Source organism: Argentina anserina, chromosome 4, assembly GCF_933775445.1.
Source record: "Argentina anserina chromosome 4, drPotAnse1.1, whole genome shotgun sequence".
NCBI lineage: Eukaryota > Viridiplantae > Streptophyta > Magnoliopsida > Rosales > Rosaceae > Argentina > Argentina anserina.
The window spans coordinates 23,960,078-24,083,203 of NC_065875.1; the positions used below are offsets into that span (position 1 = coordinate 23,960,078).

Sequence of the window (123,126 nt, forward strand, 5' to 3'; positions counted from 1 at the left end):
GTATCTTCCGTATTTGATATATGGATTTAATGGAATGAAGTTTAGTCCCAAATGATGTACATTCATCGATCGACATCATACACATGTACAGTCGTAGCCATCGCAGGTGTTCGCAAACACCTGTGTTTTTTTTTAAAAGTCAAGTCGATTGATTAAAAGCGAAAGGAGAAAAGAAAAAAAACAAACTAAAGCTGTTCACGTCTAGCTCTTTAATCAGTTTAATGTATCAAAATTCAAAAGGCTTGTGGAGCACAATTCTAGTTTGTGCCTTGTGGGACGTTGTCAACAGATCATACGCCAGAGTGCATTGTTCTGACTAGTCTCTGTAAGAGTAGTGTAAGTTGTATACAGAGAAGCTTGCTTGTCTAGTCGTTTTTTGTTACAAGGTGAATTGTGATATTGTTCCACAGTTCCACTATCCACTCATATATCGCCCAAGTTCTTTATGAGTTCTGCACTGTGATGTATATGCAACAAAAGCAGTTTAACACACCTTTCGAGCTTTGGCCGCGATAGTTCAGTTCATTCATATATCATCGAATCTGGATGCTAAGCTTGCTATATATGATGTCGACCTGCAGTAGTGAAAAAATTCTCTAATCGGAACACCAACTGGTGGTTGATCCTTGGAAGTAAATAAGTAAAACTCGTCCCCAAAAGGAGGGCATAGCAGATATTACTGGGCCATATCCAATCCAAGCCAGTCGGTTATCACTTGGCTAAAATATACCTTTCATTTAGGTTTTCTATTTTATGTTTTATCGATGAGTGACTTCAAAGTTCACAAAAGGCTAGGTGGGTATCGCATCCACCAAATTCTCCAGATCCATGATGATATCTGTTGGTAAAAGTCAGCAAGAGGTACATGCCTATCGGCCCATAGCCAGCACCACACTTGAGAGTTGATTTTTTGAAGGAATTCTTCAAGCACAAGAAGCCCTAGAATCCAAGGCAACACAGCTCCTTTCTCTTCCCCACCACGGCACCACCATTTTCATCTCTTGACCACCTTTAGCTACCTCTGCTATAATTTCATATTAGTTTGGCAAAATATAACTAACTGTGAAAGATTTTGTGAATAACTATATATATATATATATATATATATATATATCAATCTCTATCCAGAGTGAAGCTTTATTCTGAAATTACAGAATGAAGTTTCAATTTTGACACACTTTTCGGTAAATTTTTTCACCATAAACGATTCAATATTTAGGTATGCTATTCAAGATCATTCATACAAAATTTCATCTAATTCGGACATCGTTAAGGTATTCAAATTAGATTAAATCAATGAATGAATTAAAACTGTTCAACGTGAACCGTTCGTGTAAATATCAATTTTGAAAGCTCAAATCATTGTCAAATTGGATGAAATTTTATAGAGATAATCTTGAATAACATACCTAAATATTAAATCGCTTATAGTGAAAAAATTTGGCCGAAAAATGTGCAACAGCGTGCACGGATGCACCGCACCTCATCTCTTCTATCAGTGGTAAAGCAAAAATCCATATCAAATCAAATTGCGACTCTTCCATGGCAAAAACCTGCACGATATAACATCGTTATTATTATTATAGCAAGACATAACATTTGATTATTATAAAGCAAAGTTCCCACTACTCACAATCATTTCAAAGTTCAAACCCATCAATCTCTCCACAATCTCACAAAACCCTCCTTTTATGCTCTACGCATCTCTCCCATAAAAACCTTTCATCCCCACTGACACATTACTTCAGTTCAAAGTCATCGTTGTCTTGTTGAACCATGTCATCCGTTGCAGGATTCACAGACCCGGCTGAAAAGGCACACAAGAAATCCTTCCACCGGAGGAACGACTCCGGCGAGCTGGACGTGTTTGAAGCTGCAAGGTATTTCTCCGGCTACAACGAACTTCCTACGACGATGATGAAAGAAGATAGATCGTCATGGAGAGGAGGCCGAATGAGTCTTGATATGCCAATACGAAACGTGCTGGATCAACAGCTTCATCTTCATCATCATCATCATCATCACCATGCGGTGGACCAGAAGCAGAATATGAAAGAGAAGATCAAGTACAAGCAGCCGAGCTCTCCAGGTGGGAGGCTGGCTAGCTTCTTGAACTCTCTTTTCAACCAATCTGGTTCCAAGAAAAAGAAATCGAAATCGAAATCCAGCACGCAGTCTATGAAAGATGAGGAGGAGAGTCCAGGTGGAAGGAGAAGAAGAAGAAGCAGCATTAGCCATTTTCGAAACACGAATAGTACCACTAACACCACTGATGCCAAGTCCACATACTCATCTTCAAGCTCTGGCTTCAGAACACCTCCTCCTTACAGTGCACAGATCACAACAACTAAAAGCTACAAGGATTGGAGAAGTTACTCAGATCACAAGCCGCAGCAGCAAGTGGTGTCCAATTTGTCCAAGCAAAATGTTACGTCACATGCAAAATCTTCAGTCTCGGATGAGAAAGTTTCATCAAACAGAGAGCTAAACTGGTTGGATGAGAAGTTCAAATACAATAACCGGCTGTCCTTGTCGGAAAAGTACAAGAATTCAACAGATCAGGATCACAATAAAGGATTGTTGAAGAGACTGAGTGAGGTGGTTGATGATGATGATGGCGCAGAAAGTGATTCGAGCTCCGATCTTTTCGAGTTGCAGAACTATGACTTAGGGGGCTACTGCTCAAGTGGTTTGCCTGTGTATGAAACCACCAACGTGGATAGTATCAAGAGTATCAGAGGAACCCCGATTGCAAATGCCTCATAGACACAATCACGTAAATTTCTAGTACTGTGTATTATTTCATTGTTAATTTGCAGTATGGGATATATGATCATATAAATTTATTTTAGACGCATGCATGTATGTTGTGTTCGACACTCGACAGGGAAGTTAATTACATTTCCTGACTGTGTTTTCCCCCTTCTCTTTCTTCTTCTAGGAAATTTCAATTTCTCTGTATATACAGTTGAGAATGTTTGTTTGTCTTTCGTTTTATTATCAGTAGTTAGCTTGGAGCTATACAATCAGAATTTTCAGTACTAGCTAGCAGCCTAGCACCAGTTTGGTGGATTGGATTGAGTAGACATCATTGATAAGCATGTATTGATCTGATTCTTGTAACTTCGAAGTTCGAACCACTTGATTCTACGTTTCTGGAGAAGTATGCACGGACGATCATCATAACATACCATGTGACGTGCAATGTGTCTCACTTTCCGATCATGAGTTTGGACACAATCATGTCAATATAGTCCCCATTAAACATGTGTGTTTAACTGTTTATAGTTATCACTTATCAGACTAATATGGGTCAGTTAGGTACGAATCCCCGGGCCGTGGTGAATCCACAGGCTGTTCGAACGGTGGTGTTAAATCGTTAAACATACAAATGTGGCTGTTCAAAAGCTAAGAAATACGGTTTAACCACACAAATCAAAACCAGATGAGGTGAAGCTAATTACGAATATAAGCATGGGTTATTTTAGTCTCTACGAGATTTTCCATGAACCTATGTCTTGTGTTGTGGGAAGCAGACAGGTAGGTGTTCATAGTGGGGTGTACAAATATATGCAAGGGATTTTCCTTTTCTTTTGGTCTGAATATGCAGGAATGAATTGGTAATCTGCTCTGGTTCCATAGATGCATGGGAAAAGCATAAAAGTATAAGCTCCGTACTGGCACCTTACCTCGTCTACTTTATGTCACGCAAATCTCAAATAATTAAGCCATTGCTCTTAATAAACACGAATCCTTTCTAATCAAATTGTTCTACAACATAAAGGCAATCATCTATTATTGCATATTCTGATTACTATTAGAAACAATTATATCTAGAACAAAGACAAACTAATCAGTACCTCTTGGCAGCGGATAGACTAATATGACAAACTATTTTGAGCTGTTGACCCCGAAAAGGCGAAAACCATGAATCAAAACTATTCAAGCAGTGATTTTTTTTTTTAAACCCGATATGTTCTTTTGGTAATGATGCAAACTTAGCACAATCCGAATGGCCAAAATCGTTTACAGATTGAATTTCTAAGCACAGCCATAGAAATGGTGAACGCCAATAGTATGCCAAGTCAATTTTATGTAGATGATGTCAAGTTGGGTGAGCTAGCTATTGTTGTCGATGTAGGAATGACTGGTCTCTATCATCAATCTTACACAAGAAACAAACTAGTGTGGTCTGAAAATTGGCCTTTAACAGACTCAATTGATTCATATTCCGAATTCCAGGAATTGAACCACATCAAATTGCCTATTCTGAAGGCTGCATCACTTACTTGCATGCAACCGACATTGCTAAGCATACAGATAAAGAAAGTATAAAACTTGACATGAATGTCAACAAATCATGAATCGTGATCCTTTTGGTTTTGAAAATCCTACTGAAACTGATAATGATGCAAACAAACACAGGCATGGATTTAATTCTGGATGGTGGAGCTAGGGTATGTCCAAAATAACTCATTTGTAATCGATGTTGATGTTGTTAATTACTAATTAAGGTTTAACCCCACACACAGGAAAAAGCAAATCACTCTTCTTTCTAGTTGAGTTACTGTTTCCTGTGCAAATCAAATATGATGATCTCCTTCTTTTATAAAAGCTAGCTCCCATTAACCCTCTTTTCACTATAATGGCACCATCCCAATTATCAAAACCACCCTGGCTCAACTTCTTCTCCATACCACATTTAATTAAAAAAAAATTCCCATGAAATTTTCAATCCCTTTGCTAATATTTGTTTTTTTTATAAAAGAGGGGTGTAACACGAGTCATTCCCATTATGTCACCCATCATAGTATTACTCTCGCCCAAACAAGCTTAAATTCCGATGGGATCCGGTCCAAATTTTCAATCCCTTTGCTAATTGAGTTTCGAGCAAAATCGCGATCAATACTCTACATGCGTAAGCATATGATAGATAAGCATTCCCACTTTGTCAAACGATATAATCATTTAGCTAGCAAAGCCTGCAGAGCTTTTATATGAGTCGATATTGTATATCAAGCTAGGCAGCTAGCTAATACAACATTAACCTAAACTAGTACGTCTTATTCAACCAACATTCAACACTATTAACCACAGAACCAGAGTAATGAAAATGGACAGAAACAATGTACAGACACAGGATCAAGCAGAACACCAACCATATATCTCTGCCAAATAACCCTAACAACTATATATTAAACAATCTCGAGTGGAAACATGAATATGCATACCTTTGGCGTCTCGACTTTGTGTTCATGTTCCACAACTCCTGGTAAACGAAAGCAGAGACATGCAACAACCTTTCTCTTATCTATTTCAAGATGTGGAAGGTTACTCTGTGGTTCCCATCAAACCAGATCCAACTATATATGTCTTTGATATATCAATGGCCAAATGCAAGGAATCATTCTAATACCAACTTAGAATTAAGCACGGACTAATCATGAGCTAAATACACAAGACCTCAACCACATTTTTGGAAAAGATCATGAAGACCAAACAAGCTGATGAATTTTATAGAGACTGTGATTTCGAGATACCAACAAATTAATTAATTTTCATGACGATCGTGTATGATATTAGCTATTACGAATGACAAGTATAGCTAGGATATGAATCAGTAGTAGACGACATTGTCAGAGGATTTAAAAGAAGGATCCAGTAGTAATAGAGACTTTATAATATAAGATCATAACCCTATAATATCAAATTAGAAATAAGATCAAACACACAAACAGTACTAGCTGGGATAGTAACTACTGGGTCATCTATACAATAGGCATCAACTAAACTACTCCAACAAATTGGGTTAGTGGGTTTTTACCTGACTGGATTCTGATCAGCGATTAAGCCACCAGTTCACGAGTAAAAGAAGAAGCTCATCAAGTAATCAAATGTTGATTAGGTTTTGCTGGTGTGGGATTTGGGAATATACATCAAAATTCAAACATCGGTTGGGCCGTAGTTATGCACTTTTCTGCTGTTGTTGGGCTTTCTTCTTTCTTTTGAAATTATGCCCGTGTCCTTACATATTCTCGATACAAAAAACTAGTTACTAGAAAGGGTGCACTCACATAAATATTTACTTCCCATTCATATTACATTTGTGGAGAAATGCGGGGTGTTGAGGAAAACAGAGGACAAAGTTGAGATAACTCAAACTAAATAGTCAAAATATCATACATGATCGAGAGCCTTTATCTCGGAAGGGTTGTCATGTGATGTGCTTGATCTTTGTGGGCACTTCGTCTTTTTTCTCGAGTGTTCATCGAGTAAGATGTCATATTGAGTAAAGCCTGCAACAATGATACTCCTCAAATCTTGCTCTGGATTTGGAGATAATTTCACACCTACCATGATCACAGTGTCCACTATCCTATTTCACTCGGCATAGAAGACATGTAGAACATTCACACATGACAATGGCGACATAAATATGTAACACAACGTTCACTATTGTTATGTTTTTCACACATCGCAAAAAATACTTTATAATCGAAAAAAATGTTAGCTCGATATACAATACGGTATAAGTTTCAATTTCATTTAATTTTCAAAAACCTAATGTCCTAACTATCGACACTTCATGTGTGCATCGAATCGACATCTATCAATCAACTGATGCAGTGTGAAAAGCTAGGCGGAGGGAAATGTCAGCACCCATAATCCCTGGCCAGATAGCAATTTGGCTCCGTCCATCCATCCGTCAACAGGTGGCACCATGGCAGTTGGCAGGGCACTCCCTGCCGGAGCACAACCACCCTTTCCCTTATTCTGATTTTGCAGACGACTCCAGGGGACAGGTGTCACTCCACCCACAGACACAAGTGGCAATCCTTGTCGTTGCTCACTGAGATTTCTCTCTTCCGCAGTGGAATTTGGAAGCTTGCTAGTAGTTGCTAGCTAGCAATGGTTTGAATTCAAAGGAAAACCAGCTTTCAAAGAAGCAGGCCCAATCAAATGTGCCCAAGAAAGGTACCAACATTTGCATATAAATAGCAAGGTTAGTTTTATTCACAAACTCGGACATGGATTGCAATTAATGAATTGAAACTTATTTAGTTCGTGTGACTATCTGGACATATAATCAGTTCATGATTTAAACCAATTGTATTTGTTTCTCCGCATAACATTTTGATCTCTTAAGGTTGTTTTCAACATTACACAGGTAATACTTGGAGTATTTAATCTGTATTCTCAACATTACAAGCTTCAAGAGTTTGTTTACAACTCATCTAAATGGTTATAAAGTCGTGAAAAGAAGGCATATTATGAATACAAATGACTCCCAAATGAGGTAGCAATTAGGTAACTCACAAGCTCCCAATCACAAGTAACTACTTAATAGTGATTAGGCAATTCAGAACCGAAAGAACCCAATGGTGATTGATGTGACAAAGCAAGTAATTGAGCTTAATTTTTCACCCTTACCAAACTCAACTCATCTGTTTATACTTTATAGAATACTAATCCGCTTTGTCCCTGTAATTGGACACAGATGATGTGTACATAAAGGTAAATTCAACTCTGTCCTCTCAAAAGCTACAAAACAAAGACCTCGACTTTGACCGTGTCGTCGGGGGTGTTGAAAGTCTTCTCGACTTGTTCATCACTCTCTCTCTCTCTGTCTGCTCCTCAATCCTCACCAAAACCCAAAAAAGAAAAAAAAATCAGTCCTTCTTCTTCTTCATATTTCAAGTCACTACCTTTTTGCTTCCTCAGCTGTCTCTTTCCATTGGGGAATTATTGGGTTTTTCTGGTTCCCGAGAAAACGAGCAAGAGAGAATTGGGTATGCTTTTAACCACCCTATTTCCCTCCATAACTGTTCCATGCCCATTTTTGCTCATTGTTGTTATGCTTGTTTCTTCAAATGGGTGTTTGTTTGTCTTTGCTTCTTTTAAAGATGTGCTCTTGTATCTGTTTCTTCTTCTTTGAGCTCCCAGTTTACGTTTCAGTCTCATTTATGGAGCTTTGAATGTGAAAGTCAGTGTAATAAGTGGTTCTGTTTTCTGGGTATGTGTTAGTTTAAGCTTTATGAATGTTTCTCTGTTTATACTATATGATGTTTCTGGGTGATGAACTTCAAAGGCTCTGTATGGTTGGTGAGGAAAAATAAAGGCGGTAGCTTTTGCTTTGTTTATACTAGTTGTTCTATACTAGGGGATCAACAACCAGAGAAATTCAAGTTGGCCTTGTTTTTCTTTTCTTTGATCAGCAACCAAATAAAGTATGGTTTTTGGGCTGCTTAGTCATTGAAGCTCAAGTTCTGTTCTTTCTATTATATGGGTTTTGTTTCAGTTTGGGCATTTTATATTAGTATGAGTAGTGATTTTATTACTTTTCTGTAGTATCCTCAATGTTATTGATGAGTTTGTACTCTTATGCATTTATGTGCTTCTTTGCTTGCATACTCTGAGATTCTTATTTTAAGATTACCTGCATTTTATGTTCCTATGGTTTCTTTCTAAATTGAAATTTACTTTACTTTTGTTGTTTCGGGTAGACATATGGAGCCTTGGAGTTTCGGTTCAGACGGGAAAGGATTTTTACTTGCTGATGAGATTGATATACCTATTGATGGATTTACAAGAAGTACAAAGGCATTCCTAGAATGGGATAACAAAAGTTGCTTTAATTTCGATAAAGAATCAGTTGAAAGCATGGAGTTCTTGGATGTGGGATTGCCAAATATGGTGAGGGAGCCTTTTCATGGTAACCAAGTAGTGGAGATTGCGAGTGGTGTGGGCTGTAATGATTCTAGTAACAATACAGTAGCTTCTTCTACTTGTTTGATGACTTCAAGTTCATCTTGGGGTGAAGGAGAATCTGGCTCCAAATTCTCAAGCCCAGTTTGTGAGTCTAGTAGCCAGGATTCATCACTAATAGCTTTGAAGCTTGGGAGGTTGGTCGATAGAAAATATGGACAGGAATCACAAGATGGTCAGCATCTGAAAGAGAGGTCAAAGAGAGCTCACACAAAGGGTTCACACTATCAGACTATCACCTGCCAAGTTCATGGTTGTAACATGGATCTAAGCTCTTCAAAGGAGTACCACAAGAGGCATAGAGTTTGTGATGCTCACTCAAAGACTGCAATAGTTGTTGTTAATGGCATCGAGCAGAGGTTTTGCCAGCAGTGTAGCAGGTTGGTGCTTCTTTTCTTGTCCCTAGATATCTATCAAGCCTTTGCTTTGCCTGTTCTTAGTTTTTTTGTTTGTATTTTGTATCAAATGCTTTTGATTAATTACAAGGTAGGATCAATTGCTACACTTATTCTGTATCTAGAATGAATCCACATACAAGAGTTATTTGTTTTGCAAGTTAAGTGAGTTATCTCCTTGGTGACTCTTTAGGAACAAAAATGGCAAGAAAGAGATGAAATGTTATAAGAGGCATCCCATGTACATGAAGTGCACAAAGCCACAAAATTTGTAGCTAGGTGCATCTGCGTTTTCATACTCGTCTCAAACAGAGCACAAGGAAAGTTATTTTGCAGATTCAGCACTCCACTTAAATATTTGCTCCTAGGATTTAGCACAGATTAGTATCTCATATACATGGTGAGGGCTGAAAATTCCATGATCTTTTATAGCATGGATAAGATTCCTTGTTTTTTGTTTATTTTTCTGTGACTTACTAGTACTCGAATAAAGTTCAAGTTGACTTGGGACGGTGATATTCTTCTGCTTCATATTGAAGTTCTTTAACCTTACATTCTATAAGATTTATTGTTAAGAAATATGCCTTGCCTTAAGTTTCGACTTGCGATATTCTGTTACTTTAACATCTGATGGTGAATATAGATCTAATGAACGTCTATTTCTATTTCTCATCTCCATATAGATTTGAATATTATCATACACTCAAGGTTTACTATACTGCTTCAATTTTTTAACCGGTATGAAGTCCACCAAATGATATCTTTTTGGTTATTAGGTTTCATCTGCTGTGTGAATTCGATGATGTTAAGCGCAGCTGTCGTAGACGCTTAGCTGGCCACAATCAACGACGAAGGAAGCCTCAACTAAACACCTTTGATTGTAAGTCGCATACGTGGCTTCAGCCATATCAAGGTATGATATGCCTCATCCTCCTACGAGATAACATCCTCATTGGAACATTTTCGGTCGTGATTTCTCAATGAGAGGGATCAAAGATACTAAAGGAAAGTGGGATAAATTTTTTAAGTTTGCAAAAATGCTAGGCACATATGCAGATATGCTGCATAATGTGTTTTGAAACTTGTTGGAATAGACCTTTATGGCTAGAATTTCCTGGTTAGAGCAAGATAACTTTATGCTATATATTCTTTTGTCCCACTACATTTGAATCTTTTGACCAGGCTGGGTTTTTGTCATTTTCAATAAGAATTCCATATGTTGAAGCTAAAAGGAGGCCAGATCAGCCACCATTGGTGTACATTTTACTTTTCTATAAAATTCATTTTGCAACCTTCTGAGGAGAAATTATAATTGTAATAATGATTAAAATGGTGTGCAGACGGTTAGTTCCTTATAGCATTTTATTCCAGCAAAGATACTGCTCTATAGGTGATCAAAATTCGTCTGTCTAATCATATATATCCTTGTAACAATCTATTGTCTTTTAAAATAAATGTGAGCCGGTTAAAACAACTAGTACTGAGTGCATTAAAATTCATAGAAGTAACTGTGGGGTAGGAAAAGTTCATGAGCTATGATATTTACTGCTAGGTTTTTGTATGTATTGCAGGCATTGGATATCTTGGAACTTCTTTGCCAAAGAGAACATCATTTGTCTTTTCAGAAATACTTCCAGGTGGCATTCTATATCCAGAAGAGTCTAACCAGTATGGACATATTAAAACTGAAGATGAATCAACATACCGTCAATGTGCAACACCCATGACAAACAGGCAATTACTTCCAAACTCTTCTCGTCATCTACATGGCCGTGGGAAGCAACATTCTTCAGAACTTCCTTTATCAGGAAATGAATACTCGGTTTTTGATTCATCGTCACATGTTCAGAAAGCATCTGGGGCGTCAACCTACCAGGGTGCTCTCTCTCTTCTGTCAGCTCAATCACAGAGCTCAATCTATTCATCAAGAAATCAAGTGGCTGCCCCTCTTCAAATGCACAGAACCCATCATGGTTTTGGTCAAAATTATGATTGGCCACCCACGGTAAAGGTCTTGGGAAAAAGTGGAAGCGATGGGTCCTTCCCATGCAGGATGAACTCCATGGAAACTGACCAGATGGGTTTGGTAACAATTTCTGATTCTAGTCATGCTGCTGATTTCCAACTTCACACAGATAGAGTCTTCCAGGGGTCGGCTTGCTTCAGTCACAAGTATCATCTTTCTCCTGAAAATGGACCAACTTTTGATATGCTCCAATTGTCTTCACATTTTCAAAGAGTGGAACAAGAGAGAAAGTTTTTGCAAGTCAAACAGGAACAGGGAGATTACTACTGTTTGCCTCAATCTTAAGTAGCATTCAGGTGACAATGTGAGTCTTTCCACTCTAAAACTCTGTTCATGTTATTTTCTATCAGAACTGTGTACCCTTTTACAAAACTATATTTTAACGGGCATCTAACATCTAGAATTTAAGTGATATAGCCATCTTGCATACTTAGTCTACTTAATGATATTACAGAAATAGATGTACTGGATCTATCTCCTCATGTATATTACATTATAAATGATATTCATGTTGATGCCTCTGCAGCTTGTTGGAGGAAGTCTGGATTTGCTTAATCAGGAACAGTCTAACTGCATTGGTGCACCCCTGAGGATGGTGGAAATGTTTCTTTTTTACGCAAGAATTAAATAACGAAAAAGCTGTGTAGAGTTCTTTAACCTTTATATTGCGAGTTGCTTTAGATACCTTTTCTATCTATCTGCTTAGATTTTGCTCATGCAAGGCTAGGGTTACAGTTGAATTGGGGTTGTTTCAAACTGCGCATGCTTTTTTGCATAGATAATGTTTAAGGCACAAACCATCATGAAAAACAAATGGAATGGATCCACCAAACGTAGTGTGGTGATTCTGCTAGATATGTGAAGCATTGTTTAGTTGAAAAAGGTTTGCTGAAGCATGATTGAATGAATCACTTAGTGTATTATCCTCAGGCCTGGGAACATGATGACTTAGAGAATCATTATTCTTATGTCCACTATACTTTAATAGATTATCCCACATTCTCATGTGAAAAGAAGTTTACTATTATAGGAAGTCATATTAGGTATTCATGTTAGCTTTAACTCCTTTAAGCCCTTAATGGCTTCCTATCAAAGCAAAAAGTTGGACCACCCGAGAAAGTTGAATCCAGCTTATGAAATAATGGTGGCTACTTTGGTTTTATATGATGCAATGCGCTGTGGAATAATGTCATTTAGAGAGTTACAAAATTGCAGCCATCAGATGCCATTTAAGCAGTTGAAACCTGCTTACGATCACAATTCACAACTTGGACATAAACAAAGAAAGCCTTTGTGCGCACCAGCATGGTTCAAGGCAATCAGTCTCAATATGTCAAGTGCCTCACCAAAAATATACAGGAAACCCCCCAAGTCTCAACAGACCAAACAATCATGTCAAATTATGCCTTAGACATGTAAAGACCAAAAATTTCAATGAAACAAGGTACAGCAGATAATCTCCCCACTTTGAGAGAAAACTGCCAAAAAAGGGTTTCAAGATAATCTAGGACAAGTCTAGATTCAACACGAGGAAGACGAAGAAGATGAAAAACACTAGCTAGAAAAAGGCAAAGAAAATTTTTAAAAGTGAAACAAGTGAACAAGAGAATATTGCTGCAAGCCTCGTGTAATTAGTTACACCAAGGCCTTGTTCACTTGGCTCCCCTCATCTACTTCTAATCCTCTTTCAATTGCCTTTGGGCTCATCATCAATACAGCGTCTTTGATAAACTTTGCATGCTTGGCAACCTGGTTTTCGGGCACCATCTTCAGTATGATTCCTGCGGCTATGAGCATCAGCCCTGTCCCATGCTGTTCTGTCAATGGCTTTGTAAATATCATGTATGACAGCAACAATGTCACCGCCTTCCTAGCCGTTGTTACCATAGCAGTAGTGGCAGCTCCGAAAAGCGCAATGAGGGATAGCACAGATACCTGTCCTACATATGTGGCCATGGCTTCAAACACTAAAACCCCATAAACATAAGGATGCTCGGCGCAAGAATTCCAGGCCCGAAACAGTTCTCCAGTGAGAATCATTGGTGGAAGCAGCATTGGCAGCCCAACTACTGTTGAGCAGAACAACATCTCTGTCTGTGTTGTGTCAGGGTTGATTGTAAAGATTGCCTCTTGCACATTCCCCATGAAGGCATCCATAATTAGCGCCCCGGATATCATGACCACACCCAATATGCTGAAATTTGGAGATGTATTTGCATCTGCTAATGTGAAGATGATGAGACCAATAACTAGGAGGGTTGCGGACATGTATTCATGAATTGGGTATTTCCTTCTCAAACCAGGAATGAATGCCCCCATTACCATCACAGGCAGAACCTTTGTGGATTTGAACATAATTTGTGCAGGATAATTGAGCCAAGCCAATGATCCCTTGGTCAATCCATGAGAACCCATCAGAACAGCGGAGAGCTTCACGTATGTTCTCCATGGGTTCACCATTTTCTTGGTGGTGAAACCTTGGAGGTATATGAAAACCAGGTACACAAATCCTTGTACAAAGGTGAAGTACCATCCATAGCTGAATTGGAGACGATTATAAACGTACTCCTCGCAAATACCATTGACAAGGTAACCAAAGAAGAACCCAGAAGAACAAATGAGGAATTGTTGCCAAACCAGCTTATCAGATAATGATATCCAAAATAGAAACCTTGCTTGATCCTCGTTCTTCATCTCACAAACTGATCAAGACCTAACAAAGGCCAGCACTGTTAATTAAAACCCGATCACTGGGTTTTAATTAGTGCTGCAATGCCCTAGGGGAGGCAATGCCGCAATCAATCTATACCTAAACTCAATGTTCAATCGTAAAGTCGATTTGTTGGAGGAGCAAAGTATGTCGTTGATAGATCATGTGCAAAAGTTTGAAGCCTTATTTAGACGAACAACCAGCGAGAGTTTCATGGGGGAGTTTTACTAAAAAAGAGAATCAGAATGAAGAAGGAGGAGCTCGGGAGGTGGAAAATGGCAACGAGGGCCTTATAGTGACGTATTTAGGAAGTAATTAAGTTGATTGTGACCTTCTTTTCCTTAATGAGAAACTTAATTAATTCTCAGTAAATCATCATCACCGTAAATATTTTTAGTAAAAATGAAATGTTGTCTGGTCCTTATAGAGAGTAAATATAGAGAGTAAAACGAAAAGAGAAAGAAAAGTGTTCATATAACACAGTAAAGTACATGATCATCATTCATAATTTAACCAATTAAGGTTACAGAAATGGAAGATAGTCATTACTTAATATTGTCCATTACACATAATCGAACTCTTAAATATTCTTAATGTCATGTTCAAAGAAACAAACTAAAACGAGGAATTGAAAAATGCTAATTAAACTTGAATCAAACATGCAAGACCAACATAAAACGAATTACATATTTATATATGCATCATAGATAGATCTAGATAGGCTGAACCAGCATTTAGTACTGCTAAATCGATCCCTCAGCTCCAGTCCTACGTATCTCGTCCATGTCATAAGTGCCAGTTCATTTACGTAGCCTAGAATAGTACGTAGAACAACGTACTACTCACTCCTGCAAGATCTGTAACCGTTTTCCCATCAATATACGTATCTGAACCTCAAACAATCTGATAAAGTTGAACAGCTAGTGTAAATTTCTTACTTTACGTTTGTTACTGCTGCCAGAACCTGATGCAGCAGCAGCTGTTGAAGGACTAGGGTACCTTGCCCACTATACGTAATATCGATCGACAGCAAGATAGTTAGGTTTACGAAATACTTCATGTACGTGTAACAGGTCTACTAGAAAAGCTTATATATGCAAGTATGCAAGTATACAACCATACGTGAATAGAGAATACTGAACCCTAATTAACTGCAAAGGATTAAAGCAAGCTTACATTTTTGGCAGCAGCACTGAAAGCTTCACGGTGTGGAATTTCAGGGTTCGCTGCTTTGATACGTTGGATCTCCTCCCTATATGTATAAGTACGTACAGAAGACAGTTAAGGTACGGTGCTTATAGTTAATGATGTGATAATTCTGATGAACGAGATGAAAACCAGAAGTTTGGATCCCCTCACTTCATGAAGCGGTTGTAAGCAGATGGAAGCCTGTGTTTCTTCTCAGGTGCTGCAAGTTAAACAAATGAACACTCATATTATAAATCTTGATGATTTTTAACAAAACGAACCAAATAAGACAAAATATTATTCCATGTAAAAAAAAAATCAAGTAATCAACTAGTTGAAAAGCGATAATGAGGCTAGCTAGATACATACGCTTACAAACAAAGGGTGCTTTGGGGGATGATGGACTCTCCAGAGATGTGGGTGACGATGATGAGGATGACTGACCCCTTCTTGAATCAGTAGAAAAGCTCTGCAGTAAGGTTGTCATATCAATATTCAAGTCACTGGACACACCTCTATCAATTAGCTACTGGATAATTAAGATAAATATAAATAGCTAGCTACCAGCTAGGGTTTTCGTTATCAGATATGCAGGATCGATATATACACCTTGAAATTTAGGTACAAATACAAATAAGATTATAACCACTAACCTGATGAAGAGTCAAGGTGGTAGGGTAATCATTGATCTGGCATTGATGAGTTGTAGGCTGGAGCTGGATTGGATTATTAGGTCTGGTGGTGAGAAAGGAGAGGTTACTGCAATGACCACATTTCACTGTCACTGTGTCCATCATCCGCTTGCATGGAAGCCCAACCTAGTACAGTTACATAACATGAACATCAAAAGACCAACACAGCACAGCACAGCGAGCAGAAGAAAATACATCTGTTTAATCTAAACACACGACATTTCTTATAGGCGGACCCAATGATTTAGCTTACTGTTGTGATAAGCCAGTATTTTAGCTATAGGTTTAACCATGTAACTGATGTATGGCCAGTAAGGGCATGACTCTAAGAAAATTGACTGGTTGATGGAAACAGAGAGATAGAAAGAGAAGAAAATCGTAGTTTCATCAATTTATGAGACAATAGAGGGACAAAGCTAAAGTTGGAAAACATATATGCATATGCTTCTATATAGGCAAAGTTGATTGAGAGCTACTCACCGCAAGAACGGTGTTGCAGAAGTTGCACCGAACGTAGCAAAGATGCTCAGATGGTTGAACCAAGTCCATGGTGACTTTCTCTTCGAGGTTCATCGTGAAAGAATGCTAAAGCGACTCGAAGATACGAAGAAGAGGTGGTTTAGGATCTCCTGGCTAAAGCTATGTAAGTTTGGGGTTTGTAATGAATGAGAGAAGTAGTCGAGGGGGCTTGTTATTATAGTAGCTAGCTAGGTCATATTGGAGAAGGCTGAAGTGAGGCTAAGGCTAAGCGTCAAAAAGAAAATATAAAGAAACTATATATGTCTTTAGTCATCAGGGATCGTACAACTCATTACGCAGAGAGGTCGATCATGACTTGCATAAACTTTTGACCAAATATCGATCGACTCACCAATATTTTCTCGAGGTCATTATAACCGTGGCATGTGTGCTAATTAGGGATCAATTAAGGAGCTCCTCTAATGACAAAAAATCCAAAGGGGATTCGGTCTCTTGGTTGTCTTGTGTGTTGGATACATGTACTTCCATTCTTCCAAATTGATCAAGTTCACTCAATTAGTAGTGATCAAATCCGGGTTGCCTCTTTCTTTTTCCTTAATTTTAAAAATCTGTTAGTTGATTCTTAGCCAGACAAAATGGACACTTCAGTGAATGAAAAGATAGTTATTGGACTAATTAGCCTAATATATATATATATATATATATATATATATATATATAGATTTTTCATTATCATAGCTAAAGAGCTTCTTCCAAACATTTGAAGGAGTAGTCTCATTCACGTACGTACGTTAACTTGTTAACCAACTTTTGCATACCAACGATATTTTCATCATCCATTTACTTTTATGTTTCATCGTTTAGTGTTTAAAATTTAGCTCGCAGTTTGGGTACAAAAACTAAGATTTTACTCCTCATCTTGCGACGATAAATTCTAAAAGAATAAAACTGAGAAACCGCTATTATGATAAGCCATTTCATTTGTCAAAAACCTTGTAAAAAGTCGATAATGAACATTATTGTATTCATGTCACATAGGTATGTATGATTGTATCAATAAATTCAGTGCTATTGTTAAACATCACAGTTCACCAACCTCTAATTTAGGTTCACGGTATAAAACTATAAATTGTTTTCACGTTAAGAACCGTAAGTTTCTTCCAAAGGGAAAGCAGACACACTGTACTTTAGTTTATGATATATATTTGAATTACCTGTAATTCAAAATATCTTATGCATGCACCAAATTATGATACCAATTCCACAGGCGAAAAAAATACAGTTATCATCGGATATTGTCTCATCAAAGTTTACAATAAGAAGTACTAGAGAAACGATTCAAAAATTACTATTCAGCCAATTCTTGTGATATATATATCATATTCCCTACATGCATCCTAGAGGACTCCAGGACAATTCACAAAAATAAATCTTGTTGGGCGATCATGTTTGGATTTTTATCGATCTTTCCATGTGAGTGTGTACGTGCATTTGAAGCTCTGGATATATAATGCGGTATTTTCTTATAAAAAATATCATCCAAACGAATCAGTAAATATATAGATCAAAAGTGAATTTCTTGAGCAATTTGAGCAGCAGGTCATCATAAAAAATCAGCTAAATGGTCGAGGATGGGAGCTCGCTTTGGTTTAAATATCAAAATACCATGAAAGACATTGGAGTTTGGAGCAAACTAGAAATGAACCAGCTTGCCTAGAATCGAAGGAACTGAATGAGATGAATGAAGTAAAAAGTTGAGGTCGAACGAGCTAGCTAGAGTGAATGAAACTGAATGAGAAATTTTGAAAAGATAGTAGTATAGCCTAGTGCATGGCAGTGAAGACTGAAGAGAAATATGGGTTCTGTTCTCCCTTCCTTCTTTTGTGGGTGCAATGCCAAACATGGAAACTCGAAAGGGACTCGTCCTTAAATCACAGGTCACTTCCTTTCAAAGGCCAAGCCAGGACATGGGTTGTGCTCAATTAATTTTAGCGCCCTTTTTTTGAGTTGATGGGACGATTCCAATCAGTTTCCCAAACAAGAAATAAAGCCATTTTCACCACTTGAATCTTCACATCTCTGTGTTCGTATAAAACCATTTTCCCTAGGTGCCCTAAGTCCTCAGTCCGATCGATTGTGCATGCAGACTAGTATATGTAGGCGTTAAATGGCTTTCAGCTTTCTATCTTGGATTGGATTGTATTGGACGCTTTTGGTTTAGCTGCATATGCACGCGCACCAGATTCCCCATGTCTTTTTTGAACCTTACCGTTCTTACCAGATCGACCTGACCTGACCAGAACAGACCGGACCAAACCAGACGAGCTATCCAAACCCTTCACACCTTTGATCCAGCTTGTGGTTAAGTTCCTTAACATTTTCGGAACAATCATTGGGTCCATAGTCGTCTCCGTTTTGCATCTGAATCGGGAAATTCAGATTAGATGGATACACAATCGATCATTGCCATCTCTTTATAGGTTTCTTCTACGTACTACCTAGAATTTATCATTTTGGTCTCTAGGTGTTAGCTACCTTGGTTTTGATTGTCCAACACTTCACGTCATGGTACCTTAGCTTCAATTATTGCATAGTTAACTCGTGATCACTTTTCCTACTGTTAAACTCCACGTACGTTATTATGATCGAGTTCACAATATTAATGTAAACCCTAAACGAGCTTTATTGGGTAAGTCAGAGTCTAAGCTAAACGTACGTTCTATATATGGTACCACATCTAATTCTCCTTCTTCACAAATTTGTTGAATATAAGTTGAGAGTCTGCATCATTGCATCCCTTGATGTACGTAATGTATATCTTCAGCGTCTAAGAGATCGATGACTATGATACTTGTTAAGATGCTAAGTCCGTATCACTCATGCATGAGCTTCAAGACTGCCCCTCTTGCATGTTCATCATGCACTCGAGCCCCTTGTATACATCCATGCGTGTTGCATGTTCCTAACTTCCTAACGATTATATGCGCTCCTAGCTACCTACGTCACTTCATGAAGATTGTTCACATATATAGCCAGTGACCCCAAGTGTCGCCACAATATATAATTAAAAGTATGTATTGAGAATTCATTTTCACAACAAAATAATGGTATGACCGATCTGATACGTACTATACGTTATTGAATTCATCACCTAACTACTGTATATACAATACTAAAATTAGTGCCTTAAACACGAAAGTCAGCTGGATAAAAGTAACTTATGTCCTCATTTTAGACGTAAGATCCCCCAACACTTTCACTACGTACGTACCTCACAATTGTTCTTTTCTGGTGTGCTTTACATACTAGAAGAAGTGGTAGTGGTTTTCAATTTTCATTTTGATCTCTATATTTCATAATGCAATACGAAAAGAAATTAGAAGCATGCATGCACCAGTTCGAAAATTTGGGAAGCCCAAATAGAGAATCTGGATTAGAAGCTGTGATTTAAAATAACCAAGAGAATCAGCGACAAGGTCGTTGTAGTATAGTGGTAAGTATTCCCGCCTGTCACGCGGGTGACCCGGGTTCGATCCCCGGCAACGGCGCCCTTTTTTTTTTTTCCTTCTTCATTTTTCGTCTCCCTAACTCTCTCTCTAACTCGCCTGTCACCCAATTATCATCACCACCAATCAAATCAAACCTTATCGTCCTCTCACCAACATAATCAACCAACCAAATAGCATGGTCACACACCACCATAAAACCCATAGTAATCCTAACCCAAACCCCCCTCAACATTTTCATTTTCCCGCCACTCCCTCCCTCCAATCCCACTCTTCATCCCCCAAAACGTTTACCTCGCCGCTTAAAAAATATTTGACCGTCTTTTTCAGAGCTCAGATCCTCGCCGGAAAAAAATGACGAACCCTAACGGCGCCGTCACGGACAAACCGGACGACCTGGAAATCACCTCTATCGGTTCCCTCTACTCCGGCCCCTGGGATAAGAAGTACTGGAGCTCCTCTAGGGTTCGATCTCACTTTCCCCCTTTCTCCTTTTCTTCTTTAATTTCGTTCGATTTTGATTACCCTAGCTCACCTGATCTTATCGCTTAAGCTCGATTTAGTTTCGCTGTAATGATTGATTCGAATTGTTAGGTTATTAGAGATCCAAAAGTTTAATCGAATCGGAATCAGTAATTAGTTTAGTTATGACAGATCGGCTAAGCTAGGGTTTGAGGTTCTCACGCCCAATCTGCTCAGATGATGAGGATTCGTTTTTATTTTTAATTTTAATTTTTATATATAAATTTGTTGCAATTTGGATGTGTTTGAGAATTGATTGAGTGGTGTATTTGGAATTTGCTGAGAAATGATGAGTTTTATATGTAGGGGAAAGATCGGTATCCGTATCCGATCGGGTATAGAGCTCTTCGAGCTCATAATGGGAGCACATATAAGATGGAGATTCAAGAGGGGCCTAAAGGACCTTTGTTTTTGGTCAGTTTTTCCTGTTGATTTTTGAGTATCATTGATGTTTTAGTTTGTGGTTGCTGCTTGTTCTTTTGAGGATATAGTGTGAGATTCGTTGTGTGTGTGTGTGTGTGCAGATTGTTGCCGCAGATGGGCAGTCATTTTCGGGGCAGACTCCAGATATTGCTTGGGAGAAATTACAGAAGAAATGCTTCCCTCGCACGAAAATTTGGCATGGGAAGAGGTTTTCGTGCAAGATTGATGGTGTGGAGGTGGGTATTGAATCGGTTTATAAGAAGCGTGCTTTGGAGTTGTTTTAATGTTAGCAGTGGGGTAATGTCACTTATGCACTTGTCTTCTTCTGGTTTTGTATGCAGTTTTTTGGGTTCAAAAATCTGTTTGTCCAGAGGCTACTTAGGGAGCTGGCAGCAGATATTGACGGAGCAGCGGAGCGAAGTTTGTTAGCCTCGAGCTTCTGCAATGGAGCTTCTAGTACAGATGTTGATAATCGCTCCCCTGAGGCAGGTTTGGACCAGGGAAGACCAAAAATTACGGGAAAGAGAACTAGGAAATGTGAAAGTGGAAACAGAAAGTCATCTAGTCGGACAGGCATTAAAAGGACCAGAACTGAAGATCTAGTATCTGTTTCTAAAGCTTTGAATCCAGTGGAAGAGAATAAGAGACATAGTAATAGTGGGAAACCCATGTCTTCTTCTTTAAATGAAGAACATGTTATACCAGCACCATTGCCACCATTTGTGCATTTAGTATCTGTTCAACAAGAAGAGAACGAGATTTCAGCCAAAGATTGTTTGCCATTGGATTCTGCTGGCTTCTTGAACCATCTCTGCAAGGATAGTATCCCCAAAGAATCAGATGGTCTTGGAACATGTAAATCCACTCCGGAAGACATCAACAAATCCATGTGTGAAAGAAAATTTGTGAGCACATCATGTCTTCTTGTTTCTCTAGTTTCTTGTTATTTTTAATCTTAAATTCACATAACTTTTATGACTGTAACAAAAAAATTCTTAAGCGCTTGTATTGATATACTTCTTCAAACTTGACTTCTTTGTGCTTGTTCAGAGAAATTGCCATTGTGTGAGTATAATTTTTATGTCATGGTTCTGTATGTGGTTGTTATTGAACAAGAAACATCCTTAATTCTTACATGTTGATTGGTCTCAGGATACTAAGATGGAAGCCATTAATTTTCCAATGGCACCAGATGACCAAAAGGTAGATGCTACATTTCCAAAAGATTGCCGAGGTCTTACCGATGTTGAACTTTATGCTCCTGATACATTGGATTATACACAAGGTAATCTGTACTATCCACTTATTTTCTACTGTGATTGCCCTAGCTTGTGCCCTCAAGAATAGAATTAATCATCGTCTTTGTTCATGTAATGATTTCGCTTCTAAAATGCAGATAAAACAGCAGATGCTTCTTCAACTATCCAACTTTTTGCTCCTGATACCTTAGATTTTACACAAGGTAATAATTACTTTCACTAGCTTTTCTATTGTGGTCAAACGTGACTGCCCTGCCTTGTTCTCTGAAGACAGACAATTGATCTCTGTCTTCCTCTTTGTTCATGTAATGATTGCCAATGCTCAAATGTAGTTAATAATGCAGGTTCTTCTTCAACCATCCAAGATAGAAGTGCCTTAGATGTGGTCATTGCTGATGGGCTGCTGACTGAATCACATCCAGAAGATGAAATGCCCAATAATAAATCAAACACGAGTTCACAGAATTTTGATTTTGATTCAGTTGGTCAGGAAATGGCGAAGTCCATGATGACATTTCTTCTTCCGCAAGCTATTCCTCTCCTCAATAAACACTCTAGGAAGAAAAAGGGTAGTGGTAGCCCTTCAAAAGTTCTGCCTTGCACAGTGAAATCTCAGAAGCAAATCAATGAAACCACTGCTCCATCCCCTGGTGCTTTATCAAACCTTATTAATCTTAAATTTAGCATTCCAGTTATTATTATTAGTATTAATTTTGAAAAGAAACAGCTTATAATTGAAAACAAACGCAAAGTACAATGAGTTGGACAAGGAGTCAGTTTTAATAAGCTAATGAGGGCAAAAAGAAAACTATCTTAATCATAAATTTTGCAGTCAGAAATTTTACCATCTTCTTCTTTCAGGTTTAATACTTGCCCATGAAGATGCAACATTGGAAAAGATACATTCCCAATGTACTGATCTTGGTCCGATTGCTCCGATGAAGTCTATCATTCCTGACAGTTTAGATGATGATCAATATGGTGACCATGTTGCCAATCACTTGATATCATCGTGTGATAAGGGTGAAGCTGATCAACTTAATTCTGATGGTGCATTCCCTGTGAATAGTCATGGAGGTTTTGTTGCTGCAAATGAGCATGGGCATCTTCTTGATGCCAAGAAGTATGACAAATCGGTAGATGATCAGCTTGAGACCAAGGGAAGCAAGGATGCACATCTGTGTGAGGAAGTGGGAAGGCCTTCAACTGGGAGGGATTCCAAATATGGCGAGTGCATAGTGGAGTCTCTTTGTGTATCTGCTCATAAAAAATCCTTTACTGAAGAAATCATGGAGAAGTCTTGTATTGATGAATGCCGAGTAGGTACTAATATCAATTCTAAGAAAATGAATGATACTGCAGTTGATCATAGCAAAGGTAATTTTCTGATATAAATTGTTCCATTTTACTTGTTGCTTGGTTTTCAAATGACAGCTTACAAACCTTTTGTCTTACAATAGCTTATCTAGGGTTATGACTTGTCAGTGTTACTCTGATCATTTCTACAGTTAGCCCCCCTCCCCCGCCCCCCCCCAAAAAAAAACCAAACCTTTTTTTCTTTTAAGGCTATGTAAAGATAATAGGAAGATGAACTGCACAGTATTAATTTTTTTTCTTTCCAAAATGATAATATGTTATGAATCTTTTGAAATTCTAACTGGGCCAATTATTTTGTTTATTCAGCTGAAGATATTGTTGATGATAAAGAAAGTGGCATGTTAAGCTCTTCAAATATATCAGAGAAAGAAATCTCTGCTAAGGCAGAGTTTACCGAAACTGGAAACATGTCTTTTTCTCATGCTCCCAACTTAGTGTATACCAGGAGAAAGGTTCAGACTAAATCTCATGGGAAAGGCAGTAACAGTTATCCAGTCTCAGAAACTAAAATATGCAAAAACAAGGTCTCTGAGACATATCCTTCCACAGAAACTCTGCAGGTGGGTTCTTCTGATGACAGTTTAGTGAGTTTACATAAAAGAGATTCAATTTGTGCTGAAGCCAAGATTGTTGGAGACTCCTGTTTGAATGCACAGGAACCTTCCATGAATTCTAAAGCTGTATTAAACAGCATCTATCCAGCTGTATTACAAGATCAAGCATTATTAGTTGGTCAGAAAGATACTTCATACTCTTCGGATTTGTCCGTCTCACATGTAGAAAACCAAATTGGCAAGAATGTGGTTGGCCATGAAAACCTCGTACAGTTCATGGACATTAGAAGATCTTATAAACAGGTGCCGAGTTTCACTAATGATCCCAATAGCATTCCATTTAGTTCAGACTTGAAGCCTCACAAAAAGGAACTTAATAAAATTCTCGAGTTTGTGGGATGCTATACCCAACCCGTTCCTGTTCTGTCAGTATTGTTGAGCACAAAGGGCAACTACATTTACATTTCAGTTTTATGTGGCTTACTGGTTGGTAAGGACATCAGCCTGTTCATTTACAGGGTAGCCATTGAGGAGCAGGAGGTTGGACAGCCTTCTCTTGTTGGTTACACATCAGTAATATTGCCAGATCTAACCAATTTTAATGGAGTAGGTTCTCATATCTAATTGGTTGATAGGCTTCCCTGCTTATGTTAACATTGGTTGATTATAGTTGTAATTCTTTTGCCAGATGACTTTGGAAAGATTCTGTCTACAGTTCATCCCAGATGGAGAGTGTCTTGTTTTACTTGACAGGATCAAAGCTCCTTTCTGCAGGTTAACTCTCTTTGCATATTTTTAGGTAATGGTATGAATTGGGAGTGAAGCACCTTCTAAGGGTTTCATTTACATGTTCTCAGGCAAGGAAAAACTAATTGTCTGTGCACCACATGTGTATCAAGCTGCTCTGAAGAGAATGCAATTAAAATTGTCCAAGTAAAACATGGTTATGTTTCATTGGTGACAAGATTGAAAGCAGTAGAGAGTCAAAGGTGTATATTGGTCTGCGAACCTAATAATCTTGTTTCTGTTGGAAAGAGTGGGAGACTGCACTTATGGGCCGTGGATTCAACATGGAGGTGTGTCTTTGAAGTCCTGATTCCATTTTTGATACAATTGTAGGTGCCATCCATTATAATGTGATATTTGTACGGAATACTGTTTCCCAAGCCCAAAGCTTGCTGCTACAGGTTCTTTAGCAATATGCTAATTATATAGACAAACCATTAGTTAAGTATGCACTCTATGTTGCCTCAGCTTTTATTTTTATTATTTTCTGGTACCAATCATAATAAAATCTGGTGGTACCTGATATATGTTTGATTAGTTTTTGCGCACGTTAGTCAATATTCATTTACTACTTTGGGCTGTTTACTTGTCTATCTGTCAATTTGTTCAAGGCAGTTTGAGACTCAAAATCCTTGTTTGCAGTGCACAAGTGGAATATGTTGTTATGCCATCTGAAGATTGCATCTCCCCTGGCATAGTGGACTTGAAGAGAATTCCAAATTGTACTCATCTACTTGTTGGCCATAATGGTTATGGTGAATTCAGTTTATGGTATGTCTCTCTAAAGCACAAGTGGTCCTCTTTTTTGTATAAATTTTCAATATTATGGAACATTGTACTGGCTCAATTGTTGGTCCTAGCTGTGTTACTGGTGCTAGAATATATATATTTTTTGAAGTTGAACTAAGTTGAGCTCGATCAACAAAAAATTACATTCACTCATATAGCTCAGACCAAAAGTTTATCACATTTTTTCTGTCGTTTAATTCACTTGAAAGTTGAGGGGTATAAATGGTTAGAATCTTTCTGAGAATGAAACTAGATTGTTAAAACTTATCAGAAAATGATAAATATTGGATAATAACAGCTTTTTTTGTTTTCAGGGATATTTCTAAACGCATCCTTCTGTCAAAGTTCTCTGCACCAAGTGGTTCTATTTGCCAATTTTTTCCTATCAGGTTGTTTGCTTGGCAAATGAATTTCCCTGCTTCTAGCCACTTAAATATGGAAGAACATGTCAATCAAATGATGGCTTCAACATCGAAGAATCTATCTTCGTTTGAAGGGGAAGATGTTGCCGTATGTCTTCTTGTTTCAACTTCTGATTCTGATGCTCAACAAGATTATGAATTAGGCAACTGCCACCCAAATCCAGTTGGAAAGTGGAGGCTTGCTTTAATGGTGAAAAATATGGTGATCTTCGGAGCAGTGTCGGATTCAAGGTGCATTAATCTCTTTCTTTAATCTTTGAGGACATTGGGACCATTGAATTCTGAATTGTGTTGTAGTAATCCCTTTTGTTTGGTAGCATAACTGAAGATTAAGAAGTTTAGTGCAAGCAAAAATGTTTTGGATAGATTTTCATAAATGAAGTTGCTCCATTCTTCTCAGTTTAATGACTGAAAGATGATTGGTCCAAGTATAGAGGAAGTGAACATTTTTGCCTCTAGGAGAATCTGCAGGATCATGCATACATCAAAGGCCCGTGCATGTGTTTCCCAGATATATTGAATGTATTACTGATAATTTGGCACTTTTTTTTTTCAAATTTAGCTGAGTGTGCACAACTTAAATCGTGCATCAAATTGTTAACTTTTGAACTCGCTGTACAGTGCTTCTGTCATCGGTACTTCAGCTGGTCAAGGGATCTGTGGTACATGTGATGGGCTTGTGTATATGTGGGAGCTATCTTCAGGAACTAAGCTTGGCACCATGCATCATTTTAAAGGTACGCACTAATAGTTAACCATATAGATAAGTTGATGCCAGAAACAGCTCGTTTTCCAAATCATCCAAAAACAGATTTCATCCCTCCAAGAGTTGATTTACTTATATCTGTTCAGTTTAATATTTTGATCTAATCTTTCCTTACTGTATCAGGTGGTGGCGTTTCATGTATTTCTAATGATGATTCGGGATCAGGTGCTGTAGCCATTGCCGGGGATAATCAAGTGCTGGTTTATATGCGGTCTGGAAAATATTCTGTAAACTGACATGCAAACAAATTATGTGCTCTCTTGCCTGTGAATATTATATATAAACAAATAATTTCTAGCGCTTAGTAACACTGAAAATATCTGCCTTGTTGCCGGTCAGCAATCTTAGCTAACAAGATCTAATTCTCTGACTAGAACTCTTGTGTATCTGCCAAATCTGGAATCTCAGACTACTAAGTAAACTGGAACTTACCTCTCCCAACTAAAAGCTTTTACTTATTTTTTTTTCCTTCTCCTCGTCAAATTCGTGAAGAGTATGTTTCCAGTTCGGCCAGATACGAATAATTTCTTAATTAATCCCCATAAAAGGAACAGGGAGAGAAGAAGTGTTTTGGTAAATGCATGACAAGGCTTTGCCGAATTAGCCTGACGAGTACGGGATATCTATTGATCTCAGTTACAGGATAATTTCTACGAATCGATACAAATTACGAAATTAGTACTACAACTGGAGTTATCAGATATGATACAAGATAAGCAGGAGATCTAGGAAGATAGTTTATGTGAAACTATACACTGAGAAATGATCGAGTCCAAGTGTGATACTGTCATACTTGGTTAATCAGATCACACACATAAAACCCTTCAGACTAATTAGGCTTTGTCATACTGGCGTCGAAATACACTCCACCTGGAGGTCCAACCTTCAGACTATTGGTACGACGATTAATCCGGTCCTTGTACGTATGTTTATTCTGTTTACTCAGATATGAATCTTTTTTGTAGGTAGATTATGAAACCCCGCGAAGTTGCATGCAACACTAGTTACTCATCATCTGTATCAGAATGGGCAACTCTTCACAGAGACATTCTATTTTTGGTGTTGCACAAGTTGTTCGAACCCACTGACCATATTCGTCTGGCTACTGTTTGCAAGCATTGGCAGAAAGTTTCCAAAGAGCATAATGATACAACTAAGCGCTGGTGCAACCTCCTATGCGCACGATCTTCTTGCGTAGCGGAACGAAGCCAAAGCTTTGCAGCCTTTCTGAAGAAAATACAAATGTGCAATTACCTTTGCCTTATGACAAGAAGTACTGTGGCTCTAGTCATGGTTGGTTGGCCACATTCGATGATCTCGCCACAACCCTTTTGAATCCTTTCACAAAGGCTGCCCATTCAGTTGCCTCCCTTGATTTGCAAACCACCTTGTGACGACATAAATGAGAAGCACCAATTTGAGTTGAAGAAGCAGTACCAATATGATGTGTTTAAGGTTATATTATCAGCTGATCCGTCTTTGAATCCGGATAACTATCAAACTAAGTGGTCGTGGTGGTCGGTGACATTTTTTGGAAGTTGGCTTTCATTAAACCAGGACAAAGAGATTGGACTTTCATCTTGGAAACACGAAACGTTCATGATGTTATTTTTCACAGAAGTCAAGTCTACGGAGTTGAACAACGTGGGCATATTGTGTCATTTGATGTCAAGAATTCATGGCCACCAATAGCAGATCGGCTTACAAGATATCCCCAAAATCGGAGCACCTAGGGAATATCTTGTTGAATCAACCAATGGAGAATTGCTGCATGTTCGAATGTTTTTTTTTTTGGACAAGGCATGTTCGAATGTTTATGGAACCAAATAAAGGTCTTGATCAAAACCAGGGAATCGATAGTTTCGTGGTGCACAAGGTCTTATATATTTAACAACGACGATGAAACCATTTTAAACCGATATGTGGTAGAAAGCATTGGGGATGATGCTTAATTTGTTCCTCGGTATTCAATATCTGTTTTGGCTTCAAATTTTCCTAACTGCCAACCAAATTTTATTTACTTCACATATGATAGCTGGAATGGTTTTATGGGAATCTTTAATCTGGCAAACAAAACCGTTACATAACTCTACCCTCAAATTCCCAATCCACGAGCTATGTGGATTCTGCCATCAATCAATGGTCTTCATAAGCTCCTTATCACATATTGTAATATTGAAGTCTTCCATCGTTTCTCTTTTTGGCAACTTCTATCTATTCTGTTTAATGTAATTTCACTAATTTGTAGGGAGTACTACTCTTGTTTCTGTTGGAAAGAGTGGGGCATTGCATTTGTGGGTTACAGATTCAAGTAAAGGTTGCTGGCTGCAGATTCTGTAGCAATATGCTAATGATATAGAAAGATTGTTGATTAAGTTTGTATGTTGAGTTGCATTAGCTTTTTCATTTATCATATTCTGATTCCAATTAAATTTGAATATCTGATGGTACCTGATATGTTTAGTTAATATTTGTTCATGTTTGTCACAGTTCTTTCTGTTCCAGCCAGATTAAGATTCTGTATTCTTTGTTTGATGCACAAATGGAATGTGTTGTTATGCTCATAGGAGTTGAGGTAAGAGAGTTCCAAATTGGTACTGCCATCTTATAAGCACAAATGGATATATGCAATTATACAGTAACACAGAAACTTGGACAAACCCAAACCTTTGGTTCATAACTTATACTAACATTATTGTAACAAACTAACAATGAAATAATGAATCCTCATTAGGGTCACAAAATTGTGAAGTGGAAGTACCTAAACTTTAACCAAGTAATGCTAACTTCTGTTTGAAAGCTGCATGCTGTGTTCGATCAACAATTTGTAGATGTCACCAGCTGTTGGACGACGCTGTGGATTCTCCTCGGTACATTTGCAGAACAAGTCAGCAAGGAATGATAGTGTGTCTAAGTCAGCCTCTGTTTCCCCAAGCTCTGCAGCCGGGCGAGGCTTGTCCACATATAGCAGAACTGCTTCCAACTCATCTGTTAACTTTGGTCGCTGTCCCGTCACAATAAGGTTATGTATCTCCAAATCCGCCACTCCCGAATAAGGAAGTTGCAAAGTCAGCAATTCGGAAAGGAGGCATCCAAATGACCAGATATCAACTTCAAGTCCATAAATAGTTTGCTCATGCATTGTCCTCAGAACCTCTGGAGCCATCCATCGAGGTGTTCCAACACAAACATTAGGAGGAGGTACACCTACATGAGCGACAAGGCAGGAATGCAAGTACGACCGAAGAGGCACTGCTCTGTCAAAATCACAGAGCTTCACAACAGGTGTCCCATCGGCTGTCTTGCTATCCAAATTGATCAAAATGTTCTCACTTTTAATGTCTCGATGAATGATATTCTTTGAATGCAGCTCCAGCAGTGCAGAAGCAACATCTTTAGCAATGCACAACGCTAAATGCACAGGGACGTGCTTCTCACCGGCTTTTGATAGCTTTTCTATGTAACTCTTCAAGGAACCCCCATTCATGTACTCCATGAATATTGCTGATTGGAGAGTACGGGAACAGGGAGCGCCATTCACCAAAGGAGCCCACTTGGATGATATCTGATGACCATACATCTCTACTATGCAGGGGTGTTGCAAAGCACCTAACATTCTTACCTCCCCTAAGCAGCTGTACTCAAACTTTCTAACATCATCTCCTGAAGTCCCATCAATCACCAAAGTACGTACTTTTGCTGCTAACTCAACTGATCCATATTTGCACTGAATGAGAGAATTGCCAGATTTATTCACAATTTCATCAAACGAGGGCAAAGCATGACCAATATCGCTTCCAGAAAGGGGAACTTTGATCCGATTCATAGGAATATACCTACAATAATATTCAGGATCTGTTTCTTTTCTTATGTCATGCGGACGACAAGCATCCACTATCCAACGAGTCTCATTTGAGTCCGCTCTCTTGACTGGTATAATATTCCAAGCATGGGGCATGAAATCCAGGTAACCCCTAACAAGCTCACAAGGTACTCGTGGCTCCATCCGATCACATAGATACTTCAATAGCAATGCTCTATGTCTACAAACACCATACTGCACAGTTCCTATAGGAACTAGGATAGAATTACGTCTTGCTTTAATAGAGCGGAGGGAATTCTCTGAAATAGCACCAAAACCATTACCTTCAACCGTCTCCAAGTATGGTTTATTGGATAAATTACTAGGTTCACCGTTTCTAGTTGAGCAGGTGCATACAAACGGCTTCCTGACATTTGCATCAGGACCACCTTTGCGTCTCCTTTCAACACCAGCAACCCTATCACTCCCTCCAAAATGATCTGACACAAAGAGAGCAAGAAACATTGCAATCTGTCGCTCATTAGGGCCATTATCATTTATCTCATTCCAACGGTGAACCACATCTCTGGCAGACTGGAAAATTCCATCCAACTCATCATCCTTTTCGCTGTCCACGAAAATAACTTCACGTGAGTCCAGAGAGAAATTTTCATCATAGCTCTCTAATGGCATGAAGGGCCTATCACGTCCGGCATCAAAAAAGCCATCTTGAAGACTGTCCTCAATACTGCAAAAAGACGTTTCACTAAATTTTTGAGATAAGTTAGAACAATCATGACTATGTACTTGATCAAGACGTAATCTCTTTCGCAGCTTATTATCCCCATCAGCATTCTCAAACTCAGGCTGCTTAACATCCGCATCACCATTCTTGCAGCCTGCCTGCTTAACATCCCCATCCACATTCTCGCAGTCTAGCTGCTTAACATCCTCGTCACCATTTGAATTCTTCCTCTTGGATCCCAAATTTGTTTCTGATTTTTCCAAAGGTGATCCTTCTTCATCTTTCTCACTGACAACCTCTTGACTGACTGACAATACCACATTCTCACAATCCTTTTTATCACCTTCATCTGGTAAACTATCATCTTTCTCAACGCTAAATCCACCAGATTTTGGATTCTTGCAATTCGGCTTATTGAGAACCCCCACATGCTCCTTCCTCTTGGATCCAGAAGTCACCTTCAACACTTCTGAACACGATGCTTCATCTTGCTCACCAGCACCCTCTTCACTAACTTCAATCTCACAATCCTTTCTATCACCTTCATCTGCCGCGGCAGACTTATCAGCTTCTCGAGACACTGAACATCCATCCTCATCCTCATCGAATGCGCCAGCATCAGTAACACCCACATTTCCTAATTTGCCTTCTCCATCATCCTTCACACGCAAAGCACAGTCCAGAGCCTCACTCTTCCTCCCTCCCCCCACCGGACCTCTCCACCGAACATAACACTTCCTCCCATCCGACCTCCAGCTCGCGAAAAACCTACTCTTCGATTTACCACTCACACTACTACTCGCATTCGACGAGCATTCCAACTCGACAGAAGAACTGCCAGACGCATCACCACACACAACATTTCCATTCCCCTCCAACTCGCAGCATAACCGCGCCGGCACTACCACATCCTCACTCAAAAGCCTATTGTAACTAACATCCAAACTCTTCAGACCAATCATCAACTCGAAATCGACTTCTCCCAACGACGTCAGCCTATTACGAGACAAGTCCAGGCTCTCCAGCCCGGCCAACCTGGACAGCTCCGCCGGCAACGCCTCCAGTTTGTTATTGGCAACCCTCAACGAAACCAGAGCACTCAGATTCCCAATTTCTCCAGGCAAAGTCTTCATCTTGTTAAACGAAAGATCCAGATACTCCAAGCTCTTCAGGCAGCAAATCTCCGGCGGCAGAAAAGTTATCGAGAAGTAACACACCGATAGCTTCGTCAGGAGCTTCAGTCCGGCGACCTGGCTCAGAATCGGAACCGCCGAGCACCGGGACGTGACCTTGGAGAGCTCCAGCTCCTTCAGCCCCTTGAATTTGTGGAGCGGCAAACCTTCGAACTCCGGCGACGAGATCCTCAGGCATTGTAGCCTCACCAGGTCGCCGATCTCCTCCGGCGACGAGAACAGATTGATCTCGTTGCTGAAGAACTTCAGCGTCTTCAGGCCTTTCAGTCCGGCGATGGATTTCGGCAGCAGATTGTACACATTTTTGTAGAGGTAAAGATCGCCGACGTCTTCGCCGGAGTTCTCGCCGATCGGAAAGTCGAGGCTTTGACCCGAGACGTCGAGGATCGAGTCGCCTAGGGCTCCGGCGTCGACGAGTTGCAATGCGGAGTCGGAGGTCTCTGGATCGTCGGAGGTTTTAGGGTTTTCGACGGAAATTTGGGGCTCCATTGTTTTGGATCAGCGATTGGTTATGGAGCACACACGTGTTTATAAGAGAGTGAGGAGTGGGCCTGTATTCAAGGATATGGGCTCATTTCCTATGAGTGAGGGATATACAAAGGCCCAGTCTTATCCAAGAGAAAGAAAAAGCGGGGGCCCAGATTGAGAAATGATAACCAAAACGAATTGGAAACAGGAGGTAGTTAAATTATTTAGTTAATGATTTTCAGAATGAAAGTTTTCATCATCTTCACGATAAAAAGTAAAAAATCATGCCTTAAGATGTGACCTACCGATCTTTAAAACGACCCCCCAGCCATAGAGTTCTTATCGGATACGGTAACGTATATCCCTAATTCAGTAGGGTAACCTCCCGCCCACACCAGTAGCTGAGTTTGGGCCTTTATTAAAGCCCGACTAAAAGATTCCGTAAAGTGAGAAAGAGAGAATATCTGGTGTCCAATCTTGAGGGAGTCTCTCTCCGTCTGAGCTAAAAGTTGACCAGAGCCGACGAAGGAGACGATGCCGACCCTAACGAAGCTCTACACAATGAAAGAAGCCTCGCAGCACAACACCAAAGACGACTGCTGGATCGTCATCGACGGCAAGGTGTACTATTATCGCCTCTTCTCCATCTCATCACTCTCTTATTTTCTTTGCTTCATACGTTACAATCGATTGGATTGTTTATGCTGTTTTTGTGTTCCTGTACTGTTCAGATCTGTGTAGTTGTACCTACTTTGCGACATTAATTTTAAACTGTATAGAGCAAAGTAGTTCGTTCAACTTCAACACTGCATCCGCACACCTAACAACTACTTCAAATGTGATTCTAACTTAGTTTGGGGTTTCCTCGATTCCGTATGTTGGACTTGGGAGGATAGCCCTATTAGGCTAGGATATGGATAATGGAGGATGTGAACTTATTTATGAACAGTCCTCGTAATACTTATGAGCGATATGCGGATTGATGGGGTTGTCAAATTAGTATGAATGATAATCGTATAGATAGAGATGAATAGATGGCCAGGTTATCATGAAATTCAACTGGGGAATGGATAAGTAGACTTCCCCCTGGACAAATAACTGCAATCGTTGATGCGGCTTCTATACTACAGTGCATACTGTTACATTGCAGCTGTTCATGTGGATAGGTGGTTTGTGTTTGCTATCTGAGTTTGGCAGTTTGATAAGTTTATATATTGGAGTTGGGATGTGGTCAGTATTTGGGTGTCTTTTGTCATCTGAATTTTGTGTTTGCAGAATGATAACAATCCCATAGATACAATAACGAGGTTTTCTACCAAGGCGACATTTCCTAGTGTCAGAGCTATTTTGATTGTGTATCTATTCTGATTCTGGTTCTGATTCCCATTGCTTGTGGGTTAAACATATTTTTAAAGAACGTCAAGTTGTAATCTGTATATGGTCATTGTTTCATATCACTCTCCATGGTGAACTATTGTACTTAAGCAGCATTTGCTAATTGCAGGTATATGATGTGTCAACATATATGGATGATCACCCTGGTGGAGATGATGTAATCCTTGCTACAACAGGTATACATCTTATCTTCCTTTTGAGATTCCGTATTCCAATCCAATCTGATTGACTTCAACATCAAGAATTTATTACAGATAAAGGGGGGAATGTATTTGCAGATATCATGTAGCGATATGACTTGGTTATTGTTTCCATTTCAGGCCAAGATGCCACTGACGAGTTTGAAGATGCTGGGCATAGCAAAAGTGCAAAGGAGCTGATGGAAACCATGTGCATTGGGGAGCTCGACACAGACGTCGACACCACGGACACCGCTCTCGAGGATCAACCAACTAGTTATCCTGAGAAGCTCATGACCCTGACAAAGCAATACTGGGCTGTTCCTGCAGCTGTTGTGGGTATCTCTGTTGTGGTTGGCATCTTGTATTTGCGCAAGAAGTGATTCAATACTCGGAAGGAAAGTAGTCACAATTTTGGAATAATTAGGTGAGTAGTAATTGAGAGAAAGCGGCCCATTGGCCATGGTTATATGATTACAAGTACTGGGAACTTGCATGTTGTGATTCAGGGGTCATTTTATGGATAATGGATTTTCATGTATGACATTTTTACAGACTTACAATCTGGACATGTTTTCACGAAGAGAATAATTATCGGATAAAGAATATTTTGATTCTGGTTAAAAGTATACATGCCTCGACACATGTAGGAATCATAATTGGTGTAGTTCAGTAGTTTCCATCTCTCCATCAAGAATCAAGTTTCTGAACATAGATTCTTGAGGAGTCTTCTCTCTCATTCTACTTGTCTTAGATTCATGATTATTCTTGATTCCAAATTAGGTTAATGTAAATCATATATAAACGGCAGCCCAAAAGAAGAAGCATCACTGTAAATCGAAATAGGGAGAAGAAGCAAGAATGGCGCAGCAAGTGCAGAAGAACACTCTGTACGTCGGAGGCTTAGCGGAGGAGGTGAACGAGTCGATTCTTCACTCGGCTTTCATTCCCTTCGGCGACATCAAAGACGTCAAGACGCCGCTCGATCTGGCCACCCAGAAGCACCGCTCCTTCGGCTTCGTCACTTTTTTGGAGAGAGAAGACGCCGCCGCCGCCATGGACAACATGGACGGCGCCGAGCTCTTCGGCCGCGTCCTCACCGTCAACTACGCCCTCCCCGAGAAGATCAAGGGCGGTGAGCAGGGTTGGGCCGCTCAGCCCAGTAAGTACTCTTCTCTCTATTCAATTTGTTTTCAATTTCTAGGGTTAGGGTTTTTCCAATTGATTTGGGCGTTTAGGGTTTATAATTCAACATTAGGTTAGTCAAATTGAACTCTCCATTCATGTAGTCATTTTGCTTTGAAGTTCTGAAATTAAGTAAAGAGTGAAGAATGTAAGCTATAATTATGCTACAAAGATTCGAAGAGTAGAAAGATCGAAAGCGATATGATAACATCTTTGAAGCTGACGGATTATATTTGATCAAGACACTTAGTTTAGGTAGGTAGATGATTGTGTTCATTCTTGCAATGTGATGTTACCTATTTGCGATCGGGCTTGATAAGTAATGTGGTGCTGATATGCATTGGTTTGGTGTTGTGTTGTTTCAGTTTGGGCAGATGCAGACACGTGGTTTGAGCGACAGCAACAGGAGGAGGAAATGCTGCAGATGCAGAAGGAGAACAAGGCCGCAATGGAGGCTGCGGAGGAGCTGCACAGGAAAAAGATGACGCAAGAGCGAGACGGGGAGAAAGAAGAGGAAAGCGGGATCAAGAATGACCCCATGGCAATGGCTGAAGCAGAGGTTCTGAAACAAGAGGGCTAGTTCCGTTGCTTTCAGGCGAGGCATCGAAAGAAGATAGTTGTGTAGTTTTGTCAAATCCCAGTCATTCGTTAAGCTCGGTTGTAAAATCATTCCGATGAAACATGTACTTGAGTGTTAGTTTCACATAGATAGACAGGCATCCTTATGGAGAACTGTTGAATCGGTTTTGACTTGGTTTCGATGATCACTGTATGGTCGGACCTTAGCTTCTTTGATACCAGTTGAAATGGATGACTCTTAACTCTGTTTCCAGCTTGTGTTAGATTACCACTTTAGATTACCACTTGGCTCTGTTAACCTGACTTGTATATTCTTTGCATGAAGAATCATGTGTTATAACATAATACTACTTATCACAACCGTGCAAAATAAGGTCTCAAATTCGATTGCCTCGTGCACTTTTTATGAAACACCCACTTTGTTAGAGTATCCAGCAGAAGTATTGCAGATTTGAAGCTCTAAATTTGTCAATCCGCGCAAGCATAGTTGAGGAAATAGTTAGCTCCCACGTGTTAGCGCCCTCTTGGCACGTGCAAAGCTGTCTCTCTCCCGTTAAGCTCTACTCGAGAGTTGAAGGAACACGCTTATCAGTTAGAACTTAGAAAAGTTAGAAGCTTCTTCCATGGCTAACACCCAATAGTTGGAGCAGCTTGCGACTTGAGCTCATCCATGGCGTTACTATCTTTCCCACACTTTCTACAGTTACCCAGGTTCTCTTTCTCTCTCTCACTTTCTCAAGTTCTCTCTCTTTATTCAATCATGAAGTGTTTCATCTTATCCAGTAGGCTATCCCCTACTGAGTAGAAACGATAAATGAACGATCTTTCTGGGTCTTCAAAGTTTCAAGCTTTTATTGAGGATTTGAAATCAGAAAAACCCCTAAAAAGGACCATTATTTACTTAAACCTCTAAAACCCTACACTTAGTTGTATCATTAGTGATGGTTTTGATAGTGAAATTGTTCATTGATATTTGCAGGTGCCATTTGGATTGGCCCAATAAGCCGTCTCTCAGTTTAGTGCAACTTCAGGGTCTTAGATTGCACAGTAAAAAATGGGGCCTTGCAGCTATGTCTAAAAAGGTAAACAATTCAGAGGATTCAGGTCTAGATGGAGTGGATGAAGAGGAGGTTGTGCTGAAGAAGAAGAAGACAACTAGGACTTCTAAGCGGACTCGGAAGAAGACAGCATCGGATAGTGATGTTTCGAGTGATGAAGATGCAGGTGAAGAGCCAAAGAAAACCCGGGGAAGACGTAGGAAAGGTATACTCCCTTATTTATGTTTTTGTATTATTATGTATAGATTATTGGGTTGAATGTGCTGAACTGGTGACATTACGTGTTCTAGTTGTATCTGCTTCGGTAAGTGTGGAGGAAGATCAAACTGAGAAGAAGGTGAGGAAGAGAAGAACTAAGAAGAAGGTTGATGAAATTGAGAATCAAGTTAGTGAAGCTGAAGTTAGTGATGCTGAGGAGTTGACATTTGTTTTAGATGTCAAGGACGAGAGTGAGGATGAGCTAGAATTGGAAATAGAGGATGGAGAGGATATCGGCTATACTTATGGTTGGCCTCCTCTTGTATGTTGCTTTGGAGCTGCGCAACATGCTTTTGTGCCATCGGGAAGGCCAGCCAACAGACTCTTAGATTATGAAATACATGAAAGAAAGAAAGATGCATTATGGGCCCCTCAAAAGTTCATTAGGTCTCCTGGGGGATCTGCAGGCAGTGTGGCTATTGCTCTCGCAAGCTTGGGTGGCAAGGTTGCTTTCATGGGAAAACTTGGAGATGATGACTATGGCAAGGCCATGTTATATTATATGAACGCCAACAATGTTCAAACCCGGTCGGTTCGCATGGATAGTAGAAGGGCAACTGCTGTATCACAGATGAAGATTGGTAAAAGAAGTCGCTTGAGGTTGACTTGTGTCAAACCCTGTGCTGAGGATTCTCTATCAAAGTCAGAGATCAACATGGATGTGCTGAAGGAGGTAAAACGTTCTCCTATAAAAATAAATTAACTTATTTCTCATTGATAGTTTGTATATCTCATATGATGCCAATTGATAATGCATGATACTGAACTCATGTAAGTCCTGGTAATTGGATTTAGAAACAGCCACGCAAAGCATTTCTTTGATTCTAGTTAGTTTTGCTTTATTTTGGTTGTAATGTTTGGGGGCTGCATTCGATATTGTGATTACTATGTGCAAATATACTTATAATGCAACTCGGCTTGCGAAGTTTCTCACATGTAACTTAGTAAGTATCAGATAATAAAGAAACTTGGACATGATTAAAAAATGTAATTTAATGTGTAAGCATTATAAGAATTTTAAATGCTTTCTGTCACAAACAACTTATAACAACCTATCATGCAGGCTAAGATGTTCTACTTCAACACACATTCTCTGCTTGATCAAAACATGAGGTCAACTACACTCCAAGCAATCAAAATTTCAAAGAAGCTAGGCGGAGTTGTTTTCTACGATGTAAACCTTCCATTACCGTTATGGCAGTCTTCTGAAGAAACCAAGTTGTTCATCCAACAAGTCTGGAATCTTTCAGATTTTATTGAAGTTACTAAGCAAGAGCTTGAATTCCTATGTGGAGTCCAGCCTTCTGAGGAATTTGACACCAAAAATAATGCCAGATCGAAGTTTGTTCACTATAAACCAGAAACAGTTGCACCACTTTGGCATGAAGACCTTAAGGTTTTGTTTGTAACAAATGGAACTTCTAAGATACATTACTATACGAAGGAGCATGATGGCACTGTTAATGGGATGGAAGATCCCCCTATCAGCCCTTACACATCTGATATGTCAGCATCTGGAGATGGTATTGTTGCAGGTACACTCTTGTGATCTCCATCCATTAAACGTTACATCTGATCAAACCTATCTTATAATATTTTCAGAATGAGAGTGGATAACCCTCCTTCATGTAGAGTCTGCTTAACCCTTCATATGGCTGCCAACTACCAGAACTTTATAATTGGAACCTTTATTGTGCTTCATAATGCTACCTTTAGGAAAAGCCTGTAGTGGTCCAATATAGTTAATCGCTTAAGGGGAATAGTGCAGATTCAAACAATATATTCGCAGACAGGCCTCTAGCTATATCCACTTTGAACTCCAAATGAAAAAATTAAAAAGAAATACATGCCTTCTGTTAAGCTTCAAGGTGGATGTGAATTCATTGATGAAGAGATACTCTTATCTTCATCTCATGGCTATTATGGCATCACTTATATAACTATGTTAGAATGAATGTTTACCTATATCATTATAGTTCGTGTTTGAAGAAGCCGTTTCTTATTGTAGTACATGTCAACTCGATCTTCTTATTTTAAATAATGCAAGTTGACGATATAAGGAATGATCATCGGTTCATCTTGCAATTTATCTTGCCATAAATAGAGTAATTGAATTATGACAGAGCTGTAATAGATTACAATATGACAACTTTATATGACACAAATTATTAGTGATAAACTGGTCAATTGTGGAAATAAGTTGGAATATTGTTTTTACGGATGGCAATAACTTATACCTTGAGAACCTAAGATGAGCATTATTTTCTTCCAGTATATAACTCCCCTTGTCCCAAGTCCTAACTTTTGATTTTATTTCATTTCAGCTCTCATGAGAATGTTGACAGTTCAACCACATCTAGTTACTGATAGAGAATATTTGGAGCACTCGATCAAGTATGCAATTGACTGTGGGGTCATTGATCAATGGTTGCTCGCGCGATCAAGAGGATTCCCTCCTAGAGATGATATGGAAGAAGTGGCTCTTGATCCAGATGGTATAAGGTCCGTAACAGAAACAGAATATCGCACCTTACCGGATGAGGTCCTTGCCTGACAAAAAGATTTTATTATGTCTCAGAGTTAACCGAGTGATTTTGCTTTCCTTTACTAGAATGTAGATGAGTTGTAGCTTAGCTTCGGTTTTGCTTCCCAAATTTTGTATGTGACAGATAGCCTTCACAAGCAAAGATTTAAAGCCTAGTGCAATTTATAAGAGCTGCACGTCTTTACCAGGCTTGCAGCTTTATTATTTTCCTTGTTTTCTCACTTTGGATAATCAGTAAAGAAAAAGATGAAGTCTATATCTCTGAATTCTGGTAGTTCAAGCACTGGCAAAATAAGAATTTGCTCGTGTGCTTTAGTCCTTAATTTTGTGAAAAAAAAATATATATGAAGAAACCTGTGATCTGTCAATATATGCAGACTTTTACTGGTGTTACTTTGTCTCGAGTCAAAACTCAAAAGAACTTGGACTGTTTTGGAGACATTAAATGATTGAAATATGTTGGGTTATCCTAATCTTATCCTGATAGAGTATTCATCTCACACGCTTTAGTGTCACTGTTTTGAAAAAATATCAGTTATATGTAGTTTTCATTACTTAAACTGGGGTGGTTGAGGTTAGGTGATGAACAAGGTGATGTCAAACACTCAAACCTCATTATGAGCAGCTTAGGTCGCCGATCATAACATGGTTTTGTGTTGATCCTGAATTTAAAGTGTAGTTTAATGTTCCTTTCAGGCTTATCCTTAGGTAGCTTCCACTTCCCCATTTGGTTGACATAAGATGTGATGTGGTCTCTAAGCTCAATAGCTCATGGCCAAATCTATCCAGCATATGCCTTATGATCTGTCCATGTTTTTGAGTAAGAGTTACAGCCTGTTAATGAGAACAGCACCAAAATAGAAGCAAGCAAAAACACATATAAAACATGTTTCCAACAGAAAAATTGGCTCTTGCTGAATATACATGAACTCTTCGAAATGCCAGTCTGGCTCCAGTAGAGAATTCTGTCTAATGTTCAGTAATTCCTACTAGCAAGTAGAATTGTAGAACCAGAAATGGCTTTTGCATAAAGGACCCAGCTTTATCTGCCTCTTCTTACAAAAGGGTATACTAAGACTTCTCCGACCCCCCATCAAAGAAGAGTGGAAGACAAGGCAAAACGGGAGATCAACACAAAAGGTGACTAGAGGAAAAAGAAATGGAACCACATGTGTCGAATCCCTTTTTACATACATGAAGGAATTGATCCTACTCGGAAATTTGGTAGCCGATGAGTTTTGAGGCTGCTGGTTTATCCATAAACCACACCAAATTCCCCTTCAGTGGCTGGACAAGCCCTGCAGGCACTGATGGGGAATTCGGATCCACACCATCAACTGCAAGGTGTACAGCCTCTGCTTTGCTTTCACCTGTCACAACTATGGCAACGTTGGAAGCTGAGTTGATGACAGGCAATGTGAATGTGATTCTCTCAGGTGGAGGTTTGGGGGAATCAGTTAGATAGGTTACCCACTCATCTTTCTCCTCGAGCACAGAGTGGTTAGGGAATAGCGAGGCAACATGGCCGTCGGATCCCATTCCTAGGAGCACAAGGTCAAACTTGGGGCAGTCACTTATATCGGACACACTGATCACACGAGATTTCACCAACTGTCGAATAACAAATTCATACTCATCAGCAGCCTCCTCTGCTGACACTGAATCATTAATGGAATGCACATGACTGGGAATAATAGGTACCTGTGTAAATCAAAAGCAAAGGAGCATGAGGATACAGATGGATAATGAAAACTAGCACAATTAAAATTAGCATTCTTGTAAAACTAGCCACGTTGTTAAATAAAAAACTCCGATGAAAGAGAAGGCAAAGCTCAGAAAAGACTTTGGTAATCTGTTCTCTAATACTGAATGATGTAATGTGCAATTATATTCAGCAATGATCAGAATAATCATACTTTAAATCACTTTCAGCTGATACAAAATACATGGTAGCATGCGAAGGATTACCACAAAGACGTGATCAAAGTTCAGCACATAGCTTAAGTAGCTGTAGCATGATTTATACTTTCTAGTAAGTAAACTGTATAAAATAAACGCATAGAACCATAGGGGCAAGTTCATGAACCACCTCTTCAATCTACAGACTTTAAAGTTTTGATCTGATTTGTTACATAATATTTTTTACAAGAATGATAGGATGCTCAATACCAGTTTTAAATTAGAATACATTTAAGGTCAATGGTAGACATCATCAGATAACAGTGGCCGGTTCAGAAATTGTAAGAACTTATTACAATAACTGAATTCTGATGAAGCTATGAAACAGTTAAAGGCTTCAGTCTTGAATTTGTAACACCAAACTATTATTTTCTCAGATCTGCACCATGAAAAGTAGAAACTCTTCCCAAAGAATGACCGGCTTTTACACCACAGGTCCGTTTGGAACACTACGCAATGGAAATTAAGTAGATGATGAGAAAAGGTCACCCAAGATGGCTTTGCCTTGCACAATATAGAGAAATGCAGTGATAACCAGCTTTAAGCTGATAATGTTACTAACGAGAGGGTGCTAATATAGAGAAGGGTTAAGGTGCTGTGGCAGGACTCTATTCGAGTGATAAGAAAGCAGAAAGGTGCAGTCAACCCCAAGCTATTCAGAAATCAGTTGATCGGAACCGTTTCATGAATAATATAGGTTGCCACGGAAATTGGAAGTAAAGGAAAGGAAGGTTTTTACTGAAGTAGCCTCATGGTAAGAGGGAAGAAATGACCACAGAAATAACCCACATAATCTGCAGGACTGATCCTTCAGCTGAAAGCCAACAGTATCTACAAAATTTGTTTAACTTGAATAACCGCTACCAGAAATAGCTGCAATCTATAAGGTGGTTCTAAAAGTGATTTGAAGATGTTAGCCAAATTATAGACTTCAGCAACAGGTTCCAAGACTACAAACCAGACTCTGTAGAGCATTCTCAATCTGGCTGACAATTGTTGGATAACAGTATAAGAAAGCATTTGGTTGCAGGAGTAAACATTGATGAAATGGAATCAAAATGTGAATGGAATTGGAAGTTAACTAGAAATATTGTAAACTACACAGCAGGACGGAAACTGCATATACTAGAAATCTGCTCAATTCAGACCTCTGCTCAACCCCTACGACTAGAACAAAAATCACATCCCTTTTCATGCCACGTTTTTCCCTTAGTTTGGTCTTCCAATGGAGAGCGGGGAGCGTCACGATGAATCATCAAATTAAACCAACCTATAAAGTTTACTTTTTCCGCTGTATCATTCAGAACAAGATCAAACTACAGACTGCAATGGACTGGAAAAGCGACGACGACATATGAATAGTACCTTAGAAAAAAACTGATCCTTTGCGAGCTTGTAATTGCTATCAACATGATTTTTTGCCACAACACGCTCGTCAGCCCAAAAAATATACCACTTGGCCCAGTCTACAGTCTTGTTATAAGGAGCTTCACACAGTTTTCTGCTTTTCCACCATTAACAATACATCAACAAAAGATTCACAAGGCAAAAGGAACCAAACTTTGGAAAAGGAAAAATTGATACCTCATTAAGCCAATGAGAGAGCCACCAGATATAGCCATTGCAAAGACGCCCCGCTCCTTCACCGCTGCCTCTGATATTTCAGCAATGTAGTCTGCTAAAACAGTGCTAAGCTCATCCAAACTTTCATGGACTTTCAACTCTCTATCTTTGCGATCCCCAGAAAGAGCCATGCTTCCCCACGAGTTTGACACCTTATGGCCACAAACAAAGATCGGCATTCAAATACAATATAGAGAGAGCTCACATTTCAATTTCTGCTATAAAAAATAAAATAAAAAAGACCAGGAAAACTCAAGGTCTAGAAGAAAGAGGGACTAAAACTGATAAAGCCATCCACTTGCAACTCATGAGCTTTGAATGACATTAGGGAAAATAAAAACCTATATCCCAAGCTTCATAATTCCAATGAAACACAGAAAACAAATAGTGATAGACTGATAGTCAATCAGTGTGTGCATAATTGAGTCCAAACCAAAGGGTAATGACGATCACAACCTAAAGATCTTCACAAACCGTAAAGTTTCAAAATTTAAGGAATTTCAGAGCAAAAGCAGATATACCCAGATCACAAAACAACCTGACCAAACATCCCATTACAGCATGGAACTCAGAAAACACAAAGAACACAAAAGAAACACATAATGCCATGCCAATTAAGAATACAGAAACTGAAAACAGAAATGGCAGAGACAGCAAAACAGAAATAAAGAAATAAGAAGCAGATGCTTACAAAGAAGAAGAAGAAGAAGAAGAAGAAGAGAGAAGACAGAGAAGGGGTGGCAGAGAGAAGTAGGAAACAGACGAAGGTGGAAGATGGGTATCAACACCAGATAATTATATAATATATATATATATATATAAGGGTGATGGTGATGATGATGATCATCAAATATATTTCATATTACTTCTCTATAATCCATTTAGTCATATTAGAATAAAATACAACTTCATTCGCTAGAAGTTTAGACGGAATTTATTTACCTTCTGGGTTTCCACGTGCATCCAATGATCGTGACAAAACACACAGATGAAAACACCTCTCTCTCTCTCAAAGTAAAACGGATAAAACCAAACACATGAAAAAAAAAAAGCCCTTAATTCTCTCTCGCTGTTCTTTTCTTTTATCAGAGAAAATCCGTCTGTGCTATATTCTCTGCTTACTGAGTGGAAGAGACAAAAGCACATAAAGAAATAAATTAAGAGAAAATAAAAATGTCAGAGTCGGATGTTGGGAAATAAACTAGAGCAGAGAGTTTGATTAAAGGTTTTTTTTGGTAATAAAGCTTGATTAAAGGTTGCCCACCTGTTTGATTGAGAACCAAAGAGGATGAACACTCGTCTTTGTGTGAGGAGGACAATTGTCTTGTTTCACTGTGTTCCATTATGGTAGTGAACCAACATATCCAACCTGACCAACAAAATTTAATGGAGACCTAGAAAATAGGGTTTAACGAATTCCGGATGTATTCGCCTTTTAAGTCAAGTTTCATTCTCTAATAAAACACTTGGTTGAGTTAGTTAGAGTTTTGATGTCAAATTATACTTGCAGAGTGTTTTAGGCCTCGAAATGTCTTGTTTGAAAACTTTTCGTCGAATATATGTTCAGACATATACTTCGAGCCATAAGAACAAGCTCATCACATGTAGAATCATGTCAATTTCAGAGTTATTGAAATGTTTTGATGTCGTAAATTTTTTAAATTATAAATTTATCGTAAACGTTTATCTTATTATTTATATTTTTTTGAAGTTACATAAGTTAAAAATAAAATTAATATATCAACAATATACATTAAAGAAAAACTTGATACCTGAATACACTAGAGTATAGATTGCATTCTCTTAAAATTTGACTAAAATACAACATGTACCAATAATATGATTCTTTCAATGCTCCATTGATGAATCTTGTTTCCTTTATTTTTGTTTGCTTGCATACATTTGAAATTGTTGTTGCTTCACTTGCTTGTCTCCCCAAAAGCAGCGATACACACAATTATATTGTGTATAATCATTTGACGTATGTGTCTAATAACCATCACCTACTTAGATCCACGTATTCTTCAACTAATACGAGTTGTCCGGTTGTACCTAGGAGGCTAGGAAGACATGCACATTGTTTGAGAACACAAATTAGCATGGCAAACCCATGATTAGTGAGTAAATAATGCAATAATAGAACCCACTAATCCAGTAATTGGATAGCCCCAAGCAAACAATATAAATCAACACCCCCCCCCCCCCCCCAATCATGAAACTACGGCTTTGGCTGATGCTGACAAGTAACATACATTCCAGTGGTGATCACTCCCTCCATTCTAAGTTTAAGACTTTGACTATTTCATCACAAAGAAACTAAAAAGATATTGACACCTCTGATAATGCTCTCCTTGCTCAAATGCCATTCAACTAGATTTTGAGAGCAACTTCTCAACTTCAGCACTAGCTGCTTCTTCTTCTTCCCACTTATTCTTTTTCTGTTTAAAACAAAGTATACGATACTTTATTTTTTCTATTAGTTGATAAGGACACTGTACTTAACTGTTACTCCAATGATCAAATATACAAGCAAATATATTCTTTTCATGGTCTTCTATATCATACCCTTTGATTCCACTATAATGGAAACTTTCAGCATCCTTAATTTGAGCTCATTAAGCTTAGTTCCTTCGTTGTCGACCTCTTCTTCACAATTATTGAGTTATTGAATGAGAGAGGGAGCTCTTGAGAATATACATCCAATATGGGAAAATGAGACATAACCTGTGAGTTTATAAGAGTTTGGATTATTTTATTCATGGACAATTAGTTTTGGATGTGAACCACATATTACTTTATCATAGTATCAGAGCTGGTTGCCCACGTCCACGTATGAAGCCCAAATGACTATACGAACTTCATATCACCCAAAATGTTGTCTACGTGTATAGATTGAAATTCACCATACGTGCGAGAGCATGTTGAGAATATACATCTCACATTGGAAATTGAGATATATCCTATGAGTTTATAAGGGTTTGGGTCACTCCATCCATTGTCATTTAATTTTAGATGTGAACCTCATATCGCTTTTTCAGGAACAACCAAATTTGACCAAACAATCATCTATTGTTTTCATTCCTTTTACCTAATGGCATTGTATTTCTAGAAGTAGTTATATGATCATGTATTGATCGACATGTCTGCACTATATTCTCTTCTCATAACCATGAGTTCGATTATCTACATATTAAGCAGATCAACTTCACAGTTTATACAATATTACTAGATATAATGGTTATCTAGCTAGTTTGACATAAACTATATGAAGATTGCTCATTTTCATAGAAGGTGTGCCAATCATTCTACAAGCTAAGTACATGAATATACCTTAAAGGCTTATTGATCATTTGTTATATGCTCTACCCGAGCTAAAGCCTAAAGACATGATTAAGATTTTGGTGTTCTTAACTTAAAAAAAAAAGTCTCTTATGCAGTTCGGTGGTCCTATTTTCTCTCCTTCTGCTGGTGGTCCTAATTGATCCCATAAAGTTATAGCTTGGAAACATAGATTGCGTATGTAACACTAATATGGAGTTCAAAACTAATTTTGAGTCTTGAAACCCATTCAAAGTCTAATAGTTTGCTTCTTCACATATGCCTCTGGTTCAATATGCTTCCTCAACATTTCATCTCAGCTCTAGATCTTAAGGTTTCCCAGGGAATATATTAACTGGGTGATAGAGTTGCAAGCTTGTTTCTCATATTATCAGAAAGCCAACAAAATATGCCCTATTAGTCAATGTTGTTATGGCTGAAAGCAACATTAACGCAAACCTCACTTCAAATTTGTCAATGAAATGATTGGTTGGGAAAGTTGAGATATAAAATACAAACGTGTGGGGAAGTAACTTCAATTCACCAAGTTATTCTCCTCTACCTATCAATTTAATCTTTCATATTGCAAATGGGAAATGAAATCAATGATTATTTTAGCAAGTCGTTAAACTAGAACATAGTCTAACATCTTGCATCAAGTGGCATATAATCCAGTCTTCCCTAATCTATTGTAACTTGGCATTCTCAATTTACATTCTAAATTTAGTAGAAGGAAGTTGAAGACAAGTAACTAGAAGTTCTATTGAAAACAAAAGAATTTCAAACAAAACCTCTAATGATTGGAGAGGAAAATAATCAAGAAAAGTAGAAATATAGGTGGATGGTATAAAAGCTAAAGTAAATGGTTGGAGACAAGGCAATGGAAGTCCATGTGAGTGATATAATCACCTGGTGTTTATTTATTACATATATCAATTAATTGTTGGATTTATGTTTGCCATTTCTGAGTTCTGGGCTAAAAAGGCATTTGGCATATTGTTAAATTTAGACAGTCTTTTAGTTTAAGGATTCAAAAAGACTTTCAGTTTGATTCATTGGATCCAAGACTTGAGGCCTACCAGTACTAATTCATAGTGAATAAGGACAATAATTCAATCCAATTATGTTGATCTACTTTTGGCATATCAAAGCTTTAGCAAGTGCAAGTTGATTTCTTGTGATTTTGAGACAAACTTAATTGGTCATTAGAAAATTAGCTTGTTGGTCCTGAAGTCTTGAACTCTTGATGTTATTTTTTTGGTGGGTACATGGTTGTTCATGTCAAAATTCATATTGGTAATGAACTTATGAGTTCTGGACAGACCTTCCAAGCAAAAGTTACAAAGAAAATCTATACAGAATTGCAGAGTGTACCTAACATTATACAAATTATTGACAAAAACGAAATGAAAGTCAAATTTTAGTATAAAATATCAATGTTTAAGATGACATGATAAATATTGGGTTACTTGCATCTCGGTACATTGAATAAATGTGAAAAGTACGAATTTTAAGAAGAGTTGAGTGTCTAACTTCAATAGAATGCTCTCAACGAAATAAACGCTCAAGACAGATTGCGGTTGCGGGTGGGCACTCCACACATTTAGGGTCATATTTTACCCACATAATGGAACATATTTTAGGTTTGATTTCAGGTTTGATAGGCCTTAATGATGCATTGATGCTTCATTGGCTGTTTCAATACGTTAAAATTGCACCACATGATGGATGTTAACAAACTCTGTTCAAATTCATTGTTTGTACGTTTATACATTTGATGAAAGAAGAAGGGGTCTTTGATGAACAGCCAACTGGGGATGAGTAACGAAAAACCTAATCACAAGTTTGTCAATGAGTGAAGGAAAGGAAAGAGGGTCTAAATCAGATGATGTAAGAAGAACAAAACCCACTTGTTTGTATATTGGTCCACTTGTCTATTATCAAGCTACTCTGATGCTTTGGGGCCTCCCAAAATGGACTACTTCTCTTTTCAATTGATGTACATTTTTTGCACTAGAAATCATCAATGTGTATTTCCCACTCATATATCAATCTTTCATCATTTTGATTGAGAGGCATATTCCCTCTCTAGAAGTCTTTCTAACGAGGACTATCTTGTTAAAGACTAAAGACTTAATTATTAATTAGACATATTTTTTTATTATATTTTTTATCTCAACCGTTTACATTTTAATTCTATATAAATAGATTATTTGTATAAATTTTCAGCCAATTTGATAATAGTTAAGGTATCAAAGTAGATTAAATAGTGAACGGACAAAAATTGTCAAACATGAACTGTTCAAGTTCATAATGAGTATTCACATTTATGAATATTTTGACGATTTTCAATTTGAACAAAATTTACAATGATGATCTACTCATATATATCTACAAACTAAACAGTCAAGATTTGAATATAAGATCGAAAAGTGAGTGAACCTCTTTGGTCCTCAACAAGATGATCCTCATTGGAAATGCTCCCTTCCATCTCCATCACCAGAGACATGACCCTTCTTTTTGAGAGATTGAAATTTTCAAAATGGGGTTACCTGAAAGATAGTTACAGTAGGATGTGAGTTTGTGGCTTTTTCTTGCCCTAAAAATTGAAGCACAGAAAAAAAAATCCAACCTAAATGATGGGATGTAGAGCAACTGAAAACCGACAAGCAACCACCTCCCCTCCCAAAGGCCACAGAAAACAAACAGCAGCTATCTCAATCCTACTCATAAGTTATTCTTTTATGAAGTCTGTCAATTTAGCTGTTTAATACGATCATTTCTTGTTGTTTTATTGGTTTGCTTTATGAAAACAGTGACCTTTTATCTCACTCCCTCTGAAAACTCCTACAGATTCCCCTTGAATTAATTCAGCTGCTATTGGAGTCTCTTTAGTTGTATGGTGCTCCAGAGTAAAGAAATTCTGTATAAAAGTGTGAAATCTAACCTACAGTAATGTTCCCCCATAGGTGATAAAAGCCTTTTACTTCTGTAACACTCAGTGAAATCAGGCAGCTCCCAGGAAAGTTTGCCTTAACCTGAGTAGGAATGGAAAGAGGTGGAATGATTCCTGAGGCCACTAATATAAATCTCAACCAGTGATTTAGTGAATGTATGGCTTAGAAAAGAAAAGAATTTCAGCCAAGAAAACAAAGCATAGAAATCATATGATTGTTGGATTTTGTTGCTAAAGGACTAAATGGCCCAACGAATTATTGGTGCTATGTTGGACTGCACTCTAACCCCAACTTCAAATCAATCCCAAGTGAAAAGAAAAAAACTTCAATTCCAATGCTTATTGAGGAATCATGCCAAAAATGTTAAGATCAAGTGGTCACCTATGAAAACAAGAAAATATAGGATTAACCAATGCTCACTATACTAAATTCAGCCTTTCCCAAATTACAATACATATTGGATTATGAAATTATAGAAAAAGAGAACATATAGGTCTATTTTTGTTAATGATCAAACTTCATAGAACATTCAACATAATTAAATAAGGATTCTAAGAATTACTGTTCTGAATATGTATTCATGCTGTGGATTGCTAAGTGGATTTTAAAGAACCTTTCTGATATATTCAGTAGTCCACATTCCTCAAACATGTATATCAATTATCAAACAAACACATACAATTCATGATACATAAAGAAAAATAAGAAAAAGAAAAAAGATCTATAATACAGTGATTCTATTTGATTCCTAGCCATTACTCTTAGAAAAGTAGATCTCAACAAAAGAAACGGGAAAAAGAGGGAGGATGAAAAAATAATTGAAAATAAAGCAGGCACATTTGCAAGACTAGACTGTAACATAGAAGCCAGGGAGAATTCCTTTAATGAAATTAATACTTCCCCACAGGTAACTGATGTAGGCCAAGGTTGAGATGACTATAATGCTAGTAGCAGAAAAAAAAACTAAGATAGAGATGGAATGGTACTTACTTTCCTGCATTAATTGAATCATTGATCCGTTTTGCAGCTTCATTATAGCATGATGATATTGACCTGCCTCGTCTCTTCATCTTTTACATGTATACAGTAGCATAATCAGCAGTTAGGACTTAGGAGAGTTCTCATCATTTAATTTGCTCAATCAGTGCCAGCTTTTCGAAAGAGGCACATTATGATCAAAACCTTTCCTTTGCATCTGACCAGCATGAAATCATGCATCTAAAAATGAACAGCAACACAGATTGATCAAAGTAAAAAAAAAAAACTAGCATAGCTGCAGAAGGATGCTGCCTTAACTGTTAGAAATATATCACATATCGATAAATAGTAGCTACCCTGTCAATACAACCTAAAAAATATAATGGCTAATATTGCTTGACTAGCTGACCAGTTGCTTTAATAATTGAAACAGTACCTACTATGAATTAACTAGCAGGTGGAAATAAACAGTACTGATTCATCTATGTAAAACATAATGATATGCCATATTAACTGATGCAATTGAATGCCAATGCAGTGAATCCAGAATCAGCGAGATAAGTCAGAATGATGCATCAAGTTATATAGGTTGCAGCAACCAATTGTATTTCTTATCTTTGTTGAGTAACCCTATTCTGTTGGTTTCTATAATTTAATCTCCTAAAAGCTCTATAACCAGAAGCACACAAGGGAAGAGTACACAAGAGAGCTAAATGGGATATGAACAAAACCAACAGCAAGTTCATAGCCCAACAGAAAAGAAAGATTGCAGTTATGCAAACATATATAGGCAGACAGCAAACTTTAAGAGTAAAAAAAAGAAAAAAGATCAAGAGAAAACAAATGAAACTTAAATAGCTAGCTTGAAGCCAAAAATAACCCGAAAATTACAACCTTTGAAATTAAAGGGAAACCTGATTATATGACAATCAATGCCGATACTTTGAAAATTTGGCATGATTACTACATTGTGTAAGATGTCACGAATCAAAATTCGAGGTACGGTACAACTAGCAGAGACACCAGAACATAATCTGTCTTTCCTAAGCTCTGACTAGGATACAAAATGCAACAACATTAGCGTTCTTCTTGAATATCTGTCTTACGTAAATTCTAACCAACAGTTTCCACTGAAGCATCAAAATCTCTCAACTTGAGTTCAGGTACAGAAGTACCCTTTTATGCACAGAAAATGGCAATTTTAGTCTCCAATCGATCTGTTTACGTGTTAATGGTCTGCCTTTCCTATCCGGATCCCTGTTTTCCTTCACATTTGCCAACTTCCACACACAGCTCTCTGAATCTGTCTCAACGGACTCCAGCATAAATACTCCATCTTTTTCTAGATGTTTAGAATCCACATCTAAATAACATACTCTCATGGCCTTGTCTTTAAACCGAGGTAAATCATCTGGTACCTTTAGTAACCTCTCTGCACCAGGAGATGATACCTTCAAAACAAAAGACAATCTATTACTACACATTTTTGAATCGATCAAACATGACAAAGACTTGATTGAGATGAACCTCAACAGCCAAATCTTCAGGTATTTCACCGAGTGCTCCAACATCATCCAACTTTCTCTTGTATTCTTTACTGTAGCACCCAAGCTCCTCCATACTTGGACACCCGTATCTGATATTCAAAGGATATTATATCACAAGGCTAACAACACAAATGATCACTATCATCACATTTGAAAGGAAAAAGAAAAAGGAGATGATAGTACTGTTCAATAAGTAAAATTAAGCCTTCTCCTCTGATAAAACAAACAAATTTTGTGCCAAGAAAAAGTTTTGGATCAAGGTATTTACTTTTCCCTTGCTTTTTTTTTTTCTATAGCAGCCTCCAACAAACAATGAAGCGAAAGAAAAGATGGAGGCATCTATATTAGGGCCTCATCCAGTATTTTTGTTACAAAAAAAAAAGGAAGAGAAGGAAACTCAGTCTCTAATGTGCATTCATGTTAAGCACGTTTAACCCTATTAAGCTCAATTAAATAAGGAATTGGTGCATAAACAAAACAAAAGTTTGGTGCCAAAGTTGAAACGAGTGCATGTCAAGCTGCTTGCAAGTTTGTCAATGAAAAGAGCAGACAAATTACTCGTTGGAGAGTTTGTCCAGTCTCACAAACACATATCCTCGAGGAGTAGTCTTGAAAGAGAAGAGCTTTATGTCATCAGAAAATTGTGTCAACACCTCACGAGCAATGGACAGTGCCCGCTCACCCCAGGGAACACCCTGGAGCACCACTCCACCCCCATCGCCTCCATCACCAGCCTATATAGACCAATTACTAAAGTGATCAAACAATACCCCAGTTTTAAGCTAAAAATGAAGAATGAGCAACCAAAGTGTTCAGGCCACAATAACATACCGTAGGCTCGGCAACATCCTCATCCTCCCAACCATCTGTACTATCTCCATCTTCCCGACCATCTGAAATCCCTCCCTCTTCCATTTCTTCACCTGAAAATCCAGAGTTGCACTACCATAAGAGACAATATCACAGCTGTATATCAATATGCATATATGAAAACGCCGCACCAATCTTACATTAACCATTCTTGTGTTACTTGAGCCTCAGATAATCACAAATTTAAAGAACCCATCAATTGCTTAACTCTTATGTTAGATATAAAGCGTGCTATAGTACTAAAGCTGTGGCCTTTACAACTATCACTGAGCTACTACCTATTTCAGTAAATAAAAACCCCAAGTTTGACATACCCAGATAATTAAAAGCCAAAACTAAGTAGAACAAAAATGGGTACAGCAGAAATTGCAGAAAGCATCGAGCTTTACCCTGAAAGGTGTCATCTTGGTAATCGTCAAAATCCTTAGACGAGTGGGTGTTTAGGAATCGAAAAGTAGATGGAGAAATAATTGTGAGTCTGGGTTTAGGAGAGAAACCAATCAAAGAAGAAGAAGAAATAAGAGGGTTTAAGAGATGAGAGGGTTTAAGGGGTTGTTGTACAGGGTGGGTTGATAATAAGAAAGAGAGGCTTCTTGAAGATGTGAGACACCTTCGAGCGCTGTGCGAATGTGATCGTAGGAGGAGCCTCATCATTCTGGTCGATGTTTTGAAGTTCGAAGGAAGCTAGGAACACAAGAACAAGCTGGACTGAAATTAAGGTGAAGGATCTAAGATGAAAGACTTCGCATTTCACTTAACTAAGTACGATGATGTCTTTTTCTTTTTTTTATGAGGATGAGTAGATAATGTCATGTAGCAAATGTGACGGGAAATAACAATGAAAACAGTTTAGGCATGAAAGGTTGCGATGTCATGTAGATGATGCCTTTCAAAGGCTCCTCTGATCGAATAAGAAAGTTTTACCTATTGAAAGTAGGATGATTCAATATCAAAGTAACGTAGGATTGTTTACTGGACTTTCTTAATTTTATCTTTTAATTTCCTGACTATGTTTGGGAATATCTCTTCCTAATTGTTTGGAGAAGGTCTCACCTTGGCAGTGTAGGCTTATTGTAAAAGTCTATAAATAGGCACCTTGGGTGTCATGCAATTATACATGTTCTTCAATAAGAAGGTGCTGATAATTTTCAGTGATCTGCTAGCAAACTTTCCATCTCTACAGAAGAAAACAGTTCAATGGAAGTGGTACAATGTTGCTTTTCTACTTCTATGTTGGTTCATCTGTTTCTCAGGGCTTGGATTCGTACAAAGAGCTGAAGCGCTTGGCATCAACTACGGCCAACTCGGGGACAATTTGCTTCAACCACAACAAGTCGTGAGCCTCTTAAAGTCCAACAACATCACAGAAGCAAGGATTTACGACACCAACCCTCAAATTCAGATATTGAGCTCATTGTTACAGTGGAAAACGACATGTTAAGCCAAATGACCAACTCCGAAGCAGCAGTACAATGGGTGGTTACACGCATCAAGCCTTACGTTCCAGCAACAAAAATCACAGGCATTATGCTAGGGAACGAGGTCGATGCCACAGATTTGCTACCTAGCCTTGTACCAGCCATGTCCAACATTCAGAGGGCATTGTCTCAGTTAGGCTATGATTCACACATCAAGGTGTCATCCCCCTTTTCTTATGCTGTGATGGGAGAGTCGTATCCACCTTCTGCCGCTAGTTTCAAACCCGAGGTCTCCCATGTAATGACGCAATTATTAGAGCTTTTATCAACCAGGAAGACACCGTTTTGGATTAATGCATATCCTTACTTTGCGTACAGAGACAACTCCAAAGATATTTCTCTAGAATATGCCCTATTACACAATGTCAATTCGTCAGCAGGAGTAACCGACCCTAGTAGCAATTTGCACTATGACAATGTTGTTGTATGCTCAAGTAGATGCAGTCACTTATGCCATTCAAGCTTTAGGGTTTGATGATATAGAAGTTAAGGTCGCCGAAACAGGATGGCAGTCAAAAGGGAATGATGATGAAATTGGTGCAAGTATGGAGAATGCTGCAACATACAATGGTAACTTGTTGAAGAGGCAATCGGCTAAGTAAGGTACACCTTTGAAGTCTAGCCTTGACGTCTATATTTTTGCTCTTTTCAACGAGAACAAGAAGCAGGGACCAACTTCAGAGAGGAATTTTGGTCTGTTTAACCCGGATGGAAGTGTAGCTTATGATGTGGGCTTGTCTGGATTATCATCTGCCGCAAGTTCAGTTCCTAACACAACTGCTGCTTCAGCACCCCCTGCCCCTATGATCCCTACCCCAACAAAAAAAACCATCAAACACAGCTCCTAATTCAACTCACTCCTCACCCCCAACCCCAACCCAATTAGACCCACCATCGGCTCCTAAATCAACTAATGCCTTATCACCCCCAACCCCAACCCGACCAGAAGTACTGATCTCAGGTACAAATTCAAGTGATGCATCATCACCCCCAACCCCAACCCCAAGCCTACCAGAACCACCAACCTCGTCACCTCCTGAAAAAAAATGTGAGCGATTCATGTGGTCAGCCTAGTGCCAAGAAAGCAAAAACCCCAAGCTGGGCGTACTGGCTCATCGTTCTTGGTTCGCTAAATCTAGTTGGAGTCATTGTCATCGGCCTTTTTATTTTATATAATTTGTATTGTAGTAATAGACTAATAGATGATTAAACTTTTTCTGTTTACCGTCATGACAACTTAGGCTAAACAGAAACAACATAGGCCACAACTAAAGACTACTCTCAGTACTCTATTGCCACCCAGTTGCTCTACCTTAGATTATCTAGCATCAACTGCCTCCGTCATTGATGAAAAGAAACATGGCTATACCTCAGTACATTGTCAGAATATACATGGCTACAAACGAAGAAACAATCGCCAAAGTTTTTGAATAGTCTGCTGTTCTTGAGTTAGGCACTGAATTACTAGCTGCAGATATGAACACACTAATCAGTGATCTTTTTGAATCACAACTAGTAATAAAAGAAATTGAATGAGTGCCTTGACAATAAGGCATCTTCAGGAATGAACCAACGGGAACGTTTCGCCTTAAATATATGCATTGAAGTGTACCCATGTAGTCATGTTAACTTGTTAAGCATGCCTTCCTCTATTAAAGCTCATCTAAATGAAGAAATGGTGCTCACACCAAGGAGGCAGGGAACACAATGCATGCCACTCCACTGTATCACCAACCTAAATATATAGACGAATTACTAGCATCTATCATTAAACATAACTTTCGTCACGAGATAAAATGAAGAACGAGCAACCAAAGTGTTCAAGCCACAATAATGTACTATAGGCTCAGTGACATGCTCGTCCTCCAACCAACTGTACTATCTCCTTCTTCCCATCCATCAGATATCCATCCCTCTTCTGTTTCATCTGTTTGCTTGAAATATGTCCGGATCACCTTCCATCCAGTGAACACCAATGCTGTTTTTATTGCTTAAATTTTCTGTACGTCTCACTTTTCTATTTCTTATGTTTGAACAACAGCAGTTATTCGGTTCCACTTTTTCGGTTAGATTAAACTACATGGTACCATAATGAAGCTGCATTTTGATGCTAACTTTTCAATACAAAAGGGTCAATACATGTTGTATCTCAAAAGTTCATACCTAGTAGAGGTTGAAGCGCCTTCAGTCAACAACACGAGCCAAACCACCGCTAACAGTGGCCACTGATCTAAAAACAAAGACAGAATATTTGGTTTTTTTTTTGTATTTTTTTCTTCACTTCATTAACCATTGATGTACTTGTTTAGAAGATTAACCAAATAACCATTAATATAAATAACGAAGTACTAATTGAAAAGCTTAACCATAGTTAGATAACAACATAACAACGCTGAAGGTTGGAAAATGTTAAATGGTGGTGGTTACTGACCATTTTCTCTGGTCCTCTCTTCTTTTTAAACCTAACAATATTACAAGTCTTCTCTTCTAAGGGCATCTCCAAGAGACTAGTTATTATGATTTTTTTTTAGTTTTTAAACAAAATTTATGATAATTTTTATTTACATCAGACTAGCTATTTCTAAGTTAGATTTAGCTTTAGCTAAAAACTTTAGCTAGAAAAGAGAAAAAATAACTCTAGCTAAACTATATTATATATTTAAATTTAAATTAATTTAAGAATAACTATCATTGATGGAGTACAACTGAGGATAGCTAAATGTTGTTTTTATCTATTTTTAACTATTGAAATGTTTAACGGTATGCGCTCAGAATAAAAGTAAAGTACAAGACTCAAAAAACATACCGCCCTACCAAAGAAAATAAAGAGACAGCAAACAAAAGAAGAGTAATAACCCGAATATAGAACAATGATTTCTTCCGGACGCACAACCATCACCGTTATGAATTTCACTTGTGTTTGTTGGATAGAAACCATTCGTCGCAAGGCCGCAGTGACCTTCAGGGGAACCGGCATTTCGAAGAGGGGGATGTGGCCTGCGATATTGATTGAATGCAAGGCAATTGCAAGCTCTGTGAGAAGAACATTATTTCCTAGCCATTTGAAATAATCAACAACTGATCACGAGATCAGTGAATTGGGGTGTCTTATAGGAGGCAGTAGTAAAGTAGTAAACTAAGGTGTGTCTATCTCTTGGTTAAGAGAAGCGTACAGCTCCAAGGCTCTCTTGAAGTGCCGGTGTACAAGGTTACGTGTTTGGGCCATCTCAACTAGGGGTGGGCACGGGACGGGATGTGACGAGGCTCATCCCACGTCCCGTCCCACTCTTTTGAATCGGGACGGGATCGGGACGGGACGAGGGTTTTTAAGAATGCACCCCACCCGGGATTAATTCCGGTTGGGACGGGACGGGATCGGGACGGGACAAATCTCACATTCCTATAAAGTTAAATAAAAACCTATATTTTTACTTTTTCATTAACAAAATAACATTTAATAATGAAATTTTAACCAAAAAAATACATATTATGTTCAAAATATTATAATTTACTATTATTATTTGAATTGATATAATTTTAGAGTTATTAAGAACATAAATTAGTTTCATTTTGATACAAATATATAAGAATTTTTAAGTTTTCATTAAAGGTGAGACGGGACGAGACGAAGCGGGATATAAATTATTCGTCTCACGTCTCATCCCACTATTATGAAACATGACGGGATCGGGACGGGACGAACGTTTTTAGACCTCCGTCCCGTCCCGACCCTATGAATTTCGGGACGGGATCGAGATTTCCGTTTTTTATGACCACCCCTAATCTCAACCATTCCTAATTGTTTCAGAAACAATGGGAAACTGGGGAAAAAGAATCATTCTTATTATTTATCCTAGCTCCTTGCATAGTCTTCTTACAACAACCGCCTCTGTATTCCATCAAAATCGGCCTTTGTATTTATATTTCAAAACTGCCTACAAGACGAGAGTTTCAGTTTGATTTTCTTTTTTCCTCTTGATCAATTCAGTAAATTATCTTTCATCGAAGTACAATAAGACTATCCCTTTTGTTCTCCACTCCACTCTAAATTGTTTAACACATCAATAGTTTTTTTGACCTTGCCTTACCAGGGCTAAGGTCTAAGCCATAAAGCATTTACTATTCAGCTAGAAAGAGATCGAACAAAGTAATCTGTCTTGACAACTTTCATATCGACAAAATTATCAGTCTGGCTGTGATCTACCAAGTTATTTACTTAATAGGCTACACAAAGACAACATAGGCCAGAACTAAAGACTACTCTGTATTGCTACCCAGCTTCTCTACCTTAGATTATCTAGCCTCAACTAATACCACCGCCATTGATGGAAAGAAACAAATTATGCATCATTACATTGTCCGAATATATATATATATATATATATATATATATATATATATATGGCTACAAACGAAGAATAGTTCTTATTGTATCGCAAAGATTTTGAATAGTCTGTTGTTCTTGAGTTGCTTGCATTTCTTGGAGAGGCAGATCTTCATAGCACCTGAATTGAACGAACAAAAGAATATGTTTATGTTAAGTGCTCCTTGGCCAAGCTAAAGTGAATTTGAAGAGAAATATAATGTGGTTATGTTACATACGTCTTGTGGTAGGCTAAAGCTTGTGTGAGATTCATTAGGGTTGGACTTGAAAGCAGTCTTTTGTAAACACTTTGAGGAAGGGGCATCTGCAACAAACCATTAGTACATGTATATACGTTATACGTGTGTTTGTATGGGGGAGAGAGAGAGAGAGAGTTGACCTCATTTTGTCCTCTTCGTCCCTTTTTAGACTGTGTATCACCAGTAAAAAGCTCCTGTAGTGCATCTATAGCACCAGTTCCACTATTATCTCGATGCATGCCTCCAATCACATTATCTGATAAGAGAGCAATGGGGGATATATCTGTTGCCCTTAAAAATGGAACAGGCACGGTATTACCAGCTGCATATATGGACCAAAGCTGCGAACGAAAAATTAATTGATTAAATACTTTGCAAAAAACAGGAATCTTTAGAAACAAATTAATCACTGATTTTTTTCACGGCCGTTAAAACAAGCAATTGAATGAATGTCTTGACAATAAGGCATCTTCAGGAATAAACAAAGGTGAACTTCAATTTCAATTGGTAAGCATAAATTGAAGAAGTATATTACCTTATCTTGCACCGCAAAAGCTTTCCGGCTCACAGTTTCATTCTTCACTGTGCCACCACTTATAGTCAGACTGCCAACCTGTGGTTGAGATCTGCATTTTCTCAAGTTCGGCTCAGGAGAGCTAAAATTTGATAAAGAAAACGCATGTTTAGTCTGTGTAACTGTATTTGGAACTCCAATCGACGTGTTATTCTCATCTCCCAACCTGATAGATTAAATAGTAGACATGAAGTTTTATTTTCTGATACTAGGCAATGAATTCACAAATAAATGACTAGGAAAGTACCTGACTTGGCTTGATTTAACCAATGTACCAGCACTGGACGGGCCAAGTCCAGCAGAAGGTGAATGTTCTTTGGAATTAAAACTTTGTGTCTGAGTACCAGCCTCATCTGTTTCATCTCTACCATGAATTACTACAGTGCCAAAATTACCTGCCAAACACAGGTTTCATATCAGAAGGTCATATGATACTCCTTACGAAAAGAGTTGAAAAAAAAAAACCGAATTTTATTCTTGTAAGAGGGCAAGAGATGACAAATTTTCAGTTTTGTAATAACATATCAATTGCAGAGCCTTCAGTCCCAGTGGGGACTCCATATATTCCATCATTTCCATGTCAATTCAATTGAGTTGAAAAAATATAAATGTCAAAATAGAACAAGTATCCATTAGCACCCCTGGCTCAAAAACAATATTGCATGCAGAGATAATATTTTGGATAATTCAACCTACTTGAGATGCCTGCATAGTTACACAACTCCACAAGCATTACCATGAAGATCCATTCGAAGCAGCCCATCACAACAGTCAACACTAATACGGCTACAGATAGGCTACAGATAGTTTTGCAAATATAGTTGCAATCTCAGTTTCATACCTTCCTCTGCATGCTCCCCAATACCAGCCAGATGTTGCTTCATCATTGTGCTGCCTGTAGGCACTTCATTTGCCCCTAGAGGCCTTGAAGGAACAGTATCACCATAGTCTTCATTCACTTTGGGAGCTTCAAGTGTCTGTTTCAGATTACAATCTGCTGATAAGATTAAGGATTAACAGGGACAAAAAAAAGAGAGCAAACACAGACATTTCTTACACCATCTTCCAGTTCATCTGGAGCGTCATTTTGAGCTTGCAAGGCCATGGAGGTCCTAATTTGCCTGGCCTTCTCAATCCTTGGGACCATTGCAGATGGACCACACTTGCATTTTTCGATGAATTTGTGCTGCATTTAGTTAAAAAGAAAGTTATTGTTCATTCAGATTAGAGACATTTGGTAAGACAGCAAGCACTGCAAGATTTTCTATAGATTCACTTCAAGTTCATTCGGAGAGAAAGGATTTGATTTTGAGGGAATAATAACAGTTGGTGACACATGAACAAAACAAGACAAAGGGATATTTACATCCACCGTGAAGAGGGGAAAAAAGAAATTTACTTAACAAGCAGCCCCAACTTGTATCTATAGCATATACAGATATTAAATATGAAGACTACCTTCAACATCTCAGCTGCAGTAGGGCGTAGACGAGGTTCTTTGGTCAGGCACTTTGCCACAAAATCATGGAACACGAGAGACCTGCAAAAGAAGAAATCCCAAGTTCTTAGGATGTTCAAAAGCATCTGAGCGTGATATGTCACAGTAAAAGCACCAAAAAGATGCAGATAAACACGTACAAAGTTGAAGAATCATGAATTCCTCGGCCATTGTACAAAATTACTATAAATTATGATTTGAGCTTTTATTGCAACCACTCTGGAAAGGGAAGCAACTTGAACTGAAGTAAACTAGCTTGGATAAGGGATCATGGAAAGTGTCATACATAAACAATAAGCTTAAGTTCAATGCATGCTAAATAGTTTGAGACATAGCAGATGTTGTGGTGGAACAATTATTCTTAATTTTTAAATGAAACATCTAGAGAGAAACTACAAAAGCATCACATATTAGCATACTGTTCATTCACTTTGATTATGATGTGTTTTAAGCCGCATATCAAAAAAAATGTTTTCTTGTACCACCAACATTGGAAATAATGAAGCCAATGGTGCTTAAAAACTTGACTGTAAGTTATGATGCCCGATGATTAAAGAGAAATGCTTTGTGCAAGCTGATGTCAGTAAAATTGGTGGAAAGATCACACAGAGAAGCATGAAAAACAGACCATTTTTCTTTATCCTCAAGCATTGGAGCTGGCTCAAGGGATATCATGAATAGAACCTATAATAAACAATAAATAGGTTACATATCCCCTTATCAAACAGTGATTGAAAAGGAATAACAAAAACAGAGACAAGAAAACTTTATTAATAGTTGAGGTCTTAATTAGCAACTTCAGCTCATACCTACATGACTTCTAACCCATTTCTCTCAACATGAAAACAATGACATATATATATATATATATATATATATATATATAATTTTTTTTTCAGGGTTATCATGCTAAGAGAGATGGCAAATTGCTAATTGCATATATGTTTGTCAGTATCAGGGACCATCTCTGAGATGCATTTCTCTTGAAACATCCAATTTTTTCAATATAATTTCCAATTTACAAAAAGAATGGGATACATATGAACTAAGGCACAGGTTATAAGTGAATAAGCAACCATGATACAGTTGAACTTTCTAATAAAAGGAAAATAGGATTAAAAACTCACCCTCATTGGATGCACTGCAGATCTTGGAGGAAGTCCCTGAAATTTACAAAGAAAATATGGCATCAATCCTTACAGGAACTAGCACAATCTCATTGGTCAAAGAATGATGATTTAAACATCCGGTGAGGCCAGAAACAAGCATTACATGTGATGCAATAGCAACTGTAAGAAAAGGAAACACCGACTCAACAACCTCAAGCCTATGCCCATTGGGCCAGCTCTATATCTAAGGACATTTGGTCCAAGGACACCTCTCATGCTAATTCAATCCAAGTCCAATATACTAAATTTGGTCAACTCAGGTAAGAAACGACATTATCTATTTCCCAATCCCTCCCTGCTACATGGAAAAGGGAATTTAAGTAAAGGCTAACAAGATACTTTGAAACAGCCACCTCATAAGATTTTACTGTCTTGAGAATAAATTACATGGTAAACCTATAATACCTCCGCCATTTCGATTGCAGAAACACCAAGAGCCCATACATCCACCTAGAGTAAACAACACCATAAAAACAAGTTGTATCATTAAGAGTTTCGTGATTGTACTATTATCTCGAAAAGAAGCGCAGACAACTGAATGAAAACTGAATAAAATATATAAATAAAGGCAGCATCTAGGTTAAGCAGTAGCAATTTAAAGGAATTGTGTAAAGTACAGAGAATAGATGATACCTTTCCATCATAGCGACTTTCCTGAATAACTTCTGGAGCCATCCAATGCGGAGTCCCGATGAACTGAAATAAAAAAACATATGATGAATGACAAATTACTTCATGTGGCAAGCATAAAAAAATATAACACAAAGACAAGGTTTGCAACTGCCAAGTTTATATAATTTCTTTTATTGCTACAGAGCATGTCTAGGCAACAATCATGAGTCCCCTGATATTGAAAGTGCGAATAACCAAATCACCTATGCAAACCAAATGACAATCATGTATGTCATGTCTTAAGGTCAAACCCAGAGCAGAAGCTGTGGTATCCACTACAGGAATTTATCTTGAAAAGTTACCCCTTTTATAGCAAGAACCAACTTCTAGCCTATAAAACCACAATATTTGGGGCAATTGAACAAATTGAAGACATGACATTTTTATATCTAAGCAACTAACCTACCGTATTGCGCTTTGACATGGTCCTTGTAAGCTGTGCTGCGACCCCAAAATCACCTGCCAATATATAAACAAAATTTGGAGGTCAGCATTCTGTTAAAAGGACAGCAGAGCTACTTTACATGAAAAAAAAAAACAGAGAAAAAAAAAAGATTATGATGATGAAGTTTCACTGCTTTATTTTAGAGTCAAATTGAGAAGTTGATGTTTTGCACCCTTTTAACATTGTCAATATGCCGATAAGATTGAAGAATTATAAGCACCAGAAAGATCAAGAGCTGCTAAAGAAGAACATGATTCACTCTCTTTCTCTAGTACACAAAATGAATGATCACTGTACTCACCCAATTTGACATCTCCTTGTTCAGTCAACAGAATATTACCACCCTTGATATCTCTGTGGACCTTGAAAATCGAGTGCAAATAAGCAAGGCCCTATAGGGAAGAAAAAAAACTTGTTCAAGTCAACAATATGTTGAATAATAATGAATTGAAGTACATCAGCATTATCATATGGAGATTGTTTAGTTCATTCAATTGTTCCAGCATAGACCCCTAAACCCCTAGTTAAAAGGCCAACTATAGTATTTTATAGGCAGTTCCTGGTTAATTAAAAAAATGCTTTGGAATACAAGTCCTGCGATGCTCTATAAATGAGGTGCAACAGTTCAATTCTATCCAATCAAGGCTTATCATACTTTCAATGCTTCCCTGCAAATGTACGCAATTTGATACTCCTCCAAAGCATCCTCAGTAACATTCATCAAGTCAGCGACACTTCCACCTCCACAATACTCCATCACAATCTGCCAATACACAGAAAACCAGTAGTCTCAGATACCACATTACCCAAAACCAAAAAAAGAAACCGACCATTCATATTCCCCATCACCTTATTCACCAATAACCGAAACTTACCCAAAGATACTCTTCCCCTTGGTAACTCCCCAAGTACCGAACCACATTGGGGTGACTGCATTGCTGCAGCATCTCGATTTCGCCACAAATCTCTTCATACCCCTCCTCCTACAACCAACAACAACAGCATTGCACAATCAAAATCCGAACCAATTCCGGAATCCTAAACTAGTATCTGAAACATGAAATTCATAGCTTTATAAACACGAAAATCCACACCCCCTGAGATAATGAGATGACTTTGATCGCCACCATTTCGGAAGTCTTCAGATCCCTAGCTTTATAAACCGCACCATAAGACCCCTTCCCTGTCATTATCACCATTACACAAACACCAACTCAGACAATGCAAAATTTTATTAGAAAATTAATAAAAATAAAAAATGGGAGATTGAAGATGAACTAGTACCAAGCTCATTGAGCAGCTCATACTTAGTAGTCGGATCTTCTCTGGTGACGCTTTCCGGTATAGAACTGGTCGACATTTTCATATTCTGGCGAGCCTCCTCGTTCTGCGACGAGGCGGCGCTGCTCTTCCGCTGCTTCCCCATCCCGTCGCCGGAGGCCTGCATACTCGCGACGGCTCTACTCATCGTGGAGTTCCCTCCGGCGCTGTTCCTCCTCACCGTCCCGGTCAGCGACGACTCTCTCTCACTCGGCCTCATCACAAACGTCGAGAACTCTCCTCCCCCTCCGTCGCCGTCGTCCTCATCCTCCTCCGCGGCACGGCTCCCCCAGTCACGTGACCGCCGCGTGGTGCGGTTGCGGACGATCATGGTGCCGAAATCGCCAGCGTCGTCGTCGTCGTCGTCGTCGAAGTAATTGAGGGAGGCGCCGCCGCCGAAGTCCTTGGGGAGGCGCTTGAGGAGCGGAGGGAGGGAGGAGTCGTCGTCTTCATCGCGAGCATTGTTCTTGTAGACGAATGTGGCGTACGGGTCGGGTTCCTGGTCCGCCGGACTCTTGGAGCTGGCGCGGCGATGGTCGGATTCGGAGGTGGAATCGTCGTCGCCGTGGACAACTACAGTGGAGTAGAGGTCGGGCTTCGGCGGGAATTTCCGGGTCCGGCGAGTGGTGCCGGTCGGATCCATTTCCTGAGTGTGGAAAAGGAGCGAGTGTGTAATTTAATGTGTTAAAAGAAGAAGAAGGAGGCCATTAGCTAGGAGTGTGCTGAGTTGGCGCCAGCTGTGGAGCACGATGCTTCTTGGGCCATCTCTGCAAATTTTATGTGGAAAATGATGGACTGGGGGTTTGGAAATGTATGGAACAAAGAAACCCATATGGGCCATTGGAGTTTCTTCACACCCAGGACTTTAGTTACTACACCACAACTTTGCAATCTGAGTTGGACTGATGCTCGGAACTGCTGGGCACGAACACGTGGAATATAATACGCTTCTATTACACGTGCTTGGCCGCAGGATTTTCTGTTAAACGTGATGAATGAAATATCACATTAGTGAAAGTTGTTGTGTTACGGATGTGTGAGGTGCGTTGAAATATATTATGACATGTCTATCACATGGTTCTATAAAATCCGGGAAGAGCAAAGTTTCGTGACAATACCTTACTAAAACTTGGCGGTATTTATTATAAATTTGTACATAGACCGTTGGTTGATATTTATGTTGCAAGAACACGTACTTTTCATGTAGCAATTGGATAAGATCGATTGTGTATTACCAATAATAAAATCTGTTATTTTTGTATCTTTCTTGCAGCTTAATCTTTCTGTAATTTACTATGTGAACCGATCAATAATCTGATGCATATCTCAGCAAAATCTATTCATGATAATCGTATGTTGGGCTAGTGCATCATGGGAGTTGTACGTTAGAGCCTATAGCTTGGCATGAGTACAACAAAGTGTCGGGTTTTATACATTTGGTGCATGCAACCAATTCATAGCATTGTTGTGCACACAAAAACTGTTAGTACATGCAGTGGCGGATCCAGGAATTTGAGTTCGGGTGGGCTTGAGTTTTTTATGAAACGAAAAAAAAAATATGAAAAATCTCGGCGGTGTGAGAGACTTATATTAAGTGGGAAAAAAGTGCACTTTGAGGGATCCTTACTCATTAATACAATATAAGAATAAACTAAGTAAATCTAATCCTAAAGTTCGATAAATTTTAAAAGTCATAGATCACCATCTCATTGTCAACAAAATCAACATACTATTTTTTAGAATCATCCACTGGATTGACTGGAGACTCTAAAGGCAATGGTGCATCATCAAAGTTTGGAGAAGCTACAGAATGAGTAGAAATTAGATTTGAACTTGAAGATGAGGCATTAGTTATTGGATACCATCTAGTAAGGTTTTTACATTGCTTTGACTTCGACATTGAATCAGACAATTTATTAGAGACTACCTACAGATTAAGAAACAATGCTTATATTAGACAAAATGTAGCAAACATGCAAACACAATAGCAAGGCAAACACAACGCCAGGGCAAACACAGTAGCAAGCCAAATACAAAACTCCATCTTAATTGTGAATTTGTAATAGAAGTAATATAACCTAAAACTAAAATTAAATTACTGTAAATTAATAAGAAGTATAAATTTTAGCAATAATCATTTAACAAAGCTTAGAGTTCATACAAAAAAAAAAGCATAATCAAATTCTCAATTTAGTATTTGAAATCAATACACCATTGTTTGATTTGTCACTCCATGCCTGACTTTGTCCAGCCTCCAGAGACTCTAAGTAAAAACCAAAGTACCCAGTAAGATTAGAAACAAATTAAAACATAATCAAGTCAAATAAGAAAACCCAATTGAAAATAATCTTATATAAGCTTACAAATTGTTGATGAAGTATGAGAGAGTGAGGTGTAGAATTGAATGCGCAGTAGTAATGGAGAGACTAAGAGGGAGGTGAGATTTTGAATCTTTGATGGAATGAAGGAGATTTGGAGAATGCACTGAAGTAAGCAGTTGATAGAGAGTGGTGGACTGAGATAATTGAGAAAATTGAGAGTTATATCGGGAATGGTAAAGAGGAGTGAGACTATTAGTGATTTAGTGTAGTACCAAGCAGTTGATAGAGAGTGAGGGACTGAGAGAACTTAGAATTATATTAGGAAGAATATAGAGAGTGAGTGTTAGTGATTTAGTGTATTACCAAACAGTTGATAAAAAATGAGAGACTGAGAGAACTTAGGAATTATATCGGGAAGAATATAGAGAGTAGAATATTAGTTATTTAGTGTAATAACAAAAAATATATATATACTTAAGTTTTTTTTTCCCAAAATTATGGGGTGGGCTTGAGCCCCCCCTAGCTCTTGCCTTGCATCCGCCGCTGAGTACATGCAACTCCACACTACCGTTCTTCACTCTACAGACTCATAATCGCTCGAGACCCCGCGAGTTCTCTATGGTAGCTTGAAATTTTCCTAAAACCTTGATTCTAATTAAACAGACGGTTTCTTTTGATTTATATATACCAATCAATGACCCGTACTGTTGAATATGAACTTTCGGCACAAGGCATCAAGTAGTCGTCATCATGGTCATCACTTCTAACCTAAATCCATAGTTTCTTTCTTTGCAATAGAGACAGTTCCTTGATCCTTGGCCATGCTACATTGCCACTCGTATTGTAAAGAGAGAAAGACCATATGTACACCCAAATGCAGAAATGCTCGACTTATCCTACACATGCCTTAGTGGGAATATGTACTAGAAACAGATGAGAATCAATGGTCCATTTCTGAATAAAACCAGAAAGTGCAAGGTTTGGATATCGAAAATTATTCTTTCCATGGAGGGTCACACCAAGTAAAGGGACACGTGTCTGTTTGTGGTTGGCAGTTACAGTCAGTAAAAATTATGTAATTTTTTTAGGCGCGTGGGATGTATTCTCTGAATTATTGTCTTCCGCCGAGGCCACCACTCCCACCAGCCACCTCCTTCATCCATTCCCAGTAAACTAGAAAAAAAAATATCAACATTTTCTCCTCATTCTCACCGCCGCCACCTACTTTGGAGTCCTGACCATCCTCGCACATAGTCGCCCTTCTCCCTTTCAAGTCCCACTCCGACCTCGATCTACAACCGCCGCCATCCTCCCTTCCTTCCGCCTTCGCGACTCCGTCGAGCCGCCCACACCCTTTCCCTCTCCCTTGATTCACACCCCGGCCCACCTCTATACCCACCGTAACCCTCAAACCCTTCCTTCGTCTTCCTCCCACTCCCACCACCATAGCCATTGACAATGTCATCCTTATACTCCTCATGAAAACTCCCTCCCCTACTCTTCTTTGATTACGGTGAAATCGAAGGCTTGGTTGACTATGATATCAAGATACAAAGCCAAACTTACCGAAAGGAATTTAGAGGAGCTCGCCGGAGCCCAAGTTTCGCTCGAACTTAACACTGCCTCAAATTGGATTTAGGGGAAATACGACTCAAATCCCACTGTAAGGTATGGGTATTGAAGAGGAGATGGAAAGGAAGAAGATGGTGGTGGTGCGTCGGTCATATATGGCCGGAGGGCGGTCTGGCGTGGCGGAGTCCGATGCGGTCTCTGTGTTTTCTAGCGCATCTCTGTCGAGCTAATTTTCCTATAAATACTATTTCAATATTTGATCAACTCACACCAATTTGTGCACAACAAATTTCACATCTTTCTCATCTCCTCTCTCATTTCGTTTAGCATTTTTTTCCAAAATAATAGGCACCAATTGGCTTCTTTTTTAAGATTATAAATGTGCATCTCTTTTATCCGTCATATCATTTATTAATATGATGGTAACAAACAAAGGAGAGACAAATTGTAGAAGACAATTCATGCCGAAGGAGCCAATGACCTGAATCACGCTCGCTTCTCACTACAACAAGTTCAAACTACCCTTCAAAAATGAGCCGAATGTTTGGCGGCGTCACGTCAACGTATAGCTAGCGGCACTTCGCTAATGGACGAAATAAGTTTATATTGTTTTATCATATATTATTATTTTTATTTGATTATATGAATTAAATTATGTAATTTATATCTAATTTGTTTAAGTGTGTAGCATTGTTTACGTTATTTGTTTTAATACATCTAATTTGTTTACATTATTTATTTTATCTAATTTGTTTAAATATGTAGCATTGTTGCCAATTTGTTTAAATTATGTAATTAAATATGTACCTAATATAAGTTTTTCACTAGGAACGACAAGCTCAATCATGTTACTATAATGTCAAGAAGAAAAAATTTACACACTTTGAATGTTGGGAAGTGGTTAAAGATCATCCATATTTCGTTGCGGTGCTACCTACTACTCTATCTCCATATGCAAGTAGTTACCATGGTACTCCTTCCGCAACCGAATCATCTACAACCATCAATTTGAATGACGACCAAGTGAATGAGACACCTCAAAGCAACACTGCAGCTCCATCAAGTACGCCTAGACCAATGGGAACCAAGGCGGAAAAGGAAGTTAGGTGCCAAAAGAAACATGTTAAGACTCATATTGAGCAACGAGTTGAGGTTTTGTATACCATTGCAAGTGACCAAGCATCATGGCATATCAAGAGGCTAGTCCATAATGAAAGTGAGCTTAATTATTATGTGAAGTACATAGACATTCAAAAGCGGAAAGAAGCAAGGACGGAAGAATAGTTACGATTGAAGAAACAAGAGAATAACACAAAGATCATGAGAATAGATTTGAAGGCAATGACCCCAATCTCGAAAATGTATTTTATCAAGAGGAAACTAGTAATCCTTAACGAAGGAGAAGGTAGTCAAGATCAACCTACCGATGAAACATATTCGGATTGTTATCACTCAAGTCGCGTGCTATCTACATTGTAGTTATAGTATTGTACTAAGAATAAATCTACGTTTGGCTCGTCATTTTATGTAATTTAAATTTTTGAGAAATAAAAATGCAATTTATTTATTAAGTTGAAATTGAAATACACATCAAATTAAAACACATACTTAAATTAAACCGAAGCTTAAGAATTAAACACAAGCATCATGAAAACACACAATAAAACATATTTATAGTATTTCACCGGTTTCCACCCTCCAAATGTGTTTCATCAAGTCTCTCTGGAGCTCTCGATGGATGTAAGCGGATTCGAGATCGGCAACACGGTCGTGAAATCGTTGTATATTGGCTCAATCTCTACTGATTGGCTGAAAAAGAACTCGATTCCCTTGTGCATTCACCGACCCATCATAAACCCGAAAAGCCCTCGATGGGTTTTGCAGGTCTTCTTCTTTTTCCTCATCCTCTCCCTCTTCCTAATATTCCACGTACTCTTCCTCAACAATCATGTTATGCAATATAATGCAAGCTAACATGATGGTAGTCATTATCGATTTGTGGTGCAATGTACAACTATGACGTATAATTGCCCATCGAGATTGCAAGATGCCAAATGCCCTCTCCACGTCTTTCCGGTATGCCTTTTGTTTCTTTGCGAAGAGCTTATTTTACAGCGTATGGGGAATAGAAATTGTTTTGACAAATGTAGTGTATCTTGGATATATTCTGTCAGTCAGTTATTAAGTTGTGGTGTACCTCTGTCCGTGGACTTCGAAGACAACAGTTAGGCCTCTTCCGACAAGGATCTTTGAGAACAGATTCGATAGGTGAAGCACATTAATGTCAATTTTAGCTCCTAGACACCCAAAACAATTGTGTCATATCTACATATCATACGAGGTCACCGCCTCTAGGATAATCGTCAGACGACTCTTTTGCCCCGAGTATGCCCCTTGATAGGCGGTTGGGCAGTTCTTTCACTCACAGTACATGCAGTCGATGCTTCTAATCATACCTGGAAAACCTCGGCATTCGCCTTTAGCTAGTAGTCGCGCAAGGTATGCCGGTGTTGGAATGCGGAGGTATCTTGGACCATAGAGGTGAACCACTTAGTTGCAAAACTCCTTCATACATTCCAGGGTAGTCGATTCCCATATTCTTGTAATTTCAGTACACTGATATGCGGCTGACCCGTATGCTAGAATTCATAGAGCCCCAATAATCTTTTGTTGGGGAAATAACCTTAGCAAACCAGTGGGGTCTTCTCTTTGATGCCAAGACAGGTCATGGTTGCAGAGGTCCGTCATGATAATGTTGAATCGGTCTCTGCTCATCCTGTACTTTTGGCGAAAGTCTTAAGCGTCGAAAATTGAACGTTCGATGAAGTAATGAGATTGCGTCCCCTAGATAGCCTCTGACGTGACTTATTCGGTTTTTTACCGCGACGTGAACCGTTTGATCGTGTTGTGCTTTTTCCATGACCACCTGATTGACGAATGATTGCTCCATATCGTCATCCTCTTCTTGTTGACGTTGTCTCAGCCTGAAAAAATTGTGGAAGCTAAAAGAATTCATCAGAGTGATGAAAAAAGAAATGTTGCTAAGTGTTTAGATTGAAGTATGAGTTATATGCTCGGATTCTTCACAATGGTGTGAGTATAGAATGAGTGATATTAGACGTTTTATAACAAATTGGTCGAAAATCTTACCATAAATCTGGTCCAATTATTTTGTCGACACTGACATGTGGCAGTGACACGTGTCAATTCTCTATTAGTCGAAAATCTTATCAGAAATCTACTCCAATTATTTTACCGATAATGACACGTGGTAGTGACACATGTCAATTCTCTATTAGTCGAAAATATTATCGGAAATTTTGGATAATATAGAGTCGATAACGACACGTGGCACATTATTATTGGTTTTAAATATATCCAGTAAAAAATTTAATCGTTTCAGAACAAGGTAAAATTGAATTGCTCAAACAAATTGTGAATGAGTGTGTGAAAAAATCGATTTTCTTGAGAAAAATATAAAATCGATTTGCTTGAAGCAAATTTTATTTTTGAGACCTCGTTTTGTTTGAAGAAATCCATTTTATAAGTGCGGATGCTATAATATTTCAAAAAATAAAAAGAGTTAATAAAGAAAATTTTCGGTTAAGCAACATAACACATGTGGCGCCATGCATAGGATTGACATAGAGTTTTGGCACCGGTGATGTGCTCCCAACCCATAAGATGTAGTCATGGAATGAAGCTAAACATTGCAAACTTACCGTAATCAAATTCTCACAACAATTAAAATTGAAAGAAATCAATTTGTTGAATTTCAACGATCAACAAAAGCTTTCAATTAAACATAAAATAAATTTGTAGATCCAAACCAACTCTTTCTTTCTTTCTTTCTTTTTTTGAATAAACAAATCAACTCTTTCAGGAATACAGAATTCTCTTAAAACTATAAGGCCGTGGCGTAGAGGACTTTGACAGTTTATCAGTTTGTAAAAAATTCAAAGTATCAAATTTTTATAATAACACTTGTCAAATGACGATAGGTTCTGGTCAGCCATAGCTAACCGTGTGTGGTGTGCTAAGTATTCTCCCATTAGTATTCCTACGAGTAACATTTTCTCGAAAGTTTTCGTTTTAGACAAGCACCAATATAAGGACCCCAATATAAACATTTCATATAGGCGATCTGTTGTTTAATTTCAACAATTGATTCAAGTTCTATCAATAATATTTAGATATATATATATATATATATATTAAAGTGTGCATAAATATAACAAAAACTGAATTTGTTGGAATTGTTAAAGATTTGTTGGGTCATTTGGATGACCAAGGTTCAAATCCCACCACAAGCATTCTTATTTTTATCATGAGTTTCTCTCCTTATATATATATTAAAGTGTGCATAAATATAACAAAAACTGAATCTGTTGGAATGATTGAGGAGTTGTTAGGTGCCTTGGATGACCAAGGTTCGATTCTCACCATTAGCACTTTCATTTTTATTATCAGTTGTTGCGTGTCCGCGTGTCCAATTCAGACACTCATGTGTCTGATTCATACACTCGCGTGTCCGATTCCGATACTCGCGTGTCCGGGTCGTGTCCAAATTGAGTTCGTGTGTCCGTGTCCGTGTCCATGTCGGACAGCCAATACGGACCCTAAAAGCCGTGTCCGTGCTTCATAGGTGATAGTTAATGTCACAGGTAGTGTGACGGGAAACTAATAGTCACACTACCAGTCACATTAACTTTGTTCTATGACGAGTAATGTGAGGGGTAGTATGATGAGTGAATTGGAAACACAAGGTTGGAATTTGGATTTGTGATGGGCACCTAGAGAATTGTTATGAGCACCCATGTCTACATCTTCCAGGCGCGGTAGTCGACACCGCCAGGGACAAGCTCGCTCACATTCTCTCCAGTGCGACGTCATAACTCAAGAGGAAGCGGCGTCAGAGGAGCGCACTAGCCCGGTCCGGTGCTGCTGACGTCGTAGTTGGAGTTGTCAGTGCCGTCGGAGCTTTGCGAGTGCCTAAGTAGCACGGACACGGATACGGACACGAGTGTCCGTATTGGATACGATTCGATACGTAGACACATCATATAAAAATTGTTTTAGACACGGACACGTGGTGGACACGTCAATTAAATATTATTTTTAATATATATATATATTTAAAAAAATTAATTTATAAATTTTAAAGTATTTAGATGTATATATATGTCAAAGTGTGCATTAAAATGATGAAAACATAACTTGTTGGAATGACTAAGGACTTGATAAGTACATTGGATAACCAAGGTTCGAATCCCACCACAAGCATTCTTATTTTTATCACGAGTTTTTCTCCTTGGTTATCCAATGTACTTATCAAGTCCTTAGTCATTCCAACAAGTTATGTTTTCATCATTTTAATGCACACTTTGACATATATATACATCTAAATACTTTAAAATTTATAAATTAATTTATATATATATATAAGTATCGAAAGTGTGTATAAATATAACAAAAACTGAATCTGTTGGAATGGTTGAGGAGTTGTTGGGTGCCTTGGATGATCAATGTTCGAATCTCACCATAAGCATTTTCACTTTTATCATGAGTTGTTGCGTGTCCGCGTGCCCGATTCAGATACTCGCGTGTCCAGGCGTTTCCAAAGTGAGTTTGCGTGTACGTGTCGGTGTCGGACACGCAATACAGACCCCAGAAGTCGTGTCTGTGCTTCATAGGCGAGTGCAAATCTGGGTGAGGTTGTTTAATCCTCATATCTGATCTGAATCTAGATGATATATATATATATATTGGCTTCAGTGGTTGACATGGAACATGATCGAAACCCAATCTCTGAGCTTTGTTTAACGACCTCCCCGGGGTACTTGGCGACCGAAATACAATCGTCATCGTCGTCAGAATCCAGATGATGTTGAAGTAGCATTTGAAACTTGAGAGCCATGCTTTGATTCTTGTCTCGGAGCTCTAGGCCTAGTGCAACGACATCGTATGCCAATCCTCTTCCCAACCTCGGGCTATTGAGAAAGAAACGGCCGACTACGTCATGTCAATTTCAGAACGAAGGTGAGTGGGTGGCATGAATCGTAATTCTTACAAAAATAGAGGGCAACACTTTATCACATTTAATTGGATGACTTTTTTCTAATTTGCAAATCTTGTTTGATTTTTTTTTTATAAATACATGTATGAAAATAGACTTTGTTATGAGACGCCCTTAAAATTAAAATTAATTCTATTAATCACATGTCACACTCGTTGTCACACTACCTATCGCAATATCTGTCACACTAGCTGTCACACTACATGTCACAGCCCATGTCACACCCCCTATCACAACCATTGTCACACTACCTATCAGACCAAATATCACACTAACTGTCACACTTGTTGGCGCACTGTTTTATGTGACTATGTTGTGACAAAAAGAAGAAGAAGAAGAAGAGAAGAAGAAAATAAATAGAAATAACGAACATTTGTATATTGTTATGTGATCTTGAATTTTTAAATCAACTAATATGATCCAAATAACGACACTCATGTTATCGTACAGAACACCACACATCATACTACCTGTCACACTACTATCACAATATCTATCACAATATCTATCACACTACCTGTCACACTACCTATCATACTACATGTCACACCACAAATTCAGTATGACTGATAGTGTGGTTGTTAGTGTGACAAATAATGTGACGGGTAAACTGATAGTCACACTAACTTTGTGTTGTGACATGTAGTGTGATGATAGTGTGACATGTAAAAACTGAAATTGAAGAAATAAAAAAGAAATAGCAAATAAAAAAACAAAATTTCTGATGTGGGCACCTAGAAAACTGCTCTAGGCACCCATGTCACCATTTTCTCCAATCTCTACTTTTCCGGCAAGCCTTATGCCAGCAATAGCAGAACCAGCCCTCTCCACCGCCGTCCTCTCCTCAGTGTCATCATCGAGAAGATCATTGCCTCATAGTTGATGAGATGAAGCTAAATCGTGTAGAGGCCTAGATCGTTGGCACCAGTAGTGCCATTATCGTCGAGGACAAAATGACGACGGTGTTGCTTTGCGCAAGGGAGGCCCGTAACGAGTGGCATAACAAGAAGCGGCAGCGGAGAGGAGTGTTTCTTTAGTCACCGGCGAGATCTAAGCATCGCAGTCGTTCTCTGTCAGTAGCGAGATCTCATTCATCGCCGAGAGACCAAGACAACTACGGGTGTACGAGATCCACACTTCTAGCACTGTCGCCAATTAGCTGGTGGTCGACCCATAAAATTTCTTTAGTCACCGGCGAGATCTAAGCATCGTAGTCGTTCTCTGTCAGTAGCGAGATCTCCTTCATTGCCGAGAATCCACACTTCTTGCACTATCGCCAACTGGCTAGTGGTCGACCCAGAAAAAAGAGAGAGAGAGAGAGAGAGAGAGAGAGAGAGAGAGAGAGAGAGAGAGAGAGAGAGAGAGAGAGAGAGAGAGAGAGAGAGAGAGAGAGAGAGAGAGAGAGAGAGAGAGAGAGAGAGAGAGAGAGAGAGAGAGAGAGTAAATATTTCCAATTTCAGTGACAACGGTAGAAGAGATTTACAAAATTGACGTTTTTATAATTTTTCAAATCTTGCTTGATTTTTTTTTATAAATATATGTATCAAATATGACTTTTTGTTATAAGAAATCTAAATTATAATACTTAAACATATAATAATAATTTTAAATCTTAAAATATAATTTAACGCTCGAAATTTAGTCGATAAATAATTTTATTTTTAAGGCTAAAATTTTTGGTCGGAGATGGCCTCAGTTCACTTGTTCTAACAGGATAACAAACTAAGCCCAAGTCTTAAAGAAATCAAAAGATCTTAAATTTTCAGAACACAAGCTCGAAATCGTAGACCAAATTTTCAGAAATTGATAAAGATTAAAGACCTGAATTTTCTATTCTTGCCGCGCAATTGGGGTAATTTTCAGCATCAAACCCATTTGGTTTTACTAATCAACGATTACAAAACAAGGTGCTTCAATTTCTTGTGAATATTTATTGTTTGTGTTGGTTTTCAATTGATGCCCAGAAGGTGTTTGTGAAAATGCGCAACTGAATGTTTGTGTTGTGATGGGGTTAGGGATTTGAAGGAGAAGCGGGTTGTTGCGATCATGATTGGAGGTGCTCGTGTGAGGCTGAACAGGTGGCAGCAGGCGGCGGTGGCGGTTGGGTCGGCGGTGGGGGCATTGCTGGACCCAAGAAGAGCAGACCTGATAGCAGCTCTGGGGGAGACAACTGGGAAGCCGGCATTCGAAAGAGTTCTTCAGAGGATGAAGACTAACCCTGAAGGCAGAGTAAGCCCCTCTTTTGTATCATCACTCAGATCAAATTGATATGTTTCTTTTATGCTGCTTTTGTTAGAAAATGAAGTTTGCAATGTTTTAAGGAGAATTGTTTAGGGCGTAGGGATTAGCATACCTAGGAAAGGTGTAATGGGATTAAGAATAGCGTTCGTCAGGGTTTCTTGTAAAACTGGCAATGGTGTTTTGTTCGTGTTGCTGATAGTTGTGTGGTTTTTCTGTTGGATGTTAGTGGATGAACTACTGCAAAACATGGAATTAGGCACGGAAAGACCATTGGGTTGTTGCATGATATATAGTTGCAGTATAGCATTAGGGTCACCTAGTGATGGAGTTATAGATACGTACACATTCGGTTAGTATCATCTAGTACGCAAAATGCAGCCTCTACTGAGGTGGTGTTTCATATGTAGTTAGCTGCTGTGCAATTGTATTTGCAACTAATTATGGACTGTAGGTGGCTCCAAATTACAATTTTATATAGAATGAGATCTGAATGACATTTTGTTTGAGATCATGGAGCAAACTCTGTTTGCTTCTTCACCTTCTTGAAAGCCATCTGCGTAGGATGTGTAAAGACTAACAAACATCCTTCTTTACAGGCCATTCTGTTGGAGCGACCTCGGGTAATATCTGCAAATGTGGGTCATGCATGGGATCTTCCAGCGGGCACGTTTTGTGCTGCGTATGCAAAGTTCATGGGATCTAGGAACTTCTCCCCTGATGACCGACCACCAGTGCGTTTCATGGAAACAGATGAACTTGCGTATGTAGCCATGAGGGCTCGTGAGGTACACGACTTCTGGCACACCCTTTTTGACCTTCCGACAAACTTGATGGGTGAATCAGCACTCAAAGTAATAGAGTTTCAGCAAATGTACCTTCCCATGTGCTTGATGTCCGTTGTAGGAGGCTCTGTGAGATTCAATGAGAAGCAAAGAAAATTGTTTTTCCAGCACTACTTTCCCTGGGCTGTTCGAGCTGGTATGCAGTCAACAGATCTTATGTGTATTTACTATGAGAAACACTTTCATGAGGATTTGGAAGATGTTCAGAGAAAGTGGGGTATAACTCCTGCTCCTGCTGTGTTTAAACAAACCCAAGCATCAGCAGCTTCAGCTGGTGTAGCGAAGAAACCAGAGATTTATTGAGCACATGTACCACAAGATTTGCTTGAATATTGTGTTACTTAAACAATTTTATGTGTACTAGTCATATGAATTAAGCAAGCATCCTTGCTAGTAACTTCAAAGTTTCTAGAGGAAAGATTACTCAATGGAGGAACCAGTTTGTTGTATAGTTTCGAACCTTCATCACATCAAAAGCATATTTCCTCAATAACATGAAATCTGGTTTTGTGATTTAGCATTTCCAATTCTTCCTTCTCTTGAGTTGTTCTCTTAAAATGTTTAGGGGAAACAGTCGCTAAGGTATAACAAAAGCACCATCGTAGGGATAAAAAGAACTTGGAGCACGACTGTCGGTGACGATAAATCTTTGGACCAAAATGACAAGAGCTTCGAGCAGCAAGAAGCTGGACGTTGGAGAAGGGGAAGGGTTAAAGGTTATCAAAACCTATATTTTCCTTTTATGGTTGGTCCGTCCGTCCCAAACAAAGCAGACAGAGCCCCAACTCACCTCACAGTGCAACAATTACAATATTCTATCAAATAGATTCGACACAGAAGCAACAAAGTAAAGTACAAACAACATCAAGCATGCACTTAAAAACTCTTTTGTTCATTACAAACAAATCTGAATCAGATGTTCAAGCATCTAAAATAGAGCACTGCTAATTGAATAATCCCAACAACCACAACACCTATAATACATTCCCATGAGCCATCAACTTTTCATTGTTTATATAAAGGATGAAAACATTCCTCATCCACTGTAAATGTTCCCCAAACTAAAGATACGAACGCATGTCTCAGTTGCCACCTGGTCCACCAAAGAGGTAACCCAGAGACGATCCACCACCTGGGGCAGAGTGGACCTTAGTTGAGGGTCGATCCTGCAGAGCAAGAAGATCAATATGAACGTCAGTATGATACATAATGGAAGAGATGGAAAATGAAATTACCAACCAACAATAGTCACAGGGCATGACTGCATGAGGACAATTAAGGGTGGCGGGAAGAAAAGTAAACCGATTCCAGCAGCAATGAAAATAGGTTTCACCAGTCTTACTATAATATCATATCTTATATCTATTCATATCAAACAGCTTTCTGGCTTCGGAGCAACTACTTTCTTTAAAGACTTAGCACCCATCATGCAAAACTGTAAGAGTATTGACTTATCATAATATAAGTAGCCAGTTAAAAAAAATAACTCTAAGAAGGTGACTTAAGATATTGCATTCATGTCCACATTGGAAATTCCATTCACCAGTACTCAAGTGAGAAGGAAGGCTCACGACTACCTATCTGCTACTCTAGAAGGACGAAGAGAGGGCTTGGTTAGGTGGAGGAAGGTGGAGCGAAACTGTAAAAAGTAAGATGTCATGCAGAAGAGAAATTTTGCGAGATAAATTTTCACAATTTTTCCCTGACAAAGAACCTTTGAAAAGCTTGCTACATTAGCAATCAAGAACCACTTTTACATGCTTGTTATATCCTATGAATAACATTGAATAAGATGATAGAACAGTATGTTTGACTGAAAAAAGAAAAAAGGTATGAACATTTTGAGGAACATAGGAATCAAGGTTAGAGAAACCTACCGTAATGAAGTTTCCGGTGTTTTGGCCATCAGCACGCATGTAGTTATTTGTAGAAGTACTATTGATACCAGCAGGAATCTGCTTGGTGATATCTACTGATTCAGGTTTGGGAGGGGGAGGAGAAGCAGTTGGTTTGGGAGTAGGTTCATTCACAGCCTGCACTTCCTTTGGGGCAGCTCGCACATTGTTTGTGCTTGGCTTTGGAGCCTCTCCACTCCCAAAAAGATAATCCAAGGAACTCTGACCCCCACCACTGCTGACTCCACGACCCATATTCTTTAACAAATCTGTTACAAGCAGATGCTTAGAATGCATATATAGGAAAAGAAACAAACTTGTATATGTAATCAACATAAAAATCAAGGTAAATAAACAAAGCATTAACAAATTGAAGGCAGAATACAAAACACTTAGCAGGCCAAGCTAGCTCGTACATTAGATGTTTCTGCAGCACACAAGAACGTCTATCTCTTTTTTTCCCCTACCTTTTTTGAGTGTCAAAGATCTTTTTCTTGTTTCTACAACCAGTATCCTACCACCATAATCGATTACGAAAACTTTTAACAGCTTCATTTGTAAGATCATAAGTACATTATAGCCATAGACACAAATTCAAGCTTATACCTATACAGTTTCAGTCCTCCACCACACGCAATCGAAAAAAAGGATCCTAATTTCATAAAACAGAACACTAAAACCTCACAATTCCATTAAAAACACAGTGGATTAAAGGCTCTACATGCAAACAAGTTCATCCATATAAACACGCACAGTAATTTCAGCAAAAATCAAATCGAAAGCAAACAGAAATGTTTCAATCACTCACTAACACAAATCAATAAACAGATCTACCAATTCAAAACGCTAATTATCATTACAGGTGCATAAATCCGCCACAAAATCCAGTGACAAAAGCTAAGAAAAGCATCAAATCAGACACAGTGAAATAGAATACGAGAACGGAAATTGAAAGCAGAAATCTCAGCGATTGTAACACCGGAAAGCATATCGGAGAGAAGAGGCGGAGATCTAGGTTTAGAGGTGGAGTACCTGCCGGTAGTTGAGATCAGATTAATGATGAGAAAGCTGGAAGCAGAGAGAGAGAGAGAGACTGCACTTTGAGCTACTCTACATATACCACCTCACTCAATCTTACTTTTATAAACTTTCATTTAATTATTATTTTTTAATTTAAGTTGATGAACTATTTTCAAGTTTTTTTATTTTTTATTTTTTTCATGGGACTCAAACTCATTATAATCTATTGATCTTAACTTGAAAACATAACATATTTTTTGCACTAATAGAATAAATGAGCTGATGAAGCAAGTGACAGAAAAATGATGAACCTAACCGTAGAAATGAAGCATATCTGGTCCTAGAATAGTGCAATAATGTAGTTTGTTGTCAATAATAGTGAAGTCTCTCAAATGATTAAATATAAGTATATTTATCTTCTGTAGTTGCTTGAATAATTTTTCTTTATAAACCTGCTTCAACAACATTTAAGAATCTAGAATATGATACTCCTTGTGTTTGAACATCTAACAATTGTTTTAGTTCTTTGTTTTTTTTGTTTTCCCGATTGTGAATCATACAAAAGAAATTTTTCTTTCATATATAATTCTGTGTTTGTAGGGAAAAGGAATATAATTAAAAAATATTGCCCCATATGTTCAATTATATATGGCATCCCCAACCAAACACCCACCAATGATGTGTGGTATACTTTGTATTCTTCTATTTGATTTGAATCATTTGATTGAGAAAGAACATTAAGCCAGTGAGCCAGTTGGCACGTTCATCACTTCATCTTCAGGCTTGGCCAACTTAGGGTGTTGTTGTTTAGATTTTCAGAAGAATAAATGAAAAAGGACTCCTGCCCATGATAAGTTCAACCTAATTTCGTGAGTGTTTAATTTTGTTTTCGTTCTAATTTACCTTACTGGTAAGTGATAACATAACATATCAAATTGTGTGACCAACGAGACCAAGGAGAGGTAAACACTATTCTAGTACCAGAATACCAGATATGCTTCATTTTATACACTTTCATCGAAAAAAACCAGAGGTAAACACATTTTATACAAGTTTTGATGCCTTGGACACTTTACACTCAACAATATGAAACCTATTATGTTGTAGACTCTTTATAACATTCCTACATGGCTACATGTAATCTGGTAGGCAATTGGGGCTCAACTCAGATAGGGGGAGCCTGGGATATCTCTAGTAATATCCTATGCAAAGCCTGAGGCCTTGAGAAAAAAGGTGCATGATCAGAGCCTTTTAGTCTATAGAACTGTTCCGGCGGGTTTGATTCCAGCATTTCCTCCTGTAGTGCAACACTTATGGCATGATCTTCTTGAGTAACTATGAAAAACCGCCTGACAGATCCGTAATTTTTCTCAGAAAGAATGAGCTTCTCAGTGACTGGTGCAAAAGGGATTGGCCTCATCGATACTGATGCTAATGCAACATCCTGGTTTGAAAGGAACAGTACTAAAACTTTTAGACAAAATGAAATTCGAAACCAGAACTTCATCAGAAAAGTTACTTGTAACTGTTGTAAGTTCTTAAAAACCATGTCACATTACCTTTGCGGGACTTTGATTGAACAATAAGTCTTCGGTAAATTTTTTGCCAAAACCAATAGCAGTAGGTGGTTGATTTTTCCCATTTGCATACAAGAATATCTGAGCTTGTCGCATGAGATCATTCGAGCTTGTCTACATTGTTATGAGAAAGAGAAACCTGGGTGAATACTACATTTAAGGAATGAGTCTTACTATAGTATCGTGTGGAGTGATTGAGTGAAGGACGTAAGTACCTGTTGAGCAAATAGATTAAGAGTACTCTGCCCACTAGTTAACATTGCTGCAGAGATGAAAATGGCCTTTGCTATTTTAGATGGAAACAACTCCATTACATATGAGATACAGGTACCACCAAAATCATGTCCAACCAAGATGACCTGCAATTTACCATTGTAATGAAGCTTAGACTAACAGGTTGTGCAATAACTAGTGTTTACTTAAGGAAGCTATGTTATTAACTTATTACATCACAAAGAGCAAAGGAAAGAGCACAAACCTTTTTGCCCTCCTCTAGATTCTCAAGGACTTCAGTAAGCGGCTTCACATATTGTGCAAGACTTGTAATGCTATTTGTATCGAATGAGTTGATTCCGGAACCAGTTAAGTCAACAGCATCAACCTTGAACCCACTTTCTACTAGAAGGGCCATTGTTTTATACCAGCACCAAGCACCAAAGCCACCTCCATGAACAAGTACGAAATGATTTGTTTCCAGACCTTCAATCTTTACATCCTGTTAAAAAAACTGAACAGTTAAGCCAAATATTGAAGAAATAGTTCAGACAATGATGGAAACATTTTGCAAAACAATAATTAGAAATTGTATTACTATCGATCCTCATATCCAAAGTTTAAGGAAGCACTGATATCATCAGTATAAATTGACTAACATCACTGGACTTCAAAACCAACTTATAATTAATTTCACTACAATAAGCTTATAAACTCATGCCCGTTTAAAACATCACTTTTTAAGGCCATACTGGATGTTAAACAGAAATGACCCCTTGTATAGTGATTAGCCTTTATCTGCTTCTTGTGTGCACAATGTAGAAGCCAAGTAGAGTAACTTTCTGCCTCTGCTCTTATGACCCTTCACTTTGTGTAATAGATGTTTGCAGCATCCAGTAGAGAACTCTTCAACGCAAGCTTGCAGCCGACTTCATGCGTTGAGAATTTCTAACCCACAAAAATCCTTGATGCAAAATGTATTCCAACACTAGTGTACTTAACCTAATGGTAGAACCGGCTTAACACCAGAATTGGTCAATGCCGTTGACAGACATGTCAAATATTCCTAAACACTAATTTCCTTGAATTCTGAACGCTATGAACTAGATCCTACAAACAGAAACTTAAAACTATCCGCAAGAGAAAATAAAAGACTTGGTAACTTATAACCAGGAAATTTAGATTTCAAAGAGAGCATGCATGATTAACCAGTTTAGTTATTTGCCTTGATCAATAATTCAATATGATGAATGAACTACTACACAAAAAATTAGAGAACAAAGAGATGCAGGCAAGTCAAACCTGCTTGTCAACAAGCGCAAGAGGCTGGAAGAGAGTATCAGAACCCAAGGGCTGCCTGGAGCTGGAGCTTTTTGTAAATGCCTGACTCTTCTTTGGTGCAGGAGCCGACAGAGGTGGACCGGTTGAAGGGCTGCGATTCTTTGTTCTTCTGGTGGTTCTGGAACAGCAGAACGGCCTCGATAGCTTGTTGTTGAAGGACCAAATCATCTTCAAGGGTCTGTTTCTTACTGGGAGAACCCTTTGTTCTTCTAGTACTAGCTGATGAGCCAAAAAAAGGTGAAGAGTAGGGTGACCTCTTGGAGGGCTTCCTTGACAAATTGGTGTTCAGCTCCTTGGGGTTGTGTGCAGGGGAGAAGCATGCCATCGAGTTCCCCATCCTGGCTTGCAATGTCTGAAAAATGAGAGGGGCTCGAAAAATATAATGTCCTCTGCAGACTGCAGGCACAGAACTAATACTATTCTTTGCGTTAGAATAATGCGGCAAATGAACGACTTGGAATGCCAAGCTTATGATGGGAAATGTAGACACAGGAAACACACAAAGTTTGACCCAGTTGTTGTTAACAGTGAGAAAAGGACTGGGTAGACTTTGTCTTCTTTCATTGAAGGCTCATGCAGACCTACAGGCCACAGAGCCCTTATACAAACAGTAACTAGAATTCTTTATTTAAATGCTTTGACCCAAGATTAACGTGGAAAATGAGGAAGCAAAATTTGGGAAGCACGGGCGAGTATGTAAATGATTTTAAAGTTGGCAAGGAAATGCACTTCAAAGTTGGCGGAGTATAGTAATGTAGAATTCAATGGTTGCAATACTAATGTCAATACTCTATACATCATCCCCCATCCGTTTTCCTTCTGAATAGGTCCTACTTTTCTATGAATATCTTGCCCACTATTGAAACAGCTTTAAGCAATTATACAACGAAGCAAATGACGTCGTTTATGGATATATCAGTTTACATATGCCGGTATGATAACGGAAGCTCTTCAAAATTCTGCCGTAGCTCATCAGTAGATAACAGATGGACCTCCGAAGAGGCATCGCTGATTCACGATTACAGTTCACATCGAGCAACTCTTCAAATAGTTGAAGGGTTGCTTTCAACACTACAAAAATGTTGCTCTCCAAAAGTCAAGACTTGTAAAATCCAGTAATCAGTCTCCTTGTTGCAGGTCATAAATCAGACACTGAAAATAGGGATGTTACAGTAGAGTTTTGGACCAAGTTGACGAGGTGGGATTTATCTGCAACTGCTGCATGTAACTTGAAATTGAAAAATCTCAAATTATCCAACACCTGTGGGGAATAAGGTATTACAACTAGATATTTATATAGAGGTGGATAAGTGAAAGTTAATGATCATCAAACAAGCATACCTCTTGGAACTAGATTCAATTTTGCATGGCATAGAAGTGAGGTGCAAGCTCATGTAACCATAAATAATCGATTCTAGTTGTGTTGCGGATATACTTATGATTAGTCTCGACTAACTCATTGAATACTAGACACTCTGGTTTCTCATGGAACAATACGGACGACGGATGGATCCGAACCACCTGACCATTTGCTAAAGCCCTGTAAAAGAGAGTGAATAATAAGCATCAGGACAAACATATTAATAATGTAGAACCTTCTGACCTACAACTGGGATATAATGATAACATCCTAACTTGAGGGTGTCCAACTAAATTGGACAAATTTTGAACCTCATGAGCACCAAAAGAAATCCAACACATGTCAAAGTAAGCTCAAGACCTGTATGTTCCCTCAGGCTGCTTTAATGCTGCATTGAGGAAGAAAGAGGCAGCAAGACATCTTCGAAAAGGAAGCATGTCATCCCCACAAGAAGCCACATGAAGACCCATTTGTTCAACATTTCCTCGGATTTGACTGCAAAAAAAGTTTAAAATTTAGAGTTTGCAGGAATACCACAAACAAGGATGCAGATCATACTAAAGGGTGGCAACAAGTCTAGCGTGAGACAGGCAGAAACATCTCTATAACTGAGAAAGTAAATAGCCAACCTATGTATGTCATGAGCATGCTTCAGGGAGCGACTATTAATGAAATTGTCTTTGCACCATTTCCTGATACTTTTTTCACGTTTTTCTTTACTGAGATCCGATCTCTTCTCTGAAAACTCACTAAATGCTCGATATACATTAACCAAAGTGAGGTGGTCCCCATCTGGACTTGCAAAGCATTTCATTGCAGTTCTGGCCTGGTCAACAAGAAGAAAAACATGTCACTTTTTAACTCAAAAGTAGTAGGATTTGTGAGAAAAAGAGATCAGGCGAGGGACGAAATGTAAGTGTACGAGTGCAGTAGTAAAACTACCAAATTATCTCCATTTTACTTTTGATCTATATATGAAAAGGAGCCACATAAGTAACAATCCATAAATAAGTACCTCGTTTAATTTCTCACGGGGAGCGAAAAATATAGACTCAACTGAGAGCATTGCAACAGTTATCAACATCTCTTCAAGGCAATTGAATTCAGTTTCACTTGCTCGGATTAGAGCTTTTGAGTAAATAGGGTCTAGTGGAAGGCTTGCCATTTGACGTCCAACTGGATCTGACAGTTTGCACTCATCTGTTAAAGCGCCTAGCACATACAATTGCTCCAGTGATTTGACAATCGCCGACCTGATTAAACGTGAAATAGATTCATGTAAAATAAGTTTGACTTAAAAAATAAATAAATAAAAAAGCCTTACTAAAGGAACTAATTGCTTTACAAAAAAGCATAATAGTACCCAATTCAAAAGGATCATTAAAATCAGACAAAAGGGATCCCAAAATTCACCTTGAAGGTTTATCTATGAAATCGAAACCAATGACATCATCAACACCCAGAACCTTAAGTTGCAAAATTATACTGGCAATGTCACATCGCTTGATCTCTGGCTTTGTTGAATCCTCTAGTTTCTCAAATTGATTTTCTGGGTATAGGCGGAAGCACTTCCCAGATCTCTCTCTTCCTGCACGCCCGCTGCCCAAGGAGATTATTATGAAAAAGAAAAGTTCTCAAGCATCATCTCATACATTTAGAAGTTGAACTAAAGTGAAAAAACAATATAACGTGTACTACATGCATTACAGAATGGACTTCCTAAGAAACCTAAATAGTTTAAAAACTTAAACTTGATAAATCGATTATCATGATTGAAATTGTTAAATAATAAAGAATAACCAGTAGTGCATACCTCCTCTGAAGAGCCTGTGCTTTTGAAATCGGAATGACATTCAAACTTGATAACCCTTTATTTGGATCATAGGTACGTGCTTTTACGAACCCAGGATCTATAACATACTTGATTCCAGGTATTGTCACAGATGTCTCAGCAATATTCGTTGCCAATATTACCTAAACAATGTAACAATTAGATTTTACCTAAAATGTCATCAACTCTTAACAATTTGACCATGCTGACTAAAGAAGGCAAAGCAACTTGAACATAGATATAATTTTTTACTATCAGAACCCAGGAATATGATCTAGACCACATTTTAAGGAGAATAGAGGGGTCAAGTTGAAACAAAACATAGATGGGGTCAGATAACTTTTTTTGGGGTGGCAAGAGCCAACTTGTTATGCGAACAGACCCCATCTATCAGAATGCTACCTATTCACACACTAAAAAGGCCTGAATTAATGAATATTTGTTAGCTTACCTTACGAAATCCTTCAGGAGCTGGTGTAAACACTTGCATTTGCTGTTCTGACGGAAGAGATGAGAATATAGGAACAGCTAATAGTTTTTGACTGGTTTCAGGTAACTTTTTAAGTCTTTCTTTCACAAGTCTCTGTACAGATTCAATTTCTTCTTGGCCAGTTAAAAATACTAGTATATCACCAGGGTCCTCCTCCATATGAATCTAAGAAATGAGACATATATAAATAAATCATAACCTTTAGAACACAGCAGTTCAGGTCTAAAACTGACAACTGATTAGCAATAAAATTGAACAACTTAAGAAATGAGCATTGCTTGAAGAGATACCTACAAGGGCACTGACCTGAAATATGGAAGATAATGACGCATCTAGATAATCTTGTACATTATGATGAGTATAATATATATCGACAGGAAACTGTCGACCTTGGATGTGAACAGCTCTTGCACCACCGAAGTACTCGGAGAAAACTCGTGCATCCAAACTGGCAGACATGATAATTAACTTCAAGGGATTCCTTCCCTGGCATTTCTTGAGAAAACTCAACGACTGGGAACCGTTATCTTTATCCAACTGCGTGTCATTACTTATTTTCTTGTTGTTTGTATCTTGGTGGTTGTTGACAACTTTTGCTCTAGCATTTTGTACATTTTTAAGCAAGCCAAGTAAGACATCAGTCTGGACAGTTCTCTCATGAGCTTCATCGACAATGACAACTGAATACTTAGATAGATATGGATCCAATAGTGCTTCCCTGAAAGTACAATGAACATGACATCAGTGGTAAGACCAGCAAACAAGGGTAGCAAAGATGGTGTATAATCTTACCTAAGTAGCAATCCATCAGTCATATACTTAATCCTCGTTGAATTAGAGGTCACATCGTCAAATCTAACAGAGTAACCAACCTTTTCACCCAAGGAAACACCACACTCCTCAGCCACCCGTTTCGCCACAGTCATAGCAGCCACACGCCTCGGTTGAGTCACCCCAATGACTTTGCCATACCCACAAAATCCAGCATTGTACAAAAACTGCGGTAATTCTACACACAAACAAGACCGAAACACAATCATCTCGAGAGCCATCACTACATAAAACTATACGATCCTACATATACAAAACACAATGCAGCATAAACAAATCTACAAACAAAGAACAATAACCATACGTGTGGTTTTGCCGCTTCCGGTTTCACCAACTATAATCAAAGTATCATGCAATCGAACTTCGTCGACGAGACACTTCTCAACTAAAAATCATCAAAGCAACAACAACACCATTACTAATCATTCTTCAAAGATGAACGTAAAACAAAGAGTGATAATTCGAGTGAGGAAATCTCAGGTCATACCAGAAGCGATCGGCAGAGACTTCCTGTGCTGCGTAAGCTTCTGCTTCCTGAAATCAAAACCGCAACAGTTTCAATCCGATCAAATCAGAAATCAGAAACCTAAATTTGTACAGACTATACGAGCTGAAGTAAGATTACTTGGCGACGGCGGCATCCGGCTTACGATTCTCGTCGGAGAAGCTGCGTTTGAGGCCGTTGGTGGAATTGCTGAGCCGTCCGTGAGCCATTGAAGCATAGAGCGACCACTTCTAACACAGCGGCGGCGAGCTAAGAATTCAAAGACGGCCGGTTAGGAGCAATAGGGGCTAAACGGGAAGTGTAAGTTGTGGTGGGGCGGGAGAGGGCTAGGGTTGGTTATAACGACGGCTGTTATTTTCCAGCTTTAAATAGGCAAGATCGCGGATTTACTATTTTGTCCTCACTAATTTTTGGTTTATTTCTTCATAAAAAACTTACTAATGTCAGTAAATTTTAAACTATCACTTTTATGATTATGGTCTTCGCCTTCTTGGCAACATATTGGAATCGTGGTAGCAATATATTCACGGTTGATTGTCATTATTAGTTAAAATTCAACGGTTGAAATTGATGTTAACATATTGAGTATCAAAACTCTAAGCTTGTAAAAAATTTCATGTCCGATCACTTTCAGTTGCAAAAGCCCTATATGAGTCAACATCTGCTTTGGTCAGTGCTGGCTTCAAAGAGTCCTTTGCAGACTGGAAATGACGATGACACACAGCACTGGCACATATGTCTTCTCTCAGAGCTACTATTCCGGCTTCCTTGCATAGACCCTTCAGCTCAGCTCCGGTAAAGTGCTCTGTTTCTTCTGCTATTTGTTTGAGATCAACATCGTCTCCTAATCGAATCTCACGAGTGAGTACAGTAAGGATCTGCTTCCGACCCTCTAAATCAGGTGGCTGTACAAAGAGCACCTACAATTCCATAAGAAACACATGAGTTGAAAGAACATTGTCTAACAGATCATTGTTTAATATAATCTCGATAGAATATTTTTGGAACTTCCTAAATTGAACAACTTCAGAAAAATGCTAGTACCTCTTGCGATATAGATGTGAATACTAAGTTTCAAGAATATAAGGAAAACAATTGAATATCAGGGATATCATGTGACAGAAACAATTTACCAAATCAAAGCGTCCTGGTCGAACTAATGCGGCGTCAATTGCATGAGGCCGATTTGTAGCAGCCAAGACAAAAACTCCCTATCGAACAAATGAGAATACATTTTATAATCTTAGGATATACAGTTGCATCACCGTCTCTCTGATGGTATCACTTGAAAAATAATATAACTACATGGTACGTAATGCTCACCTTAGCCTCTTCCAAACCATCCATTTCAGTAAGCAAAGTAGATAGAAGCCTCTCTCCGACAGTACTGCTGTTGCTTGAACTCCCACCCCTGCGATTTTAGTGCAACAGTTCATTAAAGAATTTTATCTAGATTAGAGTGAAGGTGTCCAGATAAATCACAACATATTGAAGCACAATTGGATAATTGCAGCATACTAACCGTTTGGCTGCAACAACATCTGCCTCATCAAAGAATATTATGCTGGGTGCTGCAAGGCGAGCTCTCCGAAAGGTATTGCGCAGTAGAGCTTCACCCTCTCCAACATACATTGAAAATAATTCTGCACCACTGATACGAGAAAAACCAATTATAATTGTACAAGTATCAGGTGAGCACATTATTTCTTCTGGATAATAAGTAAAGAGTATTGACCTACTAACTTCTAAGTAATTTCAGTTGGTTTTGTTTGAGACACAATTTGGCCATGACAAGGGGGATTTTTGGCAGGAAATAACTGTTGGTTTTGAAGGGAATATATCCAATATGGTATAACATCTTACCATTGTCAGGTTTTCCCTTCAAAGTCAATGTTTCAGTGTCATTGTCATCGGTTTAAACAGACAGTTTTGAACTAAACTATCATGCATAATGTGTAATATAACAAAATGGGCACCATGCCTTCAGCCCAAAGACTCAAATATCATCAATCAGAATGCAGACTCAGTATCCTGAATTCGCCGGACATGTTAACAATTTAACATTTACTCGTGAGGACTATACATGAAGTTCATACCTCAAAGAAAAGAAAGAGGCTTGGGCAGCATTTGCAGCGGCTTTGGCAAGGGTGGTTTTTGAGCATCCTGGTGGACCGTAAAGAAGAATTCCGCGTATAGGAGATATTCCCAGCCTAGAAAACTCAGCAGAATATTTGATAGGCCACTCAACAGCTTGCTGAAGCTTTATCTGTCAATGACAAAGGTGATGCATAATTAGAAGCATGAACCTCCAGGGAAGAATGGTGTCAATGAACTGACCTTTAAATCTTTCAAGCCTCCAATATCTTCCCAAGACACCTTGGGGATTTCCACTGTGACACCTCTTGTTATACTTGCATTAACTACAGACTTAGCATTCTCCCAGTCTTCTTTTGCTAAGCTTAGCAAATCAGCATCTTTGTTTGCATCTTGATACCTCCTCATTGCAGATATGGCAGCCTCACGGCATAAAGCTTCTAAGTCAGCCCCAGCAAATCCATTGCATTTTGCAGCCAAGGCTCGTAGGTCAACATCAGGACCCAAAGAAATTTTTCTTGTGTAAAGCTGAAATGATTGACATATTTAAGGATTATATATAATACCTTCATCTCTTCCATTTTCAACACTCTATCGAAGTTGCAAAAAAGAGTTTTATTTTTGTAAAAGAATAATGAGTCGCTATTTTTGCCTATATAGAAATTTGTTACAGATAAGAAAAAATTATTTCATATTCCATTAAAGTTCAGAAAATTACTTACCTTGAGAATTTGAAAGCGCTCATCTTCAGTAGGTGTAGTAACTTCAATCTCAGCATCAAAACGCCCAGACCTTCTTAGTGCTGGGTCTACTGCTTCCACTCTTTTTATAAACACATAAGATATATAAAAAAAATTAGAATGTAATCAACATGAACAGTCATACATGAGAAAACCTATGATGTTTCTAAATCAAACATCAAATCATTGGCTTAATGACCTGTTAGTGGAGGCAACAACTACAACTTGTGGTACAGAAGTTGACAATGGCTTTGATTCCATCAGTAAACGTAATTGGGCAGCTATGCGAACATCTTGCTCTCTTCTGCAATCGAAACAAAACAAGTTAAACACACCACAAGTATGTTTCCTCCCCTTGATCTAAAAACGAAATAAGACAAAGCTGGTATGTACTAGACTACCTAGAATCGCGGCGAGGACAGAGTGCATCAATCTCATCTATGAAGACAACTGATGGCTTCCCTGACAATGTATGTGACGCCGCCTCCGCGAAAGCCTCCCGCAGCGCCAGCTCACTCTCTCCGGTAAATGCTTTGTGAACAGTATGCGGACTGTGGAGAAATACCACACAAATTTAAAGCGTACAAACCAAACGATCAATGATCAAGTTAGCAGAGTGAAGCCAGCTACCTGATTAGGACTAGATGCGCGCCACACTCCTGAACCACCGCCCGAACCAAGCTTGTTTTTCCGGTGCCGGGAGGACCGTAGAGAAGCAAACCACGAGGCCACTGAAGCAAAAACCCAGAAAGGACATGAATCAAGTGAACTGAAAACGGAGGAAGACAGAGTGTGTTGGTGTGATGAGTGTTACTTTGAGGCCGAGCCTTTTGGCTTGGGAAGAGAAGAGGAGAGGGTAGACGATGAGTTCTCTCAGAGCTTGGAGAGCTTCCTTGTTGCCGCCTATAGCTTTCTCGGCTCTCCATTCGCCGTCGTCGTTTGCGGCGGTGTTACAGGAGGAGCTGTGGGCTTCCATCGTTCGGAGCAAAATGAAACAGAGGGCGGTTTGACGGCGCGAAGCGAGGTCTTTCATAGTAAGCAAGGGAGCATAGTATATAGTACATTTGAGTTGTTTAAACTAATACAAGAACAAAAGAGTATCTGGTGGTCGTGCCGGAGTGGTTATCGGGCATGACTAGAAATCATGTGGGCTTTGCCCGCGCAGGTTCGAATCCTGCCGACCACGTTTTTTGGCATTTTGAGTTTTGAGATTAATTGATGAAAGATGGATGCAGTTGAGACAAATCTTCTTCATATGTTTAAATCCATTTTTCAATTTTTTTTCAGTAGATCAGACTAGAAGCTGTCAACGTGAATGAATAATTCCTGAAACCTGTGATAGAGTAGACATACAATGAATGTTGGTTCTAATTTTCCTTCCAAAACATTCATTTCCAAGATGGACAGTGGCAATGCAGCCATTTATGACACTGATGACGATGACAATGGCAAGTTAGACCCAAGCCTACAAATTAAATCAACAATGCAAGTACAAATGTATACATGTCTTCTAGCTAGCCTTGCATTCAATAATCCCACTCTAAGCCAGGTCCAGCTGCTAGTGAATCACCACGCTTCCTGCAGATGCCTGATTTGCAGCACGGTTACTTCCGAAATTCTTTCTATTGGATTCCCTTGCAATTCTTGTACCAAACTAAACCAGAAAAGCGATTATTCAGTTCAGTGATTGAATCACCTTAACTATCAACGAGAGACTATTGAACTCTGTTCTAAGTGAATATTAAAAAGTCTTTTGAAAAACCAGCTTTTCTGTCCCGCCTTCATCATACCAGTGACACACACTACAAGCACGTAGGAATTTCACATTAAACTAATACCTGTATGGCTCGTTTAGGTAGAGTAGCAGCTTCATGTAAACCCAGCAATTTCGCAACCTTTGTAGTACATTACAGAAAAAGAAATGTTAGGTTATAATACAACAACTGAGATAATGTTAAAAAGCCTAAAAGCACTTTATTTTGTACAAATTAATCAGCAAAAGTGTATCTGTGAAAAGATCATTTTGAGACAAGGCTGAGAAATAATATTAGAAGGGGGAAGAGAAAGGTCATCAAAACTATAACCTGATAGATATTGGTGTTCGAAGTAATTAATCGGTGTTTTGCATGATCCAAAGCAGTTGATTAGGATTCAATTATGTAGCTCCAACAGCACAATGAAAATAAGCAATTACCTCTCTCAGAATCTTTTTATCTCCTATCCCACTCGGTTGATCAAGGTTCGCAACCTCCCAGAGAGGAATCCCCAGTAAAGTTTTTATCACATCTTCATCCAAGAAAGGAAACCTTGCCTAGTATAAAAAAAAACAACATTATATAAACTACATAACACAAATCCATGGAAATAAATGACATTTTCTCAAAGTCATAGAAATACCTCCTTTCCAGTGTCAGAAATGCATCTGTCATCTCTACCAAGGTTTCTTTTCCATATTCTTTGCATATCCAGCTTCATTTCTTCATGCAGCCGCAGCCAACTGGTAACACATCAAACCACCCTAATAAGTACCTGAATAAATGCGGGACCATACGTCCATACAAGATTATGATCATTTGCATACCTTCCACTTCTATATTTTGTTCTGTGCCTACCATAGCCAGCACATTGTTCATCTGCACCAGAGCCAACAAGGACAATCCTTGCCTCGGACTTGTATTTAACACCTAGACGATTCCCCTCAGTATATTTGCTATTTTCCTCATACACCCATCCGTCCCCACCAGCTGCCAGCCATAAAGAAATCCCTATATTCAGGTCCTGCAACACTAAATTACCTATAATACCTACTTGAGGCAACGTATTCGGCACATTTTGAATCTCTATGATATCTCACATACAAATTAAGCACATGTAAACTAAATTAGCCTTGGAAACAAATCATGTACCATGTAGGTGTTGGCAGGGTTTATGAGTGACAATACACACTTTGTTTCAAAGGCCAATTTTGATAAATCAGCATCAATCTCCACAAGTTTCCACCTGCATTTACAATCCTATTTAGAAACATGTATCATAAACAGAGAGATGCAGATAATATTAACACATCAAAGAGCACGAGCAAGGAGCAACAAACAAGAATCTGTTGCTTAAAAGTTAAAACCCTTCTATAAAGATTAAAATGTGATTATGTTAGGCGCATGCTGAGTGCATAAATCTTGAACAGAAACTCATAAAAGAAGTTTAGCAATGTACTTTCTTAAAGGTGCAATTTTTCTTAGTTCCCTTACTCCTGCCATGGCAGAGATTCTATCTGGAACAGACTGACCATCAAAGCTCACATTGAGTAGATCAATCTCATCTGCCAAGAGAAGTTTAACTAAAAATAAGAATTGAGGATCCATCATGTAATATGTAAAGTGAGTTCCTGCAGGGAAATAAGAATTGAGGATCCGTAATCTAATAAGTAAATTAAGTTTCTTAAGGTAATTGTTGACCATCAAGACAGCAGGGCCGCTGACCTAGCTTATGCGGTAACACTTACAGCTTGGATCTAGGCACTCATGCAACAATGCCGCAATTATCATAGAATCCAATCCACCAGAAAAAAGAACTGCCACCGGTACAAGATCCTTTTCCATATCATGTGTTCCTGCCTATATATTCCAATTAAAATAAGTCATAAATCTATTACAAAACCTATAATTACTTGCCAGACACCTCCCATGCTCAAATCAAATAAAATAATATTCCTTTTATGAATATGACTTGGATGATACAAATGGTTTTATTTTGCACAAATTGAGCAAAGAAGCTTGCGTACCACCAAGAAATACTGAGAAGTCGTAAGAAAATGACCTACACATACTAGGAATAGGCAAGGAAGACTATAACCAGAGGAAAGTATGATAAGAATTCAGAACCTGAAATATTGTGTGCAGTGAAGATCGGCGCAAAACTGATTCCTTCAAAGCAGCCAACACAGTTTGTGCCGGTACTGGTATTGAGCTTTGTCCATTGCCTACTCAACAGGACAAAAAGACAATAAAAAACCTCCCAAAAGCAAAACCTTTCTGAATCAAGTTAAGAATCTCTATATTTTTCTAATTTCAAATATACACTCCCTGGCTCCCTGCACAGATGATACTAACCTGATTTACATGGAAGTGACACTATATCTGAAGTATCTGAGTTCCTATCATGTTGCCCTCTTAAAGTCTCACAATGTGAAATATGCAAATCTTCAGTTTGGGGTTCAACAAATGTTCTCTCCCATTGTATCAGTTCTTCCAGCATGGCATTAGTCCATTCATGCTTTTTCACTTTACCAACCAAAGTCATGCCATAATCTGGAGCATCTATGGATATGCTGTATATTCCACACGGGAGCTCTTCCCAAAAACCAACCTTGGTAGTTCCATTTTCAGCTTGAAATTCAAAAATGCATTGACAGTACTCAGCAAACACAGTCCATTATTCCATACGTTCAAGACTTGTCATTAAATCCAGAAATGCATACCAGAAGAACGCTCATTTGAAGCAACAGGTGATACCGACGACAACAGAAACCGAGAGTCCTCCACTGTCGGCCAGTGAACAAGCAGACTCCGGCGACCAAATGCATCTCTCCCAAACCATAATGTTCTTGAACTCTCCTAAACATGAACACCATACATAAATCAAACCAACATCCCAAGAAACACAACAAACTCCACTCTCACTAACTGAAACTTACCACACAGAAGTTACCTGCCAATAGATGATAGCCCAAGGCCCCTTGATCCTAGAAACTACATTCGGCACAGAACCTTCACACCCTCCCAGCAACCTCATTACAACTTCACCATCATTCTCCTCACTCCCAATCTCAATCCCCCCAAAGATTTCACCTTTCCATATCAAACACCAACCAAAATCAAAACCCAATACACAGCACCAAACAAACAACCAAAATTCAACTCAAAACAAAAAAAAATAAAACACACCATTATAAATAAGAACATTCTTAGAGGAATCCACCAATGGCTGAAGTACTGGGTTTACTCCTCTGAGCTGCAAAGTGGCACCAAAGAAGTGCATACAAGGTGACTCCTCCTCCTCCTCTGCTCCATCAATGTCAGACTTGATTTCGGAGCCTGATGAATGAAGACGAAGCTTCTTGGAGCCTAGGCTATCCGGGCCCCTCCGTAGCAGAGCGGCGGCGATGTCGGCTGCAGTGAACTGAAGCTGCGGATGGTTGTTTGGTTAAATGGGGCTGAAGCAGTTTGAGTTAAAAGATGTAATGAAAGTGAGATAAAGAAAGTTACTTGGTCGAAGTTGGTGAGTGGAAGTGTGGTGTCGAGAAGCAGAGACGACAAGTCGAAGCGAATGCCGGAGATGATCAAAGCGATTCCGCACATCTCTCGTAGACTTGCGATGCGCGCCCGACTGTTCAGGGATTTTAGCTCTGTTTGCAAGTCTTCATATATTGGTTTTCTGAAAAAAAAAAAAAACTTTCTTTTGTGAGTAAAGTTCAAGGCGAATTTTCTTCATAAAATTGTTTTCTGAGAAAAGTTCTCACGAATTTCCTTCACAAAATGGTTTTCTTGGTTTTCTGTATATACAACATATATATAGATGTGTTTAGACACGTGATTATTATGCGAGATCATAAATATACAACATACAATAGAAATGTTCTCTCCCATTGTATCAGTTCCTCCGACTGATGTGTTTCTATAGTAGCCTAATAGGGAACCTAATTCTGGCGTTTTGGGTAAATCTTGTGAGAGAAAAACTTGCGTTTTCGTGATGAGTAACTTTTTTATATACAATTGAACTTTGGAGTTTGGACTAATGGTTAATCAAAACGACATTGAGATACATAAGGACAGTTTTTATTTCTAATTGTGTTAGGAGATCAATTTGTTCTTGTAAAGGAAACCTAGATCATATCAAATTTCTTAAACTTTACCATATTAAGCTCCCACAAAATTTCCACCCTATACCTCTCAAGCGCGTGGCAAACACATCGACCAGGACCGTCTGATTGAATGTAAAAACAAATCAGAGTCGTTGATATCGAGACATCCTAAGTGTAACCGGAACTGGCACAAAGAAATATGAAAACTCCCTCCAAGTCTGAGAAGGACGAGTATATATCGCACTAGGAATTGGAAAACCCCCAAATAAATCCCTATAAAATCTCAACCAAATCACCTCGTGCTTCTCTCTTCACCAACAACAACCACTTTTCTCTCTTCCTCTCTCGATTTTTTCTCAACCCTCAACACCACCGTTCTCTCCTCCTCAAACCGGAAAGGTTTGATTGATTTCTCTCCGGTAGGGTTTTTGTTTCTATCTCTCTTCATTCGTCTGTTTATAGTATTTAACGTAATGTTGGGTTGGAATAGATCTCAGGTTTTATTGTTCTTTGTAGATGTAGGTTTGAGACCAATGAGCATATTGGATTTAATTGATGTTTGTTGTGCATGTTCATGTTCATTGTTGTTATTGGTTTTCATGGTTAATTTGGTTTTGTGGTGTTCCAGAGATGGCCAATCAGACAGAGGATCCGCCTATCCCAAGCGCAGAGATGGTGGGCACTGCGTTTGTTACTCAGTATTACACAATACTTAAAGAAAGCCCTCGTGAGGTCTACAAATTTTACTCCAAAGACAGTCTTTTGAGCCGGCCTGAGGCCGATGACACAATGACAACAGTTGAAACTGTACAAGTAAGTATTGTGGACATGAATGTCATAAAGCCTGTCGCAAGTTTAGGACACTGAAACTTTATTCATGCAAAATTCGGAGTAAAATATCGTAGAACAGGGACATTGGATATTATTAGTTACTGAATACATTGTTTTTTACAAGCCTGAAGTGGTTGCTAAGTGACAAGTTGTAGTTGGACGGTATTGTTTCAATTTTGAGTGTGTGGTTGTGTTAATTGGATGTTTGTTTGGATGCAGGCCATCAATGAGAAGATATTAGCGTTGGACTGCCAGCGTATTCATATATTGACGGTAGATTCTCAGTTTTCATTGGCCAATGGAGTAATTGTTTTAGTGACTGGGAATATAGTTGGAAGTGACAAAGTGAAGAGAATGTTTACTCAAACTTTCTTCTTAGCCACGCAAGAGACAGGAGGATATTTTGTCTTAAACGATATGTTTAAGTTTATGATTGAAGAAGATGATGATGATGCAAATAACTACAATGAGTACAATCCTGGTTATGTTGCAGAAGAAACTCCAAATGTTCCTCTAAACCAAAATGATGGTACATAAATTTTCCATTTTTTGTTCGTTTGAGTGGGTGGATTGTCGGTTTGTTGGCATTATTAATGTTATTATGCATTGTTATTGCAGAGTTATGTGCTGTTGCTGACGAGCCTATTCCCAGTCAAACAACTTATGTGGAGGTTGATGCTGCCAATGGAAATGAAGTTAATCATGTCTTGAAGAATTTTGAGGAGTCTGAGAAAAATGTTATTTCTGAAAAAAGTGTTGTTGCTGAGAAAAATGTTGTTGTTGAAAAGGGGGTTGATGCAAGACAGAGTACTCCTAACCATGTCAATGATGCAGCATCTTCCAACATCCAGAAGGATGCTCCGAAGAAGACTTTTGCATCAGTTGTAAGTCATTGTTTTGGCTCTATTGTAGTTGCAAACTTGCAATTCACCAATTTTAATCTAATATCTGATGATTGCATGATTCTTCAGGTGAATGCTTTGAGTGTGAATAAGGCTCCCTTCAATGTGAGGGCACCCCCACCTAAACCTGTTGAGCGGCCACGTGCACCTGTCCCTGCACCTGTAGCACCTGAAGCTTTAACCCGAAACAATAGTACTGCGACTTCTGTGGAGAAGAACACTGTTCCTGCAGGTTGGTATTTTGATATGATTGAAGCATCTCTGTTTTTATTGATTGGTCCAATGCTATTTCTTTCTTCTGTGACAAAAGAGGTTCCAAGCTCATATCTGCCTTTCCCCAAGAGAAACATATTGATATACATGAGTTGTTCAATAAGTGATATGATATTTGCTTTTATCTTGCAGTTAAAGCTCATGCCATTTTTGTTGCAAATTTGCCTATGAGTGCAACTGTTGAAGACCTGGATAAGCTTTTCAAGCAGTTTGGATCGATCAAACGTGATGGAATTCAAGTCAGAAGCAATAAAGTATGATTTAATTATCTGTTTTCAAATCGTCTGAAATGACCCTTCAGTTTGATTTGTTTACCAGATTTTTTTACACTCTTATACAGGTACAGGGAACATGCTTTGGATTCGTGGAATTTGAATCTGCTAGTTCCATGCAGAGTGCAATAAAGGTACAACTTAAGGTTTTGATTCCTATTGATGAAATTGTTAAGAGGAATGTGTTGTGCTTGCAATGGTTGACAATGTGTTTATTAATATTTGCTAGTTTGTATATAGAGAGGAATTTAACACCAGGTGTTAATTTGTTTGCATCAGGCATCTCCTATTGAATTTGGCTCTCGTTTGTTATCTATCGAAGAAAGACGAGGCAAGTTGGAGTATTTTTGATTTTTGGATTACGTGGTTCCTTGTAGTCGATCACACTTAGCTGACATGCTGTTTTATTTTCATAATCTTGTCACTGCAGCAAACAATGATAGAGGAAAGTTTGCTTATGGAAAAGGTGGGTATCGAAATGACAACTTTAGGAGTCGTGAGAACTATGGTCGAGAGAACTATGGCCGCGAGAACTATAGCGGAGGCGGAGGCCGGGGAAGCTATGGTGGAGGCCGTGGCTATGGAAGAAACGATTTACGTGGTGAATCGGGTCAATATTCAGGCCAAGCCAGGGGTAATGGCGGACGCTATGCAGAAAGGCCTTATCAGAACGGAGGAAAGGTTGTTCATCAAACAACAAAACCGGTGTCCGCGGCATGAGAATTAGGGTCTTGGCATTGAAGCTCATTCGCAAAATTCTGCATCATCTCAATAGATTAGGTGCTTTTTGTAGGCAGATTTTAGAAAGCGGCATCTCAAATTTTGAAATTATGGAGTTTTTTATATGTTCTTTTATCATCTATTGATTCGTTCAATTTCAAAATCTTTGTAACTCTATTTCTACGGAATAATTTCTATAAGAAAATTTCATTTCCTCCTAATGTTGCCTTTGGTTTTACACTTTCCAGTTGCATGTTCAATTGTTTTCATACCCAGATGTGAGTAAGTTTTGAACATTATAGTAAGTAATGTTCCTAATTTCCTACAATATGATGTAAAAAATAATGGAAACGGCTGGAATGCACCGTTATCCAGCTACACTTCTATTATGTCTTATTACGTGGCCGTCCGTGATTGGTGCATAGTCACGGCTTTAATTTTCCGACGCGGCTCGATCTAGCCGACTCAATTTGGTAATTCTGTATTCGTATTAGAGTAAAAGGGTAATAGAAGTGTGCAGGGGAAGATTCACAAGTCAACAAAAAGATTAAAATTGAGGTTAAAAAATTGTTAGATTCAGATCTGGATTGGTTGCCATCTCGTTCATCTTCAAAGAGCTGCCCCCGCCGTCCAAGGTACCCCAAGTTGAGGAAATGTGGTCGAATATGTTCACCCTCCCATCGCTGTAGAAATGTTGAATTGTTAATCATCTCACCAATCTTGTGGAAACCTCAGTGAACGGTAAGCAACTATGAATCAATGAAATTGTCTGATTTTGTTAACGTAAAGTCGTTAATGTCAGTGTTAATCAATCTATAACTAGTGATATCAGAATGTATTTGCTTGAGTATGTTGATATAGTGTTGTTCTGAATTAGATTATTGTAAATCAGGTTGGCATTGTCAGCATGACCGAGGAGATGAGTGTTGAAATGGTTGAAAAGGCTGACCGCGACGGCGGTCTTCGATTTTCCGAGAAGAAATTCCATAAGCGGTCCGCGAATTCTAATGTCGATGTCACTGAGGCGGAAGAGCAGAAAAACAGCAGAGTGGCTGAATTGTTGGATACTGAAGGCGGCTATACTGGAATGGGAGAACAAACAGTGGGGCCTAAAGGCGGAGGGGACAAAGAAAATGGAACAGGTGATGGTTGTGGAAGTGGGTATCGTATTGAAGATTTTTGTCCAGATCTTACAGACGAGTCCGACTGGTTTTCGATGTTGAAGAATAAGGATTTGGGGGCTCTATGTATTAAAGACTTCGACAACATCCTTTTCGAGAGTGTTGACGAGGCAGAGAAGTTCTACTCCTATTACGCTTTCATGGTGGGTTTCAGCAAGAAGAGGTGGAAACTGGACAGTAAGGTGTATGACGGTGTTGAGACGATAACGAGGAGGGCATGGGCGTGCTCAAAACAAGGGACATGTGTCCGAAAAATTAAGGGTAAGAGGGACGATGTTTATGGAGAAGATGCTGACGCATGTGAAGAAGAGGGCAGTGAGGGTGACGAGAATGATAAAAACCGAGGCCCCCGACTTGTTAAGGCGAAGAAGACTGTTGGAAGGGACCGAAAATACAGCAGGACCAATTGTAAAGCATTTATGGCCATTAAGCTGCTGAGGGAGAAGGGAAAGTACCAGGTGACAAGATTCGTCACCACACACAACCACAACCTGGCTGATATATTCGAGAAGCATTTCCTACGATCGAACCGCAAGGTGACAATGCAAGACATATTGGAAGTGGAAGCACTAGGGGATGCTAATGTTAACACAAGTGCAGCATTTAATTATCTAGTTCAACAAGCAGGGGGCAGAGAATTTGTTGGCTTTATGTTGAAGGACCTGTACAACAAGTTGGCGGAGCTGCGTATAACCAAGACGGTGTTTGGAGACGCTGAAGCTGCCATGAACTGGTTGCGAATAAGAGGAAGTGAGGAGGAGAGATTTTTCTGTAGATACATCCGAGATTCAAAAAAGAGATTAGCCGGACTTTTCTGGAGGGACACCCATTCACTACTTGATTATCAATTGTACGGTGATGTTGTGGTAATAGATGCCACTTACAAAACTAATGTATATGGCATGCCGCTTGTATTGTTTGTCGGTGCGAACAATCACCGAGCGACAGTGGTGTTTGCTTGTGCTTTGGTGTGTAACGAAAAGAAGGCCATGTATGATTGGGTGCTTGGGAAGTTTTTGGAATGCATGAATAACGTGAAGCCAAAATCAGTGGTCACTGATGGTTGCGAGTCTATGCAAAATGCTATTGATAAGCACATGCCTGGAACAAAGCACAGGCTTTGTGCGTGGCACATAGGCAGAAATGTGGGGCAAAATATAAAGGAAACCGAAGTGCAAAAAACTCTAGGGAAGTTGATATACACCTCTTACAGTATCGATGAATGGCAGAGTGAGTGGGACAATATGGTAAGGAAACATAAGTTGGAGAACAACTCGTGGCTGGATTCATTATACGAGAAGCGGAAGAAATGGGCAGAGGCATTCTGCAGGTATTATTAACATTCGTGCTTTCATTCATAGTTTGGCATGGATAAATTTAAAGTTTGAACTGGCACATAATCACCCATATTGTTGGTTACAAACATAGGGGTAATTGAGTTATGTGCTAGTGAATGAATCATTAATTTTTGGTTATTTTGAAATTGGTGTGTATTGTGTGGACAGTCCATCTTAATAATGTCAGTACCATTAGCTGAAAACCATACTGTTGAAATTGCAGGGGTAATTGGTACGCTGGGATTTGCACAACCCAACGTTGTGAGGGCATGAACCATACGTGCAAAATAATTCTCAGCAAATTCACAACATTGGTTGACTTCATACCAAGGTATCAAAGATGTGTTGGCCGTTTGAGGGACAGGGTCATGTATGATAATTTCAAGTCCAAAAACCACATCAGAGAATATGCCACTCATTTGACTGATATGGAGGAATTTGTATTCAAGACCTTCACAGACGACATTTATCTTGTTATCCGAACTCAGATGGATTTTGAGAAAAGTTTTATTATTGATTGCAGAATTCCTGACTGGGATTCACAAAATCTGATGGTGTATGTCACTCAATACAGCAAACGAAGTAGGCGATGGGCTGTGCAATACATTGCATGCAATGCTGCGAATAATGTGGAAGAGTCATACTCGTGCTCATGTCAGCTTTACGAATCTGATGGCATACCGTGTGCACACATATTTTGCGTCCTGAAATCGGAAGGGGTCCGAGAATATCCAAAATCACTGATTTGTGAGAGGTGGAAGAAATCCAGTGGGAGGAGACCACTGGACAAGACATGTTATGAAGACCAAGGCAATGGGTTTAAGCCATCAAGGTTCTTAACTCTAGCACAAGCTGCAAAGAGAGCTTGTTTAAACTTTGCCAATACGCATGAGGGGTTTGAGAAGGGGATGGCAATTTTAACTAAGCTTGAAGAAGAATCAATACAGTTTAGGTTTCCTAAAAAACCAAGACTGATTGTTGAAGACAACGAGAACGTTGTGAGGGATCCCGTTGTTGCCCAAATGAAAGGCACACACCGGAACAACGATAAAGGAGACAAGGAGGAGTCCGGTCGTAGATGTTCTGCCTGCCATCAGACCGGTCACAATAAACAAAGATGTCCTTCACTTAAGGATAAGCAGAATGAGAATGTTGATCAACACATGGCAGATATTCCATTGTTTGAGAATTCATTTGGAATACAGAGGTCTATGTCTTTGAGATGTAATGTTCGCCCTCCCACGGTAGCCACTGCAAGGCCACCTGCCCATATTCAGGACTTTGATGGTTATCGACCTGAAATTAATTTTCTTCCTGATTTGAACTCCCAAGTTTCCGGGTCTGGGGATCCAATTGCTTAGTAGGTTGAACACGGTGAACAGTGATATGCCCGGCCTCCCAAGTACTGGAAACAGGTCACCACATTCACACTGATATTTAGGGTCATTCTTCAGTTATTCTGTTATCTAGTTAGTGTCTGAACCAATTTTTGCTATATCATGTGAATGTGTATTTTGTTAGGGTAACCTATGCTAAAACATTACTATTTTGTAACCAATTATAGGACGATCTGATAGAATGATAGTCCTTCATTATTGTGACCAATGTCCACTTTGTTGCTACTGTCTGTTTCCCAGAACTGTCAATTTGCACGTTGGAAGCACGTATCGTCATTACCAGTTCCATCAATTATATACATGTTTGACTATGAATGGAGCTTATGGAATAGGTAGATTTAGGGTGTAGTATGAATTAGCAGTACCTGGTTGTGTTAAGGAAAAATTGTAGGTACGTTGGATATGAAGTTTGGGCCTGAAGTTTCTTAAAATGTTAATCTGTTTATCTAACAGCCAACAGAAAAAAATTTGGGCAAAATTAAATTGCTTGAAATAAAATAATGTGGCCTTTCTCTTACATGACCTTTAAACCCAGTATCAAATGTACATTGTTCTGTTTGTAGTTTCATAGAGAACATCATAATCAGTTTCATAGACAACATCATATTCAGCATCGTTATCTGTGTTAATTTCGTATAACTGGGTTATTTCAAAGTACGGATGGAACGAGAAAAATGTCAATCTGTATAGTTGAGGTTTTATTTTATTTTTTTCTTTTACGTTTAGGATGTGATACACGTTTAGGGTGTGATACACAAGATCACATTTTGTGAGGAAGAAGGCTGTATTTATTTTGTGACACGTTAGTTTTGTTCTGTAGCAAGGAACCAAAATAGTAGCCAGAACCCCAAATAAGGTCTAACATGGCAACTTATGCGACTGACTATGAAGAGATAATTGACAGACTCGGCCCTTTTGGGTAAGTCCTTTATAGATTGTACTGAAAAGCTTTGGTCCTTAATTCAGAATATTTTAATATTTTGCAATACATAAACTAATTTCATCACAGTTTAGCCTAACATGAGCAAATAGTATTGCGGCAAGTGGTATACACCGTCGTGTATACCCTCTTGCAATGACAACGGTCACAACACTTGGTGCTCATGTTTCTCTCCCTAATTTGCAGTGATTCTAGCAAAAAATCCATCCCTAATTTGAAGCCAAGTTTCTCATGTTATGACTTAGCAATCAGAATGACAAAAAATCGTTAGGCCTCACAATCAGGCAGATGTGCCGCTTGAACACTCAAAGGCGTTGTCGTAGCGGTCCTCGCGCACATCTACCGCTACTGGACCCTCTGACTGGCGCATTGCATTCCCTACAGCACCTTCAGGTGAACCTGAGAGATTTACAATGGGATTATACCCTGTCACTCCAAGAAGCTCCACTATGTCTGATGAATTTCCATCACTCTCAGCTGGATTATCAGCTATAGGTTCCTCTATTTCGGGTGGGATCCTACCAAAGTGCAAATCGTCTGCGTTACGTTGAATGAATTGATGAGAATCATTTGCGGGATACTTCATACACTGCAAGAGTATTGATGACCTTTGTTCATCTCCATCATACTGAAATTTACAACAACATAATATTAGAACAATTTCCGGACAACTGTACTTCATAAATTACCCACAACTTGTGTATATAATGACCACAACTTATACCAACTTATCCAACTCTTACCTCTTCCCACCAAACTTCACCATAGTGCTGCATGTGTTGGATTGTATATATCCCACATTCATGCGGTCCTGCCTGTGAAGGAACATTAAGCGGTTCTACGATCTCATATTCTGGAAAATCGTGTGGGTGTTGGGTTCCACTAAGTGGCTCGACAAATATAACGTCCCGCAAGAATCGCAGCTGCATGATTCATAACAAAGATATCATCATATGAAGCCACCATTAGGAACTATCCTAAATCTTATTAATTACTAGTGTGACTACATGGGACTTGAACGCACCGTATTGCGAGCCATCCTTCTTGCTGTTGCCGAACCTGTAAACCCCGCAGCACTGTCCCAAAGTTCAGCAACACGCCTCCTTATGTGTACCACAATAAGCCACCAATGTCCCGACTCTAGGTGTACGGGAATGAATATCTGGAATCATTAAATGGCAAATTTTTTAAAATAATATAAATTCTACGAACCGGAAATTCATGACCTGGTGGACTATTGTTTAACCAGGTATAACTTTTACCATTTCGCAGGTGTCAAGGCGGCCTTCAAAACGGTACATGTTGCAAACGTCCCTTGTATATGCTTTGAAACTGTCATATGAAACACCGTCTGCCCTGTTGGTGTTTGCAGCCGTCTGCTCACAACACAATAGGAATGGTTGGCCATCATTTATATGCGCAATTTGATAATGTATCGGTATAAAAAATTATACATAAGTTTAGGGTGATCTACGACACCATACCGCAAAATAAGTTGGCAGGTACCAAGCGTTTGGGTTGTCCCTGGACAGGAAGTCGCATATGAAATTGATTACCTGCGATGAGACGCACATTGTATATTTATCATATGTAGTGTACATCCATTTAATCATTTAAACAAGTAGCTAGTAAACATAAACTCTGACAAGGTAAAGTACCTCATTCAAAACTTCCGAATTCGGTCCTAAAGTTTTCAGTGCGCTCCTCACCAATCTTTCCCTCCCATCCCCGCATTCGGCCACTAGGGTCCTGCACGAGCACAGTTATCTCCTACTTAAGTAGTGTGTATCGCTATTAAATTTAACTAATATAGTAAAAACAACATCTGCCTTACGCATTCTCTCTTGCAGAAGTTTCTTTCCCCCCCATGAACACATAATTAATCAATCGGACATCCGATTGCTGGATGGGTCTCATCAGGTGAAATGGACCGGCCGTAAATCTCCTTACGCATACTGTTTTATTTTGTTGGTTCTGCAGGTGAATGGATTTATTGTACATGATCCTCCTATGTGATCTTGGAACAATTTCTACATTTTTCCTTCTACTCTTATCCATTCCTGCTGCCAGGTTTTCATGTTGTTGGTTCCCTCCCGGACTGCTTGAAGTCTCAGAAATTGCTTGTGCATCCTTCTTTGGCGTGGACAATCCTATCTCCTCAAGCATCTGTTTTGTAACTAAATAGTTAACATTTTATGTACCATAGAGACTGAATACACAATCATTAAGATAATTTTTGTTTTGTATAACAAATCAGAAGCCCCTATCAATCTATATTACATTTAACTGGCTTATTTATGGTGGCATGACATAAGGCAAAAAGTTTCATGCAAATGAGTAGTCCAGAAAGTCCACTAGCAATGAAGGAACACTTACAGCTAATTGTCTTGCAGCCGGAGGTTTTTCAGCCAGTATCATCTGACTCCGTAATTGTATTTGAGATACCGCCTTCCTTTGTCCGGCTCCTCGCCCAAAAGCAAGGCCGGAGCTGATAACTTCTTTTGACACGAGTGGGTCTGCTTGATTTGCTTTACTCCCTTGCGCCCCTCCTACTCCCGTGCCTTCACATTTGCGTAACATGCCGCTTGACTCAAGTACTCGAGCTACACACTCGTCCTTTGCGCTATTGATTTTATGCTCAATATACTTCACAATACGCTTCAGGTCACGATAGTCTGGTGCATACTCCTGAAACAAGTCTGCAATTTCAGATACTCTACTTGCTAAGACCGTGACTTCTGCCTTAGTCTCATATATGTCCTCGTGAACCGCACGGTGTATCCCTATCCCAAATGTTCCATCACGGTTATCAAATTCAGCAAGTGTCTTTCTACGATTCATTCCATTTAGGAGTAGCAATGGAACATTGAACCCTCCTCGCTGTCTAATCTCTTTTAACACCTCCTCCGCATCCGCCACTCCCCATGCCTGAATGGGGACCAAGTATCTGTCCACAATTCCAAACGTCTGTCCAACAATGTCTAAGTACATTAGCTGTAAAAACACCATGCTACCTGCAACATAATCTGTCTCTCCGGACCTCTGCCTCTCAACTCCTTCAATAAGATGACGTACGGCGTATGATGCCCAGTCTCTTTCTGCAATAATCTCTGACCTTATCAATGAATCAACAAGAGTTATGTCAACTTCTTCATCTACGCCTGGACATAGAATAGCCGACAAAGCGTACAACGCATAGGCAATCTGGAAAACATTGTCCGCAGTGTCCCCGTTTCGAATTATGTCAATAAGATGGCCCCTCCTAAGAACATCTTCACCCACCCCAAATATTCTCAACATACCCTCCTCTGGTTTTCCCCACTTCTCTGAGCGGGTGACCTCACGTCCCCCATCGCGCACGCCCATAACCCTGGTAAATTCTTTTGCATTGAAGTCACATTCCACCCCACATATGGTTACACTTCTGTTCTTCAGGTCTATTGACTTAACCACGTAACTCCACATTGGTTGATGAAGGAAGTCTACTTTGAGTTCTAGCAAATAGCCAAGTCCTGTTTCGTACACCGCATCGACCTTGGAACGCGATAGATTCGAGACGACGTCACAGAACTCCGTCGGGTTGCACCTTGTCTTCAAATTCCCATTTTCAGACTGCAAGATACACACTGTAACTTAGATTTTCGATTTACTACGGTCATATTAAATGGACACTACTATCACTCATACCAGTAATGTGTTTTTTAAACTCACCCCTTTGCTGCAGTCGCTAGCATATGATCCTGATGTCCTGCATATCAATAAAATAGGAGTTAGATTACGTTACAACACCTTTGGCACAACATATATTACTTTTACCTGCAATGAAAGTGCTTAATAGCATTGCCCTTCACTTTATAAGTTGTTAGCAGCCTATATTTCACTTTTAACACTCCCACACTAAAAAATCGACCATCGGCCTCCAACAAATAAAATTTATGCTCTCAAGTAGGAGCCATGTGAGTACAGTATGTTGGTTTTGGTTAACTATATTACATTTAATTACCCAATCTACGGTTAACCCTAAATAATTCATCCTTCCATAACTCTGATACTAACCCTATAATAGGCCCGACTTATGTCCACAATCTGAATGGTTACTTGTGACACTAACCACTGCTTCCGGAACCGGCCCAATCTCCAGCCCACCCTTCTTAGGTGACGCGTATTTACATAATACACATATATATTTAACAACTCAATAAAATTACCTTAATTTTTTGCTATGAACACTTTGATGTTCATCATCTTCACCCAAGGAGCTTGAAGTCACCGCCATCTGCATTCCCAAATAACACAATATTTGAAACGAAGCGATATATTATACCATAACCACTATTCAATCACCCACATTTATGTCTAAAATACCATATATATTCATGCAAATACAGGGTAGCCACGTACAACAAGTATAACACACAAGTATACAGATTCACCATTGATTCATTAACCAATACCCCGATGCTCCCTAATCAAATGAGATTCAATCCTTATAAATCCAGCAATGAAAGGCCGGTTGATGAACGCTTCATATATATTTTATTCATGACCTTAAAGTTACTGAATCTCGTTTATGGAACGATGGAGTCACGCCCTATCAGTCTCTAAACCGGTTTTCTCTTATCAAAGGAGAGTTAGAAAACTACAAAATAATTCTAACCGATTATGGATCAACCCCAAACTAGACACGACCTTAAAATAAGGTCACAGGAGTAAGGAGGACATGTATGCTAACAGCTCAAGAGCATTAACATTGCACCTCTACCCGCCAGACCATGGCAGATTCAAACCCTACATATGCACTCACACCTCACAGAGATAAACCCAGAACAGTATAAGATTCCTATATTCCAAAAACTATTCAATGTAGACATCATCACAGACGCATTGCATGCGGCGACGTATGCCTGCCTGCGAACAATATATCTGATTTGCTCACCTTTTTTATTTTTCAAAACCTGCTTTCATATGCAGACAAGGATTGTAGAATCAGTGAGATGTCGACCAAATAATACAGCTCCGAATCTCTTCTTACTGTAATACAGAACTCAGTAACTTAACAAGCTTAGATGACTATTAGTAGTACATCCTCACGTACCTCACTCAGTCACCATTTTTTGTATACTTTCTCCGTTCATGCAGAGATGCCCTTGACAAGGAAACACCAGAAACACAACCCAAACAGCAGGCGAAAGATGATTTAACAGCAAAAGGGATTAATAATAAAACTTCGTGTGGTGCCCGGGCTCGTACCCAACGTCCTTCACTGAGTTTCAGTTTTTGTTTTTTAAGAATTAGCTTCTTTTAATTAATGTTTGGAGTCCGGACCAATGGTAACTAACCACGTTATGTACCTCGCTCTGAATTGTTACTCAATTACATGTACGATGTGGTTCACCTTTATACGGTAGATTTCCCAACCCCAAGGCGCCGAATAGTAGTTTGGTGACCTCCAGCTTAGCCAAAGGCAGTCCCTCCAAGAAGGCCATCGGATTGATCGGATGAATAATATTAGTAAAAATTTGTAACCCTCATCTACTTACCATATTAGTAAAAAATTAACTTTCGGGCTAGATTTTGAATAACCCAAGTGGATGATATTGGTAATATAATACCCTGAAATTTAGTATTTACTATTTAGTACTGTAAGGTTATATTAACTTATGATTAATTCAATTTTTCTTTTAATATTTATCTTTAGAAACCAATGATGCTAAAGTACATATTTTTATACGGTAGATTTCCCAACCCCAAGGCGCCGAATAGTAGTTTGGTGACCTCCAGCTTAGCCAAAGGCAGTCCCTCCAGCTTAGCATATTAACTTATGCTAAAGTACATACCTTTATACGGTAGATTTCCCAACCCCAAGGCGCCGAATAGTAGTTTGGTGACCTCCAGCTTAGCCAAAGGCAGTCCCTCCAAGAAGGCCATCGGATTGATCGGATGAATAATATTAGTAAAAAATTTTAACCCTCATCTACTTACCATATTAGTAAAAAATTAACTTTCGGGGTAGATTTTGAATAACCCAAGTGGATGACATTGGTAATATAATACCCTGAAATTTAGTATTTACTATTTAGTACTGTAAGGTTATATTAACTTATGATTAATTCAATTTTCTTTTAATACTTATCTTTAGAAACCAATGATGCTAAAGTACATACTTTTAAATATAGAATACTTCTTCTTATAAGTATTAGACCACGATTTGAATAGGTTAGCTCATATTCTACATATATTACTCGATATGCTGAGGCTTATCAATGTTTTAGATAAACGTGAACCCTAACATGTGACTTTGTGATTAATTGCTAGTTTCAATGAAAATTCACACAATTGATTGAATATATTGATGATGATATGTATATCTATATCGTGTGACCAAATATATATAGTTCTTGGTACATTTTGCTTCGTTGTTCAAGACAATAAATGAGAGACTAATGTGGTTCGCCAAATTGCAGTATTTCTAAATCCGCTGTATTGTAAAATAACTCTGATTTTATTTCATAATAAAAGTTTTATTCGGACATATATTTTTATTCGGACATATATAACTCTGTAAAATAACGCCCAATTGACACTTACAAACTTGAATGTTAAAGTACAACCACAGAAATAACTACTACAACGTTTACTATCCATAACAGCATAACATGAGCATACATATTAATATGGATTTAGATTTGGATTTACTACAATTTCATGTCCTTCATAAGTTTTGAAACATCATCAACGGTACCCTCAATCACAACCTTGTTACCGTTACCGGTTGAAATAGTGGCTTTCACCCCTGAGGAGGAACATACTGTAGTGGAGTCGTTATTATAAACACCATCCATTCTCTTACGAAACGATGGATTTGTTTCAGATGGAATAGCAAACGGCCACTTGGGTGGGTTCACCCAAGGTGAATGAGGGCAGGGCTTCAAGATCCCATCTAGTGCTTCTTCTAAACTGTGGAACAAACAGAAAGAAGGACGTGGATAATCATCAATCTGAGCCCTACAATCATTCCATGAAGTATACACACCTGGTTCATGTCCAACCCAAACTGCATAGTACTTTCCCATTACCTATAACATAAACAAACATAGAAATGGTCGTTACATAATTATGTAGATGACTTAATTTTTATGTGGGCCGACACTTAGAAAATGAAAACTAGTACAGTAATCCTGAACCGGACCTTCTAATTACAATATTAGAATGGGTCTCAAGAGCAAATTGCAGCCCACCAACAACACGTTTGGGCCCTAAAGAAAATCAGGGGCAATAGGAATACGACAACCAACCAACACTGGAAATATTAAACACTGAAAGAATGAGAGAGCCACGACTCATACTTAGTTAACAATAATTCACAGGGATGCAATAAAGATCCTAACAACTACCAACTGCAAATCGTCTAATTGATGATTATAACGTAATTTGAGGTAAGGAAAATCAAACATGCTTACAGGATATATCAACACTCGTTGTCACGACTCCAACAGCTTTTTGGATATGAACGAGGCCGATGCTATTTCAAATAAGTGATGGACAAATGCCCAAACACAGGCAATGGTATATATATACCAAAACCATTGTAGGAAACGACAATATTAAGGTAATACTATTTACCCGTGACCTTGGTAGAAGCCAAAATAATACCAAACGTCAATCAATAAAACTAGTTTTAATTAAAATTTCAAGTCCGAACCAATCACCACCTTCCACGTATGGGTCTATAATCTGCAAAACCCATAATTTAATCTGGATCAAAGTTTCCCGCCATTCTCTCAGACTAACTACTACCACTCGTCTAGTACACTGCCATCGCAGTCACCTTACCGCCCTTTTTTATAATCATGGAGCATAAGAAGGAGGTTTGTCTGACCTGATATGCTCACGACGCCAACTACTACTACCATTGCCTCAGCACTTCCTACAAGTACCACGACGAGAAGACCTGCCCAACCTGTTCCCGTACCGGCTGATCGATCTCCCATACAGTTCATGCCTCAGCTGTTATGCCTACAAAAGCCACTATGTTATTTCATCCATGCTCGTTGCCCTTGTCCTTAACTTTGAGTTAGCTTCTGTAGTTTAATTCCCGCACTTCATTCCCACCTGGTCTTCTGTTTTACATGCATGTTTCTGGCTCTTATGTTTTTCCTTAATGTTGGTGAATGCGTGGCAGGTGTTCCCTTATTTCCCTTTGCAATTGTATTGTCTACAAATGGGCGTGGTTTGTATTGTTTCATATTTAGTTGTGTTTCATTTTATTGACTTACATTAAAAACAAATTAATGTTACTCATATGATCAAGCTACACAAGCTTATAGAATTATAGTCACTGACATGTAGTAGTTACTATTGGGTTGATGGAGTGGTAGTTACTCTTGTGTATGATTTATATAGCTTCAATTATTTGAGTGATTGAGGGACAAGTCATATAACCGGTAGTTATTAGGCTTTATGTCATTCATTGAGTGATTGAGGGACAAGTCATATAACTGGTGGTAGCGGGGAATGAAAGGCCAAAATAGCCAACTGGTAGAAGAGAATTTCAAGGTAAAATAGCAGAAGTGGATCAGTGGAATCGCATTAAATTCTAACGATATGGCTTCATGGCGGTAAAAGGCGCAAAAATAACAAAACACATTACGACACCGACTTATACACTTTGCATAAAATGTATTTTAGAGACTGATTAAGTTAGTTAATAGGCAACGAGACCGAAGAAGTGATTTTTGGTTACAACCATTTTTTTGGTAATGAATATTTCATTAAAGGGACCACCCTACACGCACCTAATGAAATATTCCCCGTGGCCGGAAGGGGGCGGACGGCACACGTGGAACTCCCTATTTTTCCCCGTACAACGTGAGGCGCCGCCTCGCGAAACCCCTAATGCGGATGGGCCGGTAAAATGAGATCAAACATGGATATTAAAGTGATATTACCGTTGACCGATCCATCGGACTCTTCGGTCAACGCTAAACCACCCTAAACCCCTCTAAGGGGGGCGACGTGCCCGGAAGGGGGCGGACGGCACACGTGGAACTCCCTATTTTTCCCCGTACAATGTGAGGTGCCGCCTCGCGAAACCCCTAATGTGGAGGGGCCGGTAAAATGCGGTCAAACATGGATATTAAAGTGATATTACCGTTGACCGATCCATCGGACGGTCCAACGACTTCCAAATCCTACCAATTTTCGATGGGGTTCCTAAATATATACGCCGGACGGATCGGACGGTGCCGATAAACCAAATCCAGACGTGGGGCTCGCGAGGCCCAAGGTGTGCGCTAATGTTTACTAACCTAGATAGCTTGCTTAGTAGGAAAATGGGCGATCTTGGGATACTTTTGTGTTACGGGCTTATTTAACTACAGATCAGTTAATTTGTTACTTTTGTTGCCTCTTTAGTCACAGTCTTTGTCAGATTTATATATACAGTATATTGTGTTAGTAGAGGGTTGTTTACCCTGTGACCAGCCACAGCTAATATGCGTTGCCATGAGCACAATGTCACAATGTGACAAGCAAAAGCTACGGAGGGTATGAACAAGCCACGAACAATTAAACATATATGGGTTTGAAATCTGGCTTGTTCTGGAAAGCACTTCTCTTTCCATTAACCGGCCCTTCGATCATGGAGTAAATGGACACTGCCTGAGTGCCTGATGTTCGTCGTACCAGTAACTTCACTGAATGGTAGGTCTCTTACAAGATTCAAGATTCAAATTATCTAATGCAATTTCATAAGCGGCGAAAATACCAAGGATACCACTATAAACCATGGATGCAGGGGTTTAGTGTTTGATCGGTAAATAAATTGAACATTTAAACACGACACTGCATACATTTTGAAATCATTGTGCATAGTGCGCAGATTGTCAAAGTCATTGTCCGATTTATGCGGATTTAAATTACAAACGAAAATACACATTAGGTTTGACACAAGTACACTTATACTAGAGCCCTTCACATCTCTCGCAATCCCTTCTCCCATCCCTAACATTATTAACCGGGATCGGAATCAGTAGCTGCATCGGCAACTACGAACGACGCGGAAGGCGGGGCTTAAACTTAATAGTGCTCGGGACTAAACCGGGGTCGCAATTATCTCCAAATGATGCATCTCCACTTCTAGATGGTCCAGCACGCGCAAAACAAAATCCCTTCTTCCAACATTTAACAGATTCCCGAACATTGTCTGCGCACTCGTTGGACTTGTCATTGACAATCTCAAGTGCAAGCCTAATCCTTTGATCACCAGAGTTGAACTGCGAAAATAAATATGCAAGGTCTTGTTACACGTAAACCAAGCCAACCCTAAACCAAATATTTTACAATGTTTAAATACTTCAGCCACTTACCCCTTCATGCCAGCAGTCCCTGTAATGCTGCATATTCCGAATTGTGAAGATACCAGAGTCCATGTGGTTTGACTGCGTGGGATTGATTTCAGGATACATGATACTAGAGGAGGCCAGTTTTGAAGAAAGAAGTGGATAATGTTGCAATTCCATTGCAAACAGCCGCTGTAGGAGAACAATCTGTACAATTCAGACATTAGCTATGCTAGCTTACAATCCAATATACTAGACTGAAATAGGTGCAAATATCTATACCACGGCCACAACAGATTCCTCTCGTCGCTGCCGCACTGAGATGTCCGGAATGCTGTCCCATATCTCACATCCACCTTCTGCAATGTTCAGAACGGCTAGGTACCAATGCTCAAGTGTGGAATCGTTGATGGGAATAAATATCTGTGTATTGGACCAACTGTTATACGCAAAAATTAAATTCATCGACAACAAATAACAATATCATCTAAATGTAACAACCTTGTTACAAGCATGTAGCTGGCCATGTAATTTTCGTAGATTGCATAAGGCAATGGTGGATGCTATGTGGGATTCAACATGAGTTTCCGGTACAGCTTCTTGTGCACGCTCCTGCATCACAGTTTCATGTTCATATTTTGAAAGATCATGCGGTATGGCAAATAAATCATATTTCAGTGTTACTTAACCAACTACACGTCATACGGAGAAAAAAGTCGGCAAAAACCAGAGGTCATCAGTATTAGCAAAGCAATACGCTCCCATCAAGTTTATAACCTGCATACACAATGCAGCATATGAGTCCACCCATCAAATGAGGGTTGTGTTACTCGTATGCATGTCAAGTATTTAAATTTTTAATTCAAAGCGTCATTTTGAATACAGAAAATAAGAACAGATAACGTGTCAGTGTCAATATGCTAAATACGATATCACTCAACAATACAGGTACCTGAAAAATAAACTTGACTTAGTTTATCATTTACTTGTAGGTTGAGTTAATTTTTAACTATCTCATGTATTCATATTTGCATTACTAACAATGAAATGGTAATTGCAGATCTGCAATGAACTACTACACCATGTACGACGTGTTGTTAGGGTTGCTAATGGAAACAATATCAATCTAATTTAAGTATCAGTAAAGGCATGGAGATAGATGGAAAACTAATGTAAAAATAGAATCAATGAATTGGTTATTAATCAACATTATAGGATGAGATTCAATTAATATTTACTCTAACAAAGTATTAAATACACCAAATTACATCTACCTATCAACATATGTGCTGGTTCTACCGACAAACATTGGGGTCTCTAGGCATGTGCCTTATGACCCTTGCAGCGATGCATGCCCTGTGATTACAATTACTAGTTTTGTTACATACCAGAGCTACATATATAAGGCATCAGGACTTACCTCACTGCTGATACAATTTTTGGCAGACAGGCACTTGAGGTCCCAGATAGAAACACTGAAACCACTGTATCTTCCAATTTCATTGCTGCTGCAACATATGAAAACATAGACAGTGAGATGGTATAAAAGTAAGATTCCATACAATATATTATCATCTCATCGTAATTCAAGCAATGCACCATAAATTGTTAGTATATTGGAAGTGCGCAGGTCTTGATAGTAAAACAAAAATTCATATATATAATACAAATTAATTTCTGAACACTTTCCACATTCCACCTACCTTCCCAAAATATCGCCTCTGCGGGACTTTAAGCTAAATAGGTACGCCATCAAATCCTTATCTTCCGGAGATAGATCGGCTACGCTTCCAAACTTACTCCCACCAAAACTACATAACTCTGTAGGTGTAGGTTTCACATGATCCTGCGGCACTTCTATGTTCGTCTTAGGCAGTCCGTCTCTGTGTAAGGTATCAGTCCCTTCATTCTGCAATAACATACATAAAAGGCATGCACTACATGCTATCAGAATTAAAAATCTCATTGTGATATTCAGTAAGCAATGCTTCCTACAACATAATTTTTTTTTTAATATCTACATATCATCTGCTCACTAACTATGGACGAATATAAAACTTTAACTTACACATTCGGGATGTGATGTCTCATTTTCCCAGCCCACCGGCGTTCCAGATATAGACTTTTCAAAGTGTAAGCGGACAGCCGTCTCGACATCACTAACAAAATCCTCCATACCTTCACCAAATTTCTCCAAAACAGAAAAATGTAATTCCATCAAAGACTTCCTCATGTAAGCAACGTCTGGACCCATCTGCCGCGCAATTGATTCCAATCTCTCTACCCCATCTTTTACCACAGCCATGTTCCTTTTCAAATCAGAAACGTCATCGACCAAATTGGTTTTCAACCCGGTGCTGTAATCCCGAGAACCTGAATTAGTTGTCGATCTAACCGTTGTATGTCTCTTTGTAACCCATATTCCTTCAGTTGCATAGAATCCCCCGAGCCCTTCGATCCATTTGTAGATCCTATTACACTCATTTCGACCAAATGACCTCACAGGACCTTCTATCCTAGGAATCATCAGGGTTCTTTCACCAAGTACACTTAGGTAGAATAGCTGCAGGAAAACTAGGCACCCAGCTACATGAGAACCTTTGCTTCTTTGATAAGACAACACTCCCTCCACCAGCTTCTTATAGGCAAACCTAGACCAGTTTTTCCTTCTAATATCCTGTGGGTGCCTCAAAGGTATTAGCAGCTGTTGATCTACGTGACCTGTTGGGGATGGGCAGAACATTATGGAGAGTGCGTAAAGTGCAAAACTCACTATAAATATTTCCCCCTCATCAGGTGAGGACAACACAATATCCCTCAGCCTATCAACGCTTATATCATCATCTTCCACATGGAGCTTTGTCTTTAACTTGGCTACAACATCATCTACATCTGAGCAATGAAGATCTACTTCCATTCCACGACAACTCAGTCCCATCAGCCGATTGAAGTCTTTCTCCGTGATTGATAGGTGCCGCCCATGTATGTTAATTGTTTGCTCCAACACATCAAACCTCTCAATCAACATTCGGCACAGTGGCATGTTCAGCTTGCTGCATCTAAAGGAATCAACAGGTCCAAACCCCATCCCCACAATTACATTGATCTTTTCCTTAGACAGGGCCTTCACAACACGTTTGAATTGTTTTGGATCGCATGCTGATATTATGGCGCCATCAATGTGACCACCATTATTTGCTGCTTCCATCTCCATTTGGCAATTGGATGATGATCCATCTGCCGATGGGATCATCTTCTGCATAAACAACAAAGTTACTATGATAGCCCAGTTACTATATGGACAACTCAATTATTGGCAAAATCACAAAAACCACCTAATTAATTAGTAAAGGTACCTTGCCAACAGGGCAGGAACCTTCCTGCTTTCCGCTAATACCATTCTGACCAGTCAATCTATTTACAAGTTAGCATAACCTTTACTTTGGAATCAGTTCATCGGGTTTCAGGACTAAACTAAAGTACAACCAATTACATGAACTTACCTAGATTTTCCAGCTGACATAGTGTCTTCCTTCTCAATCGCATCACGCCCTCGCTTTCCTTTCTGCAAAGCCGTCGCCTTCTCCGTTAATCCTTTCTTCCCTGCCATACCTGCATTGAAGACTTACTGTCAACACCTTCCTTTTTGAGCTGAGAGTTGTTGTAAATAAGATTTTCCTCGGATTTTCTTCAATTCTTAAAAGTGGAGTTTTTCTGGGATTTTTTAGTTTATGCTTTGCGAAAAGAACAGGAAATTGTTGATTCCCAGTAAAAGATTTTGAATTCATTGCACTTATAAGTCATTGCGAGACTTCAATCTCACACCACTCTACCACCACCACCACCACGATTGGAGTCTGAAACTTACCCAAAAGAGACCAGATTAAAGAAGTTAAGAAGAACTCCTTAATCCAACGAATCCCCCAAATTAAGCACACAAATTCGTTCTAGATTTTAAATTAAGAACTGACCTGGAAGAATTTTTTTCTCAAAATTATGAAATTGTCTCGGATCACAATGGAAACGCAGTTACTAATAAATGATGATCAATAAACCGAATGCTCACAAACATATCTTCAATTCTAATTGCAGGTGAGGAGATAGAGAATCATGTATACAATGTCAGAGCAATTTGTGGGCTGAAAAACAAAAAGGAATTTGTTTCGGTTCCTCATCATGCCTAATTATCATCAGAGGGAATTTAGGAACTACTCTCTACCTTAGTTGCGTATCTTCCTACCAACAAATCGATAAACCAATTACCTTCACAGTTGGACGAAAATCGCGAGCTTCCGCTGGTGAAATCTACGCGCTCTCCGAATACCAGAATACAAGATCGGCGAGTTGCTCCGGTAAAGAGATACCCAGACTCCCTGATCTGGATCTCAGTATGAAATTAGGTTTATCCTTTCACTATTTGGATGGTGCGAATCTTCTCCAACACACCTCAATCCCAAAATTTTACCATCGCCCGATTCTTTGTCTTACCCTCCTCCTAATTCGGCTTGTCGAGCCGCGCCGAAAAACAAAAGCCAGCGACGCCGCACGACCGTGGAGGAGAAAAAGACGAGACCCATGTCTATCAGCCAATCATAGAGCGCCACGTAATACGACAAAAGAAGAGTGCAGGTCGGCAACGGTGCTTTCCAGAACTTGCCAAAAATAATCAATAAGATTTAGAAGATCGTGATCGTGAAGGCCTCAAACCACTCGACACGTGCCGACCAAATGTGTCGGGAGAATCTTCAAAAACCCCACGCCAACATCGATGACGAGCCTTAGCGGATCATACTATCGAGATCTTCTCTTTGTTGTCCCTTTTCTCTCTCTGACCATTTATATTCCTCTCTAGGCTCTCCTTCCTTTTTACTTTCCTTTTTTAAGCCAAATCATTCATTTTTCTGAGGTCCTGGCTCACAACCATTTAGGTTTTATTAGGGCTTTTGTTAAAATTAAAGAATAACTACTATTTAGTCTAGTGATTCAGGCCTATTTTCACATGCATAAAGTTCGATTCACTCCTATTGAAAGATTCTATATTCTCGTTACTCTTGTGTTGTGCCTGTAGAAATTTTAATTATAGTTTTAATTTTAAGCATGCGCAATTTCTATAGAGTAGTGTAAAAAGACTTATCCAATGATATCTTGATCATCAACATTTACTACTCGATGTTCAAAGTATCGTAAGATGCGTATGTCAATTTAACGCCCGTGTTCAATATCGTCGGTTGATCAATTCACTTTTAAGTTCTATAATCACAATATTGCAAACAATTGTTGGCTTTCAACACTAATATTAGCAATTACAAGATGCTGTTCTCACTCTAATTAATTATTATTGATGAATTGACACATATTTCATTCGACAAAGGTAAAAACTTTAACAAATGTTCATATGTATGAGTCCTCATGGAAGCCCTCATGGCAAGAAGAGTGTCATTTTTAATTATATTTGAAAATAATACTACAAGTTGCACGACAATAATAACACTTGTTTGATTAGTGTTACAAGTTGACAACTAGCCTAACAAAAAGTAGAAAACAATAATTTTTCACCAGAAAAGAAAGAAGAGGGGGGAAATAGTAAAAAGGTTACCCTAAAAATAAATAAAACAACATAAATGACAAGTCGCTGTCATCAGTTGGTGATTGCCGTACAGCGTAGACGGGACCCCAACCCACTTCAACAACACGTGGCTACCTGCATCTCCATATGACACGTACACGTATTCTCTTTTCCTTTTTGTACTATTTTCTCTTCAACTTGTTGTCCCCGGCGGGCCCACCCCCCTACTTAAATGAATCATGATGACACGCCCTCTCATTTGGAGGCACGTTATCGCCGAGTACAATCTCACTCCTACTCGTTAACCTCAGCATGTGTATTGACTTACCACAGTAACTTATGTTCTGGTCGATTTCACCGTATCCAGATAATAATCTGAATAATGGTTATAAGTAGAAACATTCGTGGTGACGTTAGTTTAAAATTGGTGCGGCTACTTTGGAATCTTCATTAATGAAAGTATTTAAAGTGAGGTAAGATAATATCAAAAGTTTTTACAATAAACACTTGTTTATATTAGCGCAAAAAATAACACTAAAAAATCGTTAGGCGGTTATAATTGTTTAACAAAATAAAAATCTCGTGATTGAAGTAAAACTATAACATATAAAAGACTTTGAGTGCATATACCGACATGAAACCAAATTAAGTCTACACAACTCATGAGAGACATGTTTAATTCTCTTTTACTTAGCACGTACTAAAGAACTACAACATGTATCTGAACTATTAAATATACAACAAATTAAGCTTTAGAAATTCTATTTGTTACACATTATTCATTCATTTAATAAACTTAATATATATATAAATAGTATAATGATCATGGAAATCGTCAGAGGCGGAGATACGTTGAGGAAAATAGGTGCCATGGCACCCCCTAATGTGTCAACATATACTTGCCTACTAGTATAAATTATATAACTTTGATGGAAAAAAAAACTCTGCTATATATGACACTCCCTATTTGTTGTTTGATAACATACAACTGGTGTTAAATGACATAATTTACAGTAAAAAATACTTCGATCATGCTAAATTAGTAGATTATTTTGGCAACGTAGGTATTCAATGAATACTCATACTTTCAAATTTCAATAGAATGGGTACATTAGTTTCTTTTTTAATTTGTTTTTATATCAAATTTATCAAAAAAGTTTTCAAAGTTAAGTTTTTGTTGTTAAATCGTAAGAAAATTTGTTTATTGTGTAGCTTTTTTTACTAAAAATATATACACGACGACTTGTTTTAAGACTTGCGACTAGCCCCCTGAGTTTTCTTTTCTTGGCTCTGCGCCACTGGCAGTCGTAAAACATGCATAAACCCAAAACAACGAAAACATGGTTGTTAAATCACAAACAAAAGAAGCTCCAAATCCCCAACATTTTACATCAATTACATGTAACCTGGTAAATAAAGAAATGTACATTTACTTTACCATAAGATTTTATAGGGGGTA

At 38.8% G+C, this 123,126-nt stretch overlaps 21 protein-coding genes, 2 non-coding genes and 2 pseudogenes across 33 annotated transcripts; 13 read left to right on the top strand and 12 right to left on the bottom strand.

Annotated features, from left to right (window-relative positions):
• Positions 1–1,681: 1,681 nt before the first annotated feature.
• On the top strand, positions 1,682–2,857 carry LOC126791400 (protein BIG GRAIN 1-like E). Its single transcript, XM_050517850.1, has one exon. The coding sequence runs from the start codon at positions 1,777–1,779 to the stop codon at positions 2,764–2,766; it is 990 nt and encodes a 329-aa protein (XP_050373807.1). The 5' UTR covers positions 1,682–1,776; the 3' UTR covers positions 2,767–2,857.
• A 4,764-nt stretch (positions 2,858–7,621) lies between these two features.
• Positions 7,622–12,119, top strand: LOC126790536 (squamosa promoter-binding-like protein 6). Of its 2 annotated transcripts, none has more exons than XM_050516813.1 (5): positions 7,622–7,790; positions 8,505–9,146; positions 9,938–10,074; positions 10,733–11,491; positions 11,714–12,118. In XM_050516813.1, exons 2-4 carry the CDS (start codon positions 8,509–8,511, stop codon positions 11,470–11,472), a joined length of 1,515 nt encoding a protein of 504 aa, XP_050372770.1. In that variant the 5' UTR covers positions 7,622–7,790; positions 8,505–8,508; the 3' UTR covers positions 11,473–11,491; positions 11,714–12,118. The 2 variants fall into 2 exon arrangements, with proteins under 2 accessions (XP_050372770.1, XP_050372771.1); XM_050516814.1 differs by lacking the exon at positions 7,622–7,790 and adding an exon at positions 7,900–8,014 and having other exon boundaries at positions 11,714–12,119.
• A 703-nt stretch (positions 12,120–12,822) lies between these two features.
• Positions 12,823–13,881, bottom strand: LOC126792440 (UDP-galactose/UDP-glucose transporter 2-like). Its single transcript, XM_050518857.1, has one exon. The coding sequence runs from the start codon at positions 13,879–13,881 to the stop codon at positions 12,823–12,825; it is 1,059 nt and encodes a 352-aa protein (XP_050374814.1).
• Positions 13,882–14,817: 936 nt separating this feature from the next.
• Positions 14,818–16,350, bottom strand: LOC126792441 (protein CRABS CLAW). The gene is made up of 6 exons (XM_050518858.1): positions 16,258–16,350; positions 15,739–15,903; positions 15,455–15,554; positions 15,257–15,305; positions 15,074–15,149; positions 14,818–14,904 (listed from the first exon to the last, which is right to left on the bottom strand). The coding sequence occupies exons 1-6, from the start codon at positions 16,348–16,350 to the stop codon at positions 14,818–14,820; spliced, it is 570 nt and encodes a 189-aa protein (XP_050374815.1).
• A 3,383-nt stretch (positions 16,351–19,733) lies between these two features.
• Positions 19,734–19,805, top strand: TRNAD-GUC (transfer RNA aspartic acid (anticodon GUC)). The gene has a single exon. It is a non-coding gene; the product is annotated as a tRNA-Asp (tRNA).
• A 264-nt stretch (positions 19,806–20,069) lies between these two features.
• On the top strand, positions 20,070–26,986 carry LOC126790971 (uncharacterized). Of its 3 annotated transcripts, XM_050517361.1 has the most exons (17): positions 20,070–20,228; positions 20,592–20,699; positions 20,810–20,944; positions 21,050–21,613; positions 21,861–21,993; positions 22,105–22,170; positions 22,300–22,617; positions 22,829–23,344; positions 23,651–23,904; positions 24,125–24,201; positions 24,417–24,504; positions 24,587–24,672; positions 24,756–24,974; positions 25,327–25,455; positions 25,788–26,126; positions 26,517–26,632; positions 26,785–26,986. In XM_050517361.1, the coding sequence occupies exons 1-17, from the start codon at positions 20,118–20,120 to the stop codon at positions 26,895–26,897; spliced, it is 3,372 nt and encodes a 1,123-aa protein (XP_050373318.1). In that variant the 5' UTR covers positions 20,070–20,117; the 3' UTR covers positions 26,898–26,986. The 3 variants fall into 3 exon arrangements, with proteins under 3 accessions (XP_050373318.1, XP_050373316.1, XP_050373317.1); XM_050517359.1 differs by having other exon boundaries at positions 23,651–24,504; XM_050517360.1 differs by having other exon boundaries at positions 22,312–22,617; positions 23,651–24,504.
• Positions 26,987–27,836: 850 nt separating this feature from the next.
• LOC126792442 (uncharacterized) lies at positions 27,837–28,748 on the top strand (annotated as a pseudogene).
• A 529-nt stretch (positions 28,749–29,277) lies between these two features.
• On the bottom strand, positions 29,278–32,890 carry LOC126790504 (uncharacterized). The gene has a single exon (XM_050516756.1). It carries the CDS (start codon positions 32,888–32,890, stop codon positions 29,444–29,446), a length of 3,447 nt encoding a protein of 1,148 aa, XP_050372713.1. The 3' UTR covers positions 29,278–29,443.
• A 441-nt stretch (positions 32,891–33,331) lies between these two features.
• Positions 33,332–35,357, top strand: LOC126791087 (cytochrome b5). Of its 2 annotated transcripts, XM_050517493.1 has the most exons (4): positions 33,332–33,490; positions 34,374–34,440; positions 34,585–34,870; positions 35,227–35,357. In XM_050517493.1, the coding sequence occupies exons 1-3, from the start codon at positions 33,404–33,406 to the stop codon at positions 34,824–34,826; spliced, it is 396 nt and encodes a 131-aa protein (XP_050373450.1). In that variant the 5' UTR covers positions 33,332–33,403; the 3' UTR covers positions 34,827–34,870; positions 35,227–35,357. The 2 variants fall into 2 exon arrangements, with proteins under 2 accessions (XP_050373450.1, XP_050373449.1); XM_050517492.1 differs by lacking the exon at positions 35,227–35,357 and having other exon boundaries at positions 34,585–34,974.
• Positions 35,264–36,481, top strand: LOC126791086 (uncharacterized). The gene is made up of 2 exons (XM_050517491.1): positions 35,264–35,605; positions 35,994–36,481. The coding sequence occupies exons 1-2, from the start codon at positions 35,305–35,307 to the stop codon at positions 36,206–36,208; spliced, it is 516 nt and encodes a 171-aa protein (XP_050373448.1). The 5' UTR covers positions 35,264–35,304; the 3' UTR covers positions 36,209–36,481.
• Positions 36,482–36,798: 317 nt separating this feature from the next.
• On the top strand, positions 36,799–40,290 carry LOC126791122 (fructokinase-like 2, chloroplastic). The gene is made up of 5 exons (XM_050517526.1): positions 36,799–36,918; positions 37,187–37,470; positions 37,556–38,196; positions 38,587–39,058; positions 39,848–40,290. The coding sequence occupies exons 1-5, from the start codon at positions 36,878–36,880 to the stop codon at positions 40,075–40,077; spliced, it is 1,668 nt and encodes a 555-aa protein (XP_050373483.1). The 5' UTR covers positions 36,799–36,877; the 3' UTR covers positions 40,078–40,290.
• A 710-nt stretch (positions 40,291–41,000) lies between these two features.
• Positions 41,001–44,413, bottom strand: LOC126790798 (probable 6-phosphogluconolactonase 1). The gene is made up of 4 exons (XM_050517148.1): positions 44,342–44,413; positions 43,612–43,802; positions 43,393–43,528; positions 41,001–41,769 (listed from the first exon to the last, which is right to left on the bottom strand). Exons 2-4 carry the CDS (start codon positions 43,779–43,781, stop codon positions 41,278–41,280), a joined length of 798 nt encoding a protein of 265 aa, XP_050373105.1. The 5' UTR covers positions 43,782–43,802; positions 44,342–44,413; the 3' UTR covers positions 41,001–41,277.
• A 7,408-nt stretch (positions 44,414–51,821) lies between these two features.
• LOC126791565 (uncharacterized) lies at positions 51,822–54,028 on the bottom strand. The gene is made up of 5 exons (XM_050518033.1): positions 53,710–54,028; positions 53,282–53,373; positions 53,009–53,184; positions 52,431–52,539; positions 51,822–52,354 (listed from the first exon to the last, which is right to left on the bottom strand). The coding sequence occupies exons 1-5, from the start codon at positions 53,972–53,974 to the stop codon at positions 52,052–52,054; spliced, it is 945 nt and encodes a 314-aa protein (XP_050373990.1). The 5' UTR covers positions 53,975–54,028; the 3' UTR covers positions 51,822–52,051.
• A 409-nt stretch (positions 54,029–54,437) lies between these two features.
• On the top strand, positions 54,438–55,872 carry LOC126792443 (glucan endo-1,3-beta-glucosidase 14-like; annotated as a pseudogene).
• Positions 55,873–58,954: 3,082 nt separating this feature from the next.
• On the bottom strand, positions 58,955–65,835 carry LOC126792922 (serine/threonine-protein kinase 1). 2 transcript variants are annotated; one of them, XM_050519436.1, is made up of 18 exons: positions 65,064–65,835; positions 64,874–64,962; positions 64,655–64,762; positions 64,435–64,542; positions 64,081–64,171; positions 63,741–63,793; positions 63,296–63,358; positions 63,068–63,112; positions 62,621–62,656; positions 62,122–62,177; positions 61,454–61,535; positions 61,053–61,181; positions 60,837–60,972; positions 60,243–60,390; positions 59,957–60,077; positions 59,562–59,762; positions 59,401–59,486; positions 58,955–59,303 (listed from the first exon to the last, which is right to left on the bottom strand). In XM_050519436.1, the coding sequence occupies exons 1-18, from the start codon at positions 65,740–65,742 to the stop codon at positions 59,204–59,206; spliced, it is 2,331 nt and encodes a 776-aa protein (XP_050375393.1). In that variant the 5' UTR covers positions 65,743–65,835; the 3' UTR covers positions 58,955–59,203. The 2 variants fall into 2 exon arrangements, with proteins under 2 accessions (XP_050375393.1, XP_050375392.1); XM_050519435.1 differs by having other exon boundaries at positions 58,957–59,303; positions 59,957–60,161; positions 65,064–65,832.
• A 10,908-nt stretch (positions 65,836–76,743) lies between these two features.
• On the top strand, positions 76,744–78,660 carry LOC126791421 (ubiquinone biosynthesis protein COQ4 homolog, mitochondrial). The gene is made up of 3 exons (XM_050517874.1): positions 76,744–76,975; positions 77,084–77,297; positions 77,906–78,660. Exons 2-3 carry the CDS (start codon positions 77,115–77,117, stop codon positions 78,452–78,454), a joined length of 732 nt encoding a protein of 243 aa, XP_050373831.1. The 5' UTR covers positions 76,744–76,975; positions 77,084–77,114; the 3' UTR covers positions 78,455–78,660.
• Positions 78,661–79,004: 344 nt separating this feature from the next.
• LOC126790429 (protein SPIRAL1-like 1) lies at positions 79,005–81,204 on the bottom strand. The gene is made up of 3 exons (XM_050516650.1): positions 81,079–81,204; positions 80,029–80,315; positions 79,005–79,317 (listed from the first exon to the last, which is right to left on the bottom strand). The coding sequence occupies exons 2-3, from the start codon at positions 80,299–80,301 to the stop codon at positions 79,234–79,236; spliced, it is 357 nt and encodes a 118-aa protein (XP_050372607.1). The 5' UTR covers positions 80,302–80,315; positions 81,079–81,204; the 3' UTR covers positions 79,005–79,233.
• Positions 81,205–82,050: 846 nt separating this feature from the next.
• Positions 82,051–84,972, bottom strand: LOC126790696 (putative methylesterase 11, chloroplastic). Its single transcript, XM_050517035.1, is given in 6 exon segments — positions 82,051–82,510; positions 82,626–82,757; positions 82,859–83,002; positions 83,122–83,358; positions 84,159–84,264; positions 84,266–84,972. Coding segments are annotated over 6 exon segments (1,167 nt in total). The 5' UTR covers positions 84,535–84,972; the 3' UTR covers positions 82,051–82,231.
• An 81-nt stretch (positions 84,973–85,053) lies between these two features.
• On the bottom strand, positions 85,054–89,529 carry LOC126790695 (pre-mRNA-splicing factor ATP-dependent RNA helicase DEAH10). 4 transcript variants are annotated; one of them, XM_050517034.1, is made up of 13 exons: positions 89,335–89,529; positions 89,197–89,243; positions 89,014–89,094; positions 88,671–88,887; positions 88,185–88,596; positions 87,840–88,043; positions 87,371–87,531; positions 86,971–87,156; positions 86,573–86,810; positions 86,187–86,383; positions 85,918–86,052; positions 85,539–85,737; positions 85,054–85,412 (listed from the first exon to the last, which is right to left on the bottom strand). In XM_050517034.1, the coding sequence occupies exons 1-12, from the start codon at positions 89,421–89,423 to the stop codon at positions 85,554–85,556; spliced, it is 2,151 nt and encodes a 716-aa protein (XP_050372991.1). In that variant the 5' UTR covers positions 89,424–89,529; the 3' UTR covers positions 85,054–85,412; positions 85,539–85,553. The 4 variants fall into 4 exon arrangements, with proteins under 4 accessions (XP_050372991.1, XP_050372990.1, XP_050372989.1 ...); XM_050517033.1 differs by having other exon boundaries at positions 85,054–85,415; XM_050517032.1 differs by having other exon boundaries at positions 85,054–85,425.
• Positions 89,530–89,791: 262 nt separating this feature from the next.
• LOC126791070 (cell division control protein 48 homolog B) lies at positions 89,792–93,059 on the bottom strand. Its single transcript, XM_050517470.1, has 11 exons — positions 92,863–93,059; positions 92,679–92,779; positions 92,450–92,599; positions 92,248–92,352; positions 92,031–92,130; positions 91,552–91,836; positions 91,311–91,480; positions 90,737–90,865; positions 90,538–90,625; positions 90,348–90,425; positions 89,792–90,134 (listed from the first exon to the last, which is right to left on the bottom strand). The coding sequence occupies exons 1-11, from the start codon at positions 93,022–93,024 to the stop codon at positions 89,829–89,831; spliced, it is 1,674 nt and encodes a 557-aa protein (XP_050373427.1). The 5' UTR covers positions 93,025–93,059; the 3' UTR covers positions 89,792–89,828.
• Positions 93,060–93,152: 93 nt separating this feature from the next.
• TRNAS-AGA (transfer RNA serine (anticodon AGA)) lies at positions 93,153–93,234 on the top strand. The gene has a single exon. It is a non-coding gene; the product is annotated as a tRNA-Ser (tRNA).
• Positions 93,235–93,436: 202 nt separating this feature from the next.
• On the bottom strand, positions 93,437–97,422 carry LOC126790804 (uncharacterized). Its single transcript, XM_050517154.1, has 14 exons — positions 97,313–97,422; positions 96,992–97,232; positions 96,756–96,895; positions 96,526–96,661; positions 96,158–96,433; positions 95,930–96,027; positions 95,551–95,662; positions 95,262–95,367; positions 94,955–95,048; positions 94,630–94,826; positions 94,446–94,545; positions 94,243–94,359; positions 93,887–93,943; positions 93,437–93,702 (listed from the first exon to the last, which is right to left on the bottom strand). Exons 1-14 carry the CDS (start codon positions 97,403–97,405, stop codon positions 93,607–93,609), a joined length of 1,863 nt encoding a protein of 620 aa, XP_050373111.1. The 5' UTR covers positions 97,406–97,422; the 3' UTR covers positions 93,437–93,606.
• A 1,116-nt stretch (positions 97,423–98,538) lies between these two features.
• Positions 98,539–101,005, top strand: LOC126791444 (nuclear transport factor 2-like). Its single transcript, XM_050517899.1, has 8 exons — positions 98,539–98,721; positions 98,959–99,268; positions 99,358–99,623; positions 99,711–99,873; positions 100,047–100,168; positions 100,255–100,320; positions 100,466–100,517; positions 100,617–101,005. The coding sequence occupies exons 1-8, from the start codon at positions 98,539–98,541 to the stop codon at positions 100,904–100,906; spliced, it is 1,452 nt and encodes a 483-aa protein (XP_050373856.1). The 3' UTR covers positions 100,907–101,005.
• Positions 101,006–101,813: 808 nt separating this feature from the next.
• Positions 101,814–104,785, top strand: LOC126792445 (protein FAR1-RELATED SEQUENCE 5-like). Its single transcript, XM_050518859.1, has 2 exons — positions 101,814–103,417; positions 103,648–104,785. The coding sequence occupies exons 1-2, from the start codon at positions 101,814–101,816 to the stop codon at positions 104,783–104,785; spliced, it is 2,742 nt and encodes a 913-aa protein (XP_050374816.1).
• A 10,790-nt stretch (positions 104,786–115,575) lies between these two features.
• LOC126790705 (uncharacterized) lies at positions 115,576–120,549 on the bottom strand. 3 transcript variants are annotated; one of them, XM_050517048.1, is made up of 11 exons: positions 120,365–120,549; positions 119,605–119,713; positions 119,458–119,515; positions 118,170–119,357; positions 117,805–118,010; positions 117,522–117,606; positions 116,807–116,878; positions 116,603–116,713; positions 116,384–116,524; positions 116,129–116,308; positions 115,576–116,035 (listed from the first exon to the last, which is right to left on the bottom strand). In XM_050517048.1, the coding sequence occupies exons 2-11, from the start codon at positions 119,709–119,711 to the stop codon at positions 115,808–115,810; spliced, it is 2,376 nt and encodes a 791-aa protein (XP_050373005.1). In that variant the 5' UTR covers positions 119,712–119,713; positions 120,365–120,549; the 3' UTR covers positions 115,576–115,807. The 3 variants fall into 3 exon arrangements, with proteins under 3 accessions (XP_050373005.1, XP_050373003.1, XP_050373006.1); XM_050517046.1 differs by having other exon boundaries at positions 117,522–117,609; XM_050517049.1 differs by lacking the exon at positions 120,365–120,549 and having other exon boundaries at positions 117,522–117,609; positions 119,458–119,502; positions 119,605–119,683.
• Between the last annotated feature and the right edge of the window lie 2,577 nt (positions 120,550–123,126).

Bases quoted from the DNA above. Each gene is read 5' to 3' on its own strand.
- LOC126791400 (XM_050517850.1), top strand. From the start codon at position 1,777: ATGTCATCCGTTGCAGGATTCACAGACCCGGCTGAAAAGGCACACAAG.
- LOC126790536 (XM_050516813.1), top strand. From the start codon at position 8,509: ATGGAGCCTTGGAGTTTCGGTTCAGACGGGAAAGGATTTTTACTTGCT. The intron at 9,147-9,937 runs GTTGGTGCTTCT...TTTGGTTATTAG, and splicing joins TTTTGCCAGCAGTGTAGCAG to GTTTCATCTGCTGTGTGAAT. The intron at 10,075-10,732 runs GTATGATATGCC...TATGTATTGCAG, and splicing joins GTGGCTTCAGCCATATCAAG to GCATTGGATATCTTGGAACT.
- LOC126792440 (XM_050518857.1), bottom strand. From the start codon at position 13,881: ATGAAGAACGAGGATCAAGCAAGGTTTCTATTTTGGATATCATTATCT.
- LOC126792441 (XM_050518858.1), bottom strand. From the start codon at position 16,350: ATGAACCTCGAAGAGAAAGTCACCATGGACTTGGTTCAACCATCTGAG. The intron at 15,555-15,738 runs GTTAGTGGTTAT...ACCTTACTGCAG, and splicing joins CCACCTTGACTCTTCATCAG to AGCTTTTCTACTGATTCAAG. The intron at 14,905-15,073 runs GTAAGCTTGCTT...TATTACGTATAG, and splicing joins TCAGTGCTGCTGCCAAAAAT to TGGGCAAGGTACCCTAGTCC.
- LOC126790971 (XM_050517359.1), top strand. From the start codon at position 20,118: ATGACGAACCCTAACGGCGCCGTCACGGACAAACCGGACGACCTGGAA. The intron at 24,505-24,586 runs GTAGGTTCTCAT...TTCTTTTGCCAG, and splicing joins ATCTAACCAATTTTAATGGA to ATGACTTTGGAAAGATTCTG. The intron at 25,456-25,787 runs GTATGTCTCTCT...TTTTGTTTTCAG, and splicing joins TATGGTGAATTCAGTTTATG to GGATATTTCTAAACGCATCC.
- LOC126790504 (XM_050516756.1), bottom strand. From the start codon at position 32,890: ATGGAGCCCCAAATTTCCGTCGAAAACCCTAAAACCTCCGACGATCCA.
- LOC126791087 (XM_050517493.1), top strand. From the start codon at position 33,404: ATGCCGACCCTAACGAAGCTCTACACAATGAAAGAAGCCTCGCAGCAC. The intron at 33,491-34,373 runs GTGTACTATTAT...TGCTAATTGCAG, and splicing joins GGATCGTCATCGACGGCAAG to GTATATGATGTGTCAACATA. The intron at 34,441-34,584 runs GTATACATCTTA...TTTCCATTTCAG, and splicing joins TGTAATCCTTGCTACAACAG to GCCAAGATGCCACTGACGAG.
- LOC126791086 (XM_050517491.1), top strand. From the start codon at position 35,305: ATGGCGCAGCAAGTGCAGAAGAACACTCTGTACGTCGGAGGCTTAGCG. The intron at 35,606-35,993 runs GTAAGTACTCTT...GTGTTGTTTCAG, and splicing joins GGGTTGGGCCGCTCAGCCCA to TTTGGGCAGATGCAGACACG.
- LOC126791122 (XM_050517526.1), top strand. From the start codon at position 36,878: ATGGCGTTACTATCTTTCCCACACTTTCTACAGTTACCCAG. The intron at 38,197-38,586 runs GTAAAACGTTCT...CCTATCATGCAG, and splicing joins ACATGGATGTGCTGAAGGAG to GCTAAGATGTTCTACTTCAA. The intron at 39,059-39,847 runs GTACACTCTTGT...ATTTCATTTCAG, and splicing joins TGGAGATGGTATTGTTGCAG to CTCTCATGAGAATGTTGACA.
- LOC126790798 (XM_050517148.1), bottom strand. From the start codon at position 43,781: ATGGCTCTTTCTGGGGATCGCAAAGATAGAGAGTTGAAAGTCCATGAA. The intron at 43,529-43,611 runs GTATCAATTTTT...GTGGAAAAGCAG, and splicing joins TCTCTCATTGGCTTAATGAG to AAAACTGTGTGAAGCTCCTT. The intron at 41,770-43,392 runs GTACTATTCATA...TGATTTACACAG, and splicing joins AGGATCAGTTTTTTTCTAAG to GTACCTATTATTCCCAGTCA.
- LOC126791565 (XM_050518033.1), bottom strand. From the start codon at position 53,974: ATGATGAGGCTCCTCCTACGATCACATTCGCACAGCGCTCGAAGGTGT. The intron at 53,374-53,709 runs GTAAAGCTCGAT...CTGGATTTTCAG, and splicing joins CCAAGATGACACCTTTCAGG to GTGAAGAAATGGAAGAGGGA. The intron at 53,185-53,281 runs GTATGTTATTGT...TGGTCTATATAG, and splicing joins AGGATGTTGCCGAGCCTACG to GCTGGTGATGGAGGCGATGG.
- LOC126792922 (XM_050519435.1), bottom strand. From the start codon at position 65,742: ATGGATCCGACCGGCACCACTCGCCGGACCCGGAAATTCCCGCCGAAG. The intron at 61,536-62,121 runs GTCTGTTTTTCA...CTTCTTTTGCAG, and splicing joins CTTGAGGATAAAGAAAAATG to GTCTCTCGTGTTCCATGATT. The intron at 59,763-59,956 runs GTAATATACTTC...TTTCGTTCGCAG, and splicing joins CTTTTGCGGTGCAAGATAAG to CTTTGGTCCATATATGCAGC.
- LOC126791421 (XM_050517874.1), top strand. From the start codon at position 77,115: ATGATTGGAGGTGCTCGTGTGAGGCTGAACAGGTGGCAGCAGGCGGCG. The intron at 77,298-77,905 runs GTAAGCCCCTCT...CCTTCTTTACAG, and splicing joins AGACTAACCCTGAAGGCAGA to GCCATTCTGTTGGAGCGACC.
- LOC126790429 (XM_050516650.1), bottom strand. From the start codon at position 80,301: ATGGGTCGTGGAGTCAGCAGTGGTGGGGGTCAGAGTTCCTTGGATTAT. The intron at 79,318-80,028 runs GTAGGTTTCTCT...CTTGCTCTGCAG, and splicing joins ACACCGGAAACTTCATTACG to GATCGACCCTCAACTAAGGT.
- LOC126790695 (XM_050517034.1), bottom strand. From the start codon at position 89,423: ATGGCTCACGGACGGCTCAGCAATTCCACCAACGGCCTCAAACGCAGC. The intron at 86,811-86,970 runs GTGAATTTTGGG...ACGTTTAATCAG, and splicing joins TTCATAGATAAACCTTCAAG to GTCGGCGATTGTCAAATCAC. The intron at 85,738-85,917 runs GTCTTGAGCTTA...TCTCTTTTACAG, and splicing joins CAGCCTGAGGGAACATACAG to GGCTTTAGCAAATGGTCAGG.
- LOC126791070 (XM_050517470.1), bottom strand. From the start codon at position 93,024: ATGGAAGCCCACAGCTCCTCCTGTAACACCGCCGCAAACGACGACGGC. The intron at 92,600-92,678 runs GTAGCTGGCTTC...ATTTCTCCACAG, and splicing joins GCGCATCTAGTCCTAATCAG to TCCGCATACTGTTCACAAAG. The intron at 90,426-90,537 runs GTGAGCATTACG...TTTGTTCGATAG, and splicing joins ATGGTTTGGAAGAGGCTAAG to GGAGTTTTTGTCTTGGCTGC.
- LOC126790804 (XM_050517154.1), bottom strand. From the start codon at position 97,405: ATGTGCGGAATCGCTTTGATCATCTCCGGCATTCGCTTCGACTTGTCG. The intron at 95,368-95,550 runs GTAAGTGTTACC...TTCTCTTGGCAG, and splicing joins TGAGTGCCTAGATCCAAGCT to ATGAGATTGATCTACTCAAT. The intron at 94,827-94,954 runs GTACATGATTTG...TTAGTGTTGCAG, and splicing joins ACCCTGCCAACACCTACATG to GACCTGAATATAGGGATTTC.
- LOC126791444 (XM_050517899.1), top strand. From the start codon at position 98,539: ATGGCCAATCAGACAGAGGATCCGCCTATCCCAAGCGCAGAGATGGTG. The intron at 99,624-99,710 runs GTAAGTCATTGT...ATGATTCTTCAG, and splicing joins AGAAGACTTTTGCATCAGTT to GTGAATGCTTTGAGTGTGAA. The intron at 99,874-100,046 runs GTTGGTATTTTG...TTTATCTTGCAG, and splicing joins GAAGAACACTGTTCCTGCAG to TTAAAGCTCATGCCATTTTT.
- LOC126792445 (XM_050518859.1), top strand. From the start codon at position 101,814: ATGACCGAGGAGATGAGTGTTGAAATGGTTGAAAAGGCTGACCGCGAC. The intron at 103,418-103,647 runs GTATTATTAACA...TTGAAATTGCAG, and splicing joins TGGGCAGAGGCATTCTGCAG to GGGTAATTGGTACGCTGGGA.
- LOC126790705 (XM_050517046.1), bottom strand. From the start codon at position 119,711: ATGGCAGGGAAGAAAGGATTAACGGAGAAGGCGACGGCTTTGCAGAAA. The intron at 119,516-119,604 runs GTAAGTTCATGT...ACTTGTAAATAG, and splicing joins ATGTCAGCTGGAAAATCTAG to ATTGACTGGTCAGAATGGTA. The intron at 116,036-116,128 runs GTAAGTGGCTGA...TTATTTTCGCAG, and splicing joins GGGACTGCTGGCATGAAGGG to TTCAACTCTGGTGATCAAAG.